Genomic DNA, 144,179 nt, shown 5'->3' with positions numbered 1-144,179 from the left:
CTTTGGGGGTATCTATCTACAGATAAATATTAAGCCTGACAAAGTACTTAAAGGTAGGGTAGGTAAGTTTGAGAAACCGGCTCGAGATACACTTTTTGTTATATTCCATGGAATGCTCTTAACATCCCGATAGCAATGAATATCTTAAGTGCTTTGACAAAAAATCCATAAAAAAATGTCATCTGTGGAAGCCGTAATACTGTAAAAAGCACGACCAATCATTTTAGCCGGCCCGGCTAAAATAACTGGATGGCCTACCTGCCTGTCAGCCCTCCATCGGGGCACAAACTTATCTCGTGCCCTCATTGGTCATGTGCGCGTTCGTGTGTGTTGGAGGAGGGGCTCTGTAAGGAAGTGGCAGATTTTCTCCGGTTGTGTATTTTCAAATTCTAGCGATCTCGAGCTGGTTTCTCAAACTACCTTTAACGTCTAATATATTGCATAATTTGTTTTGGGACTTGACAATCAACTTTCCTGCAATGTTAACTATGTTGAAGCACTTATTTTAACTGATATTATACATATGTATTAAACTCTTATAAGATGTATGTAGATATAATAAGAAATGTGCAGAATACGACAGTTTAATGGTGGAGGGACACACATATCGATAGATGTCTTGTAATGCACTGTTGAGGAACCTGCGACCCAAGTTTTTCATCTCTGACCTTGTCAGGTATTGAACATTCAATAAATAAAGAACACAGAATTATTCAATATAAAACACAGAATTTGTGTGATTATACTAAATGATTTACAAATAAACACCACTGCATATTTACAACTGTTACACATGCTGCTGTAACGAAAACATTTCCAACTTGGGATCAATAAAGTATATCTTATCTTAAGACGATCGATGGCTACTGTCATAGTTGCCAAATGTGCCTCTGAACCTTGACAAGTGCATGTTTCAGGCTTATCAATTTACAACAGGAGGGGTCACAGACATAAGACCAGCTGTTAAATAAAGCTCTTCTGACCTTAGCTTTCATGTATTACAGTAATGCTGCCCATTATGGAGACAAGCAATTTTCACCCATTTATTAATTATATGTTTTAAATGTGAGTGTTTCCTATCCCCTAAACCTCCAGGTGTGTACACAGTTTAATACTGGCAACTTCTTATTATGGGAAATACGAAAACGTCTTTTAAAACTACAATTCCCAGTAGAGACGTGCCATAGAACATGTTGCGAAACACACAATAGCCAGCATGTGTAGTTCTGGGGACGGGGTGGGGGAGGGGGGGACGGGGTGTTCAAATCCAGTTTTGGACAGTCTGCCGTGGTTCCATCCCATTTCAAAGTGCTGTTCGACGCTTGGCGTAACCCTCGGCGCACACTCAAACATCCAATCACAGAGCTTGAGGACTATCACGGGGTTTGTCAAGCGAAGCGGAGAGAATACTTACTTCCGGGTGTAAAATTCTCTAAAGCAACTACTATGAGCTGCTCCGACCCTCGATCCTGACGGACTCCAACTTGTGTTTATTAATCAAACAAATGAATAAACACAAGGATAATTGTGTGTTATTGTTAAAAACGATGAAACAATACAGATTTCAGTATTCTGAGCCCCTACTCTCCCCCTAACTGACAGCCCGAAATTATTCAATTAAAATAAAGAAGTAAAAACAATAAGTTTGGCTTGATATTGAGTAAGAAAAAGGTTGATAAACGCTGTGAGAATGGATCTGCGGAGAGCATTTTGCCGCGATCCCAACTCGTCTATTACCAACGTTCAGGGAGCTCTATGCAAGTCAATGGGACTCCCTGATAGTTGAAACTTGACGCTAAAGGGCCCCCCCTTGTGTTGGAAAGGGACATTACATTACATTACATTTCATTTAGCTGACGCTTTTATCCAAAGCGACTTACAATTACCAATTACAGGGACATTCTCCCTGGAGTAACTAAGGACTAAGTGCCTTACTCAAGGGCACACTAGTGGTGGTGTTCCTGGCGGGATTTGAACTCACAACCTTCCGATCTTCAGCCCACCTCACTATCCATTAGACCACCACCACCACTATGACGACAGGGACCCTGACATAACGTCAACATAGGCCGAGTTGGGAGTGAGAATGTGTTGGTTGTACCGAACCCGTACCGAACCGTGACCCCCACACCGAGGTACGCACCGAACCGTGAATTCTGTGAACCGCTACACCCCTAAAAGTAACAGACACAGAATCAGCACTTTTGCAGGGCTGAAACAGAGGGGATTATGGGATGCTACAATGCATGATCTGTTTGATATTTGGAGCCAAACTCTTCAGAGACATGTGTATATATCTGAGACCTATAATATATTGATGAAAAACAGTATAATAGGGGACCTTTAAAACTATATTATTTTCCATTGCAGGTGAGGAGCAGCAGCATTACACAGGTTAGACCTGCGGATAGTCGCAGCAGCCGTCAGCTTCTGAAATATTCCCATGTTCCACACGGGTGTCTGCATGTTTCTTACAAGCTTAACTCTCTTCTTGGTCCCTCCATCCGGAGAATGTGAGCGACATGCCCGTCAGATGGGACATGGACAGGACCCCTTTTTCTGCTCCGCTGGACAGAGTCATGTTGACAAGCCGCTGCAGAAAGGCAAAGGAGCGCCTGTCCTTTTGAGGTGCAGCGGACCTTGAAAGAACAACACAAACAAATTTGAGTGTGACAGCAAGGTCCCTCACGCAATTACTGAAGATGCAGCGTGCTCCTCATAATGATTCCAGACTGAAGAGTTTTCCTTCTTCATGGCGTCTTACTAAGGTTGGAAACACCAATCTGCTGCACCGTCAACGTGTCCGTACATACCGAATGAGACACAAGTGTAAATTAACAATGGCATTTTCACATAAATGTCAATGATTCAGTATAGCCAGTTTGTGAGTGTGGTTTCATATGCTGTTCCAAACACCCAAGGCCAATAATCTTCTCAGCACACCATAAAAACCTAATATGTCTCCATAGATTTGCATATAATAACATTTGCATGCACTAAAATATTTATTCTTGCATGAGTAATGTTTTAAAAACAGTAATGAACCCTGGATTATTAATTATGCATTCTCTTGTGATGAATCAATCAGATATGATGGTTTACAAAAACATGTCATGAAATTGCTCTATGACAACTGTTAAAACCCTCGGCTCATCAAAGATAATGTTACATTGATATTCACATAAAGTGTGATCTATGGGAGGTTATAAAACATGGCAGTAAAGAAGACATAAAGATGTAAAAATCACAAGAGTAGTGGTTGAATATGCACATCATTTTACAGGTTTATTCGACATACACCAAGTCATTTCACACAGTGCTCAAGGCGAGGCCATTAAGGGTTGGGTTTGTTAACTAGTGATATTGACCTACCAACTTCACATGAGTTGTGGTGATGCTGAAGTAAGATCAATAGTGCCAGGTCAATAGAAAGACATTGGTTTTCAACACCACACCATGGACACTTTGGGATTTACTGACCTGTTTGCATGTGGAATGGAGCCTGTGGAGAATGTTTCAATTACAAAATATGTGTCCTGTCCATACCCTCTCAGCTGTTTGGATAAAAACACCAACTTGGGAAATTGAATATGGTGCCATTCGAGAAATTCAGCCTATTTTCTGGCCTGTCGAATTCCGAACTGTTGGCGCTGATAGCCCAATCCGAAAAAAAAGACAAACCCTGCAGACAGAGGATAGATACTGAGCCGGTTTTATTTAGTTTCCAACAAAGACGCTTCCATTGTTGTTGTTTCTTATTGTTCTGCAGAAACTGTGGAGTGTTTGTTTTTGATTAGGAATATTTAATGGCCTCTACACATTCAATTATCAGCAGCCTGCTCCACCAGTCGATAGTCATCCTTTCATTAATGGCCCAGAACTGATTACCAAGGACAGAGAGAGAAATGGGTGAAATGTTATTCATTCAAAGCGCTAATTAAATCCTCCTAGGTGGGACTTTCAATCCCTATAGAAACTTTGCCAGCGTTTTACTAAGTACCACTTCTAGGAATTGTAAGCCTGAAAATAACTGATGGTGAAAAACGTTCTATTTTCTCTTCTCTATGGACTATGTGCTGCTTATGACTGAGTTGAAATATCGTATCATTGTAAATTGGGTTCTGTTTATCACTCGGGTGTTTCTTTCATACTACTTCAGATATAAATTAGTACCTTGTCAGACTTCTGCCAAAACTTTCTATCAAAAGAAATGACCTGAATCATAGCCTTGTAGTGGAAAATGTTCCGTGATGGATATCGGTGTCGAGTCAGAACCTTTGCCTGCTTCTGTGTTTCCTTTATTTTAACCCAGCATAGAGTATAATGAATGCCTGAAAAATATTTGTCTGATACATACTGAGTGGAATTAATGAATCGGCTGCCATAGAAACTGAAGGACATTCTCTTGATGAAACACTTTCCTCATAGTATACTGAATCAAACAATAGCCTTCACTTCCTCATAGAGCACATCGTCAGTGCTGAGAGGAACCGTGCAGTTAAAGACTTTCAAAGGCTGAACTGGGCTCGCTGCCAAGCATCCATTGTTCCTGTCCTGGGCCTCGTGCTGTAGGCTCTTCCACCAGCACTGGGAGGACAGGATTCACAAGGGTATGGGTTAAAAGTTTTTGTGTCAGAATGAATTGTGCTGGAAATTTCAGCCAGGAACATGGAGTGTTCCTTTTAGCTCAGTGCTGTACATAGGCAGCATCAACTCATATATGGCAGGCATTTTTCCCTTATTCATTGTGTCTCAATTTAACAGATGCAAAATGTTTCTTTTGGATTAGTTAGACATATTGTATTCTGCTTTTACATTGCAGTCTTGTTGTGCCAAATGTTCATAATATGTTTAGTTTTTTTGTAGAGCACTCTTAAAAAACAAAAGGTACAAATAGGTTCACATAAGGCAATAATCAAAGCAAAAGGTTAACCCTATAGGTAGATAGAAGTCACTAAACTGGGACAAATTGAGTAAAAAAAAAAGGTAAAAAAAAAATAGAATAAAAAAAAAAGAGCCATACTACTAAGTAAACGCAAGACAAGAATTGTTTTGTGTTTTTTAACAAATCATTTAAGGGTTTTTCTGCCTTCACCACAATGAACAATCTCAGAATAATGGCACATTGGTCAAACTCATTTCCCAAGACTGTCTTGAATTAGTTGCTTAAAGACATCGACACATACTTGACTGGCGCTAGAAGTAAGCCACAGACAGATAGAGATTCTGAATGTATAGTCTATGTTTGCAAACAGAACACCATGCATTGTGTGCTACTCCCTTGAACAACTATGGTAGAGTTACAGCTTAATGTAAAGTGTGGATTAAGGGCTCAAAATGTGAACCAGAGCCTCAAACACCGATTGATTTTGCAGTTGGACAGTTGTTAGCTCTCATTCGCCTATACCCTATCAACAACAGGACCATTAGCATTGGATTGATTTAGTTTGATCCTTCTTACAAAAATCTTGTTTACCACCTTTGCATTTACAGTCACCAAACTACATATAGGGCACATTTTCTCCTCGGCTAGCTCTGAACGTTGGCATTGGACGTTAATTGTGAGGTGTCCAATTTGGATGTCGTTCCCGGGGATACTGGAATGACATCGAAGCACACATGAAGGTCTGCGACTTCATAACTGGGGACTTTGGAACTGGGCCTACATGTCTAGACTCAACGGCTGTGTTCCTGGGAAATCCTCAAATACGAAGGGCTGTTCAAATCCACAATGAAGCCAAGTGGGTAAGCTTCAAATGAACTGCTCGCCGACTTCTAAAGAGGCCCATTTTGGTGGACACTGTGCAAGATTTCACTCAGATGATTACCCATAACAATAGCGTTTAGGGAATGGAATACCATCAAGAAGAAAGACAAAGGTTAGTTTTAAGCCAACAAAGAAAGAATATTGAAAACACATTGCTCAATATGGACATATATTAATATAAGCTGTGTTAATGATCATTTACAGGGGAAGTTTTACAGATCAACCATTATCTGTCTCTTAAATCGTGTAAAGCAGCAGACCCTGAACTTATCTTCAATGTAATGCTCATGTCAGTACAGTAAAGAACTGTTCAGAGAAACACTTGAGATGGAAGAGGGTTGTCAACTCACATTTGAATAACTGTAGATGGAAATAAAAAGAACAAGTTCATTTTTTAATGCTTATGAATAAGCTTTTCATTCATAGAGAAGATTGTGCTCATCTTTGAAGAGGCCTCCCTTTAAATATGTTTGAGTAATATTAGGCCATATCTGCTTATAAAGGAGGCAAAGTATCGAGACATCATGATTTATTCTTGTTGGAAAAAGTAGGTTTCCTTTGTGCCCTGGAATTTCCAAGGACTCAGTAAAGAAAGTGCCCATAATTAACACAAGCTAACGTTCATCCTACCAACTCCATTTTGTTCTGGTATGCTGTTTGGTATGGAAGAGCTGTTGTGACAGTAAACAGTACTTGCTACTCTATATGCCCCACTATCACTAGGGTAGGGAGGCGTGTGGTGCAGTGGGTTGTGCGTTGGTATTCGGATCAGGGGGTCCAGGTTCAAACCCCACTGCAGTCAGCATGACGTTGTGTCCCTGGGCAAGACACTTCACCCCAAATTGCTCCTGTGGGGATTGCCCACAGTATTGAGTATGTAAGTCACTTTGGATAAAAGCGTCTAACAAGTGACATGTAATGTAATGTAATCACTGACACTCAACGCTTCAAAATGTTCTGCCTTATGTATACAAGGCGACCGTGAACGCATCTTTCGCTAGTCTCTTCCCCACGGAGACGTGCCGCTTTGGATTTCCATCAAGGCTGCTTTTAATGGGAGATGTTGTAATCACAGCCTGTAGGTCTACAGGCGTCTCTGGTTTAATCTTAGTCCCCAACTCTCCAGGCCCCCGGCTCTCTTATGTGTCAGCCCTGCTTTCATCAAAACTCAACATGGAGGAATACCTTCAAACCACTGAAATATGCATAGGTGTACCCTGAAACCGACCAAAGAAGTCAGTTTTTGCCGGTTGAGTGGGTGACTTGGGTGCCTTGAATTTCAACTGAGCGCAACAGCAGCAACACACTGTGTTCCTCTTTGGTTTCCCCCTCCTACAGAGGGGGTACAATATGTGACAGGGTTTCACTGTCACCACCCAGAGAAGCAACAGTACAGTACCAACGTATCTCTGGCTTGTTGTTCCACCCCCCTCCCGCTTTCTCTCGGCTTCTGTCTATCTTTCAGCCTCCTTTGATGCGTTTCCATGAGAACTGTGAGACAGAGCAGGTAGGTGTTGTTGCCCCTGGTGTAGGAACAACCAAACAGACAGGGAGCAGCGCAGGAAGATTTTTGTTATCTGTATCTCTCCAGCCCAAGCACTGCAAGGCAAGGCTTACTTTCTGTACTCATGTGGCCTTGCACAGATGGGTTCAGAACACACCTTTACTATCACACACAAGAGTGAATTTAGCCTGGTTTGTTACAAAAAAAGCGTGCGGTTTAAGTGCCTGCTGTGTTGCAAGCAAGCAACAGTACCCACAAGAGATTTGATATCTCTAGGGAATGTGTGAGACTTTAAAGAATCAGGCTGTTCCGTACAAGGTTAGACAGAGCTGCAGAGATCCCATTTGTGAGAGCCTGAGAGTCTCTCAATGCCATTTAGAGCCTTCTTGGACACCATGACAAAGTGGAGTTGTGCAGCACTATTCATCTTCCAGCTGTGGCCAGGAGCCTCTGACACCTCAGTAGACAGAGGGAAATGAAAAGAGGGTGCAGCAGCCAATGGCGCCATACTTTATCTGCAGAGAGACTTGGCTTATCCTCCAGCTGTGTGGGCACTGCCTTTGAATGCAAACAATATGGCTGCAGAATGTAGGGCAGGGCGAGGAAAGAGGCTTGCACGGTTAAGTTGCGGTTACAAAGGCTATCAACTAACTGTCTCCGCAGAGGATTTAGAAGATGTGACGTTTAACTGAACAGCATTTTCCTTTGCATGAACCTATTGTTAACTGTCAGAATGTTATAAGGTATAAATCTGTGTTATTACAGCTCGAGTCTTATGTTTGTAATTATTAAGTAATTGCTCAGATCTGGGAACATGTAGACATTGTGACAAGTTCATGGAGCAAGAAAGACAAGCTGTGGGTATAACAGTTTGGTTGTTAAGGGAAGATTATCTCAATGAAATTATTTCTATTTCCATTGTTTTTATAATGATTAATTGTACTCAAATGTCAAAGGTCGTTTTTGTATATTGAAACTGCCTTGCCTAAATCTATGCGTTAAGGGTAAGGGTAAGAAAATATACATCATTATGATTTAACTTGTTGTAAAGAATGACATGTTTACACAAAAACATTAGCTACATGGCTAATTCCAGGGTTACACTTTGACTATGTTTTGGGTGTGGGAGGGGTGCCGTAGATATGCGCCTACATGAGTGAGCCTATATAAGCAGTATTTTAAACATATAACATTTAAAATCATATAAACTAAAATGAGTGTGCAATGTTAATTACAGTGAAAAAACGTTAAACAACGTTACTGCTAATATCTCTATACTCCAATTGCCAACGTCTTTTTTTTCTACTATCTCCAAGGTCAAACATAAACTGTCAATCTCAAGGGCCAATGTGTAATAAACCAGAATTATTCTTAAAAGAGGCTGTATTGAGCACAAATGACAATGCTTGTGTCATCGCTGTTCACAAGTCACTCAGTATGCTAAAGTCACCTCTGTCGCACAGAAATTCAATTTAAGTATCCTTCAGCCAAAGACAAGCCCATATTTCCTCCACAGCGGGAGCGGCCAGCAGGTAGGCTCTCGCTCCTTCAGACTTCTGGTAACAAGAACAATTTATTGGCTGCACTGAATCATTTCTCCAGTAAAAGTGTGAATTACAGGGAACACTTTTGACGATCTTTCTGATTTTCCACAGCAATTTAAAAGCAATCTATCTATGTAAGAGCTGTGGAAATGATAGGCTGTAATTTAATCAGAGCTCCTGAAACTGCACTTACAGACCGACAGAGAGAGGGAGAGGTATAGAGCAAAATCGCTTCATGTATCATTTTTTTCCACTTGAATGAAGCCTGCCAAACCCATAACTCTAGTTTGTTGTAGTCAAATATTGATATAATAAAATAAGGAAGGAGGGAACCTGCACTTTTCAACATCCAGTTAGCTCTGAACTGCAAAGCTAAAGCATGTGCACAAAACAGTGGAGAGAGAAAAGCTAAAGCAGTTTTGTAACCTTAAAAGGTGGGATCACCCAAATACATGTAATGAAAAAACATTATTTCCCTAATATGTTATCTATAGCCACCGCCCCAATACAATTGAAGTCAGGGGATTATGCTCACAGCATTGAAAAAAAAGAAGTTACATTTTAAAAATTCAACAGCAACATGGCTCTCCAGAGGCAGCACTCTGGTTACTGTGGATAATCCAGACCTCGTATGCAGTTTGAAAAGCGACTACAAGAAGCTCCAGACCAGTAGTTCCTATGAAAACTGTTAAAGATACTAAATAAAAATAAAATATTTGTAAAGCTAACCTTCTTCCAAACAGGATATCGTAATTGTCACTCATATAAAAAAAAAACAATAAATGATAACTACAGGATAAATTGATTATAAGCAACATTTTAGTTTCTGTATTATAGTTCTACTACTGTATCAACACATTCTTTTGTGGCTTAGTTGCTATGAGTAAAATATTTTTTAACAATTTCTGTCCAAGTAGCCTTATTAAAACATGCTTTTCAGTTTGATCAGAAAATGAAGTTGTTACTGAAATGTATGCATTGTGACCATTTTTATATTGAAACTCATAAAAGACCATTGCAAAATGAATATGAATCGGCCTATGCATACTCTCTCTTCATCTGTGCTTTCAGGAGGTAACACAAACAAATGCTAGCGAGTAAAAAAAAAAAGGTTTCTTCTCCGTATGAACTTAAGTATGTTTTGTGGTTCACTCTATTATTGTATTTGTAGTTTATATATTACAATTGAAATAAACATATTATATTTATTATTACAAAACCTCATTCTAAACATGCTAGCAGTCTCAGGGTAGAAAGCATGCTAGCTGGCTAACACCAGCAATCAAGCTAGCAGCTTAGCTTGTCTACGGTAATTCTAGTTATTTCCTTTGCGAGTCTCCCTCTGGAGTGATCGCTCTTCACACCCGTCAGGCTCCATACTAAAAAACTATTTTCTGTTGAATATGTATCCGCATTAGCAACGTGGCTCTAGGATATGGCAGTGTTCTGGTTTGGGTGGACATACCCCCCTTTAAAAATATGGAATTTTAGATATCTTAAGGTGATGATAATGAAACAAACATATAAGTCCACCTCTAGCCCGGTGAAGTTATTTATTTATTTCCAGGCATGGAGTTAAACTGTAGTGTGGCAGCCAGCCAGGCATACAGCCACAGGAGGAAGTTTGTGTTCGCTTGTCAAGCAGTTGGAGGCAAAGTAATTCCACGGTCCTGGAACAGCAGTCTTGTCTCTGCAGCTTCCCCTCATGTTGTCTCGCTCTCAGCAGCACCCATTAACATTTTATGGAGTAGCAGGCAATGCTTCTCCCAAAAAAAAAGAAAACATTTAATTGGAATTTTCTCTGAAAGATTTGGCCATCCTGACATTTGCCATTCATTTTCATTTCACGTCCCTCAGGAGCTCCTGCTCTATTGTTGCTGGAATCACAGCGCTGTCCACTTAAATGTCGAATGGCTGCTCCTTTTACTTTGCATAGTGATTATAATGACTCATCCTCTTACAGAGGAGCTAATCTTAGCATCCATTTAGCAAAGAAGTGTTCTACCATTATGACAAGTGACCCCTATTTATTTTCATGGAAACGACTGCTTCCTGCTGGAATCAGAGAATGGCCAGCAGGCACATCATTCAAATACTGTCCAGAAAAGTGCTGTGCCTGCAGATTACAAAGAAGGCCTTGAACTGCATGAAATATTAAAGCATTACGACCAGATGAGGAAGTAAGCCACAAGATTATGCCGCTGTCTTGACACAGATGAGAGGATGGAAATTGCTAGTTGGGGACATGGCGACAAACGTCTGGCCTTCATTCCACATCTGAGGCGATGAAGGAACAGAAAGTGGACAATCCATTCACAGTTTGGGACAATGATGAAAGAAAGCTGCCACAATGCAGAAATGCACTGTAGGCAGTAGAAGGGAAACAAGTCATAGTTCACTATAAAAAAATAAAAAAATAAATAGAAGATGGAAGTGCGTTTAAATAATAATAACATTCTAAGAAATGGTGATACATTATTCCCTATTATTATTTATAATTATTTATAATTATTTCCATTTAAATAATTACATATAAAAATATAGTGATCTGAGAAATTAAAGTGAATGGAAAATGAGAAAAAACAAGTGCAAAAATAGCCAGAGCAAGAGCAGCCAGAAGAAAAAGAGAGTACAGTAAATCAGACACAATGAAAGGAGGCACAAAGAGCAGCGATGACAAAGGGAGAGAAAACTCAGATCCGGGATAATCAAGCATGAAGCAGTTGTGCAAAATGTACAGCCGTAATTTGGAATCCCACAGCCCTGGTATCTGGATGAAGAGGGAGGCACAACAGATTCTCATTTGCCAGAAACAGTCCATGCTTGGTGGGCGTTTCTGTCACTGCTTCCCTCTCCCTCTCCCTCCTCCTCCTCTCTCTCCAGAGTGCTTATCCATCCTGCACAGCGCACAAATGAAACCTGCGTCACAAGACAGGCAGCATATCTCCACTATACCTGAGCAGCCAGCCTTGAAGACAACGCCGTGAGGGATCATTTCAATTGTGGAGGGCAAAAAAGGGAAATGTGAATTGATAGACTCAGCAGACAAAGACAAGGACACTTTTTTCTTCCAAACTGCTGTGCCATTTTAGATTTTCTAACAATTTGTGACATCTTCATATCCACCTTATATGCAAATGTTCTCAAGGAGTTATTTTTACCAATTTCCAAGGGCAGCACATGTGTACGGGGTGGCCAGGGATAATAAATATGCACTATTTTACAGCCCCAAGAGAGCAGTTTTCATATGACCCAGACTTACTAGCAGCAGCCCTGTAGGGAGGAACCACAAGGCAGAGACCAAGGTGGCAATTTATTCTCCGATTTAATTTCCCAGAAGGGCAGTGCAGAAAGCAAAAAGGAATAAAGTCCATCCACTCTACATGTATTTACAAATTTAATTGGCTAATGAACTCTCTTGGCTGATGACATTTAGCTGCACTCCATCAAAATGATCCAAGCACATTTTCAGCCGCTTGCACAGGTCTACAGGTCATCTCGGGACATCCTGAAAGCTTTTCAGGTAAAATAGGATGAATGTATTCCTCCAGAGAGTTCTGCATCTGAGCTCTTCTTCCAGGTTGTGCGAGTTATTCCCAGAATACTAACAAAAGGAAGCATCCATGGAGGCACCTTTAGCTCTGGTTTGTCCGCAATCCAATCTGTGGAAAAACATTTGAAACTTCTAAAACTGCAACCTTTACGGAAACATGTTGAAACATACTGAATCCTTTTCAGATCAAATAGGGAGAATGGATTCCTCTGGAGAGTTCTGCACCTTAGCTCTTCTTCCAGGTGGATATTCTCAGAATACTCACAAAAGGAGGCGTCCATGGAGGCCGCAATCCAATGTGCTGAAACCCAGCATTGAAAGTCTATAAAAGTCTGGACACCGCACCAGCATTGGAAACTAATTTTTAAATGTCGAAAACTGCAACCTTTGCCGTTTGAAAGAGTTCAGGAACTTCTGGAAGAAGCTCAAGAACTCGATTGAATGGAAAAGGTTTAGGTCCTGCTCCCTCCTCACCTTGATAATCCGGGAAACAAAACTCTAACTTCACTCTTTTAGTGTCTTTAAGTGCTGAATGCAAAGAATGCCTCGAGACACTTAACATCTTTCACCTGTGGCAAGAATAAGGATCTGACCAGGTCTCCAGTTGAAGAGGCCAAGAACTCCATCATCAGCAAAAATCAATCACATTTTGTCTAAAAACCTCCATTATGTTAATTGTCTTGTATGCATGACGGTTACATACAGACATGTAGGTCTAAAATAAAGGACAAGGGACGTTTTTTGATTGATCAGTAATTCGCCTAACCATACTTACATGGATGCAGCCAGTTGTAGTTTCATCATAACACCAAAGGTATCTTTTCTTGAAAATCATTTGCAATTGAAATGCAACTAACGTTTTGGTTTTATGTCTGACTTTCCAGACACATTGCTGCAACAGAACAGAAATACAATAATCACTCCCTATTCTTTTTTATTTATTTTTTTGCAGCTGTAAATTGAAAATACAATTATAAACTTCTGAGCTACACAAGGCTTATTCATGTGTCAAGACAATTTTCTCTTGCAACCTGCAACAAGGCCATTTTTCACTGAGCTAATTTTCGCACTGGACAATACAATCATCAAACCCTTTCAGGTCTAATCCGGCTGAGTGTTTCATCGTGGCCCATTACTCCAATGACATTTTTCTCTTGTACTGCATGAACATAGCAGCCAGGTCATTTGTAAAGTACAACAATCTGCACCGGGACAAATTTGGCTATCAATACGCTTAGAAAAACGAAACTAAAAAGCTGAACTAGGGGCAGGTTTCAGCCCCATTCAGTGATATTCATTTAAATTAACGGGCAAGTGGTGCATATTCACTTCACGGCTTTCAAACTCTGGTTACCCAGAAGAACAGCCTGCAGTTTAATTAGAAAGCTCTTGGCTGTATTGTGAGGCGGGGAAGAAGGAGGAGGAGGTGTAGCAGGCCCTGATTGAGCACTCTGTCTTTAAACCCATTTAGTAGACAAGAACAAACAGAGAAACCTTAAGGAGGAGGGGGAAGGAGAAACGCAGAGGCGGCGAGTGAGAAAGTATAGATGGTGCGATTTCATCACAATCCCAACACAGAGAAGATAAGAACACTTCCTGTGTGTGCAGTACTTCAGGTCATTCCACAGAAGCGGCAGTTGGCTTCCCCAGGTGGAAGGAAAACCTTCGGCACGCCAGCACATTGTCAAAGCTTGGCCTGAAGCTAGCTAAACAAGCTAAATATGTTGGCTGCACACTGGCTTGAGTTGCCCCGTGGATAACAAGCCCACTGATGGCACCAACGCCACCAACGGCCTTACTGGACAGAATCGAGTAAATGCCATAATGCTCCCATGATGTCTTCCTATGGGAGGATCGGGCCACCGCTGCTTGCCCGCCTGTGGTTTCGCTGTGTAATGAAATATGTCTCCCTTGATGTATGGCTGCAGGAGAAGCCCAAATCGAAAATTGAATCACACTAACTTAATTTGTGGTCGGGGCAATCAAATTACTTGTTTTGGCTGCAGTGCTGACGATGAATTCATCTTTGTGACAAAGCTGTCACGGCAGTGTAAAGGGGGCGGAGGAGACATACTGTAAGTGTGTGTGTGCGCTGTGTTGGTGAAAAGAAGTTAGCAAGGGAATATGATGTCACTGCTGTTGTAGTGTTGGAATTGTTCTGGGGTGGCAGCCACCTTTAGCAGTTAATTTGCTGTCAGTGAAGAGCAAGAAGTTTTCATGTGCTTCATAATACCAAGTATAAAAAACTATCAAAGGTTTTTTTTTTAACAGCAACCAATGAACAGCTACAAATGTAAGCAGCTTATTCAGGCTTGGGTTGCCCTGTGGAGCAGTTTGGAGGAAAAGTGTCAGAAAGTGTCGGCATCTATGTGTTCATCCCTACTGCAGCTGAACAGCTTGACATCAGCGCCTCAAGACCCAAAGCTTCATTTGGCTAAGGCTGAGCTGAATCGCTCATTAAAGGGTCAGTTCATTCAAATGGCAAAAAAACATTTTGTCACTTAGCCCTTCTTATCTAGCTATACAGACAGCTTCCGTTTTTATTCACCCAGGCACATTAAGAAATGTCTGCCTTCATCTTTTTACATGGGGAAAAGGCTAATCTCAGGGTGGATAATTTATTATTTTGAGATGCAAAAGGTGTTATTAGACAGCATTGCATGCATCACCTCTATACCTATGGCTACTTATTAACTAGATATGACCAAGAATGTGGTCAAATTGGACACACTTTACCTGATGATGCTCATACTGAGAAGGTCAGGTGATCACTTAAAGCTATTAAAAATGTATCTTTTGGAAAAGTTGTGCCAAATTGAATTGAGTCCTTCCAATAGATGCCGAATTGATCTCTAAATTCTCTTATTTTTTAAACAATATCTTGTGATTATAAGGTAAGAAATTGTGTTCCTGTGTAATTTGAGTGTGCCAACCTTTTAAATGGTACACTCTGAAATATAATTTTCAAAATAGTTGAACAAATTCTTAAAAACTGGCATTAGGCGCTTTCACACCGCAGTACTTTTCCCACAAAGGTTCATCAGAACTCTTTAGTTCTGATGAACTAAGTACAGATCGCGTTCACACCGGAATAAATCCCTGGGGGAGGATTAGGCAAATGAAGCCGCTGATGTCACTTCTTCTTCTTCTTCTGCTTTGGGTTTACTGGCAGGCCGCAAACAACTTCACGGCATATACTGCCACCCGAAGTCCCCGGCCGGAAGTCCTCGGAGTTGGGGACTGGCTTCAGTAGAAGCTGCTGGGACTCCCAGCAGCTTCTACTGAAGCCTTCAGAGTAAATCGCCAGAACGCCGACACCTCCTCATCACTCCACCACTCCCATGTTTTCTTTTGTGTTGCCATAAGTTAGTCTCTCTGTGTTTGTGCGCTGGGCGAATGCTAATGCTAATAATGCTAATGCAAGGATAATAAAATGGCGGCTTCACAAAACTTTTTGGGAGTTTTACGGGGCGTGGTTTGCATTCCGCCCAGCCAATCAGACATAGGAACCTTTTTCTCCCACGAAAGTACCTGCTCTCTAGCAGGGACGGAAAAGGGGGTAAAAAAGGTTCTGATGAACTCATTTTAGTTCTGGCTCTTTTTGGTGTGAACGCGACATTTCGGAACTATATCGGAACTAAAGTGGGAAAAGTACTGCGGTGTGAACGCGCCTATTGGTTTGGGAATAATTTCCACCAAGATCTCACTGTAATAGTGTTGAAATGCACCTTTAGCAGGTCATGCCCTGGCTTCTCCTTTGGGAGATTGAGCGCAGCAAGGTCAAACTCAGCAGTGGACTACAGGAAGTGAGGCTGATAGGAGGAGACAGAGAGAGGGGGGGGGGGGGCAGCGTTCGTGTGTCACTCCTTCTCACTTCCCTTCACTTCACACGTTGTGAGGACCACAGCCGCGGGCGTAGAATAGTTATGCACCAAATAAAACCCATGACAGCAGAAATAACTGAGTTTTTATCACCGAGGTGAACACGCCAAGCAGAATTAACAAGTTGCATGATTTTCCTCTCTGCTCAACCAACATGCATACTTTACATCCATAGATGTTTTGGAGCTGTTGATGAAACACACATAAAGCACATTTCAAAGAGCGGATAAACCTTTAATTTACTTTGGGGAGCAAATGACAGCCAAGCGGATAAGATCTAAAAAATGTTACTCAGTGGCCAAACTTACAGGAAGAGATGAATAAACACCATGCATCCAAACAGCTCCAACTCAACAAATCAGTGGGCAAAAATAATGGTGTCGACAGAAACAAACTAAGTTGGAATGGTGTTCGTGATATTGTGGGTGTGGGGTTATTTCAGTATAATAGGATAGAAAAGTCATACCACTCAGTTGTTTGTTGCTCTTCTGTTGGCCTTATTAAATTATTCATAGCTCAGAATACATGCAATGATGTCATATGACTCATGAGAAGAAAAGGTCACCGAAAAGGCAAAATGCTTAAAGAACAATGCCAGTGTGCTCACAAGTTCGCCGTTTCTTGTCTCATTGCCAACCCTAGCATAACGAATGTGGCCCTCTGATATCTTGATTTCACAGTCACAGCCACATTGCTTTTGGCTTCTTAAGGACAAGCGACAGCACCCTCAAAATAATCCTTGTTTACCCTCCTGTGCTTTGTTGGGCCTCTCTCCTGCTGAGACTCTGCGCCAGCTCACTGTTCGGCATCGCCGGTGTCACCTTCCATCGCCTTAAGGAGAGAGACAGCAGATGAGTTGTTGCCGGAGAGAAAAAGGTGGACACGGAGCATGGGTGATATTCAAAGATCTAAAGACTAGGGAAGGGAAAGGAGGCTGCAGCAGAGTCAAACATGACGTTGGAAGGGGTGAGGGGAGGACTTTGGAGCTTTAGAAAGAGACAGCTTTTAAGAAAGTGAGGGGGTTGGAGGGAGGGAGGGAGAGATTGAGAGGGAAAAGGGCTCCAGGGAGAGGAGAGAGATGGAGTTTTAAAAAGAAAAAGGCACAAAAGAGAGAGCAGGACGATTGAATGAAAACAGCTGGAGAGGGAAAGAAGGGAGTATAGATGCAGAGGGGGGGAAAGTGTGTCAAAGAGAGTGACTTCTCTTTGGAGAGCTCTCCACATACCCTGGCGGGGCACCACTCTGCTGTCAGGTCCACCTTCCCCGGACAACCACTGCTTGTCACGTTAATGGCCTGGAAGGAAGACCATGTCACTTTATCACCTCTCCGCGACGCCAACATGGCCGTGGCTTTTGTCTCCTCAGCTCCCTCTCCGCTCCACAACTCCCTGAAAGTGACTAATTGATCCTGGGAGACGGGCTTTTTTTGTGTCTCGGGGGCTGATGAACAATGTGAGAAAAAGCCGCTGATAAAGGGGAAAAAAGAGAGCAGGATGTGCGCCCGGCCCGGGATAATGTAGCCCACTGTCTGCTGCAGTGCTATCTCATTTCCCCACACAAAAGTAACATCGCCACTTTGTAAATGAAAGGCAGTCAGGCGAAAGATGCCCCTCACGCTCTGGCGGCCCCTTCTTGAGATAATGGGCCCATGCACATTATTTCTGTAGACACAAGATCGACAAAAAAAAAAGGAGTGTGTGGGTCGTAAGTGAAATTCATTCAAGTGTGTGTGTGTGTGTGTGGCTCCTGTATCCAAGCCTCAGAGCATTCCTAAGTATTCTCACAGGAGTGCAGAGAATGATTGGTGGGCTTATATCCTGTAACATGCATCCAATTGCTTCACACTACCTCTCCATATCTGGACTCATCTCAGCTGGATCCAATCCCGTATTCACTGGAGCTATACTGGAAGAGTTATTTTGGAGGAGCCATTTTGTTTACTCATCTGCCTGTTGATACTAAACGCCCCGGGATGCAAATGAGAGGGGTAAAGCGAAAACGGCCAAGCAAACAATATGGAAACATAAATCAGCAACATTTCTAGGAGGAGGAGAGGAAGGAAGGAGGAGGTTCAGACCACAGAGCGCCGGTGGAAATAAGCCAAGAGAACAGAAGGGTGAAAAGCAAGCTAAAGGAGGCGAGAATACCCCCCCCCCCGCCTTCAATAGCTCTGGCCTTGTCAGATATGGTTATGCTTATTGGAGACACAGGCGAGGGGGGTCACTGCACCAGCATGCCTCGGAACATCATCTCGCCGGGGCCACGATAAGAATAGTGCACTGAATCATAGCTTACAGTGCAGTTATGTGTATGGATGATGCGTGGTGAATGAGTTGGAGATAAGGCCAGGAAACTGGATGGGCTGGACACAGCTACACTCCTCCCTGACTCAGTGTGTGTGTGTGTGTGTGTGTGTGTGTGTGTGTGTGTGTGTGTGTGTGTGTGTGTGTAGCCCATTTGGCTTGCGAATCACAATCCTTGAGGCTCAAGGATCTTGGAAACCTGAATTACACGTTAGAGGGGTTTAAGTTTCCTTCATTTGCTTCCTCCTCTTATTACTCCTGTTCAAGACTTCTGGAAGAAAATGGCAGATAATGAAACATGTTTCAAAAGCTGTAGATGCTAATGCAACTACTAAAAAAACTGCAGACGCTCAAATGGCCACATGAGACTTGGTCCAAAAGCGAGACAATCAGCATAGACCTCCATGTTAAGATGCCCAACTTGACCGGGTCGCCTAGTTTTAGTCTCTTCAGTTAATATACTCGCTCATAACAACTGTACAGGCCGTGAAGGATACGCATGTGCACTTTGCTCTGTGTCGTCACCAAGATACACAACAATACTTTAGTAGGTTCTTTTTGTAGGAATTGACATTAAGAAAATACAGACTATCCAAAGTTTAAATGACCTACACAACTATCAAAGAAAGTACAATCAACAAGCACTAAAACCAAAACCATGTTGTAATATGTCTTGTAGTTTGCCTCTCTGAAGGCCCTAATACACTTTTGTTACCTTCTGACTCGCCATGGTAGTAAAAGCACAGGTGTAAGTCATGCCAGTGATCCAGTACACCCAATAAAAAGGACCTTGGGAATGGAGCACTTAACTGAAATGAAACCTTTATTAAGGTTATTAATTACACCTGTGCTCTTCCTGATAGGACGTAAAAATGTCTGCCGTGAAAAAGGTCTCGTCATTGACTCCAATCGTGGGTGTTGAAGGTTTGAGTAAAACGTTTCAAGCGAGAAGGGTTTGGCTTTTGAGAGATGCTGACTGGGACAGGACCCAAAAAACATCAACCTTAATTTGAGTTTCAGAAAAACAAGCAAAGGGCAGATAAACAGTTATGAAACATTAGCTTTTCCTCCATTTCTTCCTTCAGTGCCCCATCCCATCTCGTCCCATTCCTCCCCTCACTCCCTTTTTCACACCCTAATCGTTGAGACTTACAGGAAAATCAATTTCCACTACCCAGTGGAGAGGCCCAATGTTTCACCACTGTGTCTGATTGATGACATGCAGACGCCATCTCACACCCTGCTGCTTTTTATAGCACCTCAGAGTTGGTCGCCATTCAGCGAATTTTTATGGCAAATAATAACAGGAGATGTAATAGCTATTCCCCCCGGTGAGTAAATCTGAGCAGGGAGACAAGAGGATGGCCCGCCCAGACAGCTGGAGGACAGTTCCACGTCAACAAGTTACTTAGGCTGAATGATTGGGTACATGGCTCTGAAGGGCTCAGGGCAATTCAACAATCAGACGTGATGGCCATTCCTGAGATTGCTGGCATCCAACCGGAGCCTCAGTTCTTTTAAAGTGACAACAATGTCCAACACTTTAATACTGCAGAGTGGCCAGCTACTAATCTACACTCAGGGTCTTACTTTATCAGGTACACCTCTGCTCCACAAACACACGTGACTGCAATGGACTCTTCAAGTTGACCACACATGGGTAAGACACGTGATCCAAGTGCGTGCATGTGGGCGGGCATTGTTGTCGAGACACCCAGAGATTTTCACACATCCTCAGAAAATGGTGTGAACAAGAAAAGCATGCAACCAGTAGACTGGCCGAGGATGACCCAGGACTTGTTTTTGTTGGCCTTACCTATGGAAACTCACAGCTCATTGCAAAACTGGCAGGCAGGGGAATTGGCAAAAGATAAATCAGTCACGCATTTACTACAGGGAAGAGGAAAAAGGCTGTAAAGGACGAGATAGCTGAAAAGAAGCAAATGAAGAAGAGGCTACTGTGGTTTCATGATGAATCTAAAGGTTAGAGCTTGGTTACACCAGCCTAGAAGCAGTCCATTTAAGTAGAAATGCTCTGGATTCACATGTTAAGGCTTAGGTAAACCATACGTATATTTTCTGAAAAATGATTGCATTTGGTCACAGAGGCTAATGGACCATAGGGTAGCATATACGTGGCTCTCAATAGAACTCCTCTCCTATTTATATCCATTTTGTCGCAAACTAATCCAGCTGCAGTCGAAGAACCCAGCACCCCCCAGGAAGCCACCAGGGGGGTTGGGCTCCAGGATAAGATATCACATTGGGCCCCACCACCTAAGGCAACTTCCTACTTGGGGCAATGGCTGTATCCACAAATCAATTACCCAATGGAACCCTTCAAAGTCATAAACCTTAGCATACCTTTGGATGGTTGAAATCCTCTCGTAGTCCAATAATTAGTGTAAGATATTTCCTGACTGTGAGCAGTGAAAATATAACGCTGTGTAGACATGCAACATTCTGCACACCTATAACAAATGTCTTAAAGGCCATCTATTACAGTCTGCACTTAATTTTAATGGTAAAATGAATTAAAATTCTCTAGCGTTAATGAATTACTTGAAATAGATTGAACATTTACTTTATGTAAATAAATAAACATTATCATCTTAAGAATAATATAATCATTTAATATTGTAATTAATCCCTAATGTTCTAATATTTGTTTAGGGCCCTTAGTATTGTCCTAACTTTTCCTCCATATATGGCGCCTCTATACGATCTGTTTTGTAACTATGCACCCGTTCATTCTAGCGTGCCCCATTGTGGTGTAGGTGGTTTGATCCCCTGAACCTGCTAAGTGAATAAGGGTTGGGAGAGTAAAAGAGCAGACTTCCATCTTTCAGACATACTGTACCACTGCGCAAATGCCTGCGAGCCAAGGACTAAATTCCCAGCTGCCCTGTTGAAATGAAAAGAAAATCTCGGTGAAACTACCTGGGTTAGAAGAAAATGCAAAGAAACTGGATTCCCAGTGGATGAAAATGTTTTGCCCTACCTAACAGTTCTGTGTGTGGTGTCGCAGCAGCTGGTGGCTGTATGTCAGAGGTTCAGGCTGAGACAGACAGAGCGTAATGGTGTGGGCAGTGCTTTCTTGGCACACATCATGGCCATTAATAGCATCGCTGGAACACCACAGTGTACCTGAGCTAGCTGCTGATGGGGTGCATCCACTTCTGTCCAACAGCCTTGTCTCTATTAACTAGATATTTCCAGCAATTCGGGAAGCGTTCAAGGACTCTAGTCAACTCCGCTGACCTGAATAGTCATTGAAAACAAGACATTTTAACATCTCAAAGACAACATGTAGCATTTCAAAAATATACAGTATTTATGCCTAATCGTTTAAGAACCTACAAGAGACAATTCTACAAGACTGAATTGCAGCTCTGTCTTTGCTAAATTATTCTTATTGTAGCTGTAAAGTAAAAAGAAAAATTAAGAAGCCTTCCTAAACACACAAAGACATGACTTAGGAAATTATAGGTAAAGTCAATAATAATTTAAACTGTGAAAGTGCACTTGCTGTATGGTTAAGCTTTTCTGAGTCTCAGCTGCTTTTAGACTGTGTGTGGAAATGCTTCTGAGGCATCTGTCTACTATCTCCCTCTGCAATCCAATAAAGCTGAAATGCAATAGAAATGTCAAATTGAATAGCGTCAGGTGCTGCGAAGTGCCACAACTGCATCTACAGTAAGTACTGAGACAAACAACGTTTTAACAATCTTTATTTATCCAGGGAAGGATTTTGATGAGCGTGCACATTCCTACAGCCGCACACACTCACACCTGGGAGCCGTCACACACAACTGCAGCTCCAGCAGCACAGATGGAGCAAATACACTGTTATGGCCACTTTTGGTGAGACAGTCCAGTAAGTGCATCAGGTTTTGGATAATAATATTACAGTGTAATGGATCACAGTGTGATCCGTTCACTGCCCAACAACACTGTTACTGCCGTGTTAGTGTAAATACAAGGCTGAATCAAATGACTCATGGCTAAAGAGTGGTGAAGGAATCAGTCCTACACCTAGAAAAGTGATTTAGCACTATAGGATCCCTTGTTTTTGGATATATTCCCAAAATAAGGTCTGAGACTGAAAAACTTAGGAGACTTCCTACGTTTGACATAAATACGTCAGTAAATACACCAGTGGTGAACTTATCAAGTTCTATCCGTCCTAGTAACGGTTGTGGTTGGTGATAAATTGCTAATTGAGAATGCTAAACGCCATCATGCCGCCTTTAGCTTAGCCTTAGCAAGGTCGAGGCATGCAACTGTGATGTAGTTCGTTAATAGATAACGTTAGCTAATTACTTGGTGATTTACGCATCAACTGTCATATAAGTGTTCATTTGGGGAGATTATACTGCTGAACAAAATGTGAAAGTATCAAAATGTGTTTGCCACAGATCTTATTTTTCTGCAATATTTCAAAACCCAACAAAATAATCCCATTGGGAACCCCTGCGAAGCTCACTTCTGCGTCACTCTACAAAATACGTAGCATGCACCACTCTAGGAAACCTTTACCCCCCCATGACTTGCCTCACATCGCTGGGAGGAAATGTTGACCGGGATTTGATCTTTTCCAGAAACACTTTGCCTTTGGGGCGCTAACAAATACCAATGTAATTCAATGATTTTACAGTAAATCCATTGAAACATTGAACGTCATTTAAAGGTCCAGTGTGTGGGATTAAGTGGCCTCTAGCAATGTGTTTCCAGATTCCATCCAACGTATTTCTACTCTCACATACCTTTGCCAAGAGTGTCGGTGAGCTACATACAGTGGCCTTTGGCTAACATTAACACGTTAAAGGCCGTCTCTAGAGCCGGTTAGTTTGTCCTTTCTGGGTTACTGTAGAAAGAAACATGGCTGACTCGGTGGAAGAGGGGCCGCACTCTATTAAGATATTAGGGTTTAATTTTAAGCTAAAAACACAATTTGTAGTTTAAGTGATTGTTTACTGATTAAAACGTAGCATTAACTTAGCATAGTATGCTCGTGTTCATGTCTGTTACCAGTCCCCTAATGTATATACTAACACACTTGACCTTTAAGAGCAATGGATGATTTTTATTTTGAGTTTATAGCATGACTATCTGCAGAACATGAACAGAAAACTGTACTCCCCAGTTAGATCTGTTTCTTCACTTGCCCCTCTGTTGTTTTTTGTAGAAAACATTAGGAACCAGCAGGGTCAACACAAACACGAGCATACTGTGCACCATTTGCTGATGTCGCTGCGTATTAAAGAGGTAATTTTTCAGATGCTTAACTACTTCACAATGCTTTTTGGAGTCGCAACATGCAAGATGCCCGGTGCTGCTTTAAGTTACAACTGGCCCAGTTATTCATCTTGTTCCTCCTTGGCCTGATTCTATTTGTGTTTAGAGCATGGTTAACTACAACACATGACATCCCAATAGGCTCTTGATTCTGTATTTTGTGCTGATTATTTAAAGGAAAACGTATATTCACCACAGACTTCATTTTCATATCACTTAATCCCACCACGTTAACTATAAATGTTCCGGATTTTTTCCCCCTGCGCTATTCTGATCTAAAAATCCTCCACCAAAAACGAAGAAAAGTCTTAAAGGGGACCTATCATGCAAAATGCACTTTTGTACGTCTTTTATACATGAATATGTGTCCCCGGTGTTCCAGGGAACTCACCAAGTGTCAGAAAACACAACCCTCTCTATTTTCCTCCATACCCAAATCTCTAAAAAAGGGGCTGCAACGGATCTGATAAAAACTGATCCAGATTTGAACACTGTCCTGACGTCAGGACGGTGGCGCTACGGCTATTGGGCCAACTCCACCAATCAGGAGGAGACAGCCACGGCCATTGCCGTTCGAAAGCGCTGGAGACGCTGTAGTACATATGCCAGGCCAGTAGGTGGTGCTGTTCTCACTGAATCTGCCCTTGCAAAAACAGGAATAAAAAAAGTGTAAACTGAGCGAAATGAGGCATGGCTAAAATGCATGATCTGTTTGGTATTTTGAAAAAGAAAAAGTATAAATATGCCTTATATATAGGTATGGTCCTACACTATATTATTATAATATAGCACGATAGGTCCACTTTAAGTAAAGTAAAGAAAAATGTGTCTAACACCACCAACTATATCACTGTTATCCATTCATACGCTCATTACTTCCCCAAAACATGACTTTTAGCTACATTTATACTATCTAATACACTTACATTTGTTTGTTAGAGAAAAAGGTTTCTTCACAAAGTAACACATGATTAGTAATTGATCTACAAACTGTGGGTGAGGTATTTCTTGAAGTCCCCATGTAACTAAAGTTCTCCCACTATTTGGTGGCACTTGACAAACTACGGAGCCCCCTAGGGCAGGGGTTTTCAAAGTGTGGGAAGGTGAGCCTCCCCTCAGAGAACATAAGAACAGCCGCGCCCCCCCTCCCAATTATTATTGCTATTATTATTATTATTATTGTTGCTATAATGCAGGGGTATTCAATTGCATTTCAAAGAGGTCCAGTAAGAGAAAATGAAGACTGTTTCTCTCCTCTTGTCTCGTATCTGTGTGTGTGTGTGTTTGAATCTATCGTGCTGACTCACTGACTGCACCGATGTGATTGGCTGAGTAGCGTCACCTCCTTAAAACATTAAACAATAACTTTTTTAAACCTTTTTATCTTTATGTTTTAAACATATTGTATAAAACTCCCCCACTACTTGGACTATTGCTTGCACCCCTCTAGAATAAGCCCGAATGGTCTCAACCATATTGCATCATAACGTGCACTTTGTTGTTATAACAAGATTGCAAGGACACTGGTAGCGATCGGACAATTGAGTGTTGTTCAGTTTGTGTGTTGTGGAACATGCGTGTCCGTGCACGAAAATATACCACACACCCAATTACAATAGCATGTTCAATTCACTACCCTGGAAGTTAATAAAGTTGTTAAAGTTGGAACAGCCTGTGGACAGCCGTTCTTCCTTGCATGTCAGTCGCCGACACCTTCTTACAGAGGACAGGCAAATCTAGCTGCAGCACGACCCGTATATTTTTCGCACGCTGTGTTCTCAACACATATTTTTTAAACATTTTTTACATTTTCAACATCGTGGATACATCCTTATATGCTCCCGGCAACACACTGAACGTTAACTTTGCCTCCTTATTACACTCACCCCTACTTTAGTGGGAACAATGAGTCTGCGTCTTTGATGCACACAGGAATAAACGATCATCCTCTGGCTGCAGCCTTGACCGGCACTCGCTTTTGATCAAAGTCAATGCGGAAAACCCGCACTCACACAGGTAGGTGGAGGTGAAGGGAATGAGCACTTTTACAGCCCTTTTGGCGAGGTGGGGGAACTCGGTCTCCACAGACAGCCAAAAGTGTGCAAGTGTCACTTTACTCGTCTTTTTCTCGTTGTTTTTTTTCTCACGCTGCGCCTCCCCTGAAGCTCTCTGGCGCCCCCCAGGGGAGGCGCGCCTCACACTTTGAAAACCGCTGCCCTAGGGGACATGGAGAAGAAAGAAAAAAAAAAGTAGAAAAAAAAGTATTGCGTGATCTCGCAAAACCTTTGCGAGATCTCGCAATACTTTTCATTTAGCTCAATGTACTTCCTGGTCATTTCGGCAACACAGAAACCACAACAATGGAGCGGTTAATCGATTTTACTTTGAGCTTGGCCTTAAATATAAAGATATAACATCAGTGCTTGGCAATAGGGGTTTCACATAAGTGAAAGACACCTCAAGAGAACACTCAGAGCGAGGGAACATGCACGTCGCAAAGCATACATAGCTGAGTTATTGACAGATTCGAATTTCGCGGATCAATAACTCATGAACATAACGTTGTAAAAATACAAAGATGACTTTACAATCATAGCAAGGTAGACAACGAGCTACAGAGTCGTTTTTATCAGAACAGTTCGATACGCGCCGTGAAGAATTGGTCACAATCTGCAGCTGGAGGAGGGAGAGGAGTGCTTGGGGACCGTCTACAAACTGCAACGGGAGTTTTGCGAGATCTCGCAAAAGTATTGCGAGATCTCGCAAAAAATTTTTTTTTTTTCTTTCTTTTTGTTCTTCTCCATTTCCCGGGGTCTCCGTAACAAACAGATGATTGCATAAACAGAAAATCTTTCGAAGTACATTTCTGACGTCCAAGCTCCGGGGAACACGGGGGACCCTTATGTAAACAAGACGAAAGTCTTTCTCTGGTCTGCATCCCCTTAACAATTGTATGTTTTGAGCTGCACTGTACTGTACCCAATATACAAGCTGTTAATAAACTTTTCAATCAATCAAACACAAACAGGCAGAGTAAACACAGCTAAAGCTGGCGGGAGAACGTGGTTGAAGCGTCCTTAGAGAGCAGCAGATCTCAGGCGGACTAAACTGCTGTCAAGTTCATCGATAGCGCCTTTACACTACAGTGCACAAAGACAGCCCGAGTCCTGGCTGCAGGCCCTGCTTTAAACAACTCCAGAGCCTGCTATCGAACTTCTCTGGTTGGCCGTCAATATCGCCTCTGTCTCCATCTTTCTCTTCACAGCTGTTAGCCATGCCACAGAGAAAGAGTTGGAGGGGGGGTGGTGTAGTTTGAGAGACAAAATGTTCTCATAGCCATAGGGAGGCACAGTAATATTTAGTTTCTTGGAGAAACAGTCAGGAAGCAGACAGTATACAGCTAGCACTGTGCACATGTTCTTAACTCGTGCTAACGGTACTGAAAGTTTCCCCTGCAGAACCACTTCCCAACTACACTCCTTTACAAGAGCTTTACATTTTTCCTGACACCTTAATTAGATTCGTTGTTTGGAGGCAAAGGCCTTTGTCCCACATCACCTGTGATCCTGACAAAGGAAATTAATCGTGTTGTTATTCAGAGACTGTTACTTTGTATTTCCTTTAAACCCTCAGCCCAAAAGGCACTACATTGATTTATTGATTCAAGACGATATTGCTTAACCCCCCCACTAGCATAGGCTACTTTTCTCCTTCCAAAACACATTTAAAGTTGAACATTAAGCAAACTGAGCGATTTGAATTGTTCTTTATTTACGAGTAATGGTATAATTAATCCACAAAATGACAATTTGTTCATAAATTACTCTTTACTTTTACTATTACTTTTGTTAAAAAATGAACTCGTTAATGGGCCACATTGAATAACACCTGTAGTGTGTTATACAGTTTACAAACGTTCAAACATATCATGAAGTATAATATATTCCTCATTTATTAAGTCGCTCACTACTTCCCAAACACGCATTTTCATTTAAACCTCACTTGTCTGTGCTCTTACGGATCGGCATTACTAATTTTTTTTTTTTTCATAATGGATTCACGCAAGGAAAAGGGAGTATTCTTGAAGAATTCAAGGTAACACGGGTTGACTAATTGATATACGAATGATCATTTATGAAAGTAAAGTATTCCTTTAATGATGAGAAATTAAAAGTAATTAGAAGCTTTTACCAGAACAAATCCTGAGTGTGCGCTTTACTTTGTGTGAATACACTCCAGACATGACGAGAGCCTGACGGAGCACTTATGGAACCTCTGGAGGTCTTGAGAAGGTTAAGACGGTGCAGAGAAGTGGAATAACATCCAGAGGGGAGTTCTTGTGCAGGAAGACAAGCTAGGATGGCGGAAACACTAACAGGAGAGAGGAACGCGCCTGGGTCCCAGAGGAGTGAAATACTTGTGAATGTGTCGCCGTTTCCCATCATTCCTCATGTCTCGGCTCAAGGTGCCAGATCTGGACGGCCTCATGTGACAACTTCAAAAGCTGATGGAGCACGGCTCGCTGCATCCGCACCACCTGCCGCCAAGCCCTTCACCTTCCCTCGTTTAGGGGCATTGTCTCCCTATGAGTATCATTTGTCAATATTGACTTGCTCCATGCAGACACCCGTGCTGTTCTTTTCCGCAGCCCAGGCCCATTTCCACAGTTGGTAAACAGCTAAATCCCTCTCACAATCAGTGCAGCCTATTTAACTCCAGCTATTGACTCGCCTGCCGCTCAACAGACGTGAGAGAAAGAAAAAATACAAACAAATTAGACGGGCGAGAAAGAACAACAGACACGGTGGCTCCGGCTATGAAAAGTCGCATTTTCAATAATGAGCTTCTGGTGGCAAGAGAGGAGAAAAGTGAAGGCGAAGGAAGCGAGGGAGAAAACGAGGGAAAACACAGGAGGAATGGATCGATATGAACAGATAATCACCAGGCCTTTGTCCCGATGTGTAAAGAGTGTGACATTGCAGAGGTGAGCACGGCAGGGAAGAGATCAATGGGCTGCTTTTCGTTGATCCGTAATCCTTAACTATCTATAAGTAATTAACCTTCAGAGGAGAATGCAGGGGAAAGAAATAAAGGGAGAAATGAGAGGGGGAATAGCAATGAGCACAAGTAAAAACAGAGGCGAGCTCGCATCGACCAGATAACAGCACAGGAAAGCAAATTAATAGTAGTCTCTGCTGTCTCTGCAATTTGCTGCATCTGATTCGGTTTTATTTCTTTAAGGGACTGCATGGGAATGACTACCTGTGCTCTAAAGAAGAGGATACATACACTGCAGGGAAGCTGATGTTCTGAAATCTCACTCAGTTTGCCAGCAAATGTTTACATTTGAAGCATTTCAGTTTTGCTGTTCTTGTTTAAGATGAGAATCTACTTTCATCTCTTCCTCTCTGGCCTGACGACGGCATTCTCTCTCAAAGTATTTCCTGAAAAGATGGAGAAGGATCTTATTAGGAGTCAGACTGCCCTCTGTGGGCACAAGAAGAAAAAGAAAGGGAGGGTAAACTACTTACCTTGTATTGAAAATATACTTTTCTTTCCATTTCTAACTGATAAAAGGCACCCAAAGCTTTCAAATGAACACAGTGCAGCCACAGTGGTGTCTGTACAGGGTTTAATGGCACACAAATGGCCATACAGTACATTGTGATCATCTCAAATCAACTTCTGTCTTATATCTTGTCATGAGTAGACTTTAAAGAAGTTAGTTAAAGGCATACCATGCACCATGTATTGTACAATGACACAACGGACTGGAGGGTTTTTAATACAGCGAGTGATATAAGAAATGTCATAACTTATTACAATATGGCCACCGTATAAAGCTTTTATTATGATGTTAAAAGCGAGGAATGTCATTTTAGTTAAATTATGATTATCAGGTTAGAACTTAGCTCATAAGATTCTTTCTTATAACCTTAAATATGTGACAAAGTGGGATTATTCTACAAGAAAAAAAACATATTTCTCAAAGGCTTTGCACCGTGGCCTTTTCAAGTGGATATCCATTTGAGTCCAGTGCTGCTTCTTTGTTTACCAGTGAGAGTAAAATGTCAGGTGTAACCTTGTCCACCGGAGACAGTTCCTCACCAAAATGGACACCTGCAGAGAGAAGGTTCAGTTCTGTCAAGTCTGATTCTGCTTCATGTACCCAGAGATGAAAGAAATTTGTGCAGGAAGGGCAGGTCGGGCTATCCTAAAGACACATCATATGAACAACACATAACCCCTTTTACAAATACTTCACATGTTTAAAATACAATAATAAGTACACAGATCTTTTACTTCAGTAAACGTAGATATACAGTATAGTTTAAAAATACTCTGCTACAAGTACAATTCCTATATTCAACCTCTAGGTAGAAGTATCAGCATCAACACATACTGAGAGTATATCTGTATGTATAATTATTGTAAAAGAGACTATGTAGTGTTTCAAGTGTGTGTTGATTGTTATGTGTGTATCTACCCAGGGACTGAAGATGAAAGTTAGCCATTAGCTATAGGTGGCGTTAAACATCACTTTTCTTTTTGAGATTAATGTATTTTAATGCATGGTCCTTCTCATAAAAGACATTAAAAAAGTACTAAAGGCATAAAAAAAGTACTAATCATGGCCCATTTCAGATTCTTGAACTACTGTATTAAATATTAATATATATTAACGTGTTTATCACAAGTGTTGAAGCTGGTAAAGATAGAGCACATTTCAAAACACGCAAAGCTACATTTATAATATATATGCTCAAGTAATTTGTTTGTAAAAGTATATTTTGTATTAATAATCTTGATCGGCAAAGACATTCAAATTGTCGAGTAAATATATTAATATAATATTTTATTGGAAATTCAGAAGAGCAGAAGTAGAAATGAGCATTAAATGGAAATAGTGAAGTACAGATTACTTAAAATTCTTCTGAAGTACTGTACTTGAGTAAATGCAGTTAGTTACTTTCCACCACTAAACACTAAAGCAGCAGTACTGACCATCCGATGTAGCACTGGCACAGGTTTTCGTGAGATGTGGCCTGCTTGATCAGGAGCTCCACCTGCGTCGGCACGTCCAGCGTCTCATCGTGAGAGAAGTCTCGACCTGCCGGGAACAAACTCTCATCAACACACTAAAACTTTACCGGAAAATTCAATCTGTTTTTAAACAATAAAGAATGTAAACATTCAAAGTAGAGGCACAAAATACAAAAATGAACCGGAATATGAGCATAATAGGGCTCCTTTAAAGTGCAATACAAAGGATCAAAACTCTAGATAAGCAGCAGCTTGTGTACTACTATATCTAGGTTGTTAGTACAGCACGTCTCACCTGTGAGCTTGTCTCTCACTCTGTTGATAATCTGAATGGCTTTCTTGTTGAGAGCCTCAGGTTGTACCATGCCATCTCCGACTGAAAGATAAAAACACACATGCTGGCATCAACAACTACAACAAAAAATCAAAAGCAAATGCAAGTGCTCTCTCTACGTCGAGTGTTTTCGCAGCTCAAATCAAAGTGGACTTAAGTGCTGCGTTACAACAGAACAGCAGGTGCTCCAATCATACATGACAGCGAGAGAGCGGGGTACTTAAGGTAAAAAAAGGATCAACAACAGGAGGAGCTGCTAACTCACTGAAGGAGTGGATGGATTCTGGCACCGTGGTCCCTGGTTTCTTGTGCACCGTCTCTCCGAGGTCTATTCCCTCCAGAGTCTCTGCAGAGGACACCACACAGTCACAATTTAAACATGATCTAGCATTTCGGAATAGAAAACCTGTGAGTTTGTACTGTACTCACCCACTGACCCCGCGGTGTACGAGTCCGTCCTGGTGCGGGAACGCTTGTTGCCTTTGGTGTTTGCTGCGGGTGAAACAGGAAAGGTGTGTGTGAGTGTTATTTTTTTCCCTTGACATAAAAATAACCATGTTCTATTTTTCATCCTTCACACAGGAAGCAGCAGCATTGTTCTGACCTTTAAAAATGCAGAAGATTGAAGCTTTTCTATAACCTTTACAAGCTGATATTCAAGCTTAAGTTATGTTTCCTGCTGCAAGAAGACATACTAAACATTAAGTAGTGTCCTACTGTGAGGACGTTAATTCAGGAAATGGGCACATTAATGTCAAGTGTAGAAAGAAAACACTAATGGGCTTCCAACTAATGCAGTCCCTGGAAGTAAGTCAGAAACAATTAATAGTCCATTTGTGCTGTAAATGTTTATATTTTTTTACACATTTTATAATGTTTTTTTCCGCCTATGCTTTCTGTTTTATTTCTTTTTCCAGTGGGCATTTTTCTTGCATGATTGATATATATTTTTTATGTTTAATATATATATATATTTTAAATGTCATAATACAAAAACTGGGACTTAAAAGTACAAGTATAATAAAAGAAAAAGGGAGTGCAGCAAAAGTGATTACTCTTATTGCTACAATTGTTACCCCTGTAGTTATAATCGTTTAAATAAGAAAAACACACCTATAAATTCCCTGACTCCTATTATTTCTTCAAGTAAAGAAAACCCCATTGACCCTCCTTTACAATAAGACTGATGAATTATCCTACTTCAGATCAAATGTCTAGCTAAAGGCAACCTTGACAGCGTGAGCTGAAGGAGTGCCAGAGACAATCATTCACTTTGTTCACTTGAATTTAACTAACGACCTTTAGACGTGTACGCCACCTCCTTAAGCGTTTGGTCAATTTCTCTCTTGCACACAAGCCAAATGGATTTACATTTGACTACTGAGAGTTTTTTTCACTTCATATGATTCAATTTAATGCTTCGGACTCTTGAAAGAAAATGTGCTTCTTCTATTATTAGAACGTTGTAGTATTTATTCTTCTTCATTCTATGGGTTTGTTGTTGTTATGTGATTCTTTAAGGTGGTTGTTGTTCAGCTAAAGGTCTCTTACTGTCCATGAGCCTCCAGTTGAGCAGCGGGTCGTAGACGAAGGCCTCCAGCACGGCCATGACGCTGTCCCGGTGCTCCCTCAGCACCTCCATCACCGTGTGGCAGGTGATCCGGTAGTTACCGTCCAAGCCTGTCACCTGCCGCAATCACACATAAACAACGTCACTGATGGAGACAAACGTTTCCCAACACCTGAAGGTCACGTCTCTGTCCCATGCTGGTAGGTCGATGGAGGGCCTTTCTTTCTAGATTCATTCATACATTATTCTGTCTTTAATTGTAAAAAAATATGAAAAATGTCTAAAAGTGGAAGGTGATGTATTTGATTGTTGTTTTATTTTTGACAATCCAAGATTTCGTGGGGATGCAACTCTTTTTTGAATCTTGATTCTTGTTTTGTGCTTATTTGCTAACTTCAAAAACGTCTCCAAGCAGTAGAGATGATGCCAAAACTCATCTTAATGCTTTCGTTTGAAATTCTTTTTTTTCTTTTCTCATTAAATACAAGGCACAGTGAGTCGTGACTTCTGATAAAACGCTTCACACTCGGCAAAGATTAATTATTTTTTGGACTAAATTACAGAAGAAACACAAGAAGAGGTTCAGATAGGATTCAGTTTAAGTCCAGTAGAGGAGGATTTGTAGCTTTAATGTGGGGGGATTTTAACTCGTTATACAAAAAGAAAAAAGGAACTAATTAAAAAAGAGTTTTCTGTGAGAGGGATTTTGACATACCTCCATGGCGTTGGTCAGCATCCTCGTCAGTCTGAAGGGAATCTTCTCAGGGAATTTCTCTCTGGTCATGGCGACCTGTTGAAGGTTGAAATGGGTTAGTCTTTGATGAATAAATAAATAAAATAATCTGTTGTGTGGACAGAAAATCTCCTTTCACCTCAAAACAGTCTCCAAAGTCAATGTGGAGGATCTTGCCGCTTAACCGGTCCAACATCAAATTGGATGGATGCCTGGAGAATAGAAAGATCATGTTCTTATTAATGACTCATGATAACTGTCATTATAATCAGCAGAATCAGAAATACTTTATTTAACCTGCGGTAAAATGGGTAATAAATAATAAAATAAACATTTATAAAACACAAGAAATAAGTAAGTGCAATAAAAAGGTCAAATAAAATAAGCTATTTTATTAGAAAAATAATTGTAAGTAAAAATGTCCAATAAAAGATTAAATTAAATAAAAAGAACAAAATATTTAACTAACAAAATAAGTTAACATTAAAGGAGAGAAACCCACCTGTCACCCAGTCCCAGGATGTAGCCGACCATTGACATCACAGCCAGGGAGCGGGTGTAGTTGGTCCTTCTGTCAAACCACACCTGGAGGAGAGAGGACGTGTGTTTTATGAGAGCTGTATTGTAGTCACCTTGAGAGCAGAAAGTGTGGAAAATGGCGCAGAAATCTCTGTTTGATACACACGCGAGGACCACCGGGTACTAATGTTTCTAAAAATGTATTCAATTTGAAGGTATGTGTGTTCATTTCTGCTAAGTCAGTGGTTTAAAAGTAGGACACACAACCCAGAAAACGAAAAGCAAAAACAACTGTTTTATTTAAAGGAACATTACGCACAACATGGTCATTTGTATATCCCTTTCTCTACATGTGTAACCTTGAACTCTTGAAGAAATCAAGGTGAGTGTGTGGGAGAGGGAACTTTGGGATTTAGCCTTTGCAGACCATTAACATGCACAATCACCTACATAGCACATTACAGGAAGGGGGAACCCTTGAAAGGATAATAGGGTCCCTGTAAGATGCTTTCCTCTGCTCTCTACGTTTCCTCTTCATCAAGTGAAAACCTTTATAAAACCACTGCCAGTCAAGCCTCCAAGGATAAGGTGAATGTATACGTCTTCATGTTATCTTTCTACAACTGAACACTCTTGACATTTTACCGCAGGAGTAGTGAAATGTGAGGATGGATGCTGAAAAGATCAAGTTCACTCAATCATCCTGCGCTGTGCTGGCGGAGGAGAGAACACTCACCTCGGAGCTGGGGCTCTTCAGCCACAGCAGCTTGGCCAGGTCGTCTCCCGCCGTGTTGTTGACGGCGTGCTCGAACACCTCCACCTTCTCCATCAGCGTCAGGTGGTCGTAGTCTGGGGCCATCTGAAACATACAAAGACCGTTACAAAAAGAACCTTCAATGTGAATGAAAACATCAGTCATCAGGTTTAGACAAGTCTTCAAACGCAAGTGACTGATTCTGGATTTTGCATTTCAAGTTCATGGTGCATTAATATGAAGTCAGCATTAAATAAAAGAGCAAAAGGAATTTATAAAAGGTTAATGGTTCTTATTTTTCACCCGGGTCATCGCAACCTTGACAATTAATTGTGTTCAAATGTCATCACTGTCTTTACGAAAGATCCAAAAGATGATTAAAATGTTTTACACGTTAATTATATGCACCTATTTTGGTTGTTACGGTGTTTTCTGTTGAATTTTGCCTTCAATTGGATTTATTGGTGCTATAATTATTATTATTAGAAATTCAGATTATTTAGGTTAATTAAAAAGACAAATTGTGCTTTATTTATTTTTGTATTCAAATTTCCTGAGTTTAAAAGAAAGTATTTTATGAAAATAAATGTTAATCATGAATACCTGATACATGCAATTATTTTACAAGTACCTGGCTTATTATAATTTCTTCAAATTAAAATATATTTACAATGAAACTGCTATGCACATTAAATGTCTTGCATAAGGCAACCTTGACAATTGAGTGCACCAGTGATGAAAACTTAATACCAAGTGTTTACTGTCAAAAACATTCAACATGTTCATTTAATGCTTTAAAAACGTTTAATGTGCCATCTTCATAGACTGCGTGTGCCCTAAAGGTTATTATAGGACAGCAGAGTTCCCTACAAACTTGAGGCAGAGCTGAAAATAACCGCGGTAATGCTTTAATGAACGATAACGTTTTTGGGGGAAAGAAACACAGTGACAGTCCAAAAGACGCAAATCTATCATTGTCTCACTCTCCCATCTCGCTCATGTTTCATCTAAAGCTGATTAATGGCCCTGCTGATTGACTGGTCAACTTCATACATTGCCATTTAGAAGGCTTAAACTGATTGCGGCATATCATTAATAACACCATTAGTACATTGAAAATAAAATCAGTCTTATTCAAAACATGCCAGCAGAAAGAAGAAAAAGTGTGCAAAGGGCAATATCCATTAAAGGGTTTATTCGCCTTTAATTTGTTCACACAACTTTTGGAATTAATTTATGGATGAAACTTCTTTGAAATATGCTGCAAAAAAGGTTGTTTTTCATTTATGGTTTAAGTTATTTTATTCTGTAAGCAGAGGACTACTGACAGAGCGGCTGAGTGACATTTTCCTCTTCATTCTGACAAGGTCTATTGTTTTTCATCTTGTTGACCGGCAAATCATACCACAAGTAGACCTCATGCCATCCATCCTATTTCAGACTGATGACACTTGATCTTCAGCCTTGCCTTCCTCCTGTAGCCTTGATGTGTCTTCCTTAGTGAACAGTTTCCAATCAAAGCAGTGTATGAGCTTTTTGCGGAGCTAAAGTCAGGGTCTCAGCCCACCCTGCGACCATGCGTCATGTGAGGTAGTCTCACTTCCTTTAGTCACGTTAAAAGGAATATTATGTATTTATTAGTTCTCTGGGCCTAATTAGACATTTCTGAGGTGGAGCAATTGAATTAATTCATGACAATTAAGGACATGTGAATGTGCTTTCATTAAGGAACAATTGGTATTCATCAGAGTAATCACTGAAAACAGATGCTTCCTCAGCTTTGATCAGTCTATTAAGAAGGAGGGCTTATTATGGAAAATAACACATTTACAAACCATTCATGGTTAAAACAAGTAATGGCACAAAATGAAAAAAAACATTTTAATGAACATGTGTGTTGAGATAGCATATTTAAATCCATCTTTTGATTGTACTGTCATTTTTTGATAACATCTTTATATTGCTAGGTGAACTAAAAGTACTGAAGTATGTGCTCTATGTCATTAAATAAAGGCAGTTGGGCTGCATAATTAATCATAATGTTACTAAATTGCATTATGGACTAGCGCAATACTCAAGTAGCAGGAAGCACAACATTTATTAAAGGCTAAATATGTGTTAAAATACAATTTTGCATGAACCATTTTCAGAGATATCCCTGCCCCATATCGTGTTCTACAGAATTAACTAAACTTATTGTTTGGTCCAGATCCTCTTTAAAAAAACAACATGATCTCTTTATTACTGATTTATTGATTTATTATCAATGTTAATAATGCAGTGGCGAACCGTCAGGTCCTTCAAGGTATTCAGAGAATACCCTGGAACACTCAGATAAAACAAACAAAAAATCGATTTAATTATATAAATAAAATGAATTAAATAGAATGGTATCTGTGTTGTTGATCTGTAATATTACAGTGTTACGTTGATTTGTTTGTCCTTCTCGGACCATGCACTACGCATTTCAGTGGTTTTGTGTTAGAAAATAAATGCAACCAATCAGATCTTGTTCTGGGTCTCTGGGTAGAATATCCTTCAACCAAGGTATTCTATATCCTACCCGGAGGGTGTGTGTGTATCTACAGAAGGTCCAGTTGTGATAGACACGGTTCACCACTGTAATAATGATGCAAAATGAACATTCCCTTTATTATCGTGAATGATGTCGCAGTTCAATATTGATCAAAGTAATCTTAAATTGTTGTGTTTTTCAAATCCTGCAGTTCTTCTAGAGATGTAATACATGCTAGTGGTACTCACCCTGAGCATGATGCGGTGTTCAATGTTAAGCAGAATCTTTTTCTTCTCTCTGTAGTCTCTGATGAGGGCGTGCAGGGTGTCACAGTGGGGCACCCAGCCGATCAGGCCTGAGTTAGTGGAGAGGGGGATCACTGCATAGCGCTGGATGCTGAAGAGACCAACACACATAAGGGCACAATTATTTTTCAAGTTTTCAATCATTGTTTGTGCAAACGATGTCCACAAGTGTGCAAGTAAATGTGTGGGTGCTCAAGAGTTGGGACAATACTTATTGTAAAATATTGATATTGCATACCATTTTTGATACCACATGGAAAAGTTAACACAAGGTGAATGGCATAACAATAGAGTAGTACTTTTAGATAATTTCCAATAATTGTAACAATGCTTTAACATGACTTTATCAATTGGCAGATAGCAGAATGAATTAACATAAACATTACAAATAATTCAACTTCTTTATTTTTAAGTAAACAATATTCTTCTTGAGGTACTGCACTTGTTCAAGAGCCATTAAGACTGCCTCACATCTACGTTTCTTATTAAAATATACTTTTTAATTTTATTATTTTTAAATACTTTATTAGATAATACTTTATGATTGCCATGCAACAGTGTTGGTCAAAACAGCATGGTAAATCAGTTCCAATGCAGTATAATGTTTTCTTTAATTACATTTGTTTACAATTTTTTTTTTTACCACACTAGTATGAAATGTAGTGGAACTTGTGTGCCTCCCGTGTGGACGACACTCCTGTGTGTTTACCTGAGGTTCTTGCGCAAGGACGCGGGGTCGTTGGCCAGCAGCGTGTTGACCAGACCAAACAGCTGCATGACCCTCTCGTCTTGCCTCAGGTCCTCGTGGCCCTTCAACAGGAACATGAACTCGTTGCCATTGCTGCCTGCAGAGGGCGCCACAAAACAACATTGAGGCACTGCTCCTAAAAGGGTTAACGCGTTACATCAAAAACGTTAAATGGTTGGATTTGGCTGTACGGGCTGTTTTCTCCGGGGCGCTCTGCAGCTGCATCTCCATTACCTCCGCCTGAAGCCATGTCTAGTGACTTTGAGCCGGCAATAAATGATTTCATATGAACCCTGTCACTCCTACAGCAATAATCCCTCACTTAATGGGCACCCTCGGTTTGGAATGGCTCTCCGAAAACGATGTGATTTGTGCAGCAGAACACACAGATGGCCTTACAAGTACACACTGAAAGTACCTTGTGAAGTTCACATGAAGTTCTGTTGTCTGAAAGCATTTTTCTTGATCAATGCACATTGCATTGGATTGAATACTAATATAAGTTTGTATATTAATATTAGAATGGCTTGCCTTGAATACTAATATTAGGGCTGGTTCGAATATTAGTATAAGGATGGGTCGAATACTAATATTAGGATGGGTTGAATAGTGATATAATGGTGGATTAAAACACTAATACTAGGATGGGTCAAATACTAGTATAAGGATGGGTTGAATACTAATATTTTGATGGGTAGAATACTAGTAGGTTGAATAGTGATATAATGGTGGGTTGAATACTAATACTTGGATGGGTTGTGTACTAATATTAGGATGGGTTAAATACTAATAGGAAGTTATTTATTAATATTAGGATGGTTGCATACTAATATCAGAATATGAAACATAACAATATGTATCTATGTACTGGATGATGATGACTTTAACGCAGTCCTTTTAGGCAGAATGACAGTGAGAAAATGTACTCCTTAATTACAGGTGATGTCACTCATTTAATTTTCTTCTATCTTAAACTGTCCTCATTATTCTCAACAGGCCGCATTACAATGATTACCAACACTGTAATTATCATGCTCCTTTTAATGGAGTTACGTGATACTTCCAGTGGAAGGAGTTGGACTGAGTCCCTGCCTGATCCTCAGTCTGCTCCTAATGACAGTCCCAGTGAGCAATGCATTGTGTGTCACCGGAGGGACAGAGCGCTGACAGTAAATCTAAGCGCTCTGTAGTGGCTGACAGCTCTTAATCTGAAGTCTTGCTCCAGAGGTCAGCTGATTTATTGGCTATCATATTTTACAGAGTATGTTGTGTAGCAGTGATGGGATACATCAGAGCAAGGTACCACACAGCCGTGGAGAAGTAAAGTGAACCTTTTTTTTGATTGATAATCCGAGGATTTGGCTTCCAGACAAGGTGACTTTATAGTGCAGTGCCATTTTAGAAGCACTTCAGTGCCACATTTAATATAGCAGAGAGGGTGAGAACATGTCACATTTATTTATTTCTGTATTCAAAGTAATGCCAATGGATGGTGTTGAGAGGATTCCTGACAAATTGATCTGACTTGCTTGCAACATTTCTCTCAGGATATTTTAGAATTCCTTTGGTATTAAAGGGGAAATATCTTTTTAAAACTCACTATTTTCAGTGGTTATGCATTTACGTTTGCGTTCCTTCTAACCAACAAAGTGTGAAATAGGACAACCCACACAGTTATTGTGGGCTGTCTGGGGAAGAAAACATGGGCTTCAACAAGCCATTACATTTTGGGTTTGCTTCCTCTATCACATGCAGGCTCATAAGAATTTACTACCCCACATCTGAGTATCACTAACATCTCAACGGCTTGAGAACTACCGTTGCAATTGTTTTGCATAAGAGCAGATTGTGCTTTTGCCAAAAGGGATCCTAAGAAATGAGTACATATAGGGTTGAATACAAATACTAGTATAAGGATGGGTCAAATACTTAGGTTGGGTATATTAGGTAATATACTAATATAAGGATGTGTTGAATACTAATATCAAGGATCAAAACAGGTATATATGGCAGTATGAGAAAAATAATGTGTTTTTAAAAACCCTTGGCAACATTCAAGTATGACCCTGAAATAGGAGCATAATATGACCCCTTTAAGTTAACACTTAGTTTAATCTTGTTTAGTTTGTTTAGTTTGTTTTTATTCTGTTGTATTACCCACACACAGAACTTTGCCTTGACGGATGAATTTAAAATAAATAGTGGCCCTGGAGCTGTCTGGGTAAAGATTCTATTAATATTGAATTTTCTCCTAATGCGATGGCCCACGCCTGCTGAAAGCATACGACTCTGACAACAGATAGTCTTTAATATATTTTCCTAATATAATAGGTTCAGAGCCATGAGGCCTGTGCATTTGCTCCCTATCTTACCCATGATGGTGAGTTTGCGTGGGCGCTGCTTGGAGGTGATGACCTGCAGAGAGGCGGCGATGGACTGGATGCGGATGATGGGCTGGTTGGGGTCATAAGTGCCCGGCACAGCCAGCTCCAGGTCCCGGCACATCAGCAGCTTTGGAGACACATATTGTAGCTCCAGAGAGGTCAGCTGCGTGGAAATGTGTTAAGGTGGGGATGCAGAAGAAGAAGAAGAAGAGACAATTAGTTTTACGAGAGCTTGTGTTATCAATCGATTAAAAATGTAATCACGTTCACAAATATAATCTGTGATTAAACAAGTTTTTAATAATAGTATATACTTTCTCAATTTCCTGATACTAAGCTAAGGCATTGACAAAGACGCCGTCGCAGAGAGTCGCTGTGATTGCCCTCTGTATAATGTGCACTACACAAGGCATATGCTCGTATGGTAGTATCTTCGCTGTCGCTATCATATTCGGAGCACTTTCTGTCCTTTGTCCCTTATCTCCCACTCCTGAGCGATTTCATGAAACTAGAGCATGATTTAGCTAAATGCCTTTCCCGTTTTAAGCACACCTTAAGCAAACGAGTGCAGTTACCATTCGTCATGGATTAGGTGTGCGGTTTCTACTGCTTACTGATGGCCTGGTGGTCTTTTTTTTCCTTTGCCAATTTCACTGCTTTCTTTGCCATTTCACTGCCATACAATTCATGGTAAAAGTCAGCGCTGGAATTACGGGAGGAAGTTATTATTTGCCTTTTTTTTTTTCATGTTAAGGTTTCGAAATGAATCGCAAGTGTTAGCATGTTAACATCGACAGCCCAGGTAAAAGTGAAACAAATATTGCATTAGGAAAACATTGGATCCTTTTTAAGTTCTAAAATCCTTTCAAAAATGTGTGTGTATACACAACCTCTTGTAAATCACTCGGGAACACTTAAAATTCTCCGCCTGTGTGCTTTCAACCATCAGTGATTTAACTGGCATTAAATCAATTTAAATGCTTTTACAGTTCAATTCTGAATGTATGGTTACTTCATCACAGCATCATGCCGCTCTTGATCTGTGTTTTGATGCATCCTGCAGAGAGTCTATTTCTATGGTAATGCCCAGAGGGTGAATAAAGAAAAGCTCCCAGCATGTTGTAACTATGCTGCTGTGTAGTTCATGCTGATTACTGTAATGGCACAGCAGGGGGGCTCCTCTACAACAAGACCATGCCCACATTGCCAAGATGCCGCCTCCATTTGTGATGCGAGAGAACTAGAAATGTCTTTCTTCAACTACGCACTCATTGCTGCGAGGAACGACATCTATCAGTTGAATTTCACTGTAGCAACTACACCAACTGTAGTGACTTCATTTAAGAAATCAAATGAGGAAGATTCATGATTCAATTTGTAGTTTCTTGCAAAATGTATGGAATTTTACATTGAATGTTATTAACCGCCATTTTTACTAATACTCTGAGGCAGAAATCTTCTCTTCAGTAGCGCTTACATACTTGCAGTTTTATTGCTGGCTATATTACCAAGGTTTTTAAAGAGGGATTTGTCATATATTCATAGCCTGATTTAAATGACATTTTTTATATAATTTTTGGTGGGTTCTTTAGAGTTTTCAGATTTAAAAAGTGATTCAAAATGAAAATAATATTTTGAGTCTGGCTTTATCCAATGTTAAGATTTGTATTCCAGTAAAGTTGGCAAATAAGTAGATATTTGATTCCAGAAAACTTGCAATATAAAACATTTTTAAATATCTGTTGGAGAAAATACAGGTTGTCTCCTGTTTATGGGTTGTTTTAATGCACTGATACTATGTGTGACTCTGCACTGTGTATGACCTTGCAGCTGCCTCTTCTAATGATAGGAGGAGGCAGGGCATTTCAGGTTGTTGATATTTATGAGAGGACACATACTTGTTGTCTCCTAAATACCTCATGGGGCAAAGAGCAACAGTGGCGTGAAGGAAGTACGTGACTCTTTCCAGAAGACGTCGCAGATGACCCGACACCTTTCCGACACCCGCGGATGACATTAGTGCCACCTCGATTTACGACTTTGTTGTTATCTCCGTGTTTTGGACTATATAAGCCTGATGTTTTTTGCTGCTCCGTTGAGCAACATACCCCATGTGTGTGAGTTAACCCATATCCTTTGCATGTGATTTAACTCTGCTCCTTCTTGCAAGAATAAATTAGTACCTGATTATTGATTCTCAACCTGGTGTCGAGTGATATTTTCCTAACAATATCAAACTGGCAAAATGTTATGGTGATGAGTGGAAATCTTTACACTATTCAAGTGTATCCATTTAATTATCAAGAGCAGCTGTTTGCTACTGCCTACAGGGTGTATGATATAAATAAGGCGATGTTATCCCATGATGCTCTGCCATCGCTCTTCGACGTCGATCATACCTCTGTCTCATCACTTTCTGCCATCTTTCAACACTACCTCTGGCATCTTGTTTAATGATTTACTGGGACATGGAAGAATGAAAGAAGCCCCTTGTTTCCCTTTCATAATCTTCCAGTATAACATCATGTTACATGACTGAGAGAAAGTAAGCACAGATTCACCTGCCATGAGATCAAAGGTAAAAGTATCTCATCACGTCTGATAAGAGATTGGAATGGACATGAGGGAAGGCAGAAATGTGGGATGTCAGCTTGAATGTTCCCAGTAGTAGTGGAACGTAACTAAATACATTTACTCAAGTATCTTATTTAAGTATTATTTTGACCTTATTGTACTTTACCGGAGTGTTTCCATAATGTTACTTCACTACATTTCAGAGGCATATATCATACTATTTACCCCATACATTTATTTAACACTGAATGCACATACTGTAGTTATTTGTTACATAATTGTATAAATAGAACACATGATATACTTATATGATATGATGCAGTGCTGTACTAAAATTGACTCCACTTGACAAACTACAACCATTGATGAAAAACCCATAAAACATGATTATATAATAATCAGAATGATATAATACTGTGAAAACTGCAATTTTGTTTAACAAGTACCTTTACTTTTGATACTTTAAGAAAATGTGGCTGATAATACTTGTGTACTTTTTATTATTCTGAAATGTGCAGAGTTAGTACTTTTTCATATATTTTCTTGTACTCCAAGAACATTCAGATGATATTATTTTGAAACTAATACTTTTTGTTCTTTGAGTATATTTTTTGATGCTAACAACGTTGTACTCCTAAGGACTTTTACTTACGTAATAGAGTATTTAAACAATAATAGTAATAATGAATTATAATACTTTTCACCCCCCCCCCCAAAAAAAAGTAAAATATAAAGCACTTGATATTATGTACACATTAGAAGAAGCTCTGAAAAGGTTTGTGGGGTTTGGAGTTTTGATCTGTGATTTGAATGAAGACAGATTGGTGCATTGGAGTTCCAAATAAAAGGCCATAGTATATCCAATTTTACTTAAGTAAAGGAGTACTTCATCCCCTTCTGCATCTATTTATATTATCCATGTGCAGACAGTAATCCTAAATGAATCTTGAATTGTATAAGAAAAATAAGAGTAACACAATTAGTGCAGTGTCACAGTCTCCCTCACCTGTGGCAGCTGCTTGGAGATGCGTCTGAACACGTGGTAGTAGAGGTCCCAGGCCTGGGTCAGATCTTTGACGTTTCCAGAGCGCATGTACTTCCTGCACCAGTCCTGAGCCTCCATCAGGTCCCTGCCGTAAGCCTGCAGCATGGAGGGAGACAAACACTCTCTGTCTCTGTACAATGACTCACACAATTAAACGAGAAAGCTTTGCCAAACCTAAGCTATAAAAACTGAATGTCAAGGCATTAAAATTCACTGTTCCAACTTGATTAATCTAGGATTTCGGTAAACATTTTGTATTTAATAGCGTACATGTGCAAAGGCAGCCTGAATGGAAAACATCTGATGGTGCTTGCGCACAGAGCCGGGGTCAACGCTATGACTTATGGCTGTGACGTAAATAGTCCTGTGTACAAACTCACACTTCATTAGTGGTGATTAAACATAGTTCATTTTGTGATTAAATAGAAGATATAAATATTTAGTCATTGATTTTTCAAAGTTTTTATTTACAGTGTGACTTACTGTAGAGGAGTAATGTGAAAGGGAAGCCAATTGTAATGTTCCTTTAGTGCATCAGTGTTGATTTCCCACAACAAATAGTGCCTAATTCAAGTGTCGTGCAACTTTTAATCTTCGGTGGACAGAAGACATTCAGAGGGTTTAGTTTGTGATGCTGCAAAAACAGACTGAACTCTTTTCTCTATTCAAACCCAATCCGAGTTGGCACGCACCTGATTAAAAGAGGTCTCCTTGAGGGTCTGCGGTCCTCGCTCCATCATGGCATGCAGAGGCTCCAGCACGGCAAACATGCCCTTGACGTTGCGCTCGCCGAAATAAAGGCGCGACGCCTCCTCAAGGCCCTCGTGCCACATCTCGTGCCACAGGATGGCCACTCTGATGAGCTCCTCACTCACCTGGAGGAAGAGAAACACGTTTGATCATACAGCCCCTCCCACTCACAGGTATAAGATATCAGGCATCATGGAAAATATTGACATCTTATATTGTTTTAAGTCTTCTACAAGAGGAAAGTGACATGTCTATATACAGCATAAAGAAAACAAGACAAGGTTGAACTCTACAGTTGAACCAAAAGAGCAAAAGACCATCTACTTTTTCATAGATTTCCAGTAATGCTGCTTTTATGGGTCCAAAAACAAGAATTTGAATCTGTGACAAAAGATGAAGGAGACAAGAAGTAGGAGCTTTGGTTCGATAGTTGATAATTATTTTGTGAAAGTAAAAAAAACAACAACGTTTGCTGCCCTTGCTCCCTGTTGATATCAGGACAGCAGAAATCCTGTACATTTTCTGTTGTAGACTGAAAACACCCATTTCGACCTAAGCTAATAAAAAACTAATTACAAATAGTAAGGAACGAGACCCTTCAAATGAAAATGTTGGTTTGCATGAAAAATTGGTTTCGGAGCATGTTTAAGCTTTCTATAAAAAGAAAAATAATAACATTAGGGTTTACAATAGGTCTTCTGCTCCGACTTCTGTCTGTGCTGCTAGGGCCCTATAAAACATCACTTGAAATAGTTTGGCTTATTGCAGGATATTTTCCTTGCAGGATTCTTGCTTTTCGAGTTTGTATCTTCATGAAGCTGATTTAATCGAGTAAAGCTGAATGGAAATGATTAAATCTCTGTACCAAGATGGCCTGCTGCACCAGCGTGTTGCAGTGTTCACACATGTTCTTCAGGATCTTGTTCGCAGCATTGTGTCGGGCGGTGGTTGTGGACTTGGAGGCCACAGTGAGCGGGTAGATCAAAGCCTGGAGGAGAACAGAGAAGTTACCATAGGAACTGCGTTCTTGATACTGTTATGAAACAGCATTAGCGGTATTGTGTGAGAACACTTACTTGTGGATGATAGCGCCCGATATCTGTTAGCAGCTGGTGGATAAGTCGGCCCACCAGAGCTCGGGGAGTGTCGATTCGAGCTATGAGCTGAGGGATCACCTGCACAGGGAGAGAACTTTGAATAAAGACTCAGTAACCTTTGAAATATATATAATTGACAGCATAAGTGAAGCAAGACTTGACACTATAGAAATCTTTTCTTGTAAGTGAAGGGAGCATAAAGGAGGAATTACCCCTTTCTCCTCAGAGGTGGAATGTAACAAGTACATTTACTCAAGTACTTTACTTAAAATTTGAGGTACGTTTTACTTTGACTAATTGAGTATTTCCACATTATGCTAATGTATTTTAGTACATTTAGCTTATATACTACTTCTCCCCCCACTGTTTCTACTGGTCAAACCTTCTCACTATTATAATTTATTTAGCACATTTCATCCACTCTATGCTCTCTCTCTCTCTCTCTCTCTCTCTCTGTGTAATAGTGTTTCTGTGTGTTTTACCTGAAGCCATGTATCTATTTGAATGGTCTTGATTCCCTCCACCAGGCCTTCACTCACTTCAGGCCAATGACCATAGTCAAACCACAGAGTCAGAACCCTGAACAGAAGAAAAAATAAACAACACTATTCAATCTTCTTCCAAATGATTAAAGACAATAACTAGTACAATCACATTTAACCACTAGAGGTCCTCAGTGTTCTTGACTGGGAATATGGGAGCAGTTTGTTTGCTTGGACCTCTTGTCCCAGAGTGTGTTAGAGTCATTAAACTCACCTGAGTGTGTCCTGCAGGTTATTGCCTCTGGACAGGGAGATTGAGCGGAAGAAACCTTGAACAGCAGGAACTGTGTAGAGGAGCAACGTCTTCGATAGGTCCTGTGGAGGCACAGCACACAACAGACACTTCTTAAAACAAGACAAAACAATACATTGGACAACTGATACTCTTGGTTTCAACTTAACGTTGGGAAGGCAAAAGTCTGGAGAGTCACTATGAATTAAGTTAGGAAATGATAGGGCTGCCCTCTCTTATTAAATATTCTTGACTTATAGTTGTTTTGGTCATACAGTAGGCGACTGAGCTTTATTCACTCAATTAGTCATTTCTCTAATGGTTTTTCATGGTTTTTAATGCTTAACGACTTACTACCAAACTTATGAGCACATCTCCGGTAAACACAAGATTAAGAGTGATGCTCATGCATGATAACTTGTGAAAACTCACTTTTAGAGATCTGTTGATTAGAGCCTTTAAAAAATGGTTATTGTGTTATTTAACACATTTTCTTTAGCCAAAAAGTCTTTCAAAACTCATGCTGTCTAACTTATAATTTCTACATAGGTTTCACCGGGAGTGCTGTAGTAAGAGAATACCACTAAATGTTAAACGTGGATGGGTGTGCAGAGGGCTTAGTCCTCTGTGACTTTCACCTCATTCAGAGTGACAGACGGAGGTTTAAGTTAAACAATTCTAGGGCTGCCCGCTCTTATTACATTTTCTTGACCTATAGTCGTTTTGGCCTAAGTTGACTGAGAATTATTTGTCAATTATGGATTTTTTTTTAAATGCTTTTTCCTGTCAAAAGACTCATTTCCAAGAAATGTATGAGCACATCTCCGGTAAATGCAAATTTTAAAGTGGTGCTTCGCATGATACTTTGTGAAAACCCACTTTTAGAGATCTGTTGATTAAAGCCACAAATGGATGAGTCAACAAAACGATGTTCGTTTTGACCTATACTCGTTTTGGTCTTGCTTGACTGAAAATTAGTTTGTCAATTAGTCATTTTATAATGCTTATTCCTGCTGGATGACTTATTTCCAAGAAACGTACAGGGGACATTTCTGGTAAACACACGATTTAATGTGGTGCTTTTGCATGATTCTTTGTGGAGAAATCATCTAATCGACTAAGATTTTCACAAGTCAAGCGACCCTACAAAATGTATAACTTTTAACCAGGGACAGCAGAGTGGTTAGGGTTTGACTAAAATGTACTTTACATGTAGTTGTGTGTGTTTGTGTGTGTGTGTATGTGTGAATAGGGATTAATGTTCTGTCACTCTCACCTCGCTGGCTTTTTTCTGTCCGGGCGAGGGCACAGGACTGTGGTCGGTGCTGTCCGCCTCACTGTCACTGTTGCTGGCCTCGCTGTTAGCGCTGCCACCGCTCGCGTGTCGCTTCTTCTTCTTGTCGTCCCGTCCTGCGTTCTGGTGTTTGTAGTGCAGCACTGCCTCAAAGTTCATCACCGCCCAGGCATGCCAGGCCTGCGGGAAAATTGGTACAAACTAGTTGAAGATGTATTTCTAAGAAGTGGTTACTGGAAACAACTCGCATGTTTGTTCATGATGTCATTTTCCAGTTTACTAAGGGACAGTTTTGTCCTGGGGGGCTGCAATTATACTGATCCAAACATAAGAGTTGGAACTAATGGATACGGAGAGGGATGTGTGTGTTGAGCGACATTTTTGTAGCCCGCAGCACATGCATGGACAAGAAAAATAGGCAGCCATGTCAGCTTTTCCATCAGCTCGTATCTTGGACGCATCAGAAGAGGCACAATCTGACGATCAAAATAAATGAACCGTGTGCAGACAGAAGCTAAACACACGATGTTATGACATGTTCAGGGCAATAAAATGGCTTCTTAATTTCTCCTGGTGACACAGTATCAGGGCGACCTCCTGCCGACACAGCTGGAATTTTACTGCGGCCACAGAGTCAAAAGTGAAAGGTTAGAGTTAAAAGGGAGATAACTGACCTTGTACCAGTTGCGGTCATGCTCGGTGGAATGGCTGTAATACTGCAGCACTTTGGGGATGGTGCTCTCGTTGATGCCCTGCAGACTGAGCTGCCACTCCCCGAGCTTCAAGAAACATCTAGATAAAGAAAAGGGAGAAATTGAAAATAAATAATATTACATTTCTACTTTATTTAAGAAAAACATGAGTATAACAGAATATATTCCGTAGTGTGCACAAACATCGAAAGAACTGCATGCTTGGGTACCCAACTGCCTTATGGTAGCCAACCAATGACAATGACAAGCCCTTGAACTTCTATAATAAACGATATTAGATATTTTCTGTCATTCAGCAGAAAAATGTAAATCCCCACCTACGGCTGTATGTCTCCGTCAACCAGTCAAGTTGCACTTTACATCCGTGTCTGTCCAAAAAGTAATAACTTTATTTATATTATCCTATTAGACAATTGCATGAAATTGTCTTAGTAAGCATACCAATTCTGGAGTTATAGCCCCAATGTGTTTTGTGAGGGGGCCTTGACCTTTGACCACCAAAATCAAATTATCAGTACATCCATGAGTCCAAATGGACATTGCCACATTTGAAAAAACAAACAAACAAACAAACAAACAAACCTCAAGGCGTTTAAGAATGGGACATATGGAAAGACAGACCTACATAGGGACGGACACACAAAAAGAAAAACAGCCGTCTCCAGCGCCAAGTAATAAAAGACCATTTAAACTATTTTTAGACAGTAAAAGTTACTGAGGTCGGAGGGCAATGTTGTTAATCGAAGCACTGCAGTAACAAATAATTCAATTGGCTGCATGACAGCATTAGGGATGGCGAAAGAAAAGGCACAAATCACAGATAAACATCACCATGAGTTTAGCACAGTGCTTCTGTTGTCATTGCTAATAGAGTTGGCAGTGATATCGAATACATCCCAAGGGCAGCACATTAAAAAGAAGCGAGATATTGATGTGATACTTGGATACCATGCAGTCAGAAATATTGCTCCTTGGAAGCAGTAGTGCATTTATCCGCTGAAAGTTTCTGGGATCACATCCGGAGATTTTCAATTATCCAATCCACTTTTCCATTTAACCCGACAGTGAGCCCTGTGGCATCCCTGAGGAGGACTTAGCCCCATCCATCAGCCTCACAAACACAAATCCTTACAGTCAAGCTAGTATTGTTTGGCGGTGCCAAGACATATAATTCACATACAACTACACTCAACCGAGAAACTGGCAAGCGCTGCATTGTTGACCTATCTGCCGGCTGTCTCTTTCGGGATTACGTCTTCTGAGTGCTTTTCCATGCGAGCGTACAGTTTGGGTTCAGCTGTGCCAAAGTGTTTCTGTAAACTTTTAACAAGTTGATATGTTGGGAAAGAAGCAAGGGGAGGATGGGGTTATTGGGGACGTTGGATACTTATTTTGGAAAGGAGACGCCGGGGTTATAGATTTGAAATAGCAGTGAAAGCAAAGAGGAGGCGTCTGTGTGATTGTGTGAATGCCAGTGTCTGACTGAGCAGTCCAGGTGTGCTCCATACCACGCAGCTGACCTGTATTCACAAAAGTGTGTCAGCACGTCTGGAGAGGACCCGTCCTGACTGACTTTATACAGGTGTTCTCCCCAACATGCATTCCTCAGTCTGGAATATGCAAAAAGTGCAACAAAAATAAAAGCCCCTTCTGCCTGTTGTCCCGCTTTTGTGTTGTCATGTATGATTTATGAGATGGGAGGTTTGCACATGATGGCTGTGTGTTTGGGAACATGTCCAGATGAGACTAGTGTGTGATTTACTGTACATAGGATTATACCTATGTCTGCTCACGAGGAGCAACTCTGGCTTGTTTTGAGACTTTTGACCAAAATGGTACACAACGCAGTGCAGACAAACAAAAACATATTGTTCCCTTTACTGTGCTGGCAATCGGCTAACCTTTAATCCCTAAATGAGACAGTGCTTAATATCTTCCTCTAATATTTTCCCGAGCTCACAACTTCTTTCAAGTCATTCCCAACGAATTTTGGAAATACAACATTTTCCATTGTCTCATCCCTAAACCAACATCTGAAAACATGTGATTGCTATTGGAATGTCCCATTCTTTGAAAACATATTGTTGTGTTGACAATAGCTTGAAACAGAACCCAAACTGCATCTTCCTCTTCAGTTACTAAGTTTACATACACACTAATATTCAAAAATGTGTTCCTACTGTATATGACAATATTTTCAATTTGATACGATCATGCCAAGCATACCTTTTGGATATTGCGATAATGTCTAAATCCCAAGTTCTCCAATTAAGATATGAGGGATACTGTATGTCCATATTATTCTGGGTTGTGAAGCATTCTTTGGAGATATAAACAACGCATCCGTAATATTGTTCTTAATTAGGTTTTTACCAGAGTTAACGGCCAATACAGTTTTGCAAAACTTGCAGAACGTTGACAAAGGCTAAACACTTGAGCAAGGTGACTGTTGTTGGAGGAGGGAGGGAATTTTAGGTTTTTATTAGGCATGTGAAGCCAAAGGACATATGTTGAGTTAACATATGTCATATGTCATGGGAGCATTTAATGTTAATAAGAGATATTTATTTGTATTAGGCATGTAAACACTTTCAGAATAAGGGCATTTAAATATTATGTGTAATTACATTATGTGCCTTTAAGTCTTGTCAGTGAGGCAATGTGATGATAGTGGAAAGGTGCCAAGGCTGGGCCAGAGCTGAAGAGCACACCCAATGGGAGAGGGGTAAACCACCAGCACTGTGGACGACATACACCTGGTCTCTGATACTTGTAGGCACTGGTTTGTGATAAATGGTTGTGTGGAACAAACTGCCAAAAGGCATGACTTTATTGAGAAGTTTGAGGTGAACAATTCAGAGGTTCTGGCTAGCTTTGAAAAAGACCACAGGATGCCAATAGACTGGTAGAAAGGTGCTATTTCAGATTGGGTAACACTAATTGCAAAGAAGCGGAACATACTGTGCAGAAGGCACACAATACATGAGGTTACTTTTTCCTTCCTTCAGCATGTTGCTTTGTGTGTTCTCCATTGAGCTGGAGTGGATGGTATTTCTAAGATATTATAATACCGAACCACATCTTAATACATAATGAGTATTTGGCATTACTTTGGGTGAATTTAACTTTCCCTCAGGTTTTATAGTTTCTATCCCAGTATTCTTTAAACCCTTGTTGTTTGTTTATTTCCTACACATATGGAAGTTGACAATGAAGTTCCCTAAGACTAAACATAAGGGGAAACATTTGTTTTGCTCCCCTTCTCCTTTAATAGCAACTTAAATGCCTTGCTGTATTATACCGTTTTATAATTATTTCACTATTTACATTAACATGGGACTTCTATGCTGACCACTATCTTTTTCTTCATACACTTATGAGCGAGGCCGTGTAGTGGAAACGCGCGTTTCCACTACACGGCCTCGCTCGGCCCCGCGTGTTTCCACTACACGGCCTCGCTCGGCCCCGCGTAGTGGAAACGCGCGTTTCCACTACACGGCCTCGCTCGGCCCCGCTCGGTATGGCTAGGCCTCGTTAGGACTGGCTCACTTTATGGCGCATTCCCATTACAGTTTAGGAACTGGGGTAGTATCTATAGTAACGCAGTGTAGGCGGAGCCGTGACGTCATCTTCAATGAGAACCCCAGAAAAACAACACAGCCGTTAGCTGTTAGCACTCAGAGCTCACAGCTCCTCATATATGTTCAGAAACTAGACAAAAGTTAAACAAGTACAAACCACAGACTGTCTGTGTCATGGTGAATACAGTCGCTGCTTTATTTATGTCTGTATAGGCCGTTGTTGCGAGTGTGGACGGTCGGAGCATATACTGCGTTAGCTTAGCCAATCTCCATTTAGAAAACACGCATTTTAAAAGGTTTTTCGCCTGCCGTCTGTCTGCAAACTTGTCAAAGCATTAATTCATGGTTTTTACTAACCGGTATCAGTATGTTGTTACTTCGGCATCATTTTGAAACGTGTATTACAATTAAATCACGGTCAAATATGTCCATCTTGTTGTAGTTGTAGCCCCCTTGCCAGCGATTCTCTCTCTAGTTTAGCATACTCAGCCCGACTCAGCCTGGTTGTCTCTGGCCCTAGACCCACGATTTTATGAGGCCAGAAAAACTGTGAATTAGGACCCGCCGGCCGGTACTAGGCCAAGTGGAAACGCAACCAAAGACGGGCCGCTGACGTCACAGCCCTCTTAAACCGTGCTCCGCGCTGTAGTGGAAACGCGCCACATTGGCACGTTTCCACTACACTTCACTCAGAATTATGCTTATATGACTGATATACAATACATTTTACTTTATGGTTACATATATTTCACTGTTTAATATTAAAAGCATTTGACCTCACGGTTTTGCAGATTGTACTGATTGGTCTCGATAAGGTATCAAGAAATTGTTATGTTGAAATATATCAGTCTACTAAATACATTCCTTGAATCATTTAGAATGAGCCTTTGATGGAAGTTTGAAATCTATAAAGGCATGAGATCACAGCTAATTACATCAGATAACAATGTGTGTTACACTTTAAAATTAACTGATATTTTTTAAAGTAATTTTAATGAAATGGCAGTGAAAAAGGTCTGGAATTGTATCTGCATTTTCTGGCTAAACCTATACTCACATTTGAAAAAAACCAGACTTGATATCCATCGTTGGCCTTTTTCACAGCCAGACAGTTTGACTTGTCATAGTAAGAAAAGCACAGGTGTTACTAATAACACGAACAATTCTATGTAGGTGCCCCAGTGAACCCCCATCCACAACAACATCCTTAACCCTTAAACTGAAGCAGCAAAATGGAATTCAGCCATTAATAATTTAACTATTTACACCTGTGCTTTTTCCTACTGTGACATGTGAAACAGTTGGTCCTGTGAGAAGGCTCATTAGGCGGTGAGCTGCTGCTGTTACTGTGATACTTTCATACCTGGCCATGAGTTTGTGGAGCTCCTGCTTGTGCTGTTGGTCCTCGGCTGCGATGGCGTGCTGGGCTTGCTGCTGCATCCCTTGCACAAAGTGCTGCATGTGCTGGAAGGCATCAATCTAGAGAGAAAAACAAAACAAATACCAACAGCATGTAAAGACTGTCATTGAGAGAAATATGTCTGTCTGTTGGGTATGGTTGTTTTTTAAATCAATTTGGTTATTGAGTTGTGCAGAAATGAGTCCTAAAACTCAGGAAATAAATTAGCGTTTTAGTCCCTCTGGTTAGTTTGTCTAAAAGTCAATGTTTTTTTGACAGCTGTCAAACTGAATATCTGGAGTAAAATGTGCTTTACTAAAACACAGGTGCACCCGAAAGTATTTTTGATTGATTGATTGATTGATCGATTAAAACAAGCTAAAGAGATTTTTATGTTTTGTTCAATGAAATTAAATGTATCAGAGGCTGGCCAGTATTGGCATATCCAGCCATGCAGTGGGGTGGTTTGTGAACTACCTCTCTGAAAGGTCCCAATGTGTTCAGTTTGATGGGCTGTCTTCTGAGTGGTTAAACATTACAAATGGTGTACCACAAGGTTCTGTTTTAGGTCCACTATTATTCTCCATCTATATCAACAGTTTAGGTCAAAATGTGGATGATGCAACTTTACATTTTTATGCGGACGATACCGTGATGTATTGTGCAGGTCCCTCCATTAAGGAGGCTGTTGTTAAATTGCAGGCATTTTTTTATATTATTCAGACTCAGCTCTCTGAGCTTAAGCTTATTTTAAATGTTGATAAAACTAAGGTAATGCTATTTACAAAAGCCAAAAAGACACCGGAGACAGCTTTGGATATTGTTACTACGCAAGGAAAAGTACTTGAAGAGGTTACCTGTTACAAATACCTTGGTATCTGGCTTGATGATTGTCTCTCTTTTAAACTTCAGGTCAATAATCTGTTTAGAAAGCTAAGGGTGAAGCTAGGTTTCTTTTTCAGAAACAAGTCCTGTTTCTCATTTGAAGCCAGGAAAAGGCTAGTCTCTGTGACCTTTTTACCTGTGCTGGACTATGGTGATCTGGTCTATATGAATGCACCTGCCTGCACCTGATCAAGTTAGATGCCGCCTATCAGTGCGCTGAGATTTGTTACTAACTGTAAAGTACTTACTCATCACTGTACCCTGTATGCCAGGGCAGGTCTGCCTTCACTAACTGTACGGAGGCTCAGTCACTGGTACATGTTCATCTACAAAAGCCATGTTAGGTAAACTACCATCTTACATCTGCTCTCTGATCACACGACGAATTGAAAGTAGCTATTGCCTGAGATCTCATGCTGTGGTTTTGTTGAATATGCCAAGTGCTAGGACTGTCTTAGGGACGAAAGCTTTTAGGTGCGCAGCTCCTCTAACTTGCAACAGTCTGCAAAAAGAATGGAAACTGAGCAATTTGGTTCCACTACATGTTTTTAAAGCTCGGAAAGATGCTATGCAATCTGATACTGTTGGTACCTGTAAATGTTGTTAGGTATGTACATTGTAAATCCCTGTATCTATATTGTATGATGTTCTTTTAGTTTTTCTGTTGTTTTCTGTTTTTATGTGGAACCTACTTGCAGCAGGTCTCCCTTGAAAAAGAGATTGATGATCTCAATGGGATTCACCTGGTTAAATAAAGGTTTGAAATGAAATTAATTAACACCCCACAGATAAATGACTTTTATGTGTCATAAAATGGTTGCTTACAAGTTATTAAATGAGACAACTAAGCACCATCACGCCGAATATTAGCTACCATTAGCGTGTGGTGGTGACATGAAGTCATGTGACCATCATGTAGTTCATTCATAGCATTACGTTAGCAAAATCAGAATCCCATTGGCTTCTTTTCAGGGGTGCCCTTACTATGATAGTTTCCGGGTCCGCTGCCATCACGGCACCACTTTATTAAACAGAACAGACTGTTTAATCGACTGGCACACTCTTTGTCATACTTGGTATTTATCTATCTGTCCTGCCAGAAGTTAGTCTAAAGCAGGACGGCTCAACACTTTTCTGTTCCTAACAGTATTGCTGGCTCACTGGAGTAATTTCCTCTGCTGTCATGGTTACGTTGTTTTTATTACTGGAACTAGACAACTGTGAAATGTTGTTGTCTGATCCGAACAAAGTGCAGGCAGCACGTACTACATGCCATGCAGCTTGCACAGATTTGGGATGTTGTTCACAGCGGAGAAAATGAGGGACAGATATTCTTTGAGCATGAGAGGAGATCCAGATGGTATATTTGCTCTGGCCAGCATTTTGTATCTTATAACATGAAGTTTAACGGTGTGATTAACTTTGGAATTAGGGAATTCAAGTGACATTAGGCAGGTTTTTTGCTTGTTACTAAAACAGGAAGTTTTAGCCGTTTTGCTTTACTCATTATCTTTTAGTAGCTATCTATAGTTATACTAGAACTAGTAGCTATCTCTAGGACTTACACTAGCTATGTGTAGTGTAAGTCCTCCACAGTTACCATCCCAGAAAGTGGAAATCGAAAAAGTAGTGGGTTTTTTTCAATTCTGAGAAAACTGTAAAATGATATGTTACGGTTGTCTTTGTGACACTTGGACATGGCATGGGAGACGAGTTTTCCGTTTCCACTTAAGTTTGAAAAATGACTGAATAATTTGTTTCAGAAATGGTTCAGATCTGATTTATAAGTTTTGCCTTTGTGCCTACTCCATTACGCCTGATGGATTATTCACTTTGCATGGTTTTTACTTAGTAGCACCACATGCATGGCAAGTGCGATGAGTGAACAGTGGATGCATCCTTTCCAGCTGTAAATGTGTGTGCGTTTCAGTTAGCCAGTTTTATTGGTTGATCTGTTGAACTCCGACAAATTTAAATCTTTCTGGTCATAATATCTGGTGAAAATAATTCCTCATAAGCACAATTGTGAATTAAAAATAGGCTGAAAAGAAGAGCATAATCCGCTCTCATTGGAGCCATAATTGTGCAACGAGATGCCATCGCTGCCAACGGCTATGAAGGCTTCAATTTCTCAACACCATGCCAAGTCCTAATGAGTGATTTCACCTATAGAGAGGCGAAGTCCCTCCCCTTCCGGGGACCTCCATGGGACCTTATTTCGGAAAAAGTATGTATAGTCAATGTAAAGTAAAGTCAATGGAGAGAGAAAACGTATCTCTCGATCCCGTTTGAATTGTGCCACGAATTACACTTAATTATGATGTTTGTCAATCTTAAAAAATTATTTCCATGTAAAAAAAGTCACAGTTTGTCGTAAAACTGTTGAAATATAAGACTATGAAAAATACGCAACTAGAAAGACTACAAATCCCAGAATCCCGGTCCCGCATGCTGGCTCTTACGGAACCGACTAACTCCCCTTTTGTGTATGTACAGCTCTCAACATGCCCAGACTTGTAGTGATTTTCACCTCTTTTAATACTTTCCGCCTCATTCTGAAAGAAAGAAGTGAAATGTGCCAACGTGACGGCCGTCTTGGCGTGTGGTGCGAGTCGGGAGATGTAGTGCATTGAGCGGTTTCACACAAAAAAAAGTGTAATTCGTGGCAAAATTCAAACAGGATCGAAAGATAATCTTTCTCTCGCCATTGACTTCAATACATACTTTTTCCGAAATAAGGTCCCACGGAGGTCCCCCGGAAAGGGAGGGACTTCGCCTCTATAGATGAGAGTAACACATGCGTCACTTCCGGGCAAAAATGACGGCTCCGCCCACTTTTGGGGGGAAACACAGCTGTCATTTGAATGGCGGTCAATTCAAATTCTAAAGTTTTTGCCAATCCGATAAGAAATTTAAGAAAACCGTGGATTTTTGGATCTTCAAAGAGCCCGATTACAATGGCCAGACAGGCAAACAATTACATTAAATCATTGGAAATCGACGAGCGGGCTCGATATATGGTTAAATATAGCAGTTGGCGATCGATGTCCATAGATGAGAGTAACATCTACGTCACTTTACGGCCCCACCCACTTTTGGGGGAAACAATGCTGTCATTTGAATGGCGATCAAGCCTGAAGCCACAGAGCTCTTCTTTTACTGTCCTTTGTTCTAAGGAGGAAGTACAGACAACGTAACTCTGGATTTGTTTTAATGTTTGAGGTGCAATAAACGACACAGCAGCTTTTTGGCATGATAAAACAATTATTTTCCGCCTCGCTCATCATGAGAGTAACAGCTGGCGAAATGACGGCCACGCCTACTGATTTTAATTTAACCATATATCGAGACCGATCGTCGATTTCAAATGATTTAATGTAATTGTTTGCCTGACTGGCCATCGTAATCGGGCTCTCTGAAGGTCCAAAAATCCACGGTTTTCTTTAATTTCTGATCGGATTGGCAAAAACTTCAGAATTTGTATTGACCGCCATTCAAATGACAGCGTTGTTTTCCCCCAAAAGTGGGCGGGGCCGTAATTTTCGCCCAGAAGTGACGTAGGTGTTACTCTCAATAAATAAATAAATATAAATTTGGTTTATATTATATTGCGTTAATATATATATATTATATTTATTTATTTCAGTAATTGACAGCATTTTATTTTAAATACTCTTTTTCTCAACAAAACATAAATCTACATGGCTTGATACTGTCATTCTTTGTAAAGCCATCCTATCAACTGTTTGATGATAAACAAATATAATATTTCTCCAATTTGTCTGGGACATTGAAGTCTTCCGAGACACGTTGATTGGCACAATTCTTTCAGCGGAAACAATGTTTTATGCGTGGGTATTTTCAGATTTGTCTGGTCAGCAGTACAGCTGGCTCTAGCAGGAGCAAAGCTTAAGCTCACACTTACCTAAACCCCCTAATGAGAGCTGCAAGAATAACTATTTAACACCTGGCCATAAATGTGGGTGTGTATACTGTATGTCAAAGGGTGTGTGACAGACAAATGGCACAGGGCAGAGCAGTCCAATCTTACAGTATGAGGTTAGGTCACCACTGCTGGCAGGTCGAAAGCACAAATCGTTCTGGACGAACATTTTATAAGTATTAGTATTAAGTGAGGCTTACTTCATCCACTGTTGCCATGGATATAACAAGATTAATAACCACAACATTAACCTAGATGTGACAGTTGAGTTGGTTTTACTGATTTGACTTGTATTAAGGGACATTCAAAGCTCTCAGAAGTTACACAACACTGAAACATATTTAAAATAATGAATTCAAATTCAGCCAAAGTGCAATATTTGTGAGCAGCTGCAATTTCTGAAAAACTGTAAGTCGGTCAGATCAGAAGAACACTTGCAAATCTTACTAATCACTTTCCTGATTTGTACATTTACAATGCAGAAGAAAACAATTTTGAGGGTGAAAAGAGGTGCTGCAGCACAGGCAGTATGAGAAAAATAAAGACCTTTTTCAACATTAAAGAATGTAAACATTTCACAGTACAGGCAATAAATACTGATATGAAACTGAAAATGAGCACAATAGTACCCCTTTAATATTATAATAATTTACCATTTAAGATAACTGTGCTCATTACATTGTCAAGTGAAGCTTGGTTTCATTTTATGCTTTATGTTTACTGTGAATTACCTATAACTAATATATATATTTTAAATGTTTTGATGGTTCTTTATTTTTGTATCATTTATGATTATTATAGTAATTGTTATATAAAGATACACAAAATAGACCTTGTCTCTTGCTGAAAATATTATAATATAATGGTGACCTGTTGGTTCATTAACGCCTTTTTTTTAAGCTCAACACCTCTTGTTGACCCCGGTGGCACTGTTGCCTTATGTTGCACACAAAATCTTTATATAAAGGTAATCAGAACACTAAAAAATAACAGTGGAAGACTTACAACAAAAAAGTTTTTAAAAAAGTGAATTATAAAGCATCGACTCAACCTAAAACATTTGTATGCCCTTACCTTGCGGGCGCTCTTCCACATGTACTTCATATAAGCGTAGGTGACGTGGGGGTGGGCAGTGGGCAGGGGGTGATCGAGTTGTTTGGAGGGGTCGACACCCAGGAGGAGCACCAGGGTCTTATGTGCCAGGGCCTGGAGGGATGAAGAAGTAAAAGATCAAATGATTTCACAGAAGGTTCACAGCTTATCAGAATCAGATTGATTTAAGGGACCCCAAGACAATACAATCTTGATTAAAATGTTACCTTTATGTGGTTTGATTAAGATTATACTACCAGACACTCCAAGGACTTTTATTTTCTATATTGTTTTTTAAACAATTGTTACTGTTGTGAGGACCATCTGTTTGGAAGATTCCATCGCTGCAATCAACATTATTAATTCAAAAAGGAATTTAATTAGCAAAGCTTAGTAACACTTGGATATCATTGCAATGCTTCTCAGCTATCCAACATCTATAGAAATTGTAAATGTTGATATATTTTATTATTACTGTAAAGTCTCATCAACATCACATTGAATTGAAATATGCAATCTGTGTCTACCTTTTTTTAAATTTTAGGTATAACTTTTGAAATCTTATAGGGGAGGTTTCTTCACAAGCCATTTGTTGAGTTTGTATATGTGTGTAAACATGAAAATGTGTTTTTAATAAACTACAAAACAAAAATATCAGTGCTTCAATAAGTGCTAAAGATCTTTCTCTCTTTTTTAAAGACAAGAATTATTAATGGGGTCATTTTTTCCAAAACCTTGCAATTACATTTCCTGCTAGGATTGACGTTGGCAAATCACATCCTGTTTTTGCCATGTGTGCGTCAAGAATGTGTAGAAAGAAAAATGTGCTTTTTGTCTGCCCTACCCTGCAATCAATTGGAACAACAGTGAGGTATGGGGTAAGGATGGAAAATTGCCCCACCTTAATTGTGCAGATATGCTGGCTCAGGTTTCTAAACAGTGTGATTGAGGGTGCTGTGTTACATTCATCAGCGCCAACATAAAACAGATTGAAATGAAGTTTGAATTTCATGGCCGGAGTTCATGGTTGCACTTCATTTCCCTTTCCCGTATGACACTGATTTATTCATCCTCAGGGGGTCGGATGAGAAAATACAGAAGGGCTTTGTACACATTTCTCAAAGTACTGACCAGGCGTCCGCTCCTGCCACAGAGGCTGGCGTACTTCAACCAAGTCCGCATGTCCTCGTGGGGGCTGATGACCAGCGATCTGACCATGAGGATCCTTTGCCAGTCCTCTACGATACGCTGACAACCCTGAAGGAAAAGACACAAAAAAAAGATTATATGGGAAGAACGGTTAAACCCATTACCCCTTTGTTACTCCCTTCAGAGAGAAAAACAAACTTGTTAAACTTGAGAGAATGAACACACGTGAGAGAGGGGTAAAGATCAAACCCAGGAGGGCAACTATTATTTAAAGTGGTCCCTTTCCTAACGATGTGAGTACAAGTTTGCGTGCCAGAAAAAAACCCCATAAACACAAGTCTGAATTCATATATTCATACGTAACATTAACTGTCTTGAATACTCTATTAACCACAACCTCGACTCCATCATTGTGATATAAAACAGTGCTTCAGCTCTGATGGGGAAAAAAGCATGTGCTATGTAATCCTCTCTATGATTTGAGTTCGAGACAGATCTACAGGGGGTAGACGATGTAATACAAACTTTTCATGGAAAACGACTCTGATGAAACTTGATTATAATTACAAACACTGCTTCAAGGAAGGTATTACGTCGCATGGCAACTAGCTGCAACAAACAATTTATTTAAATCAGTACTGTGCGGATCTTTGTTAACCAACACAATTACATCTAAAAGTTGGCAATGAGGGGTTGTGCAATATGATGCCATTGTCAGTAGATGTATTTGTGTGTATGTAAACATGTACATAAGTCATCTGTTGATATGATCATGTCTTTTAATATTTACTATGTAGTATGTATGACTTTTTATTATCTCTGGAACTGCAGGATTGTCCAAGTAAAACTATTCTTCTAGGGATAATAAAGTATTTCAAAGATAACACAAATCTTTGTGGACCAGTCTGTTCCATTGTATTTGTTCTTCTTATTTTCTCTTCTTTTTCTTTGTATTGTAATGTACTATGGACACTCCATAACTGCATCCAGCTGTGTGATGTGTAAAGAATCTACGTTGACCTTTAGTTAACATAAACACGTGAAATGCCCTCATGAGCTAGAGTTTATCCTTTCTAGGTCACTGTAGAGAAAAACATGGCACAGCAACATGTCAAGCTTTGTGGAAGAAGACACGCTCCAAATGCAGATAGGAAGAGTTCATTCTAGGCTAAGGTAAATGTAACGATGTTACCGTAAAAATGTTATTATCTAACTTACATTTCTACCAACAGATCTCTCTAAATCATTCACATTGCCTCTTTAAGTGTTAACCTTATCTGAAACTTGTATCCTCTCTTCCTTAGATCGTTTAAGAATGTTGACAAGCCTTTTTTAGTGAGCAGCTGAACAAGCTGAGGCTAGAATAAAATACTCTATTACCTGAAATAGGTAATACATGATGGGATAAGTGGCTGAGTGCGGGTCAAATCTGGCAGAAGCTATGCTCATTGATCTAACGTTTAGTTTGAGTTTAACTGCAAGAGATTCCTGACATTCTGCCGAGAAGAAGAAAAGGAAATGCCAAATTATCCAGTTCAAGCAACTTGATTGAAAGCAACAACTGTTTATCCTTGGTGGGCGTCATGGTGAACAGGTGGTCTAAAAGCACAACAATCCAAGTTCAACTGTAGCCGTGAAACATTGTTACATCTAATCCCCTTTGTTCCTGTCTGTCTCTTGAATGAACAGTGTCAAATAAGGGTCAAAAACAAGAAAACATAGCGCAGTGTCAAATCTGCCAAACTTAAGCAATGCGAGACTGTTCGATATTATATTATTAAAAAGGGGCTGGAGAATGGAATAGGCCCGACAAAGATGTGAGGTAAAATACTTAAAAATGTTTGTAGAACTTGCGTAAAGGAAGCAGAGAAGTTGGAGCGAATGTGCTTAACTTCTTCAAGGAGGAAAGTTAAAGATGATTTGCATTAGTGGAACTTGAGGATGGAACCAACAGCTACAGTAAGAGTCCAACATTTAAACTCCCGGAGATAAAACTCACTCCGACACATTTACCCATACACGATGGGGTGCAGTGTTTTCATACGCTCTTTGCCATTCCTCTAATCCTTTGATGAGTGAGAGACTGGTATAGATAGGACCTGGACAGTGACTCACCAACACATGTGTGCGGTCAGTCTCTAATAAATCACTAAAGAGAGAAGAAACCTGTCAGGCAACGCAGCTCTGGAGCCATTATGGGCCCTGTCTGTTTGCTCAGGAAGACCTCTCTTGATCCTAAATACCCCCTCCAACCAACCTCCATCTGTTATGGGTGGAAAAAGTCAAGATGTTCAAGAGTATCTTCATTTTATGGCACAAAGGCTTTGAGTGTGGAACGGTATCCCTTCAATGGTCAAGTCAAGATTTTATAGACACCTTGAAATGTCACAAGGATATTAGTAACAGTTGCACTTCTTACAGCCGAACAACTGGGGAAAAACAAGTCATTTGGGAGAAAACAAGCTTTTTAACAAGTTCTTGGCCGACAGGTGCAAAAAACCTGCAGTTTTAAAAACGGTGCAAATAAAAAAACACAAATGTGACAAAACACATACAAATAAAGAAACATCTTCACCAACTTGTAAACACATGCGCAGCATTCAGAAAACATTCACCAACTTGGCGAAACATGAGCAGGGTTTCCTAAAAGCGCTGCATAGAAGAAACGCTGAAGGTGTTTCGTCAAGATGGTGAAAATGTTTCTTCATTTGCACGCTTTTCGGCACATTTGTTTTCTTATATGGGCAACGTTTATGAAAGTGCAGCGCACTATTCCCAATGGAAGTGTTTTGGGCCGTTGTAGCATGTTGCACCTGTCGGCCACCAGAGAAGGCTAATGTCAAACTTGTATCCAAAGCCATAAACAAAATGATGCACTTCAAAATCAACCAACTTATACTTTAACCTTTGAGAATAGTTTGTCTTTTATTGACCTTTTTTTTTTTTTTTTGTTTAATGCTTTTAAAAGGAAAATGATGGATGGCCACTTATTTTTGTCATCAATTGCATCAAAAATGCACATCATGCTCTGCATCTGTTGCTAAAAAACAGCAATCTCTCTGATTCTTGTTTGGTTTAATGAATAAAACATTCCATTTCATTTTCTGTTTTTTTGATGCTGTAAAAGTGAGCCCCAGCTATTTCTCCTATGTCTTTTTTATGCAGGCAACGCAAGTGCTGTCTATGTTTTGAATTATTTCCAGCATGATCTCCTTCATCGTGACCTTCAGATGTTAACAGATCCTCTGGACTTTTTAAGTGTTCTGGTTTTTGCTTTATGTGTGGTATTCAACAGCCTCTTAGATTTCGCAAAAAGTATATCGGAGCCTTCTGGGCATGCACATTCAGACAAAGACAATCTTCTTTGGAAGCAGTTAAAGTGGACCTATCATGCTATATTTGAATACTATAGTGTAGGACCATACCTATATAAGGCATATTTATACTTTTTTCTTTTTAAAATACCAAACAGATCATGCATTTTAGCCATGCCTCATTTCGCTCAATTTGCACTTTTTTTTAGCTCTGCTCTGCAAGGGCAGATTCAGTGAGAACAGCACCATCTACAGGCCTGGCATATGTACTACAGCGTCTCCAGCGCTTTCGAACGGCAATGGCCGTGGCTGTCTCCTCCTGATTGGTGGAGTTGGCCCAATAGCCGTAGCGCCACTTTCCTGACGTCAGGACAGTGTTCAAATCTGGATCAGTTTTTATCAGATCCGTTGCAGCCCCTTTTTTAGAGATTTGGGTATGGAGGAAAAGAGAGAGGGTTGTGTTTTCTGACACTTGGTGAGTTCCCTGGAACACCGGGGACACATATTCATGTATAAAAGACGTTAAAAAAGTGCATTTTGCATGATAGGTCCCCTTTAAGGTACAGGATGACGCAGGTTTAAGGGACTTTCCAAGACGTCAGTAACATCTGAGCAGATGACGGACAGGAATGCCAGCAGGGACAAAAGAGCAGCATTATAAACGCTGTATTAAACTCATCAGCTTTGATTCAATGGTATCAGGACTGCATCACAGGTCAATGGATTATAAGATTTTCCGCCTTGTTTAAATCATTCGTCTCACATGTACAAACAAAGCAGCAGCCTTTTAAACAATCTAATTTCAATTCCGCTATGAAAAGGCCAAAGTGGAAAAGACGATCTTAAACAGAATTATCCTAGATCCGATTGGCATCCGTCTCAAATTCCAAAGACTTGGCCGGTGGCGCAATTTTCCCAACCGCTTGTAATTTCTGTGGTTCATCCACACGTCTTACTGTTTCATTTGATAGCATGTACAACACTGTAATTGACTATTTTAAATGATAATCATAGTCATCATAATACGTTTTATTTACCAAGTAGGGAAAATGTAAGCTCTTGATTTACAATTCAATTTAAAGTATGAACCAACACTCACCGATGGACATCATCTTTAGTTAATGTCCAAAACACTCAGAAAACAAGTTGTGGAAGTGTGTTCCTTGGGTTTTTAATCTAATATTACTTTTATGAAGATAAAGATCAACTTGTATTAATCGCCGGGAGGGAAATTCCGTTTTTCACTCTAACGGCCCGTCCACACAGCAGCGTTAAAAAAATCTTGGAGGTGGGCGTATCTGAAGCTTGGGGATTTTTTGCGAGCAAGGCACCAACAACAAATCACATGAATCTCCCGCCCCCGACATACGAAACAAAAAAGCCCGAAGTAAACTGGATATAAACTCCCCAAACAGGCGAAAACATACCACTGTCTCTGCCACCTCCCTCCATGCCTGGCTCCTCCGGTTTGTATCCCGGTAGGTAAATAGGGACTGGTCATAAAGCACCGGGTGATTCCCTACCGCTAATTTCTCCTCCATTTTTTGGAACATGAGGAAATGACCTGCGGTATGTCTCTCCCAGCATACACGCGGTTTGATTGGCTAGCGCTTGAACTGTCAGATTTGCATACACGGGATTTGATTGGCTGACGCTTCCACCTCAGCTTCAAAAGTTGAACATTGCTCAACTTTGAATCCTGAAAATCCTGAAAATCTCCGCTCTGCTGCCCACAATGCAGTTCGGCGAAAAGTGAGGCAAAGTGACGTCACCCCATTCAAAGTGAATGGGCAGAAGCGTTCCAAGATTTTTTAACGCTGCTGTGTAGACGGTCCGTAATGGTAGTATACAAATACACACACATTCACAGACAGGACCTATATACATGCGCTGATGATGAGGTGGTGGAGCGAAGAGGCTGCCAGTCTGTCCGGCGCCAGCCACTCAAATCATATGTGGTTACTTTTACTTGAAAGTGTGTGAAAAACATAAGATTTATAAAACATTTGCCTTTTTTGACAATGTGCTGTGGCTAATTCCTTTCTTTTTTTACTCAGCGGCAAGATTGTGAATGAACTTCTGTAGACATTTGGACTAATTTGGACAGATTGCAGCTAGTTTTGGCTGCATATGGAACATATTTTTCCTTAATTACTACTGACCTTCATCTCCAGTTTGATCAAGCACCATGAATAACACTTACCAGAGCCCAACATGACTCATACATTTCACAAATCTACTTTCAAATTAAGAGATAAACACACAAATGTAGAAGACAGTTACATTCTTGCTCTGAGGTATTAGTGTGTAAGGTGTAATGTTTCCCATTAGTAACAGTAACCTTTCCCAACAGCTGCTACACATTTGAAGTTGTGTGTGTGTTAAAGCCTGTGTCCTCATATTATGCGCTGCAGTTACCTGAAGCCTCTCCCACCATGTTTCCCTGATGATGTCTCTCCTCTCAGGCACCAGCTTGTACTGGATCACCTCCTCCAGCTCCGACAGCATCTGGCAGGACACCATGGCCTGCGAAACAAACACATTCATCCTTCATTTTAACACATTCATTGTTACAGTTGCGAAAGCCCCTTCTGTGCAATATAAGGATCATTAAAGCTTGTAAATTAATCAGGAGCTGCAATTAAATGCATTTAGCCACCCACTGGACCTTGTCGTGTAGCATCTGTTAGAAAGGGTTGGTCATCTTCCCGCTTGGCTGCCATTTGTAACAACCGTATGTAAATCAACAAGAATCAAATGGCTTTTATGTTGATGTTACCTGACAACATTTGCAAGAGAGGAGCTGCTTTTTTATATGAAATTATCCTCGGATAATTTATTACTGTATATAGAAAATCAAATAGGGACATGGGGCTGTGGAGAAGCTTTTGACTTCTCAAGAAGCGACATCTGAGATTTAAAAATGTATAAATACTTATAAATGATCGCTTTAATAACCGTTGTTTTATGGGATAATCGTTCTACACATGAAAAAATGTAATGTTCGACTGACGCCCCATTTCTTGGAAACATATCTAGTACATTGCTAAATCATCACTCTGCATTGTCCAATCGGCTCATTACTTCCTGACTGCTGGAACGCAGGTACCACTAAACAAAAACATGCTATGTGTGTCGAGTTTGTATCTTCATGTTTTTTTGTTATGTTATTTTTTGGGCCCTGGAGTGCCAGTGTTGAAAGGGTGAGATAAAGGGGATAATGGTGGTCCGTATCTTCATGGTTGATAGCACGTATTGTAGTTCTCTTTGTATTAAAGCATTAGCTGTATGTGATGTAAAGCCAGGAGTTGAGTATTTTAGCTAACACTTACCCCGTATGCTCGACTGTAGCTTTCTCCAGCCATGGCCGTCAGCTCAGCATCCAGCAGGTCTCTTGCTTTATCAATACACTACAGGAAATAAAAACAAAAAAACATTTACAATGTGATCTTTCAATAAGATGTGTGACCGTTTGAATGGTGCAGTGATGGCGCTATTGTTAGTTAGCTTCTGAAGTTGCAGAAAACCTTAACATAAGTGAAACAGGTTATCCATGACCTACATGATTTGCCCTCCAAAGGCACTCTTTAGTAAAGCTAACAAATGGCCACATTGGAATTCCCTTTAAAACATAAGAATGGCATGTCAAGAATGTCACACCATCCTAAATATTTCTCGCATCAGGACCAGCCGGGATTAGACTAAACCCAGGGAATAAAAACACTTTTTACAAATGAACCAAGCCGTGTTATTGCTTGCTGCACACGCGGTTTGCACTTAAGTGCAGCTAACGGTGACACATCAGTGCAACTAGGAGTAGATGCATACTGTGTAGCGAAATGTTTTGATGCACTGCTGAATGCCAAGTGTCTTATGAGGAGAGGGAAATGAATTGTTGAAAGCAACCGTGTGAAGGTATGTTACCATGGTTGTGGATGTTAAATGTATTGTTAAAAAAAAAAGCTCAACATTGTAGCAGTCCAAAGAGGAATTATATTCTTTTTTTGTGTTTATTCTCGTATATCACCATCTTAATGAGATTGTTGTTCAGTATGTCTTTTATAAATCTATTTGGTTTTGATGTCACCGTTTTGTTCATCTTGGGAGGATCCTGGGATGGATTGTCCTCAAATTATTTCATATGTTGATTATGCGGATTATATCTGCAAAATGTAAATTAAACAAAAGAACAAAAACAATCCTAATGTTCCGCGCACATTTAGAGAAAGGGAGAGGAATTGTATAAAAGTGATAAACAATCATTTTGAATGTGATCTGATAGTTATGGTTCCAGCCATGTCCTTGTTACTAATTCCCCCAAACTGCCAGAAGACATTCATGCCCTAAGAAGGTTTTTCCAATATTCCTGTATTTTTGGTGTATGACCCTATATTACTGACACATTTGTTGAACTTTCAGTTCCCTGACTTTTCATTTTTTTTTCAACAGGACCACACTTCTTTAAAGTCAGGGACAATGGAGACGTTCCATGACCAGCGAGAAAACAGTAAGACATGATCCAGAGCAGCAAAAAGGGACAAACAAGGACACAAGTACTGCGGCGGAAAATGTGCATATTTCTCGGGCTTTGACAGCCAATGTTTTTTGGGAACTGTTATTAGTGGGAAGGTAAAATGAGGGAGGGGGGACTGAAGAAGTTCTCTGAGGCAAGGGTACACAGCTGTTTCAGACCGACTCCCACCAATTATTTTTTTGCGGGGAGGGAAAGGGAGGAATGGCGTGCCTAAACACCTCTTCAGGCATGCACAACAAGAGGAGGGGTTAGGGGGAGGGCGGTTGGGACGAGGTGACAATGAGGCTGCTTCTTTACAGCCTCCCCTCGAATATGGTCCTGTTTACCTCCTGAATTACTGTGCGGGGGCCTCATTGGAAATGTGCAGTCCAGACGACTCCTGATAAATGCAGTGTCTGGCTCCTGGCAGCAAAAACAAACCGTGACCCGATCTCCCATTCTCTTACATAAAAGTTGCACTTACATTGGTTTTAAATCCAATCAGAAACGCTATTATTGCACATATGAAGCATTCTATGTGTTTGGTAAGGACCGAATGAACCACTAGAGGAAACTCAAAGTTTGAAAACAAATTAACCCTAACCCTAGCAAATTTACAACTCAAACGCCCACTTGAGAACTGGATATATCACTAATTTTGGCACAGCTACAAAATGTTTTCAAAGGGGAGCACGACTGCCGTGTATACACATCATCACTGGAACTAAGTAAACACTAAGATTTATAAAGCAAAGAAAGCTGATCCCTTTCATGAAAGGGGCACGCTCAAACTCCTAGAACTTGGTCAGGTTGTTGGGGGGTATAGAGGGAGAAGAAAAAAAATAATCCCTATATATGGAATCAAAAGGACTTTGAGTGCGAGGATTACAAACCACATCCGGAAGACTAGACTGAGCTCATGTTGACATTTAAGCTTTCACCCTCGCTCCATCTGCTCCTCATTCATCACGAGCGGCCTCATGGTCGCCACGAGTCAGAAAATCTGCTTTCCCCATTCAGCTGATGTAGTATCCTATCGACCACACCTGGATCTAATCTCCAAATTAGAAGGAGGGAGGGCGGCTGTGGAAGCATGAGGGGGCAGAGAGGGCAGGCCTCCCGGGCTTTGTGGTGAAAAGGCGACTCGGAGGATGAGTCCCGGGGAAATTGGATGAGCAGGTGTTTACTGGTGTCAGTGCTGGAGCTTGTGTTTGTTAGATGTTGCTGCCATCCAACCTGAACAAATCTGTCTCCATGGACCATGAGCTCATCTTACATCCCAACCTTCATCCAATGAGGAAAACACCACCATGACCTCCACCAGACCGTGCTGACAGGCAGACAGACGCGGTAACAAGCTCTGTATTTATTTGAGGCTGAATACTGTGACGAGTAAGAGTTACATAACATTTCCACACTAAGTTTGAACCACATTGTAAAAGGAAAAAACAAAACAAACCTTGTGCATTCGATTCGTTTTAATAAATAGCCTGAGCTGACGGGGGAATTTGATCGTGTCTGGAACAGCCGTAAAGCCATTTTTATGTTTCCTACAATGTTGTTTCCAATGATTTTAACTTTTTCAAGCATTGCTATAAAGGACTAATGAAAAGTCCAGAAACCATTAGGGTAAACGTATTCCCATGCGGCATGTCTTTATGAGATGTTTTTCTGATAGTATGGACTTCTAAGCAGGGTTCCTGCAGATTTCACCAACTCAAATGTAAGACTTTTTAGACCACTTTGAATTTAAGACCTATTTCACGGCAAGAAAGTATGAAGGAAAATGGCTATGAAAGAAGAAATACATCCCATAATTACTCACAAAGTAAATGTATTCATGTTCAACATAAGAACGATGACTGAACATAACAGCATAACAGTACACAGAACTTTGTTAGCGTGTTAGACAAAAAGCAGAAAAAAAAGAACTGCCTAACCGTGAAAGTGTGTGTGTGTGTCTGTGCGTGTGCGTGTGCGTGTGCGTGTGCGTGTGCGTGTGCGTGTGTGTGTGTCAAGCGCTATCTTCTGAGCTCTGCTCCCTTGGCTACAATCTTTCATTGTTGCTGTTGTAGGATTGGTGTTTAGCTACGGTATTTAGCATCCACAGCACCTCCGCTTTTAGGGTTGACGTAGACCCACACGTCGCCCGGATGTTGTTGTGGGAGCTGCTGCACTAGCTTACGCTATAATTTTGCAAAAGTGGCAGCAGGCTTCAAACACGTTCCCCTCCACTGGTTTCAACCAAGCACTAAATTCGATATTTTCCAACCAAATACGGTTGAACTTACACTTCCCCATATTTATTTGTAAGTAGATTCGAAGATACCCGAGTTTCTGACTGCCGCTAGCTGAAGCTTGGTTGCTAGGTTACTAGCTGGGTGTTCAAATTGTTGGGGGGAACTGAAAGGCTATTGCCGTACTGGTTACTTTGCAGCCCGGACATTTCCCCCAAAACACATTTAGACGTGATCGCAACACAGAAGTACCTTTCAAATCCGATCATTTTTAAGACCTTCTAAATCATATTTAAGACCTTTCTTATTTTTTTGATTTAAGACTTTTTAAGGCCTTAAATTCTGATTATCAAATTTAAGACTTTTTAAGACCCCGCGGGAATCCTGGGTGTTTCTCAATCGCGAGTACGCTTGCTTGGTAGCACATGTCTGCCGAGCATCTTGCTTCAGAAGCGAGTCAAGAATACTTCCTGGCATTTGGAAAACGAAGAGTGGAACACGCTAGCAAGTGTGCAAGTGTGCAGGTGTGCGTCATATGAGAGGCCCCGCCTTACATTTTCCGCCACAGATTTTGGAAATTGGTCCGTGCGCAAAGCATTGTGGGGATTTTAAGACCGCGGAGTCTACGCATGTGCAGCCTCGATATTTCTCCAAACGGAGTACGCTGGGCTCGGTAGATTTCCAAGTATGCTGGAGATTGGAACAGTACTTCGGCGGCACTCAATGACGTAGTATGCTTGAAATAATGGCTCTGCAGCAGCTTTACTCGCGATTGAGAAACACCCCCTGTCTAATGGTGCATTTCCCCTGCAGCGCGTAGCACGGTTTAAGTGTGCCGTGCCCGGCCCGTTTTTTGTTGCGTTTCCACTAGGGGTAGTTCCGGCTAACGGGTACTGTTTCACAGTTTTTCTGGCCCTCCAAAATCGTGGTTCTTTCCGGGCCAACAACCGGGCTGAATATGCTAAACTAGTGAGAGAATCGCTGGCAAGGGGGCTTCAACTACAACAAAATGAACATATTTCACCGTGATTTAATTGTAATACACGTTTCAAAATGATGCCGAAGTAACAACATACTGATACCGGTTAGTAAAAACCATGAATTAATGCTTTGACAAGTCTGCAGACAGACGGCAGGCGAAAAACCTTTTAAAATATGTGTTTTCTGAATGGAGATCGGCTAAGCTAACGTTGTATATGCTCCGACCGTCCACACTCACAACAACGGCCTATACAGACATAAATAAAGCAGCGCCTGTATTCACCATGACACAGACAGTCTGTGGTTTGTACTTGTTTAACTTTTGTCTAGTTTCTGAACAGATATGAGGAGCTGTGAGCTGTGAGCTCTGAGGGCTAACAGCTAACGGCTGATGTTGATTTTGTGGTTCGCATTGAAGATGACGTCACGGCTCCGCCTACACTGCGTTACCATAGTTACTGCCCCAGCTACTAAATTGTAATGGAAACGCAGCATAAAGTGAGCCTGGCCTACCAAGGCCTAACTATACCGTACTAAGCCGTGCGAGGCCCTGCAGTGGAAATGTGCCATAATATACCTCTGTTCGGGGGGAAATCGTATCCATTGGGTGTATTTGTGAGTGATGATGTAACCCACCTGCTGAGCCAATGAGAAGAGGTCCTGATGCAGGGCTAGCACTGCTCTATAAAACGCGCCATCATGTGTGTCTCTTGGGATCATGCACGTGTACTCCTCCATGCTGTCCCAGTGACCTGAAAAAACAACAATCAAGTTACGAAAAAAAAAAAGACTGACATAACAATAACTTGACAAAATGGTAGTATTGTAAAAATTGCCATTTATCTTTTGTTTTGACATATAATTTACCAATCACATTTAAGCAGGCTTTAGTTGCATAACGATGTAGAGTGCAAATGAGAAGGAACCCTGTGGCCGAAACGCAATCTCAGATTCTGGTGTCAATTTAGGTTTTAAATGTATTTCTCTGAATTTATATGCAGGAATCTGCTTATTGAGAGTCGATGGTTTGACACCTCTTGGCAAGCCTGAGACAGATTGACATTAAACAGCCCTTTATACTGCTGTTTTGAACTACCTTCCATTTCAGCTTGTGATAACATAAATGATTGCAACTTCAACATTTTGCCTCCCAATAACAACAATAAAAGATGGTCCGAGTCTTTCACACGGACAGGCCTGCAGGTTGAGTTTCGTCTCAGGGTTTACGATTGACTTTGACAAAGTCAAAGCCGCAAACCGCAAACCTCGAAGGACGCTTCAGCAGTGTGGTCCCTGCTTTTCTCCACCATTGCACGTTACGATATGTCAATGTTATGACTGGATACCGTTCCCATCTGGTTATGTGAGAGCGGGCCTTGGCAAGAGCCGTAACTGTTTTCTTTGCTGCTCGGTTCGATTGCATTGTTGCACTGAGTCGGGAAGAGGATGGACTAAATGCTCCATGCAAAAGTCTTCTATTAAAACACGGCTGACTGCTACTACATTGTTCATCGCTGACCTTTTCTTTAAAACATTTTCAGTCAAAGGATTATATTTGAGTGGTTACCTAGACCCCAGGCGGCAGCAGCAGCCATTCGAGCCATCTTGGCCTGGGTCTCCTCGCTCACCAGGGTCCACTCCTCGCAGCACTGCTGGTGCAACTGGCCCCTGGAAGAGATTAACCACAGGCATCAGATGGTAGAAGGAAGTAATGACATTAGTTATTTAGAAACAGATCTAAAATATCTCCAAGGGAGGTTGCAAGATCGTTTCTGGGGTTGACAGATGGAGAAAAAAAACCTATAAAACAACAAACATGTGGGACGTAAAGTCATCATAAGCCCAAAACTATTTAGACATCAAAAAGAAAAAAAAGCTGCATTAACATAGCAAGTGGGAAAACAGCTCTGCGCTGACGTTGCGTTTCTATGGAGAGATAGTTGCTACTCGACTACACGTAATCTTTACACTTCAGCGCAATGCACCGCTCTAAATTTACCAGAGCGTTAATTTTAAGTTTGTTTACCACTGAGCGCAAACAATCAGATGACATCTGTGTGAAGCGGCTTAAGCTAGCAGGGGAGGTAACCATAGTAACTAAACGTACCTAACTGTTGAAAATGCAACTCATCTGATTATTCTGGGGGCTTGCAACTTGAGTTGAGAACCATTTCCTTTATTGATCAGGTAATCAGTTGACAAGTATTTTTGTAGACATTGCTAACAAGAACCACTATAAAGCTATGCAAAGGATTCTTAAATTATTTGCATACCACATACCACTGAAAGTCATCCTTCAAAATGTGATATTCTTAGCAAAACTACAGATAAAACAGCTCTTCTAAAGTCCAAGTCTTAAAATAATGCATATATGTCAAGACATAAAATGTACTTCTTTTGGCTCACAAACAACATTTGAATAAGCCAAGTCCTTCTATCCAAGTATAAGTAGGAGATAAGACTTATTTTACATCTGCCATTACTTATTTCTTAATTTGTTCTTTAAAGACGGTTAGGTGCGTATAACCAAAACGAATTCCCTCATTAACAATAATCAGCGTGCGTCACTGTCCAGGATGAGATCAAACCCATTGCATGTGTTCTACAGACAGGATGCCCGAGCGAGGTCAGATGAGGGAGAGATAGAGGGAAGGCACAGACAGAGCATAAAAAAGGGCAGGTTTGGATGGGGGTCAGCGAAGGGAAGCCGTTCTCCAGCTGCCTGACTATCGCATAACATGAAAGCAACAAGTACAGAAAGCTCCGGTACACTGGGCGTTTGTCTGCAGCGCACAAACACGAGAGAGTCCAGAGGAAAGAAGAGCTCGGGTTATAATTTGACACAGCAGGCTATTATTCACATCTTTGGTATTTCAATTGAAAAGATGCTGAAAGAACACATGCATTGTAAAGAGTCTTTCAAAAGCCCTACACTAAAACCCCTAAGGTCTGCCCACACAGGGGTTTTCACTTTCACATCTCCGTCTGAGTTTTTCCTTGTACCTGCGTTGTTTGGACAAGGCAAGTACAGTTTTCACGTCAACGATGACTCAGTTCCATGAAGTGTTCCAGTAAACCATGACAGTGAGCCAGCATGCACAATACTAGGACTAACTCACTAGAATGGATTGCAGTTTTTTTCTGTGTTATCGATTACACCTACATCGCTTTACCTGCAACCGCATGCCAAAATGTCTAAAGTAGGTTTATAACATGTTAACTTTTGACGTAATATCTTATCGAACTTGGACCTGAAAAGAACTTAATCAGACAGAATAATTGCCTGTGTTGGTGTGCAGGGCATTTTAAGTAAGGAAAAAGGAACATTCTACTTTATAACAGGACACAAGTACGGAATACAGGAAATTGAAATTGTGTTTTTTTGCAGTAAATTCTTGACTCCAAACAAAAGACTATTTCATACACTGGAAAAAAGAATGATCCAATCCGACTTTGAAATAATATTATGTTATTAACATTACCTTTCATGCTTATCGGTTGTTTGAAGATCAGCTGAGAGATAAATTAGGGTTGGGGTTAAAAGGCCAAAATAGCGGCATTAAAAGGTCAAAGGGTCCAATAGTGACTTTATGTCCTCGGGGGCTCTGACAAGGATCGCCCTAGTGGGTGTTTCTCGGGTTGGTCTTTAATGGGGTGGTTGCAGTCTCTGCCTGTTTCTTTATCAGGGGGGGTTCAGGGCATTTGCTGGCCCTGGTGGGAGCCAAGACTTCTATATAAATCTAGAAAATCTGGATAAACCCCAAAAATGCTTTTTAAAAAAAGAATGTATTTATCATTAACTTATATACATAGTTGTACTATTATTATCATATATTTATTTGTCTTTTCTTGTAGAATATGGATATTTTTGAGTGGGGAAGGAGGACCGTTTTTTTGTTGCTGTTTGAGTGAATCGTATCAGAAAAATGTATATAAACATGTCGTACTGACACAAGCCTTCATCAGCATAACATGAAAAAAAGCTTGATTTTGAGTGCCAAGTAGACACAGTCAGATATAAAGCAGCTGTAGTACAGCAGGTTGATATGTGAAGTTTAAGCAAGAGACCACATCACATAATTCAAGTGTTCAAATGTTTTTGTAAATCCCCTTGATTCAAATGTGAGATTAACTTTCTAGGTTAGAGGTTGCTTCAAGTTTTCCAACATTCAACTAATGTTTGAGTTCACCTGTCAAAAAAGATTGACTGAATCTCGCTCACCGGTTTTGGATTATTACAAAGATCACAGGCAGCATATTTCCTTACCTTAATAGGAACAAATTATCTTAGGTCTAAACTCGTTTGACTATCGATGTGGACTACTGTTACCTCATCGCCAAACCCATTGACACACAAAGCCTTTCTTCAGCTGAACAATTCTCTTATTAAATAACTGAATCACTTTTTTGTGAAATAACTGTATGACTGTGTGTATAACAATGGCACACTGATGGAGGTTACATAAGCAAATTAACATCTGCGCACTGTCATAAGCTCTGTGATGATCCACATACTTGGATCCTCTGCACATCTTGTGACTGACTTCTTCCCGAAAAGAAAAATGCTCTTTAAAAGGTGGGCGGGCCGTTTGGGAGTTGAGCCTCAGCTGTGGTGAGGTTAAATTGGAGTGACGGCACCTCTTACGTTGGATGCCTGTTCATGCATTTCCTGTTAAAATTATTTTTGGTCAATTCAGAGGAACTTTTCTCTCTTTTTTCGCCCAGTCATAAAGAGCCTAATGTCAGGTGTCGGTAGGAATAGGCTGCCAACGCAAATAAAATGAAAGACGGAATAGCTCAAAGCAAGTATACTACGACAGACACTTATTTGATCCATTCATCCATTTAAACTAAGGTTAATAACTGAAGACATCGTAGACTGTCAGGGCTTCTTCTGTCTTTATCTAGCTCTATACATTGTCGGTTTATAAGCTTTGTGAAGTCTCGAAATAATTCACTGTATCTAGGATACATTTCAAATTGCCTGAAAATGGTAACAACGTGCTAAACCATGTGTGAAGCAGGTACAGTCAGATATAAGAGGCAGTTGAAAGGGAGACTGTCGCTTGCACCTTTCTAGAAATAACCTGAGAAGAGTTGCAAGAAGTCGATAATGTCATAGATGACATTAAAATACTTTAAAAAGGTTAAAGGAATACCAGAATACATTTATAATATAACAATCCCATTGCATTATGTTTAAGAAAACTAAACTGACTGTGAACGTTTATATAGTTGATAACAAATCAATGAATCTGGGACTTAAAGGCTGAAACAAGTTGTACAAGTTGTTGCAGCTCTACTGAACTCACAACAGTTATTACAACTGACGTACCATTCTCCCAGGGCCTCTAAGCAGCGCATTCTGCCCAGGATCAGCTCTGGATCCTCTTTGTTTATGTCAATCTTCTTGTCGTAGGCTACCAGGGCATCTTCCCACTCGTGCAGCTTCTCATACCAAGTGGCTTGGATTTCCTAGAAGATGCAAGCAGAAAGGAGTCGTGTGAAACTGTAACCAAGTTTGCTCTTTTAGTGTAAACAAAGAGATTAATAACACAACTTTCATTATAATATTGTACGACTTATTGAAGTTTCCCAAAATAATAAATCAGCCCTGGACCTCTTTAATTTAAAAGTTGGCGTCCTGTAAAAGTTATTTTTTGGTATTGCCTTCTCAAGGTAGACATCAACCAATAATGATCTAAACAGATATCTTCCAACCTATGCTTTACTGATGATTCCTGACCAATACACTAAACAGGGAAACCTTGCATCCTCCCACAATAAAAAGCTTTCCAACCGTTCACCTCATAAACGAGGCTCCTGGAAGTGCAGTGAAGCTGTTTTTACACAGTCTTTTCACTTTCAACATGCTTTTACAGAGAAACATAAATGAAGTTCACAAAGACATTTTCCATAACAGTTCCTAATGGTTTGGAAAAATCATTTCCCTTGACTCGAGGCTAAATATAACCACTTCATAAAATCAAGCAGGTGCATTCTATTAGCAAAAACTTTGTTTATGTTTTTTCAAAAGCACAGTTCCATTAGTCATAAATTACTCCATTATGATGAATGTATTGGCTGTTTTTAAGTGTGTGACTCAGTTAAATAATGACTTTTGTCCACAGTTTCTTTATTACATTACATTACATGTCATTTGTTAGACGCTTTTATCCAAAGCGACTTACATACTCAATACTGTGGACAATCCCCACAGGAGCAATTTGGGGTGAAGTGTCTTGCCCAGGGACACAACGACATGCTGACTGCAGTGGGGTTTGAACCGGGAGTCACTGAAATGCAAGCTTTTTAAAAAAAAAACTAAAAGATAATAATAATAATAATAATAATAATAATAATAATAATAATAATAATAATAATTGCTTAGAAAATCCATTACCAATGGAGTTGTTTTTAGGTTATACACAGGATGAGCACATTAAAGTTATTCAAATATGCAAGAAAGTCCAAACATCCTGTCTGTTTGGACAAAAAGTCCTTAATTCTTGCCCCTGAATACTGATCAGCAAAGCAGATGGTTTTCCACATGCTGCACATTAAGCACAGGGTGTTCTGGGTCTCAAATGGCCCTTATCCTCATGCAAGTGAGGGTAAAGGATATGCCGGGAAGTAGAGTATGTGGACAGACACCACGTCCCACTGAGAAGGTCATTTGACTGAAAATGCATCGTGAAATGCAAAGGTCTGAGTTTGTTAGGGCTGTTGCTATAGTTACTAGTTATGAGCCCTTCTGCAACAGCACCCCTGCAACGCCAATGTAGCAGAACGGTTGAAAGGAAAGAAGAAACGTGGGTCTGACTACAACCTAAGATCAGGTTTACTTTTTTAATGTGAGGCAAAAAATACAGAAGAAACCAAACAAAAGAACACTCACCAGTTCTCCAAAATGCTTCATGGCGTACTCCAGCACTCCAGATGCGGCTTCTGGCTGCTGCAGTTTATTGTTGATGCTGCAAGAAATGGCATAAACAAAGACAAGCGTTTAGACACATTTGAACACAAGAACCTCAAATTCTACACTACAGGAAATCTCTGCTTCATTATGTGGAAAATGTATAGCTGCAGTCACTGATACTGGTATATACAAATAGAGGAATTGACAATAAAGTTGACTTTTGAATTTGACTACTGGGGTTAAAAAAAGCCATTTGTTGAGGCCCAGCTGTCTCACCGTACATCTACAAGCTAAAATCCATATGTAGTTTTCAGATTACAAAACACTATGGTAGACCTGAGCCTCATCCTATTTCAGAGGACTGGTAATAAAGTGGGTGTTTATAGTATGTAAAATGTCTAACTTTTTCTGGGAAGAACCCTTTGACAAGCAACAAGGTAAAAGCTAACGTTGATTCCAAGAAAATGTTTTTTCTCCCCAAATTTGTAATGTAATTGTCTTGGCCGTACATATGTGGTGTCAATGTGCCTTCAAGAAAAGTATTTAACCCAACAATGAGTCAGACTAACTATTAGCAAAAGTTGTGGATAGAACCAGGTACTTTTTCAGTACCACCTTAGGTACCAAGCAAGCTGAACCGGTACTAGGAGTGAAAGCACTGAGGACCGCCGATTGGTCGGAGGGAAGTCCTGTGCAGACTAACCATTTAAAAAATAGCCAAATACCGTCAAAAGCAACCATCATTTTTATTAACTCAACCCAGGTTAAAAAATAGGTGGCTGGTATAGCAACAGTTTACTAATGACAAAGTGCAGACTTTTTTTCTGTTTGGGTGCCGATGAAAGGATTGATGTCACGGCAGTTTAACGCGGCACCACTAAGGCAATCAGCAGAGCATCACACCTACATAGATCGACAGTGGAACATTAAATTGAGAAATAGAGAATAGAAAAAAGTGAGGCAAATCCAGACGGCCCATGAAGTGGAAATTAAGTATAAGAAATCGGCTTCCATGCATTTTGGAAATGTAGAATAAATGTTGCCTCTTTAAATAAGGTTTTGTGGAAAGTAAACGCACCTATGGACATTTGTCACGTTTTAATGACATTGATGCATTATCTGTCAAGACACCACAATTCCCCATTGTACACCATCTACTCTACTCACCCGCACTGCCACCACATCTGGAAACACTTATGTGAACCGCAAGTCTATTGTATTTCCCCAACTGCAAAACCTGTGTGCAGCCACGGCCAATACATCTGTAAAATGTAGCTTTTGAACAGAGCTGGTATGCATTGGAGTTCCTGAGGACAGCAGGCGAAAGTTGATAAAGGATACTTAAGAATATATGTCAGAAAACTGATTTGACATAGGGTAGAGGCCAAAGAATGTGATGAAATGGCACAGCAAGTGGTCATGCCAAAGCTCAGGGAGCTGCCGGTGCAAGCCTTCATGATGACGGGTGAAATAACAAAAAATCACAACAGGAGCTGTCTTGTATATAGTTGGAAACAGAAGACAATCTGACCACTGGAAATAACTTTGAAAAAGCCCCCGTTGACTTCATGGAATCAAGTTCAAGTTGCCAATCATGTGCCTTTTATGTATACTAAGAAAGACTTAATAGAACTGAGAATCTTAATATAGTGCCGATACAAATCATAAAACCAATACTAGTGCTGTTTTTACAATTTAAAACTTGTTTGGAACTGATTGGGATACATTTTCTATATGTAACATGTAGGCCTGTCGCGATAAGCAATTCATTGACTTATCGTACGATAAATACAAATGAACTCGATAACTTTTCTGACCTCGATAAATTGCCGTTTACATGCGTGTTTGTTTACATAAGGATGTGACCAGCATTTTAGCCAGGCGCGCTGTGTCTGCCGGCCCGGCGCGCTGTGAGGGGCGGGGCTCACACACAGCGAGGTCAGGACACTCCGCGTGCAACAGCATAGCAGCCAAATTAATAATATAGTGACAAGCAGGAGACAACGTGTGACTTACTCGAGGGGAATTTGAAGTTAAATGGAATTGGTTGCAAAACCTAATTCCACATCTCCGGTGTGGGAATATTTTGGATTTAAGCCAAATCAACGATGCGAACCTACGGACTTGAATGAGCCGTTATGTCGCATTTGTTTTAAAAAGGTAGCAACAAAAGCTAGCGATACGACCAACCTTAAACTGCACCTGAAACACAACCACCCCATTCCGTTTTCCCAGCTGGGAGCAAACACGGCAGCTCGAGAGTCCCCACCTTCCTGACAGTTTACAATCAAAGATGCATTTGCCCGACAATGCAAACATGTTGATGTTCCTTGCTCGAAAACTTTGAAATACAGATTTGGATATGGCCTGTTGAGGCATCTGGGTCTTTGTATGGACAGTGGACTGTACACTTGACTGTTGTTTTAAGGAGGTTTTTTTTGCTTGTGAGACAATGTGTGCTCATATATATATATTTATAGATATATATATATATATATATATATATATATATATATATATATATATATATATATATATATATATATATATATATATATATATATATATATATATATATATTTATATTTATAGATATATATATAGATATATATCTATATATATATATATATATATATATATAGATATATATATATAGATATATATATATATATATATATATATCAGAGCCACGTCGTGTCGTCCTCCGGGGCGGCTCCACATTCGACTACGACCTCAGATCAGACGAGACAACCCGCTGAATTTAAGCATATTACTAAGCGGAGGAAAAGATATATATATATATATATATATATATAGATAGAGCTCTGTTTTCCAGCCTGAGTCTATTTAATTTATTGTTTTGGTTGTGTGTGATTTAATTAATTTTTTATAATTTAATTAATTTGTTTTATTCATTATATATCATTTATATATTTGAATATTATTTCACATTTCATTTGCAATTTCATTTCAAACCTTTATTTATGCAGGTGAATTCCATTGAGATCATTGATCTCTTTTTCAAGGGTGACCTGCTGCAAGTAGGTTCCACATGAATACATATAAAAATAACAGAAAAACAAAAAGGACATCATACAGCATATTTACAGTGACTACAGTTTACATAGCTAGTAACATTTACAGGTTCCAACTGTTTCCGATTGGATAGCATCTATCCTTGCTTTAAAAACATTTAGTGGAACCAAATTGCTCAGCTTCCATTCCTTTTGCAGACTGTTCCAAGTTAGCGGAGCTGCGCATCTAAAAGCTATCTTCCCTAAGACAGTCCTAGCAGTTGGCACATTTAATAAAACCACAGCATTCGATCTCAGGCAGTAGCCACTTACAATTCGCCGTGAGATCAGGGAGCAGATGTAGGATGGAAGTTTCACTAATATGGCTTTGTATATAAAAATGTACCAGTGACTGAGCCTCCGTACAGTTAGCGAAGGCAAACCAGCCCTTGCATACAGGGTACAGTGATGGGTTAATGCTTTACAGTTTGTCACAAATCTCAGTGCACTGTGATAGGCGGCATCTAACTTGATCAGGTAATGGGCAGGTGCATTCATATAGATCAGATCACCATAGTCCAGTACAGGTAAAAAGGTCACAGTGACTAGCCTTTTTCTGACCTCAAGTGAGAAACAGGACTTGTTCCTGTAGAAGAAACCTAGCCTAACCCTCTGCTTTTTAAGCAGGTTATTGACATGAAGTTTAAAAGTGAGACAATCATCAAGCCAGATACCAAGGTATTTGTAACAGGCAACCACTTCAAGTTTTATTCCTTGCGTAGTTACAATATCTAAAACAAGCTCTGGTGTCTTTTTAGCTTTTGAAAAGAGCATTACCTTGGTTTTATCAACATTTAAAAGAAGCTTAAGCGCTGAGAGCTGAGTCTGAATAATGTTAAAAACAGCTTGCAATTCAACAACAGCCTCCTTAATGGAGGGACCTGCACAGTACATCACGGTATCGTCCGCATAAAATTGTAAGGTTGCTCCATCGACATTTTCACCTAAACTATTGATATAGATGGAGAATAATAGCGGACCTAAAACAGAACCTTGTGGTATACCATTAGTAATGTTTAACCACTCAGAAGACAGCCCATCAAACTGAACACATTGGGACCTTTCAGAGAGGTAGTTCACAAACCACCCCACTGCATGGCTGGATATGCCAATACTGAGTAGCCTCTGCTTTAAGATGCGATGATCGACGGTATCAAACGCTTTGGACAAGTCAACAAATAGAGCTGCACAACTCTGCTTTTTGTCTAAGATATTAGCAATATCATTCACCACTTTCATTGTCGCAGTGATGGTGCTATGTTGCTTTCTGAAGCCTGACTGATGTTTAGACAGGATGTTATTTGTACATAAAATCTCCTTTATCTGTTCACTCACTAGGCGTTCAAGAACCTTAGCCAGAACTGAACTGACCAGCAATGTTGAATGTTCAATAAAAAGTTCTGTTTGAAAGGATGTACTTGAATTATTATTATATATTATCATTATGTCAGTGGTCTAAAATGGTCTTACAACAGTGCCGACAATATTATCGTTTATCGAAATAATTTCCAGAAAAATGTATCGTCCAACAAAATTAATTATCGTGACAGGCCTAGTAACATGTGGTGCCTTCAAATTAGGTTTTGTTTATCATGATCATGAGAAGTGTGAACACCCCCCTAATGAAGTATACACAACCTAAAAAATGGAAATGTTTCATTTTTAACTGCATGAAATGTTTGTTTATTTTTCCTTTTCCATTATTCCTTTTCTGTATAATGTTTTTAACTTGTTTGCTAGCTAAATAGTTCAAATCATGTCCAAGCCCCAGGGAAATGATTCGGCGTTGGACCAGATTTTCGTAGTGGCCAAATGTAGGAACTGCGACTTCCGTTTCAGACACGTGATGCCATGGGGACCAAAATTACTTAAAGGTGGGGTAGTTTGAGAAACCGGCTCGAGATACACTTTTTGTTATATTCCATGGAATGCTCTTAACATCCCGATAGCAATGAATATCTTAAGAAAAAATCCATAAAATAATGTCATCTGTGGAAGCCGTAGTACTGTAAAAAGCATCATTTTAGCCGGCCCGGCTAAAATAACTGGAAGGCCTACCTGCCTGTCAGCCTTCCAACTGTGCACAAACTGATCTCGTGCCCTCATTGGTCATGTGCACGTTCGTGTGTGTTGGAGGAGGGGCTCTGTAAGGAAGTGGCAGATTTTTTCCGGCTGTGTATTTTCAAATTCTAGCGCACTCGAGCTGGTTTCTCCAAAATGACCTACCCCACCTTTAATCCATTTGGCAGAGAGATGTTTGTAAATCAGCATATAATTATTCTCCGAGCAAAATCAACTTCTCAGTACAAACACTTCAACAACCCTTATGAATCTTGATTTTCTTTCATTTCCATTAACTTGACTGAGCCCAAAATGTCTGTGACAGGGGGGCCAGGAGGTGGGGATTGGAGAATAAGGAAGATTCAGGTAGGTTTTTATTTTTAAATATCATAATTAAATGACTTTTATTCATCCAAGCTCTAGACACCGATTCTAGCATGTTCTCACGCATAAACCACAAGAACGCCAACATATTGTTCATATGCACAACTTCCCATAGAGTTACCATAAAGTTACGAATTTGACAATTTGAATTCAGCAACTACAACGTTTTTAACTATGCTTGTTCAAACAACATTTCATGAGAGATTATTGTTTGAGAACACCACATAGAATATTCATCTATCTATTGGCTATAAGCGCTTATCCTTCAAAACATTAAATGCTAACAACTGCACCCCTAGCATGAAATAAACGTCACTTAGTTAAAGTTATTGGTCACTGAAAAATTATAGCGCTGTTTAAATTATGAAGTGATTCTAAATCAAATATGTATATATGTTTGTTCAAATAATCAACATTTACCTTGTTGTGATATCTGGTTTGAACAGTTACTATATCATTTTATTTTTTATATTTTCATTGTATTTTACCTTGTGTCAACCTGTACTATCCTGTACAGTTTCACTCTCACTCTGTTGCTGCTTTAAACTCCTGAATTTCCCCATTGGGATTAATAAAGGTTTATTTGATCTTATCTTAAATGACCTTTACAATTGATAGACAAATCACAAGTTGTGTCTGCCTGGCATTTGAATCCGCCTACTCCAGATAAAAATCCTGTTTCATATCACGCAAAAATCATTTTGATATCTTGTATATCTTTAAGTCTTGCGTGACAATGAATACGGTTCTTTCACACATTGTAGCATTTGTAGTGAATTTTCCAAAGAAGGCGGTGTAAACAAATGACGGAGGGTGTAAAACTTAAAAAACTGAATGAAATCGAATCAGACAGAATGTTAGCACATAACAAGAAAAAGTGAGCTCATTTTAGTAAATAAGCTTTTTTCTATGTCTCTCGGAGGGTTTGATAAGGTGCCATGCACACTTTCATCAACAGATCGAATAACTATCCCACGGTATTAAATAAATACAAATACCATCCAGTATTGTGACAAACACTGACGATCTCACATGGATATGCTGTGTATATTTTTGGGATTTAAATCGGACTAACAAATGACCATTTGTTGTCAAATAATCAACTGAGAGCATTAAGTGAACAAAGAACTGCAGGGTCTCCATGTCCCATCACACACACACGCTGCAGAGGTATGCTAAAGCTGCCCAGATGTGGTTTCATCCGAGGAGACAAATCAGAATAAGGGCTTTCTCTCCTGCGGACCCTGGAGATTTCATTGTCCCTCAGCTGAAGCCATCTGGCTGCCAGCTCCGAGCACACAGAGTCTAAACACATCCAGATGACCAGGCTCACGTAACGTTCTACTCAAGTAAAACCTCCGTCAAACTAGTAGCAAGCACAACACTTCTTCAAACTCTCTGTCAAGCCTCACTTGTGCATTATCACTTCCTTAGTGGAACTTTTCTCAGAACTGAAGTGTCTGAAAAGAGCTTGAGCTTAAGTGTTACACACTGTACCAAACATCATGATTTATTGTATCATGCCATGAAATTCTAGACAATGTGATGTGTATCAGATTTCCTTGAGGTTTAATTTCTAAACCCCGAATGAGGTTAGCATGCAGCTCTTTTCCACAGAAATTCCGAAGAATACATAATTGAAACACTTTTTTGAATGCACAAGGCCAGTGAGACTCTATAATGTAAACAAAACACCCTTAGAGTGAATTAAATACAATATTTTGCAAGACAAATGCAGTCCTTATTCCAACATTACAGAGAGAACAGCTTGTCTTTCAGCTATGACTGCACATTTGTATTCCCACTTCTATTACTAAAGCAGAGCACTGCACCACACTATTCAAACATCTCTGAGCAGGGGAGAAAGAAAAACAATCACCTTAAGCAGACTATACTAAACTATATAATGTTGACATTAATGAAATATGTTTATGGCATATTTTATTCAGGAAGGTTGATTGAATCTTTGAGGGGTATAGGTAGACTCAGTTACCGCTCAACACAGAGAAAAATCACTTACACTCTACTCATGAGTCTCAAGAGTGTAAAACAAATGATTTATCACACTGCAAACTGTAAATCCACACGTGTGCTTTGATTTTGATGAATATAATACATTAAGCAATGATTACCTTGGGTCAGAAAGTACCAAGAGAGTAGAAATGTGTCTGCTTTTCTGTAGAAAGAGAATCCCCTCCACTCCAATAATATAATCCATAATCCCCATCTCAAATGTTCTAAAGTGGCTTGGCTTTTTCACTGAGAAGAGAGCATGATCCCAGAGGAAATTGAAGACATTTTCCCTCAGAGAGGGTTCGATGCATGTGAATCTCACAGAGGAAAAAAGGGCCTCACTCCTGGACTTAATCTAATCTAATTAGGAAGATACCCACTTGATCCGTACTGATTTCTGGGTCCTTTGTTTGCCAAGCGCTGACTCCATTCCTTAATGCTGAACATAAGTTCAAAATGGGAATGGCTATCCAAACACAGTTTAGGTTAAAGCTGAATCAAAGTACATTGAATTGATTTACTAATTTATTTGACTTTGAATCCCGTTAGCGTATTTGAGGGTTTGAATATTTGTTAAAACATCTTATATATTGTTGGCAAAGGTTATTAACTTGCTTACAATAGATTTTGAGTGATCCCACTTCTGACACTTGTCCTTCAGTTCTTTGATTAGGTGCAATATCCGAATGTGGAAATCACTTTGTAGAACATAGACCTAATAAGACTGAGGAAGTATATTTAAGGGGAGGTTGTCGAAACGGCCATTGAAGTAGCTCAAGCTACATTAGAGTTGGGCAAATAGTCCATTTAGTCACTTTATATTACAGAAAAAGCTATACATTATTTAGCTTATGTTTTCATTGAGTTAAATGTTGCTAGAAGAATGAATGGACCATCATGTAGACCAAATCGTTACGTTGGCTCCACTGCTGGAAAGGTGAAACTACATGTCTGACACTTCTTTGGACTTTGTGCCTAAAGAGCTGTTCATTCTTAGGGCAGACAAAATACAATCAAGAATATTCCCAGGCAGAATGAACCCAACTGTGTAGCACCTTGGGGAACTCATTTTCATTACACAGGGCTTGTCCTAGCAGACTACAGATAAGAAATGTGTGGGGTTAGCTTTGCTGCAACCGACCATTGTCTCTGATACAAATACGTCCCAAAGAAACATGGAACCAGAAATCCATTTGAATACGTTAAGAATATAACCATTGATTTAAGATGATTTCAGGTTTACAAAGCAGTGGAAGCCTAGAGGAAGAAACTCTTCATTGATTCATGAAAATGTATAAAATGTAGATCCTTAAAAAGATTGCAAATGGAACAATTGCTTACATTTCAGCATTTTCAATTATTTAAATAACTTCTATTACATTTAGAATAAGTGTTGGAATTATAACATGTTCAATTTTGCAAAATAGATGGTCATATAATAAATACTACTCAGACATACTAAGATGACCCTTTCCTTTAAACAAATGTTTTTAGGGAAAATGGTTTATTTCAAATAATCTTCCGTTGTATATTGTATCACAGTGACCAATGTAGCATGAACTAGCTTTGTTTTCCTTCTCTGTCGAGAAAGAGTTTCACCGACATCCCACTCAGGCATCGGTTATGGGCAATTAGAAGATGATTGACATTAATGGGCCCAAAAGATTCCTATTTTTTCAGCTGGTTATTTATTTGAGCAGCATGACTGGGCTTTGAAAGAAAATGATACCGTACTACTGACTGGTGACACGTGAATCAGATTGTGTATGAAAGCAGGGTAAGGCAAGGAGGATTTATTTCTATAAGCCCTTTCAAAACTAGAGATAAATCCTAAGGCAATACATTTTAACAATTGAAAATAAAATGACGAAAAAGGAACACAAATAGACAAGAAATTATAAACAAACACATGTTGGAGTATTCAAACATCCAACCTTTTTGTACTAATGTGTTATATTAAAAATACCGCTGGATACTGAAATCTGACATTACCTTTAAAGTTTAAAAGCCACATCTTTTTTTATTTAAGACTGTTTGAAGCCCAGAGGTACGGAACTTTGATACATGTTGTGATATTACATACGCTCCATATTTAATAAAGACATCAACAGATAAGAAATATCTTGTAGCACTTGACACAATCTCAAATGAAGACTAAAATCTAAGACTTGTACTGTAAAGGCCCGAACACACCAAGCTGACACCAAAGAACTGACACAGACGGACCCCCGACGGTTGTGTCGCCTCACGTCTCTGCGTCTTGGCCATGTGTCGCACTGGAACACACCGCAAAGACTTCAGCCGACGGCCAATAAGCACGTACGAACTGCGAATGCGTGAGTGGCAATAACTCTCCTTACCAGCAGGCGGCGGTAGTGTGTATTCGTCATTCAAAAGAGGCAACAACCGGAAGACAGACTGCGTGCTAACCGAGAGAAGAAGAACAGACTGCGTGATATAAACAAACAACAAATAGTGTGTGCGTTCCATTGTCATTATCCAATACAGTTTTTGGCCTCTTTGTCTCGTTACAAAATGAGATAAGCATTGAGGCATACGAAGTAGTTACCTCACCAACTTCGTTCCAGATTGCCTCGAGATGAGTTTGGCTAAAGGAGGGTTGAACTCATCTCAGACAGCATCTGACTAGCTCTTTGTCTCTTATTTCTCTGAAAACGTCAAGACAAAAAGGTAGTTGTTTCATCACCGAGCAGATGCCGCGGCATGGGGAAACACTTAGCAACCCATGACAATTTCTTCAAAATGACCAAAATGAGCTCTCTTAGTGAAGCTTATCATAAAGCTTAGTGCTTTGGAATGCGGCTTTGCACATAATACAAATCTGAATTACTAAATCAGGTTCTGTTGAAATGTTATACATGCAGAAAATGTGTCCTTTCCTATCATTTATTGCACAAATATATGTTTTTTTTTATGTCTTATTCTTCAGGATAGTTAGGAGTGTTAGGGGGCCATTGAGACTCAGCCGGAGAAACAATTCCACCAATGTTTACCAATCTCTCCTGGGCTCCTCACCTTAAGGTCAAGAGGTTGACAGAACAACGTGTCTCCAGTGGCCCTCCACAGAAAAATAAAAGTCCTGACAGCTACCTCATTGGAATGCTGCTGTTGCCATGTGGACAAAGAGATATGTATACGTGTTTTGGAAAGACTTGGGTTTCCGCAGGCAACATATTGACGACATTTTCCAGTGAAATTATCCATTAAATATTTCCATGCCAGTTCTGTGATAGATTTATTTTTGCTTTGTTCTATTGAAATTGACTCATGCTATAATTAATTCTTCTTCTAAACAATGGAAACAAGCCATGTTCAAACAAAAGGACTGCATCAGTCTTCAAGCAGCAAAATGCCATCTGTCTGATAAAAAGTGAAAAGTATTGATTTGTATATTTATATTTCTACTGGTTACACTGTGTTCAAATGTATCGTAGCACACATACTATGAATGCAGAGGAAGTCCAAGAGAATATAGCTTAATGATATCAACGTTTTTGCCTTTCAACTCACCTTAATTAATTGTTAGATGTACTTAAATGCCTGATATCGTGCTGAAACCCACAAAGCCAAAAGCACACAATGGAATGGCCAAATGGGGTCACAACTGGTTTTTGTTTTCTGTCCCATGACACAACAACTTTTAAAATTCAATGTCACGAAAGTTCTTTTTGAAGAAGTGCCATGTGGCCAGCTGTGTTTACACAAAGCGATAGAATCATTCTAAAAGGGATCGAGGCTAATCTGTTTCTTCTTCCCCTCAAGGACTGTGTGTCCCAGCTACTGGTTCGTGGGGTGGTCAGCAGACGGTCGCGACCTGACCTGCATACAGTACGCTGTGCGACAGCACACCACATGGTAGCCATAACCATCTTAAACCACCAGACCTCTTGATAGTCTGCCAGGGCATGAAGTCTGCCACTCTAAGAGCCAGATAACTCCGGTGCATCCTATATTACTGGAATATGGAACAGTTTATTTAACCCCGATACGTGACCAGGTTTAACTGAATTAAGCAAGTCATTTTCTATTGTATTATTTTGAAATCCAACCTTGGTAACTCAACCGTTTGCCTTGTGTCAGAAATTAGGGTAATTCATCCCATGGTGATTTTATAATGGCATAGGAGGAATGTCAGGCATGTCATTTCAATTTGAACTGTGTTAATAATCAAGCTAGACTGTGAGTTAATAAGTACCATAAGTATTGGTTTAACAATGGATAATAAATCAAGCTTTCTCACATTAAAAAACTAAATGGTTAAATTAAATTAAATAACAATCAAAAAGTGTATCACAGTGAATCCATTTCCAATTATTTGATACGTTACGTTTGTTTTTAAGTAAGCACCTAAAGGAAATATCATCCCTTCAAATAAGCCAAAGGGATACCATTTTTACAATTGAAACTGAGGATCTCGTGTTAGAACAGAGCCGACAGGTGGAAGAGGTTACCGTTAATAAAGATTACGTAATTCAAGTTTTGAGATAGAAGCCCTGGAATCCGCTGGCTCCTGCTTTCACCTCCTGCCTTTCCTGTAATTGAACCCATGAGTGCTTCACTGACAGCTTGGCCCCGGTGGTCACTGTTTGACTACAAAAAGGTTTTTCCAGTGTATTTAGGGACACAAAAGCCGCCTGTGAGAATATTCCGACCGAAAACACTGTGTTTGGTCAGCTCACACTTATCAAAGATAGATGACAGCTGCGATTAGCACAGCAGGGTGTCCAACTTGTCTTACAGGGCAAAGGGAAAGAAACGTTCAATGAAATGTTCGGGCTTCCAGAGGAAGTCGTATAAAAAAGGGGGGCTTTGGTTAAAGTTTAGTAAATACCTCTAATGTTAAGAGGAGCAGTGCATTCTTCCCACAGAGCGAGACATAGTTAAAAGGAGAAAATGGTGTTTAAAGAAGCTGTTTTGAAGGGAAAAACAGCTTGATGCTAAACATATAAAACAGCATCCATCTGGACTTTTCCTGTGCTAGCACTGAATGACAGAGTCCAGGAGCAGAGGAAAGTGATGCCGCTGGGATGCATTGCTGCTGAGAGAGATGTGACTCACAGAGCACTTAGGGCAATGAGAAAATCCATGAAGGCACATTTTCCAAAAGAGACTGACGCACATCAAGGACTTGAGGTTAAGATTTTACAGGGAGGTCAACAGGCACTACACACCTTTAAACATAACATTATTTACGGAATATTGTTAGTTAGAAACATCTGCCAATGCAATTATTATTATTTAGACAAGAGCTAAGGTCAAAATTATAAACATTTTGATAATTCTATCAACTTTTGGCAGGAGAATTGGTGCTAGTTTCCAATAACTCAATTATATTTAACATATCATAGCAAAGATAGTTATCCTAACTGAATTACCTGTTAATTGTTTCTCTCTGGTAGATATCATCGGAATATTTTCAAACATAATGGAAAGGTAAGACTGGATTTCAATGAGATCATTATGTGGCGACTCACTTTATTTACCCTGCAATCATCACATTGCGGTTTTACGCAAAGAGAACCACATGAAACTAAGCCACATAAATATTGTGGCTGACAATAACATTATGGAGAGTTGTTGTGGCCACTTTTTTGACAAATGGAGGAAATTCAAGACAAGGATCATGTTATGATCTAATCAGAGTGGAGGATTTGTCTGGCAATTAAAAGCATTTCAACAAACTGTACATGAAGGCAACCTATTTTGTTTGTATGGAGATGAAAAATTGAATATTACTCCCATATGGACCTTACAAATCCAACAAATCCAGGAAACTAAAAGCATATGTCCACATTTAAAAAAACAAATGGCCAGCAACATTACAGAAGCAAAATCCCCGGAAAAACAAGGAGCTATACAAATCCAAATGTTTTGCTATAACAGGGTGAAACATCAAAGCAATAATAGACCTTTTCATAACTATGTAATAATTTGGAATTTGTGCACCAGACCGCATGATGCTGAGCAGAACAATCAAAACTGTTTCATTATTCGTTTGATGTCAAACATTAAGCAAGAGGGACAGAAAAAGAGCAATGTTTAAAAAACCAATGTTTCAGCTTGTGATGTTAAATTATGTAATAATAGGGGAAATAACTGTAAAAGTGTTGATATTTTTTTCTCAACAGTTTTATTAAGTTACTGCTAATATTCCGTCAACCCTTTCCGCCCTCAGCTCCTTGTTTTTGCCTCCATTGGTTAATATTTTCCTGTACAATACATTGCAGTTAAAACATTTTATTGGCAAGAAATTCATATACATGCCATAGCAAGAATTGGAATTATTTTTCGCTTTATTTACTATTGGTCTTTAATAAAGCAAAAGTATTTATTATCTGATTGATCAATAGAATAATTTGTAGAATACTTTATTGTTAAAATAGTCGATTGCTGTGGTCGTTATTGCATTACTCAGATGTAGACCCACTTGTAAAAACATTGCATCATGGCGCTACAAAAGTCTTCAAATCATCTGAAGGAAATTGATGGTGTTTGAATGCTTGGACAGAGTAGTTCAGTGGTTTCCTACAGTACATACATATACTGTAGAAATGTGTCTATGAATTTGCAAACGCCTTAATACCTACCTTTTCCAGAACCTCTATTCCTGTCCATGTGGAGAAGGGAAAAGCCATACAGTTTAAGTAAAAACTGACAGGAATGTCCTGGTACAGCCATGTCTCAGTTACTACTGCTACACAAAACTCCCTATACTTACAGCATACCCTGGCACTTCATCATGGCAGTTCATCTACTTTGCACGCCAATGATCAGGCATAGTGGAGGATCATAAAAGTCATGCATGATCTGCTGTTCCCATATCCAAGGTAAATGCCCCCTAAAACCCCACAACCTGGCCTAATCTCCAAAGCCTTCATCTTAGTTGGCAAGGCTGGCAGCTCCTCGGGAAGCTGGGATAGAAATTCCACAGAATGGAGATTCAAGAAAGCCTCTCTGATGTCTGACATTGCAAAGGTATAATGTTCACGCCCAGATCAGTGATTGGCATAGTGGAAAATGTTTTAAAATAAAGATTACTGAAAAGCAGGTATTTTCAAACATTGTTATTAAGTCATGCAAATGCACCCAATTCAGCAGCAGATGGAAAACGAACACTTTCTGCTACAAGGCTGCTTTGTATGCCCCACTATTGTAGCAGTTAACATTTGGCTCCAACCGCAATGACCACTTTATGTGCCTATGAGCGTTTCCTTTCAACAATGTACAGTATTAAAATAAACACAGGCTGAATTAGTCAAGAGTAACCAGATACTTACCATTGTACAGAGCTCCTATATACCCAATCCAGACAGACAGGGTGACCCGGGTCAAACCTGAATTCATGGTCTATTTCATTGGGTCAACACGGGTCAATGGAAAACGAATAAATGTATTCAATGTGCCAAAAGTGACACAATGTGGAAAAAGGTTAAGGCTAAGGGACCATCGTCAGGACAACTTAAAGACCTTTGGAGTTCTAAAGACACAAACAAGGCACCCGAAGAACAAAGACCCCCAATATACACCGCATGAACTCTACATGCACTCATCTTACTACTCGCATCATATGACTAAGAGCAGCAGTATTATTCACTAGATAGACATCAGGGATTCATTTTGGATCTGAAGAAGCTTTTTTTTTTCAATGTATGGGCAACTTTTCAGTTAAACTTCCCTGCATAGAGTCAAGAGTAAAAACTGTTATTGATAAATCTTATTTTAATCTTTTCGGAAAGACTGTGTTTGCCCTCTCCTGAATACATTCTTTCTTCTTAATGGAGACTGTATTTTGGCCTAATTTCTTTCAGAAGCCTTTCCCGTTTTATCAACACCCTTTTGAAGTGTTATGTTGAAAGGCACTGCAGAAAACATTTATATTTCAAAGTCTGTCTAAAAGGGTAGCATCAACAGAACACTTAACCCACAATTAAAAGTGATTAGTGACTTCGCACACCTCTTGGCATGTGAAGACCAAATTTAGTGAAGAAATAGTTAACCCCAAGGATAGGAGTCAAATCTGTCATTAACAGGCTCATTTGAGTGTGAAGACAGGGAAGATAATTACATACAATGGCTGTTAAGCCTGAAACATTCTTTTAAATGTTGTAAACATTTGTCTTCGAAGCTAAATAACTTTAATACAGTGCAAGTATTTAAGAGTTTGCCGTTTCACACCTTACCAAATGGCTTGTAATTGCATTGAGTTCAGACAGTAACCTTTGTTTTGTGTCCTCAGCCTCTAATGTTGCCCTTCCAGGCAGAGGCAAAAAAAAACGTACTGCCAGGAAAGCTTCAACACCTGACAAAGAGAGCAGAAACGTGGGCAAAAACCTCTGTGGAATGAGTGAAAGTAAGATGAGTGGAGAAGTAGGCGGGGGGCCAGGGGGAGGAGGTATGGGAAATGTCCTCCACCCTGAAGGTTGGAAAGGGTCAGCATGGTGCGCAGAGTGGGGGAAAGGGGGAGGACCCACATACAAAATATTTAAGATGTTCAAGCAGAGGAGGGCTTCACTTAGGAAACAAGACAGAGCCTGGGTGAGGAGCTCCAACTTTACCGGTCAGCCAAAGCTTTGGTCCGTTTGATATTTTCAGCAAAGACCTTCTCCAGGGAATGACTACTTTTTAATCAAAGGACTAGAAAAACAAGTACTTTCCTATAAGAAATGGCAAAAGTTAATTTGAGCGTAATGGTTCTTGGGCTCACGCTGCTTCTGTTGGCGGAGACTTGGGCCCAGAATCCCAGGAAGAGAATGGCAGCTCCGAAGCCCGCCAAGAATCAGTGCTGCAACGATATGCGTTCACTGAAGGTCCAGGTGGCCAATCTGACCAGTATCCTGGACGAGATGAGTCGCAAGCAGGAGACCGACTTGATGAGCGTTGTTAGGCAAGTAATGGAGCTGGACAAGCAGAACCGGCACCAGGAAGCCCGGGTCACGGAGGCGGAGAGCAAGTACTCTGAGATCAACAACCGTGTAGAGATCATGCAGCTGCAAACCCTGCAGTCTGCCACTCAGACTTCATCAGGTGAGCATTGACACGTTGTAGCAGCTGGTAATAGAGTAGGAATTAATGACCAGAATTTTTAGTTCTTCTGTTTGATGTCATTACCTCTTAAAAAAAAGCAAGTTATTTTTGCTGAATTGTATTCACATGAAACAGTCCGGGGGAGATTTTAAATAAAATGATCACACATGGTCAAACTGACCCTTTGGTGATTCCAGTGCATATTTGAGCAACTGGCCTTTTCCTCTCTTTAGCCTGTTAAGCAGTTGCTGTCAGATTCACACTCCAGGTGTTCACCGGATGGGAAAGATTTTGGAATAATATTGAACTCAAAATGTACCTTTTTTCTACTCACATGTCTTCATTTTACAAAAAGGTTTCTTGCAATTGTGAAGAGTACTCGTTTTTTATTTGAAAAGATAAACTCAAGTAAATAACAAGCTGAGAAATGCATAAGCATCCATTTCACTGGAATGTGAGGACATCAATTATCTGAAGCATTTTTCAAATACGCTAAATATTTTACACACAAGAAACTATATATTTATTCCAGGCGTGAAAAACTATAATCAGCCATGTCTATTGCTTGGTTGGTCCCAGAACATTTTTTTTGAATTGGTTGTGAAGAAAATTACAGTGCTCGCACTAATCTGAGTTGCCTGACAGCAGTGAAAAGCATTATTTTGAAGCTGGAGCCTCATCTGCAGGGGTGTCAATAGAGAGCTCCATCAAAGACAAATGATCTCCGACATTCGGCTCGACTTTAACACACCACTAATCAGCATTGGCCGCTGCCAGGAGCTTAGCCAGGCATGACGTAGTTTATTATTTCAATACCTTAACTGTGTGGTCTAGCAGGGCCACATTTATGTCACTGGCACAGGGAACACAGAGGCCTTTTTTTAAACTTGAGTAAATTAGAGACAGGAGGGTAGAACAGGAAGGGATGCAAAGATTAGAAGAAGTGGAAGGTTTCCATCTCTCTTTCTTTCACACAGCCTTTTTAAAGTATTGGGCTCAATGCTCCATAGTGATCTCATAGCCCCATTAATGGCATCGCCATACTGCGACTGAAGTCTGAGGAAGAGAACTATGCAAAAATCTGAGCCTTCTGTTTTGATCTATTTTGCTTTTGGTGGGGGTAAAGGTCAATTTTTCATCTGCCCAATCACTCAGATATCCATAAAGCTGTTCAGATTTATGACATTCACTCTTTTTATGAACCTGCATATGGTTTTATCATAACTGAAAAGGGTTCTTTTTTTTCTTCCAGATGCCATATATGACTGCTCATCCCTGCTGAACAGCAAGAACTACAAGATCTCTGGCGAGTACAAACTTCCTAAAGATGAGTTTCTGGGTACACCGGAGTTAAGCGTAAGTTGAACTTAAGCATTTTCTTTTTGCACTTATTGGTGGAGTATAGTGGCCCATCTGCTTAACATTATGGTAAATATGTTCAGGTCTTCTGTGATATGGAAACCAATGGAGGTGGTTGGACTCTGATCCAGAGGCGCAAAGTAGGCCTGACATCATTTAGCCAGGACTGGAAGCAGTACAAAAATGGATTTGGATCTATCCGCGGAGACTTCTGGTTAGGCAATGACAACATCTTCCGTCTAACAAGGCAGCCCTCTGTGCTCAGGATTGAGATGGAGGTACGTGTTGGAAAGCACAGCACTTATTATAGCTTGGGTTGAGACACTTAAGAGCACGAATATGCTAATAGTGGATAAACCTTTAATAGCTAAAAGTAAGAAGGTAAAAACCCAGAACCAGTTTGTTCTAAGGGTAGGCAGCGTATATCAATAATAAAGAAAACTATCTCAGGCACACCTTGAAAGCCAATATTCTCAATTGTCGCTCTCTAAATCATTTGATATGTTTTTCAATGCAGGACTGGGAAGGACAGACGCGCTACGCCGAATATGGCTTTTTCAGGGTGAGTAATGAGCTGAACAGCTACAAGCTCTTCCTTGCCAACTACAGTGGGAACGCTGGAGACTCCCTGCGCTACCACAACAACACCAACTTCAGCACCATGAACAAGGACAATGACAAATGTGTGGACCATTGTGCTTCCATGCGCAAAGGTACGTTTTTTGCAAAAAACCCACGGAAAACGTTCCTTTTACTGGTGTGATTTATAGTAGATGTAACAGATACTTATTCCTTCCCATTAGCATTAAGTTTGATTATTTTCCCTTGTCTCCTTCCAGGTGGTTACTGGTACAACTGCTGCACTGACTCAAACTTGAACGGCGTATTTTACCGCTACGGTCAGCACACAAAGAAGTCAGATGGGATCAATTGGTACGGTTGGCACGGGTCCAACTACTCCCTCAAGAAAGTGGAGATGAAGATCCGGCCAGTGGATTTTCAACCATAAGTGCTTCAGCTGTGTCCTGGACCAAGATCATACGCATGAATGCTGAGAGATATCACTAATACATGTTCAACCAAACTGTGGCTTACCCCCTCGACTGCGAGAGAAACGAAAATGTCGTTTGTGATGGTCTGATTGAGTTTCAGTCAAATGAATGTGTAATGTTTTTTGCGGTGTTTGATTGTAAATTGTAGTTAATTGTGTATTTATCAGTAAAATATTTTATTTTTTAAAAAGCTTTGATAGATGCTCTTTTACCACTGTCCTGTATGGGTGACTGGATTTTGATTCCTTGTCTCATTTGTCTTGAAAGCACTAGGTTGTTTGTTTCAGTTAACATAAGCAATTTATGGGTAGTATAAATAATCTTTCCAGAGTGGTCTGGTTCGAGGTAAATCATCATGGACTGGTAGGAACTCATTAAAAAGTTCTATGTGTGTTGATGGAATGGGATCAACCACCAAAGGTATTTCCTATGAATTACGCTGCATTTTATTGTAAAACCCTAACCATTGATGACAGAAATTTATCATTTGTAAAATGTGTACAGCTCTGTAATTATGTTGTTTTAATGTAATAGAAAATAAACATATTTTTTAAAAGAAACAAAGCATATACCCTGGTTATTCAACATGATTCTTTTCACTCCACTGGCTAAATAGCATAGCTGAAATGTGTCCAACTGAATGGAGGTCTAAAAGCAAACCAAGGTGTCCATTCCTGTCCAAATTTAGCAACATATGTGCTCTGAGCCACCGACCTCTGACTCTTGGGGTTATTTACTGACATCCTGGCCAAAGGTCCCAGGGCACCTAAGCCAAACCTAAGACTGAAGACCACACAGACTCTATTCTGCTGTTGAGTTAAATGCCTTTAGGTTTACTACTTACAAAACAAAAACACTACTATGCTACGCTATTAACCAACCAACAATTCCATAGAGCATTCAAATACCTACAGACAGGGAGCACTGCCTATACATGCTCAGTGATGGGCTTAGTGCGATTCTCTTCCTTTTACAAGTTGACACATTGAGTCAGGGTAAACATCTAACTTGTAGTGGACATATATCCCTTAACCTTTAGAAGAAATGCCCTCAGTGGAATCAAGTAAACCCAAAGGCAACCTTTGAATGGTGTCCAGGTCTTTCTATTCTAAGGGTTAAACTATTCAAACTTTTGCCCTCAACAACAAAAGGAGACCTTGAACAGTGATGGATGGTGTAAGAACAGCTATAGGCTGGTTTCTGTTGACGAAGACTGATTTCTAATCACCGATGTGCATCACTTAGGAAACCCAACGGCTGCAAATGGAAGTTGAAGTTATCTGTGGAGAGTTTAGCTTAAGATAGAAATCTTAAAGATGTATTGTGTTTAGGTGAATATGACTTCCAGGCTCTTTCAGCAGGTACTATAAACAAAGAATTGTAGAAAATATGGTGTTGAATTTATTGTTCTAAAAGTTAACAAAATACATTAATGGGGATTTATTAGTCCTCAGCAAACACATTTAATTTATTGTGTGTGTCTATAAATAAGTCCTTACTTTCACATATTGTTCACTTGGAATCCAGATTGTATATAAAAGGAGAATCCTACGCATCTACTGAACAGGTGTTTAATAAAAAGTAATGCAATCCACTAAAACAGCTACAGGTTGATGCAACCCTTTGGTAGTTAATATGATCCACATTTATTTTAACTGTCAGTGTTATGGATTCAATTTAAGGGTCATTCTGGAGGCTACATTTTGAGATGTTGTTGACCTGAATTTCATTATATGATTTCCCTGATAAAACATTTATCTATATATATTATATTATTCTATATATGAAGTGTATATGTTGTTCTCGGTTTAACCCACACATCTAATGCAGTTATTACCAAAGTAGAATATCCTCCAGTGGCTAATGGATTGCATTACATTGTACATGTGTTCCTACTATAGTCCCCACCCCCTTTTACTCCTACATTGGATCCATAAGAGCAGTTAAGAAGTAAAATACAATAATGCACAAAAGCCTCTCTGTATGGTTAGCATAAGATGGAGTTTTGCAGTTTACAGCGCTCTATACATCTGAACATACTACATTTTATTAAAAAAATTCAATTTCCATAGTGCCTGGTAACATTATGGCTACCCATTTATTATTAACACATTGTCCAGATGCCACTAATGCCCAGCTTAAGTTCCTACAGTGGCGATGGAACCACCAAATTCATATTAACTTAGTAAATGGGGGAGCACTTTACTTTAACAGACCTTAATAATATCTATCACACAGCTTCACACCATCATTCCATTCTAACAGAGACTGTCAAATTCAATAAAAACAGAAACAAAATGACTAATCCAAGTCAATATTAAAACACTGGACGATGTACTAATAACACCATGGACCAAATGCTCAATTAACAATATTCCTCTGTTGTTGGGGAAAATGTGACCAATGTCCTGGCTCTTTCCAAAGCCATGGGGCCAGCTAATATAGTCAGACCTCAAACTAATTATTAGATGTATTTTTTTTTAAATCCCTCACACATTATTCACACCGGTTACGACTTGTAAAAAGTGTGAGTTATGTCACCTATTCAGAATGAATACCTTGAATTGTATTTATCCATATAAGAGAATTAAAAAAAAAACATCCTCAAAATATTTGCAAACTCATCTACAAATGCCCTGACTCATCAAAAGTGCTCTGCCTCCACGTCATCAAAAAGTGTGCATCAGATATGAACCTTTTTCTTTTTTTAAATACAGAAACTACTCGGTAGAGCCAGGTTAACTTAGTGCTTATGCACACCAGCCTCTGGATATTTTATGGGAAATCCTGGAGAGGTGAGAACCAGATGGGGATATTGAAAACACCAGAGTGCCGGCCCCCATCGTTCATCATCATCAAGGCTCCTGAGAAATTGAAAACAGACCCCTGAGAAACACAAGTCCAGACACTCACAGATGAAAAGGAGGCAGGCGTCCAATTAGATGCCTGGAAAACAGATTTTTCCATGCCATGCCAAAGGCATAGAAATAAAGAAGGATGAGAAAGGAGTATGGAAAAGATGACAGAAGATATCAAAGGCTTATGTGAGGATATGTGTAATATCATTTTCTGAGTGTGTATTTATTCGAATATAAATTGACTTTGAAAGAATAGTTTCATGTTTGTCTTGAAGCAATAACTTCTAATGCAGTAACTGTTTATTACAGAGCCGCCTGTCAAACCTCGTTTTTGTGATGAGGATGAATCCACACCAGCAGGAAGGGACCGCACACTGACACTCAATTATGTTAAAATCTGAAAGTCACAAGCAAGTCCTGACTTTGAAGAAGATATATACAGCTTTGTATAAAGCTACATAATAATTTGACCATAACTTGTGAAAAACGTACAGGGACCAAAGGAGAACATACACAAATAAGCAAAGAGAGGCGGACACTGCAGTACCTTTCCATTCTATAAACTGTGAACATGTAAGCAGTGGGTGTATTTTCAAAGTGTAGTGTTGTCTCAAATCGCACATGGCTGCTGTGTGCTCAACGGAAGTGAAAAAATCACTATGTTAGCTAGCTAGCTAGCAATGCTGTCATTCGCTGTAGCAAATCTCTATAGACAGCTCAATTAAACCAGTCAAATTAACGTTGGCTTTTTTTCGACAGAAGAAAAGTGATACATGTATTAAATATAAGAAACTTATTTTGTATAATGCTGTGTTCATCGTATTAACCGCAACCGTGGCTGGTTGCGCAAATTCCGGTGCATAGCCAAGATGGAGAGGGAGAAGTGTTCTGCATAATACACTCAACTTTTGGAACATTTAGGGCAACATCCACATAGTGCATTTCACCGTGCTTTACATTGGGACGCACTTAAGCACTTAAAATAGCACATGTGCGGACAGAAGAACATTCATTGAAACACAGCATTTATCTCAACTCAAACTTAAACCCCCAGCTTGCAAAGGCCATTTTCTTGTTTCTCTCCTCTGAAAAACAGAGTTTGGGTCAAAGGTATGAAGACCACCTACCTGATAAGAGCCTCCAGGATGAGAGGAGAAGCACCTTTCTGAAACTCCAGCTCTTTGTAGTGCAGAGCCTTGGCGTAGGCACGGCACTTGGCAGCTCTCTCCCCCAGCAGCACAATTCCATTATCATCTCTGAGGGGCAGAGGGCCCTGGAAAAGGAAACAAATTGTACAAAATTACCAAGTTGTTGAGTAAGATCGAAATGGAAGTTGAATGGACAGTTGCTCTCTATTGGCAATCAGCAAGGTTTGCATCACACATTGAACTTATTATTCAGCAAAAGTCTGTGTTTAATGCTTTAAATATGGTGGTTAATCTAGCCATTTGACGTGCCAAAGGGTGTGTGGTAGCCTGGTTCGCTTCTTTCCAATGGCTCCAAATAGGTCGCATTACACGTGTTTCCACTGCAGCCTCACAGCAGGGGGTGTCCCTGGTATATTATGACCCCCACATGACGGTCTGTGGCCTCAACGTAACAGTGTCGTCACTAATTAGCTCAACATGCGGCCTAGGGACAAAATGCCATCTTGAAAGGCTTCTCTATTACCTGTTTTAGTTGGTTTGCAACACCTTTGCATGTCATTTAGGAAGGGATCAGTGTTTCTGAGAAGATATTAATATCCCGGACAAATGGAAGAAATTCCGGTTAGATATTACCGGTTTGTATTAGTATTTATTTTTTTAGGAACCGACAGAGCACATTTATTAACATGAGCACTTGAGTCCATACTTTTAATGTGCCACTTTAAGTCATTAAGGCTTATTTTCATCTACAGTCCGTGGCAGGTTATTTTTAAGCTTAAAAACAATTGATAGGAAGGCTATAGAAATAATGACATCATCAAGTCAGGTATTGATTATTATTATTATAAAGTAGGCTATTTCAATTAAAATAAGCCTACTCAAATAAACCTACAGATTCTTAGCAACAATAAAACAGAATCAAATATATTTGCAAACAAACCAACATGTAGGCCTGTTTTGCTCATAACATTTTAATTGCACTTTTGGGAAATATCTTTACCTGGAAATTATGAGTGGAAAAATGTTTATTTGTCAGACTTCAACAGGTTTTCCCAATCAAAAGAAACACTGCTCCAGATAGAGATGTTGGTGAAAGAGCATTGCAAAATTAATGATGTGATGATATGTCACCTTGATGTCATCTTATACTTTCCTTTTTTTTATCAAATTGAAAGCAACCTATTTCTAATGAACTGTTTAAGAGTGTAATGTAGTGCAGATTGGGCATATCTCAAACTTACAACACACAATCACCTTTAACAATTTCAAAAAGACTGATGACCATTTTGGGCCAACACCAAAGATGCTTATGTCACAGCATGATGCAGGTATGCCTAGTGAATTAAAGCATTAATGTCTCCTCAAAGTATGAGGGCATATGAGGATATCTCATGTTTTCAAGCGCCTCTATTTAGGCGTAGCCATTACTTGCGGTCATAAACTCTATTTACCATCTGATTCACCATTTGAATTTTCCGGCAGATGCTTAAAATTCATAACACCGAATGCCTTCACGCACGACTTAGTGTGAAAATACGTTGATGACAAAGAAAAACCTTAAACTGAACTTGGCCAAGTCAACCATCATCGTTGTTTCCACAATGACAATGTCAAAACAGATGAGGTCTGAATGCTGCTGCTCTGCCAGCTGGAGACAATGTAAGTACAGCCCATTTTCGAAAGGTATTCCAACATCATGTAGTGAATGTAATGTCATGCACATCCAGTTGGCGTGGACCTTTTGTTCCACAAAGGGGCTTGACAGTTTGTGTATAAAAAGCTCAGAAATAGACTTGTTAAAGTTGAATCATTGGTGGTAATGAAAAACACCTCACACCTGTGGATTTATTATGGGCGGTTTGAGATTCAATTATATAAGACAGACTTTTTTGTATTTGTCAACCCTTCAAAATAAAACCCCTAATATAATAAACTTTGAATTAAAGAAAATGTCAAAAAAAAAGCTTGAATAAAAATATAGTAATATTACAAATATTTATATAAAAATAAGAAGTTAAAAGGTGCACATTGTACTACAATATATAACCCAGAATGATGTGGTTTAATGTAGCTGCTGCGGTTCAATGCTCACCTTGTCGCTGTGCTCCATGAACTCTGCCAGGTTGAGCAGAGTCTGTGTGACCTCTGCAATGTCCTGGGAGGTGAGAGCCAACTCGATGCTGCGGATCAGCTCGTCCTGCTGATCCTCGCTCAGCTCAGACCAACAAGACAGGAAGGCAGCGTTGAACAGGTCCCTGTGCGGCACAGGAACAGCGTTTACATGTTAAACAAAGATACCCAATGTGTGAAACAGCATTACATTTTTGCAAAGACAGGCTTTAAACTGATATAAGAGAGCAGTTGGATTATTTTATAGCTTGTAAACTGTAAAATCCAAATACTATAGTTTTGATCATGAAGCATTTGTAGTACTTTTCAGTAGAATCTGCTTTAAATGTATAGTTACCCAGTCATATCTGGATCCACAACAACATCTGATATATTACTGTTATGACTCCCGATTAAACTGTGCAATACTTAGGCTGATAAGCTGTGCAATTATTCAACTGTGCATTAGGCCCCGGCCCCACGGGGACGCATACGGTAAAACGCATACGCAAACGCAAACGCAAACGCAAAAAAGGCTTCCGTCCACACGCAATAGACACCGGAAAGTGTCTGTTCACACCTTTATATATACAGTCTATGGTTCACACGAGACAGCTCCGTTTAGCTCCAACCGCTGGAAAAGCTGCAGTACATATGCCGAGCCTGTACGTGGCGCTGTAACTTCCTCCACAAAAGCAGCGAAGAAGCATGGTTGTCATGGTTGCCCTTCTGTTTATTCTCCGCGGTGGGGGCCGAGGGAACCGGGCAGAGTTTTTCGCCGGTCAACGTGTGTAAAAGTTGAAATCTTCCGGACAAAATTATAAAAGTGCCGGTCAAAGGTCTTTTGTTATTTATTGAGCTTTAAAACAAATGAATAACGACTCTATATAATGATATATGATAATAAAATACACGGAGCCTCTCTTTTTCCTCCCTCTCTTCTGACAGCGTCAGTGTCTGTCTCATGCAGCAGCTGATCCAGTAATGAGTGACCCGACAGTAAAAATAAACATATTTATAACTAGTTTAGGTAGTTTGAGAGGTAATTGAAATAGCTAAGGGTGATGATCTGACTTGAAGTGTGTGTTTTGCTCCGTTCACCGCTGCATCACAGCGGGAGGAGCTGCAGGTGAGCAGAGCTGCGTGTCTCCGTCCTGTCAGATTAGACTTCACTCGCGTTTATGTCCATATCGAGAGAAAGATAAATAATCTGAATTCAGTGTGCAGTTTACTTTGACGCGGGGTGAGCAGCAGAGGTGGGGAGAGGCGGGGCTATTGCGTCATCATTATCAGAAAATGATCGTATAGGGGCGATCACACGGAGCCGTATGACCCCCCAGAGCGCTCCGTTTCCAGATCTATCCACCTTGGGACCCGTTATCGTTTGCGGGGTCCGTTTCTATCGTTTTGTTACATCCTCGTGTAAATTAAAGGGCTATACGCAAGAGAAACTATGCGGATACAACCCGTTTCGTCCCCGTGGGGCCGGGGCCTTAGATTAAATTCAAAGATTCAAAGGATTCAAAGGTTTTATTGTCATGACATATACAAAACTACGGTGTAATTATGTAATGCATGAAAAACTTAGATCGTAGGTTCCTCAATAGTAGCATAGCAATACATTTATTTTTTAAAAACACTTACGTTTATTACAGTTTTACATTGGACATTTATAGCAATAATCAGATTTTCATAATTAAAGGTAGGGTAGGTAAGTTTGAGAAACCGGCTCGAGATACACTTTTTGTTATATTCCATGGAATGCTCTTAACATCCAGATAGCAATGAATATCTGAAGTGCTTTGACAAAAAATCCATAAAAAAACGTCATCTGTGGAAGCCGTAATACTGTAAAAAGCACGACCAATCATTTTAGCCGGCCCGGCTAAAATAACTGGATGGCCTACCTGCCTGTCAGCCTTCCATCTGTGCACAAACTTATCTCGTGCCCTCATTGGTCATGTGCGCGTTCGTGTGTGTTGGAGGAGGGGCTCTGTAAGGAAGTGGCAGATTTTTTCCGGTGGTGTATTTTCAAATTCTAGCGCACTGGAGCCGGTTTCTCAAACTTACCTACCCCACCTTTAATATATTAACTTACTTTTCTTATGTCAATATAAATATTTACATTTTTGAATCTTCTTATTGCAGATTGAATATATATATTTATTTTTTTCAATGGACCAGCTGTCACAAAACCTTATTTCTCCACCAGATTTAGCTCAAAGGTGGTTGTCCACCAACTGTAACAACGGAAGCGCAAATCAGAAAGAGAGAAATTAAAATGTGGTCTTTTGCATTGGTTAATATGGCGATTATGTTAATGTTTTTAGCTGTTATAGTAGACCACGGATGTAAACCAATAAGGGACTGCAACAAGAGGAAAACCTAAAAGAAAGAACGGCTAAAAGGGAAGACCAAAGAAGTGGTGTACCTGGCGAGGGGGATGTAGGTTTGAGCCAGTGACCAGCAGGACCTCAGGGCGGGGGAGGACGACTCCTTCAGCAGGACCACACTCAAGCGTCTCAGCCACTCCAGCCAATCGTCTTTGGACACTTTTCTTGCAGCACCCCAGGCCTATGAAGAAACAGAAACCATCCGTCTCAGTCACTGGGAACTACGTGGGAGCAGTATAGTTTCTGCAGGTAATGCCTGTAGGACAAATTGGATAAATCTTGTGGTATCTTGGCAGTTAAAGAACTGAGTCATTCAACTGTTACTGAGTACCGGTGATGTAACAGCGCAGGTCATAGCATATGAATCACATCATTTTCATATTCACCCGTCGACTCAGTGACCCCCTGTGCTCTGAAAGGAAGCATCTGCTTTCATTGTGTGTTCCAATTATTTGTTCAAGTTTTTCCTTTAATCAATCACCAGTTTGTTGTTCCATATGTCATCACAAATTCACAAATAAACTATGGGCTTGTATACAGTGCTGGTAAATGTATACAACAGCAATCGGTAAACAATACAGCTAATGCCACACTGGTCTTGCATTTTGTGCCTTTTACTGCAAAGGAATATGAGTTTCAAAGGTATGAAAAGTCAATCATCTCCTCTGACCTTCTGAAGTGCAGTAGTGCTGACGTGAAGCTTCTTCATAGGCCCCGCCTCCACCGGCCCGCTGACCAGAGCTTCGCCTTGGTTACCACGAAGGTGGCGATGTTGGAAGATTAGAGGGTCCTCTTCCTCCTCGGCCAGAGTATAGCCCTATAACACACATTTGAATACTTTATTTGGTTCCACAAATTATATTACATAAGACAGAGAATCAAATATATCGGGGCTAAGCAGCACAGAACACTTAGGGGAACACATAGCATCTCCTTCTCCACACGGCTAAGCAGCAGCCTTAAGGAAACACATAGCATCTCCTTCTCCACACGGCTAAGCTGCCAATAATAGCTGAAACAGAGCAATATTTGGCAATTTGTTTGGCTTTTCTCTTTGACATTCCAGCAATTCTCAGACCAATCATGGTGCATTTATATACATGGCCAAGACTTCCGAATATGAGTATGCTATATCTACACTTGTACCCAAAGCTGGTTATCACATCAAGCAGTGGTTGGTATTTGATATACTTGTCCTGGAAAGCCTGGTCCATGTACAGGTCAAAGGCACAGCCTATTACTAATATTAGCACCTCCCTGTGGTTGGTGTCAACAAAAACAACATCAGGCGTATTTGGGATGTTAGCAAAGACATCATTGGTAAAACCACAAACCATTCTGGTAACACTCTAGTGTGCTTGTACATTGCTGCGCTAGATGGTAAGATGTTTTGTACCGCATCAGACACAATGTCCACAATACGGTCATGACGGGCTATGTACAGGCGTTTGTATACATTACATCCATTTGTTATGTGTGCAATGGATTCTACACACACACACACACACACACACACACACACACACACACACACACACACACACACACACACACACACACACACACACACACACACACACACACACACACACACACACACACACACACACACACACACACACACACACACACACACACACACACACACACACACACACACACACACACACACACACACACACACACACACACACACACCACACACACACACACACACACACACACACACACACACACACACACACACACACACACACACACACACACACACACACACACACACACACACACACACACACACACACACACACACACACACCCTTCCTGAGGGGAAACTGTTGATAAACAAATCATAGTTATGATGCACTGTACAAAAAAAGCAGTTTGTTCCTGATTGGGTAATGTATGCTGGCATGTGTAGGTGCTCTGTGTCATGAAGTGTTTATAATGGGCTCTGCCTAGGCAGGAGGTAGACAAGATCAATGGGACTTATTTGACAATTTATAATTAAAAAGGAACTAAGAAAAGTCGCCTTCAGATATCATGATGTATTCTTATAATAAATCCTATTGTGCTCATAAATTCAGAAAGGATGCCAGTTCATCCTAATTTGCAGGTTAACACCACGCCAATTGAAATAAAAGGGCATGAGACTATCAAATAAGGCTGTGTGCACACAAACAAATTACAAAGAAAAGTTGAGAGGATATTGTCATTAAGGACCTAGGGTGGAGGAAAAGGACTCAAAATGTAAAAAAAAAAACACTTAAATAGTAGTTGAGTGAAGTAGAGGTACTTGTGCAGAAAATGTACTCCTACTAGCCAACATATTTAGAAGCATTAATGGTGGATATAAAATAACAAAAAATACATAGGATACAGAATTCAAGTTAGTGTATTGTTTTACTGTACAAAACATAAAAAACAATAATTTTGCACAATTCTGTCAAACCTAAAATGTGAGTTAGTGTGTTCTTGAGTGTGTGTAGATTCTATTAATATCTAAAAACAAATCCCAACCAAGAAAACATTGCTTGCTTGTTCTACCTAAAAAAAGATGCCTAATGAACAGAAGCTGATGAATTAAGGAGACATGTTGGAAATGTGTGTTGGCATCAATTGCTTTAATATGTTTCATAGAAAACCTGGGTAGATTGTGTGACTCACCTTAACAATGCGACATATGAGTATGTCGTATCGCTGGTGGTTGATCCTGTGCTTCAGCATCACTTTGTTTACCATGGGGATGAAGATCTGGTACTGAAAATAAGGGGGAAAAGAAGCAGAGTAAATAAAAGGGTGTTGATGTGCTTGATGTGGTTTGGTCTGGCTACCTCTTTCCCAACACCAGAAGCCTAATAACTACCCTGCACTTGTCTCTAACCACCGTGAGTCTCAGATCAAAAGCAGCACGTTAGTTTCCAGATGAGGCTGCACGTGTGTTAGTGGTTCTGAGGTTAGGCCTGAAAACGATAGCAGTGTTTTACGGATAAAGGGAGGGGTGAACGTGACCTCATCCACTCTCGTAAACACCAACCCCCCGCTGCAAAATGGCCAATGACATCAGCAGTCTGGCAGGAAGTTATAAACACTAGGGGGGTGAATGGGGTTACTGAAGTGCTGTTCATCTGAAGCTAGCAGTAGGGAAGCTGGACGTTTTTGAATAATAGCTACATAGTTACAAGCCCCGGGGACAGCTTTAGCTACCTTTTTTCCCAACTGGAATACTAGTGAGGACAGGGTGTCCATCGCGGTGGCGCGCAGATCAGGCGTGCTGTCAAGAGCTCGGACAATTGGGTGGATGATGCGTGAAGCGTAGTCGGTGAAGTCCAGGGACTCAGTCAGCCGGTCCAGTGTCTCCAAGGCAACCCTGAGAGGAAACACAGATCAACACGAAATGCTCAGCTTCAGTCAAACAGTAGGAGGACAGAAAGGACATAAAAGTGCACTTAAAAAGCTGTGAAAATACTACAATTTGAACCCTGTTATTTTTCCAGTATCATAGCTAATATAATTACTTTTTTCATGATTGTGGTACAAGTGTTAATACAATCAAATCCGATTTAAAATGAAAGGTCATTTTTGAGGAAGTCCAAAATAGTAGCTTAAATGGGCCCAACAAATCCAATGAAATGTCCTTAATTAAGAACGTTTTGGGATGAGGTGTTTGATGGCCTTAATGAAGTGTTCCACCTCAATTCAATCCAAAGGCGGCCCCTTCTAGGAGTACTTCTGGTAGGCATTGATGGAAAAGCTAAGAAATATATCATTAAAATAGTGTTAACAGCAGCAATTAAATATATAACAATTAAATGGTTAAAACTTGACTCCACAAGATTCAATTTATGAACTGAAAGGTCTGGGAAATCTATTAGACGGATCAAAAATATATCCTCTTAGACTTCAGCCAGATATATTTATTAGAAGATGGACACCTGCTATGAATATACTAATACAGTAAAGCGAGCCAATTTTCCCCACAGCTTTCAAATGTAGTCCATAAAATCCTCTGTATTACATATACTTCAATACTGTAGAAATGCCTTCATGCAATTTGGGGTTAGATGTCTTGCAAAAGGACACATGTTGACGCAAGGGGGGATCAAACAAAGATGCTCTGATTGGTAGATCAGCCCATTACCCCCCTGAGCAGTAGCTGCAGTGTTATTTTCTTTCTATGAATAAAGTATGATAAAGCTGGAAAAATGGACCAAACAATGGCCAACAGTGTTACGACTCCGACTACTTGAGCACAGTAGTAACTTGAGTTAGCCATGTGGAGTACTGACTTGCGGGCCTGCAGGGGCACATCGTTGGCGTCAAACAGCTTGACGATGGGAGGCAGCAGCAAGTGCAGGTAGTCGTCCAGGTTGGCACCAAACAGCTGGATGGCGTTGAGCATCTGCAAAGGAGAGCACATGCTGCTCAGTCCCACATACCGCAACACTTAAGCAGTTCTTTTTAATGAGCTTGTTATGGCTAAATGGCCTTTTTTCCAGGGAAAAAACACTGGATGGTGTGCTGGCACTAATGCTAGCCTTCCAGGAAGATTCTGCTCTGCTATGGGCGAGTGTATGAGTGAATATTTTATTTTATTTATGGATGTCACTTTGCAGCACACAGACATCAAATATAATACAGAGCATATTACAAGTTAAAAACCCTACACAAAAAGCACTACAATTGGGACTTGTCGTATATTAAGTATGCTATGTATCTTTGATGTCCCTGGTTTGATTCCCAAAGCACATTTGAGCTCTTTGGCAAAACAGAAGGTAATCACATAAAACAAATAGAATAGAGCAGGAACTACTTCAGGCAAATTCCAGAGTTAAACAGTAAGACCACAGTGTGTGAATTTGAGCTGTGCCAAACCAAAGTTGACAATTGTGAGAGAAACTCATGGTGTGGTCATGTACCCAAAACGGCAACCTTATGACTGCGTGAATGGAGCTATGACCCTCATCTTCACCATAATGCAGGTGGATGAGAAGGGTCTACTCGCATATATTTTTTCTATTTACAATATAGCATTTAACTCAACAGGCATTCTTCACAGAACATGTTTCAAAAAAACTTAAAGAGGATATATTATGCCAATGTTTCTATGCAGGTTCATATTTGTATTGTGTGCCTATACTGTGACATGTTTAAATGCTTTAATGTTCAAAAAGCTCTTTATTTTCTCATACTACCTGTGCTGCAGCACCTCTTTTCACCCTCTGTCTGAAACCAGAGCCCAGTCTGCTCTGATTGGTTAGCTGACTCTGTTGTGATTGGTCAACCACGTACAATGTTTTTGAGCGCTAGCCAATAGAAGCGTGATTGTTACATAGTGATGTCACTATGTAACATAAGTAAACCACAGACTCCAATGGAGGCGTTTCAGGCTTTTTAGCCTTTACAATTTACATGCACAAAAACACAACACACTACAGGAAAGGGAAACCTAAAAAAGAATAACAGGGCCCTTTTAAATTGCTTTTAATACACATTGTACTCACTCATTTTTAGAATTACACTCTTTGTGAATCTGCTTGTTGTCCTTGCTAGTTATAATTAGGCATAATGCATCCACATCATCATTATAATTTAACATAGCAGCATAGCTAAAATGGGAAACAAATGGGAGCTAAGGACATTATGAAGTTTCCAGTGCAACGTTAATGAGATTTTAAATGATTTCATTGTTGGACAGCACAGACACGTCAATCAACTGGTATTCATATATGGCCTTCTTTCAATTTCTAATGGGTCTACACTTAAAATATGTATTCATGTCTGAATACATATAATTATAAAATGGAACATTAAGAGCTAACTGGAAGTAGGAATGCATTAGCTGCATTAGCTAACATTAGCTGTGTGATTGTTCCTAAATCTTTAGATATTTGGCAACCGGTGATGTCATGTTGTGTGGACAGATGGTGGTCTTAAAGGATGACGTAAGTTGCCCCCAACACGCAACATTACCACTTCCGTTCTTTTCCCACACCTCCACCCGCACGTTTAAATTGAGCACGGCGAGACAGCAGGGAGCCGAGAGGTGTGCGCGCGCGTGCGTGTGCGCGTGCGTGCGTGTGTGTGTGTGTTGTGGGGTGGCTGGACAGAGCAGCCCCTGATGGAGGTTTGTTTTTCTTTTCTTCTCCTTTGGACTACAGGGTAACCCGATTCCCAGCTCCCCCCCCCCATTTGGTGACCTCCATCCTGTGTTAAAGATTAGGCTCCAGACCCAGGACCTGAGTTATGGGCTATCCAGACTGTGGGCTGCCGGGTTATCTAACACTGAAGACTGAGACAAAACAGCACAAGAGCAGAGAGCACAGGATGGCCGCGCTTCTTACGAATCTCTCCTTGTGGTCTGTGCCCGAAAACCATGATTTAGAGTTTGAGGGGAAACCCAGACAGCTTCTGGCAGCAGCTGCAGAAACAGGAGAGTGTGTCAGCTACAGGTCCATGCCGTCTTTGAACTGAGGTATTACAAGTGAAAGGCTTAGACCTGTATGGTTTTTGATGGATATCGATGGAAACCGCGAACAGAAAGCAGCACCCCAATAAGTCAACTGTGGCCTGAGCTCCTGTGCCTTTTGAAGGAGTGTGGAGTGATGAGAGGGCTTTAAAAAACACACACACACACTTCTCTTGGCAGAGGAAGATAATTTATGTTATCTACTCAAATAACAATTCACTTTTTTATTTTTTTAGCTCACCACCAGATTTATGACCTTTTTTTCCAATAATCAAGACAGAGTTAAAAGGTGCAGAATCTATTCCTTCCTCTCAAAAAACGTTATATGATTTTCTTAATCTTTTAGACCCTGCGTTGTTAACATCCATGTTTGCTGACTAGCAGCCTTCTCCTTCCTTTCCTTTACTGGTGCATCACTACGTTTCACAAACGGATTAGTAACACAGCGTTACATGGTCATTAGAAATGTGAATCATGTAGTTTGCATGCTTGTGCTCGTACTGAGTAAGCCAAAGCTAATCTTCGTAGTGGCCAAACAGTGGTACTAGAACTTCTGTGTCAGTCACGTTTTTTTAAAGAAATTCAACTAGCCAGCACAAACCCTTAAATATCCCTTATTTAAATGAATAGGTTCTAAAAGTAGTAAAATGCCATTAAAGCGTAAGAGTAATGTATCCTCTCATTTCATTTGAATGAGTTGAGACCGGCCAGATGTTCAGGGTGTTTTGGTCAGGCCCCCAGGAAGTGAACCGGGTGTTTAATCTATTTTTCTTAGTCGCTCAAAGGTGGTACTACAACTTTAGTGTCAGTCACATTAAGTCATCAGGACTCCACTAAGAAATGTCCATAGGAATGAAAGTGGCCCCGCCTCCAACACTTGCATCCATGGGCAAAAGGTGGTTGTACATTTCTATGTCAGTGAAATGATGTCATTGGGCCAAAACGTTTAACCAGTGATGCACATTGGCAAAGATTGGAGACATGTGTAGCCAAATCAACTACCTAGTCGGAACACTTGAATAGGCCTTATTTAAATCATTAGGTCAGAACATTTGTAAAATGTGCAAAAAGCCAAATCCAGAGTAATTTTCCCTCGTTCATTTGACTGAGACAAGAGCAGACGTGATGCTATCGTGATGGCATTGATCTGAGGCCCATGCTCTACGGGGGAAATCAGCGGACGAACCCTGGAAGATCTGGGTATTTTTGTAGTCAAGAGTACGGCTATCTTGTCTTTATGCACCACTGCTGTATGCAGTTATCTTTATACATGCATGGTATGAAGACACTCATAAAAAAAAAAGTGCTGCAAGTAGTCAAAAACTACACATGGTACCTTTATATCAAGTCTGTGATCAAACTTTAGCTTTTATCCTGATAGAACGACAGGATGGTTGCTGAGATTATCCAATGCAATTTGAGCCGATTGCTATGAAAGATTATTCCAAAATATTTTATATTCATCTGACTGATTCATCAGTTTATTCTGTTCTTCCATAATACTTCTCAAACCTCATTCTTAGGACTCAAAAACTGCTGCCATTTAATGTACAGGCGGGATATTTCGGCAAACCATGCACTTATTTACTAGAAGTTGTGTTGAATTTATCATTTTTGATCAGCACTTTGTGGTCATCAAGGAAAGCACTATCCGGCAGTGTCTCAGTCAATAGGGGCTTGTACTGGGAGCTGTAGGGTCGCCGGTTCAAGTCCCCGAACAGACTTAAAGTATGGAGTGTGGACTGCTACTTGGAGAGGTCCCAGTTCACCTCCTGGACCCTGCCGTGGTGCCCTTGAGCAAGGCACCGGACAACCCCCCGACTCCCATTGCTCCCCGGGTGCTGTACAATAGCTGCCCACTGCTCCTAGTACTAGACTCCTGGTACTAGGATGGGTTAAATGCAGAGAACAAATGTCACTGTGTGTGCTGTGTGCTCTGCATGTGTGACCATTAAAGAGGGTTTCTTCTTCTCTAGAATAGAAATACGCTCCACTAAAAAGAGAACTTGTTGAATCCACACCAAAGCACTTAGCGTGACAATATGCTGGATTTTTTATAATACTTAAGCTATTATAGGTCAATTGGAAAGCGACAGTTTGAAATAAGCCAAACAGTTAAATTGTCAAAGGCACGATAGGAAATTGAAAGTGACTGTACAAAATGGAAAATGGTGCATTGCTCGAGGACTTGGAGCTTAATGCAATATGCAGGGAGTGCATCATTAAAAACTACACACACCGAGGTCTCTGATGTGATACTGCCTATGCATTGGGCCACAGCAGGCACTTTGGTCTGTTGTATGGACTTTTTAAATGACTCAATTTCTTTTTTATTTCAGCTATTGCTCTGTAATCTGCGGCACAAGCATTCATAGAAGCAATAACCCCATTTCCAAGCAATTTTTTTCAAGCCTCTTTTTTTTCAAGCCTCTGTTGAGCTTTCTAGGAGCACTTACTGTTCCATTCTGTGACCACAAGTTAATTCCAGACGTTTGGGGTTACTTTTTGAAACCATTCAATTTGTTAAATGTTTCAATTACATTTTTTTTGTATTTATGTTTCTTCTGTTTTCAAGAATTACTGTACGTTTCCTGCAACAAAATCAGATTTCAACCCTAACCCTCAACTCTATCAATTCATTCATGTGTCACAATTAAAAAATATCTTATATCTGTTTTAAATCCTATCATAAACTAAACAAAAATATGTATCACAGCAACAAAAAAAACTAAAATATCTTATGATTAGTTGTAATTAGTATTGTTCAGTTAACACCACCTGAATCAATAGCTTTACTTGAGCAATTTATTTAAAATGTTGGTTCTTGAGCTACACTTTGATCACAATATGTGCTCCTTAATCAATGTAAAAATAGTGAAATACTATTACTTAAGACATGTGTAGGCCTTTAATTGCACATTAGGGTTGATGCCCACATTGCACTGACCTTGATGGTGACACTGCGCCCGGTGCTGTTGTCGTGCATGAAGACACGCAGCATGTGAGGGATGAGCTGAGGCAGGTACAGCTTGAATTCTCCACCCAGCGCCACCACAATCTGCTCGATCAGCAGGATGATGGTGTTCTGCATGGGGTTGTTTGGTGTCCAGTACTCCTGCAGGACAGAACACAAGATGTTGACATGAATTAAAATACTATTATATGGAGTTTTAATTTAAAAAAAGTATAAACTAAGAAAGACATTACACAACAAAAAGATGTCTGTTGTAGTGAGTTATATTTAAGTTTTTAAAAAGGTCAAAATTCTGTATATAAAGTAAAGAATAAAAGAAAATAATCTATTGGATTTTTGTAACAGCTGCTACATTTTAGAATAGAACAAACATGAAAACATTTTCATGTTACATATGTAGGGTATTTTAATTTTAAAAAAGGTTCATAAAGCAGAAAATTGCTTAAAATTAAAAAATTAAAAAATTAAAATCCTTAGTTAAATCAGGATTGCAAGATTGAATAATTAAAGTACAATATTGCCCTTAGTTCAAAGCACCAGGGCTGAATGACTCGGGGAAAAAATAACCATTGGGATTATTTTGACTGATATTGCAACTGTGATATAATTCTTGATAATAGGATTTAACTTTTTAGATTTTTCATTGACATTTTAAAAATCACACTATGGTCATATTTTTCAGAGGATCTCAACAAAACAAATGTGTTTTTTCATTTGTAAAATACAATTTGTACGCCGGAATATTTTGATACAACTTCATTCCAAATGTTTTTTTATTTTCTGCTTCCAGCTATTTAATTATTACACTAGTCCACATAGCTGTTTAAATATAATTTCAATTAATTGTGCAGTTCTACAAAGCACTGCCTAATCCACTTTCTCTCTTATAGTGTGTGTGGCTCTGAAGACCTTGGTCAAAATGTCTTTCCATCAATGAGCGAGAGGGACAGACAAAGCCTTCACGTGCCAGAGGCAGAGAGAGTGTCACGACGCTACTCGGAGGAATGGAGACAATTTCCTGTCAGCATGCGACTGACATCACGTCTGTGTGTCTTGTGACACCGTTTTGGAAAATCAAGGCATGGCCTCCTGGGTACATTAGAGATAATAGCGATTGGAGTTGGAGGTGGAAGACTTGGAGTCACGCAATGCGCCAATCAGTCAATGGGCTTCAGCTGTGAGATCTGGCCGAGGTGTTTTGTCAGTGGCCAGGTCTCCAGCAGCCCCCAACATCCTGCTTTCCTCTGACTCCAGTGAACATCCTGAATGGCTATTCCAGCCCCCTCATCTGGATGCAGCAGCCTCGCTGGAGCGAAAAAATGAATAGATTCTTTGTTTCACTCGCCATTTATTAACTCAGAGGGACTTGAGGCGCAGTGGTTCAACTCTCTCAATTACTTTTCTTCAGGAGGGGTTGCAGCCATCGCAAAATGTGCCGCTAATGGTGTTACCGAGACACAAGGACGGTCATATGATATTTTGTGCCCTTGCCTTTATGATTATGTGCTAGACAAGTGTGTTTGTGCAAGTGCGAGGCCGATGGCTTTAGCAGTTGTTCCACGTCATGTGATAACGAAAAATGTCAGGAGTCCTCGCCAGTTTTCTCTCCCTGTTATTCTGAACAATGAGCCAAAATAAAAAGAATATCATCCAAATGAAACATTTTTCTCACTCCTTCAGTCCCACAGTCTCTAATCTTGTTAGTAGCAGCAACACACATGAAGTGCAGTACAGTGTGACATGGGGCTAGACTCCTTCCAGAGGCCCTGGACACATTACTCTTAATGAGGGAAGTGAGAGAGCACAACTGAGCGCAATTAAGAGTTTGCAGCTGTTTGCCTGACTCGAAGGAAAATAAGGAGGGCTGGATGATCTGAGTTTAGGGATTTAGGTTGGTGGGAAGGCGGGGGGGGGTGTTGACACAATTACTCACTCTGATGAGGGTGAAGATGTCGTCCATGTAGGGGCGGATGTGGATCTTCACAAAGCACACCACCATTCCCATCTGCTGGAACAGGAACTGGAGAACAAAGAGAACACAGAAAGTTAAAAGAGGAAGGGCCTGTGTCTACCTTGTTTTTTTTGCGTGAGCATCTTTTTTGTATTGTTTCTCATGACGCATCTTCTTTCCAAGGTACCCCTGTTTTTATGCAGTCATTCCGAGCGGACGCTTTTGTCCGAGTCATTACGGTAACTATCATAACAAAGATAAAAACATTTGTGGGAGGAGATTGGCCGTGCTTTTTTCACGCCGTACGGCTGTCAGACTGAGCAGTGAAGCTCATTCATACAAATTGTGAGAGCAGGCATCTTCCGGTTTGTGCTACTGGCAACAAATAATGTCTAACAGAAAGGTTGTAGCACAAATAGATAATAAACAGCTAGGGGGCATATCTGTCATACAAAAGTGTGATATTTTGTCAAGATATAGTCATAGAATCATTTTTTTTTTAAGTGCTGGGAGTCCCTTTCTGCCAGAAAAAGACACAATGGTCTAAGACACTTTCTTGAGGAATAACAGATAACACCCATACAGAATGTGTCCTCTTGTTCTCTAGTAGTACCAACCTCTCGGATACTGGCATCACAGACCCGGATGACATTGAGGAAAGTCGGCATGACCTGCGGCAGAAACTGGACGCACTTGAGGCCCAGAGATTTGAAGATGAAGGTGACGGCCTGGACCACCATGGTGTGGTGGTTGGAAAGGGAAGGGTCCCTCAGGATGCGCATTAGAGTGACGATGGCAACGGCAGGGTAAAACTCATCCAAGGGCAGGTTGCCCATGTTCACGAGCATCTCACTGGTACTGTAGTCCGCTGTAGGGAAGAGACAATAGAGGGAATCAAGCTTTTTCTACAGATGAATAATAGAAAATGTGCAACCTCTTAAACTCTCAAAGAAGAAGTCTTGAATATATGTTTTTCTGGAATCACTTTTCCCAGAGGAAATCATCAGTAAGGGTCTCAAACTGACAGAAGTAGGCCCCCGTTTGCATATAAAACCATGACTCTAGCTTTTACTTACATCATTTTAATACATTAAAAAACTGCTTTCCAGTCCTGACCAGACTCGTAAATATCTTGTCAATCCACACAGCCAATCCCAGCATGCATTGGACTAGAGCAGGGTACAACCTTAACAGATTGCGAGTGCATGACAGTAAAAGAATATGCATGAAGTGCACTAATTTTGAAAGAGAACTTCTTCCAAATCTGGATCTTTTGCCCAAACTTTAAGAACACAACTGACCTAAGATGGTCTCAGTATTCCTCATGCAATTAAAGGCAGATTCTTAAACGATGCATTCAGGTAGTGATTGTAAACTCATAAAGTTTCCCCTGTTCTCATTGTGTTTCGAGTCCTTGCTCCAGAAGTCTCCTTTACAATCTACTGTACACCAGGTGTTCTTGTTCCAATGTAAAAACAAATAAAGCAATTCAATGATGAAGCCAGTCAGAGAGGTATGCAATTTCCACCATTGCAGTAATGTAGGTTCATTAGATATAACCAATCATATGGTTCTATCATTAGAAGCACAGGCATGTATACTCTTAAATATACACTTGAAAAATGACATATATGACTTAAAAGTATGACAAACAATAACAAGTTCAATGTAGCCCTGTCTTAAAGAGGCCCTATCACCTTTCCTGCAGTGTATTCTATAGGTTTTTGTGCATGGAAATGGTCTGCAAAGGCTGAACTCAAAAAGTTCCCTCCAGAGAGTTTCTCTCCCACAAAGATGAGGGCAGACGCACGAAATTGGAGCTTCCGAATGGCATCCCCTCCTCTGTTACTAAAGTCATCCAATAAATAAAGAACTTCTGTGGTCTAACTAATGAGGTACAGCTTCAGTACGGCGATGCTGAGTTTGGCACTTGGATCAACTAAACTTCAACTTTAGAGCACAAGAATCTCGCACTTTGAAAAGCCATTCATGCAGAACCCAGTGACCCAGAGCCAGTTGACTTCTCTGTGAGTAAGGCTGGTGCCCCACGAGGACGAAAACGGGTTGTATCCGCATATTTCGCAAACGATAACGGGTCCAAAGGTGGATAGATCTGGAAACGGAGCGCTCTGGGGGGTCATACGGCTCCGTGTGATCGCCTCTATACGATCATTTCCTGATAATGATGACGCAATAGCCCCGCCTCTCCCCACCTCTGCTGCTCACCCCGCGTCAAAGTAAACTGCACACTGAATTCAGATTATTTATCTTTCTCTAGATATGGACATAAACGCGAGTGAAGTCTAATCTGACAGGACGGAGACACGCAGCTCTGCTCACCTGCAGCTCCTCCCGCTGTGATGCAGCGGTGAACGGAGCAAAACACACACTTCAAGTCAGATCATCACCCTTAGCTATTTCAATTACCTCTCAAACTACCTAAACTAGTTATAAATATGTTTATTTTTACTGTCGGGTCACTCATTACAGGATCAGCTGCTGCATGAGACAGACACTGACGCTGTCAGAAGAGAGGAAAAAGAGACAGGCTCCGTGTATTTTATTATTATATATCATTAGATCGTCGTTATTCATTTGTTTTAAAGCTCAATAAATAACAAAGAAGACCTTTGACCGGCACTTTTATAATTTTGTCCTGAAGATTTCAACTTTTACACACGTTGACCGGCGAAAAACTCTGCCCGGTTCCCTCGGCCCCCACCGCGGAGAATAAACAGAAGGGCAACCATGACAACCATGCTTCTTCGCTGCTTTTGTGGAGGAAGTTACAGCGCCACGTACAGGCTCGGCATATGTACTGCAGCTTTTCCAGCGGTTGGAGCTAAACGGAGCTGTCTCGTGTGAACAGACACTATCCGGTGTCTATTGCGTGTGGACGGAAGCCTTTTTTGCGATTGCGTTTGTGTATGCGTTTTCCCGTATGCGTCCTCGTGGGGCACCAGCCTAAGGCCGATTTTCTCAACCAGGATGATTCAAGTTTCTACATCTGCATGCTCGGGTGACACGCTACCTGTAAGCAGGCTTTTCTCGGACACCTATGTTCCATGTCCTACAGGAAAGAACTTTGCTGCTTTATTAGATTTCCTGTCATAATTTAAGGTGTTCTTTCAAATGTAAAATGTTGAAGTTGTAATTTTATAAAGTTTTAGTTTTCTAAAAAGTCAGTTTATAGTTTGACTGTTTTTCCACTTGGTTTCTTTAAAGAATTGATATATTGTGCTGTCAATCTGACACTTGAGAACTGTAATGGCACGTTTTGGTTTAATTTTTTATGATACATTGATGCACTGTTAATATTTTATGGGTCAATACATATTGCCAAAATCTAAACAAATTTGGGTGTAAGCAGCCAATGTCAGTGTTAAACCGCAGTGCAGCGTATGTACATTTTTGGTATTATTATCAAACCCTGTAAATTAGGTCATTTTATATAATTAATAAACAAGTCAATGAATATCGTTCTGTAATAAGAATTATTGATGTAATCTATATTTTTTGGATTAGATAAAACAAATAATTTCTATTAAATTGTATTTCTTAAATGATAAACAATTGTTTGATCAAATCTATATATATTTTTTGGATTATAAATATAATTTAATTCAATGAACTGCCTTTAAACAGAAACATATACTTTGTGCAAAGCCTTATAGAATAGTTTCCATTTCCTAAAGAAATATTGTTTGAGGCAATTTATTTATTTTTCATTGGCTCAAGCAATAAGAAATAGATGTGAACCATTTTTTTTTTATTTTAAAAACCCTTTTTCCAGTGTACTTACCGCTTTTCCAAATGTGATCATACCATCACAAGTAATAGAGCTTATGTATTATACGACTTTAAATCCAACTATAACTTCATCAGCCCAAACCCTTGTGACTATGTGGGACAGGAGGCTATGCCGTCATGAGAACATTAGTCAGGCAAATCATTGGTAGAGTTTTACTATATCACAGATTTATGGCATCCCAAACACCTCCTCTCCTCCCTTACCATCCAAATCAACACCTTCTCAGTCTCACTAAATAAAGCTGAAAGAGCCTTAAAGCTTGACAACAATAATAGTCTGAAGGGAGAAGAGATTTGATATGTTTGGCTTGTTGCTGCTGGCTGCTTGTGAGTACTGGCACTGACCTTTATTATAGCAGGGGACAACAAATCAAATAAGGTTTTTTACTTTTCTTTTTCTTTTTAAATACGACAGAGCCCAGTCTGCTCTGATTGGTAAGCTGGCCGGCTATGTGGTCATTGGTCAACCACTTAGAGATGTCTCGCGCCTAAGTCTATTACATACAATGTGTTGGAGTGCTAGCCAATAGAAACGCAAGTGTTACAAAGTGATGTCGTTATGTTAGGGAAGTAAACAAAGGAGTCAAACAAAGGAGTCAATGGAGGCATTTCAGGCAGGAGGGGGAGTGTGTGGGCAAAGCTCCCTCTGCAGGAAACTTTGGGATTTTAGCCTTTGCAGATCATTGACATGCACACAAACCCATATTACACACTACAGGGAAGGGAAAACACCTTCATATTATTGAATATATATTTACAACCCAAACAGACTTTCCTGGAATGTTTTTTTCCTCACACCAACTCTGTCCTTTGCCTTTCTTTCAAACGGCGCCACTTTTGGTGTGAACACCCAGTATTTCTCACTTTAACCCTAAAATGATATTCATGTGTTTTGCTACAATCTGTAATAAGCCACCTCCAAATCCCCTCTAAGTACCAGAGAATCTAAAGAGCCACATGAGGGTTTCAGCAGTCGTGCCAAGAATTAGAGAGCACAATTGTATGTATTTCTCTAGCACCAGTGGTGGTCTTTTTAACATTCATAATGTACTTTTTCTTATTTATTTTTTAATGAGTGGTTTTGTTAATGTGTTTTGTGACAGAAAATGCAAATGGGGTCAGTTTGGCCATTTATCTATACGGAGCTATTAAGTTTTACAAGGCATCTGAGAATACAGAAGTCTGGAATTCAGCGTTTCACTGGCCTTCTGCAGGAGTACAGTTTCACAGTTGTCTCCCTTAAGACTCCCGAGTGTAGACAAAACATATTGGCAAAGAGCATGCAAGCTAAAGAGGGTAGAACTGGACTTTTTATCATCCTGGCCTTCAGCAAGTCTAGATTAATGATGGTGATAGATGGCTACACACATGTGTGTCTTTACAACCAACAAACAGGCATTGGTGTAGTTAAGTAAGGCAGCAGTAAAGTAGTAATTCAGTCTTCAGGATTTGAAAAATAGTTTATAAAGCTGCAGCTGATTAAGAATGCTGCTGCTAGAGTCCAAACGAAGCAGATGCCATCACTCCATTTTGGGGTCTTCACACTGGTTTCCTGTTTGTCAAATAATTGACTTAAAAATAAATATATCCAAACTAAACATGGAGAAGCAGCGTTCAATTATTATGCTGCATTTATCTGTAACAAACTCCAAGAAAACTGCATGTTTACTTCTTTTAAATCTAGACTCAATACTTTCCACTGCCCTTTCCTGGTGTTAGGTTGTTGTGCATGTAAATGGTCTGCAAAGGCTAACATTCCAAAGCTCACTCCAGAGGGAGTATTTCTCCCATTGTATTTTCTTGGCTTTCTTCATGTTTTAAATGTAATGCTTTTAATGTTTTATGTAACGCACTTTGAATTACCTTGTGTTGAAATATGCTATATAAATAAATGTGCCTTGCCTTCATCTATGTAGGAAAAAAACGTTCCTAGCCATAATAAAAGATTTAAAACGGCAACTTACTACGCCTCAAGTGCATCGGTTTTATAACCCTGACTTTCTTCAGTGACTTGATGTTTTTAGTCAGGTGAGGCGATGGGCCTAGCCAATGAACTCCTACCAAAGGAAATACGTGCTGTCAAATATTGCAAGGGCTCCACTGAGAGATCTGCAGACAGATGTACAGCCTCCAGTTCCAGTCACAGTCTATTTAGCAGGAGAGCAAACTGGTAAAACTATTACCCTATTGTTGTCCCAGATCGCACTCTGAGACCCATGACTGGGTCAGACGAGTGGAGGCCTGCTTTTTAATTTTTTTCATTCAATGAATTCCTATCATCTCCAATATATGACGTCCTTTTTTTAAGTGATAGCCTAACCTTTTATTTTGCACCATCTTAATGTCACAATTTCCATCCATAACAAGGCACTTTTTCACCTCCTTTTCATAAGTAGATGAATCATAATGTTTTCGGTGACACAATGTCCTTTCCGTAAAACCTTTTTTTGGGATAAATTATTTTACCATTTTTACTGGTAAGGCTCTAAAAATTCCAAAACATCAGATAATAACGTTTTTTTATTGTGGAAAGTAAAGAACAATGCAGCCGATTGACCTCTGAGAAGACTGTTAGCCTGAAGGGATGTCTGTCTAGAGTGGTTCTCTTTAAATCAAATATCTCCACTCTGACAAATTCCACTCCAGTTGTCGTGGTTACATTTCCCTCTGAATTGGCAGGCTCTCAAGGTCTAGTTGGGCGAACATCAGATAGAAGCCAGAAATTGGATCCCGAAAAACAAAAGCTCCAACAAACCTCAAAACTAAAGCCGTAGTTGCTTTTGACTTTCCAAATGCAGGGGCAAGACCTCTAAAATATTGTGTTTGTCTCGAGTGAGTAGACATAGCACTTCACTTCGCTCCATTTCTAATGAGCTGTAGATAACAAAGTGCTTTTGGCCAGACGTCGGTTTCGCGAGTCCTATTCAGAAATTCAAGTAGTTAAAGATTACATCAGTTTTAATCTAAAGTGATCATATTCTGACCAAAGAAAACCTTATGTGCATACATTTATGTTAGAATGAGCAAATGTGTGAAAATCACTCTCAAATGGTTGAGTATCTTAGTCAAGTTTTCCACATTAAACATTGTTTAACTTTACTTTTATCTGTAATCTTTATCTTTGCTTGTAATGCGTCCGTGTTTATTATATCTAATATATTATGAATCAATGTTTAGACTGATGAAGTCAATGTTTTAGGATCATTTAGTAGTAAGGGTTTGATTTGTAATGGTTCTGTATAATAGATTAAAGGTGGGGTAGGTAATTTTACGATACGATATTACTTTATTTGTCAGATCAAGTCTGAAATTTGACTTGCGTCACAGCAGCTCCATGTCCAACATCAACAGACAAATATACATGAAACACAAACAACAAACATTTAACATAACAGCAAAATCAGTGAGAGAAAAGCTGCTCAAAGAGCCTTCAGCGTGCATTTGATCTGGGATTCAGCTCTGTATTTACTGAGAGGATTGACTGATGCACAAAGGAGTGCTTCAGTCTGACCTTATTGAATCGTGGGACCCTGTATCTCCGATTAGATGGTAGCAGTTCATATTCACTGTTCAGAACATGGTTTGGGTCAGAGATGATGTTGTTGGACAGCCTCACTAGGTTGTTATGATGAGTCATAGAGTCTCTGACAGGGTTGACCAACAATCTTTGAGCAGATTTTTAACAGGTGGAGCAGTTTTGATTTTAAAGCTGCTGACAAACATTTGTACCAGGTAGTATTGCAGTACTGTAGAATGGACATGATCACAGATGTAAAGAACAACAGAAGAATTTCTCTGCTCGCCCCAAAAGACCTAATAAATTCTTTGTTTTGTCCTTTTGCACAGATATTCAATGTGATCCTTCCATGACAGCAGATGGCCAATCATTACACCCAAGTATTTGTATGAAACTCCCTGCTTGATTTCATCTGTATGGATGACAATGGGGACTTTATGGGAGTCAGATGGTGAGCCAAAAATAATTTCCTCAGTTTTCTTGGTGTTGATCTCAAGAGCATTGCTATCAGTCCACTCGACCACCTGATTTACAGCCTGTTGATGCAGCTCAGGGTCGTCTGTGTTACTGAGCAGAGATATTATTGCAGTATCATCGGAGTACTTAATGATGACTTGATTTGGTGTGTTGGTACGACAATCATCAGTGTAGAGAGTAAAGAGCACAGCTGAACTCACGCAGCCCTGGGGGGCCCCTACATTGGTTGTAATTTTGGAGAAACCAGCTTGAGTGCGCTAGAATTTGAAAATACACAACCGGAAAAAATCTGCCACTTCCTTACAGAGCCCCTCCTCCAACACACACGAACGCGCACATGACCAATGAGGGCACGAGATAAGTTTGTGCACAGATGGAAGGCTGACAGGCAGGTAGGCCATCCAGTTATTTTAGACGGGCCGGCTAAAATGATTGGTCGTGCTTTTTACAGTACTACGGCTTCCACAGATGATATTTTTTAATGGATTTTTTGTCAAAGCACTTAAGATATTCATTGCTATCGGGATGTTAAAGGTATGGTAGGTAAGTTTGAGAAACCGGCTCGAGATACACTTTTTGTTATATTCCATGGAATGCTCTTAACATCCCGATAGCAATGAATATCTTAAGTGCTTTGACAAAAAATCCATAAAGAAATGTCATCTGTGGAAGCCGTAGTACTGTAAAAAGCACGACCAATCATTTTAGCCGGCCCGGCTAAAATAACTGGATGGCCTACCTGCCTGTCAGCCTTCCATCGGGGCACAGACTTATCTCGTGCCCTCATTGGTCATGTGCGCGTTCGTGTGTGTTGGAGGAGGGGCTCTATAAGGAAGTGGCAGATTTTCTCCGGTTGTGTATTTTCAAATTCTAGCGATCTCGAGCCGGTTTCTCAAACTTACCTATCCTACCTTTAACTCTCGACTTCTAGATGTGTTGTTAAGATATATTTTAAATATGGTCTTTAATGGCGCATTTTCACTAGAATCGCTGGCAACTACAACAAAATGAACATATTTGACCGTGATTTAATTGTAATACACGTTTCAAAATGATGCCGAAGTAACAACATACTGATACTGGTTAGTAAAAACCATGAATTAATGCTTTGTCAAGTCTGCAGACAGACGGCAGGCGAAAAACCTTTTAAAATGCGCGTTGTCTAAATGGAGATCGGCTAAGCAACGCAGTATATGCTCCGACCGTCCACACTCACAACAACGGCCTATACAGACATAAATAAACCAGCGACTGTATTCGCCATGACACAGACAGTCTGTGGTTTGTACTTGTTTAACTTTTGTCTAGTTTCTGAACAGATATGAGGAGCTGTGAGCTGTGAGCTCTGAGGGCTAACAGCTAACGGCTGATGTTGGTTTTGTGTTTCGCATTGAAGATGACGTCACGGCTCCGCCTACACTGCGTTACTATAGTTACTACCCCAGTTCCTAAACTGTAATGGAAACGCAGCATAAAGTGAGCCTGGCCTACCAAGGCCTAACTATACCGTACTAAGCCGTGCGAGGCCCTGCAGTGGAAATGCGCCATTGGAGAGCCAGAAAACTGTGAAAAAGTACCCGCTAGCCGGAACTACGCCTAGTGGAAACGCAACCAAAAACGGGCCGGGCACGGCACGCTTAAACCGCGCTGTAGTGGAAATGCGCCATTAGTGTCTGGGCTCCTATTCAAAAGCTTCAGATAGCTTATACAGGTGTCCCATCTCATCTTTATCCATTTTATCCCTTGATTGTACTTTTATATGCAATTGTTTTTAAATAAAATGAATTGAATTTTGTCAACACAGCAAAAAAAATCCCTATGAACAGCTGATTTATCATATGTATCAAATGTATAATCTGTGAATCTCCTTCCTTTTGACTCCAGTTGTGTTGCATCACTAAATCATTAAAGAGAAAGAAAATGGAGGCAGTTTAATCTTTAGCTGCCTTTTTTCACATATCACTTTTCCATTGATCTTCTAAAATGCCAACTGCAACTTCTAAAGTTTTGTGCTATTGAATTTGTTTTCTTAAAATAAGCCACCCCGTAGCCCATCTTTAACTAGTTATTTAATATCTAGGCTACTGCCAGATTGTGTACATCCTGATTGAATTGGTTACATTAATGTAGAGACATGTATCATGTTGTTAATGAGTCCTAAGGTATCTGACCACCAAGTAGCAATATAGAATTACAAGAGTTGAGAACTGAATACTAATGTGACAAAAATAATAATGTTAAACAATCCTGTATTATGATCTCTGGGTGAACATTTCCAACCAACATTGTCCCAAGAAATTTGATTAGAGATAGTGTCCTACCTGAATCCTGACTGGACTTGGACTCAGAGAGGCTGACGGCAGAGGCGTCTCGTGATTGGTCGATCATGCCGATGTTCACCTTGTGCTTGTAAGGGTCCAGAGCTCCGAGAAGACCCAGTACACGGATAGCCTGTCGGACACAAAGAAAATAAGTATTTCTTTCAAAACAAGAGTAAGAGTGCCATTAAGTCCTTGTAGCTCTGGAGCTCTGTTGAAGTAGCATATTAAGCCACTCATTGGCAAAGTGGGTATCAGATGGAACAAAGAAAATGTGGTTTAGGAAGCCTCCATGGATGTTCTTGAATGATGGACAATGGAGTAAATGCTGTCAACTGTAGAGTAGTCAGCAGGTAGTATTTGATATTCAAACTCGATTTTGGGTGGGGTATTTCTTTAAGGAAATATGAAAACATACAAAAGTACTCAAATTAGTTTGAAGTAACCAGCTTTTTAGTACCAAACACTCAATGTAAATGCTTGGCTTATGAAAAATGGTTGCCTTGAAATCGAAAGGTTCCTGGTTCCATTACCAGCTCCTCAAAAGAGAAACCATGTGTCTTTGAGCAAGACTTCTCCTGTGACGCAGCACTTATGAAGGTAGATATGGTGCAAAATGCGAGAGCGTGTAAAACCTGATGTGAGCACTTGCAGAAAATAAATCTGAGCTTGTGTGCATACATTTACACTTGTATAAAATATCCACGTATCTGTGAACCAAATTTGAAGTCACAGAAGAAAAAAAAAAGTTTTGTAGCTTGTAGAAAAAAAAAGAACTTAGTGATGAAATGTTCACTTGCAGAAAAATATATATTTTTTAAATATATTTTCCATTACAACTGCAACTTGGTTATTACAACCTCTCAAATCAGTCATTACAACTTCACAAATCTGCTCTGTGGCAGTATAAATCGACGAATCTGCGGCCTTGACTTTTGCTACACTTCTTGCGATGAATGTGTCGCTAAAGTAGTTTTCACCTGTAGATGTGGGGGGAGGAACATGGGGAGAAAGGGGGGTTGGAGCGAAGGGGCGGAGCTATCAGAACGAGGAGGCGCAAGCTCGGGTCAGTCACACAGCCATGTCAGGTCGAACCGGATGACTGCGGGGCCCTGCATGTTGCCCCTTTCACACCAACGCCGTTCCAGGGCCGGTTCGGAGCTTGTGCCTGATAAGCACCGGTTTTTCCTGTTCACGCCGCAGCGGAGACGGCTCTTTTCCCCGAAAACCGGTTCTTACCAAGCTCGAAAAAAGTGTCGGTCTAGGCAAGAACCGCATACGTCACGCTTACGTCGGAGGGGGGCGAGATTAACCTGAACTAACAGTTTATGGAGAGTACGGCAAATAAAAGTTGAAACAAGCAGTAGCGCAAAGTGACTAGAACGCAACAACACAATTGTAAAAAAAACACACTTTATAAAGTCAGGCAACAGTAACCAGGCTTCGTGTGATTCTGTTTATTTGACCATCCGTTCGCTGTCATTGATCATTGTGGAGAGCAGGCAGACGTTTTGTTTTGTATTATAGCAGCTATCAGATGGAATCAATACATGGGCTGCACATGTTGTCTTGTCCGACTATCACAAGTAGAATCATAATGAAAAATACGGCGGTAAAATGTGCCTGTAGAAAACGGCTTAGCAAGTAGTCAGTTTAGCTTCGGTTGCTATGCTAACATCACCCATTTTATACCAGAGAAACTTTCATAACAGCGTTGTGATGCCAAACAGCGTCAATTCAGACTGACACACATTCACTTAAGGGGAACTGGGGATATGTATCAGCTGCTTGTGTGACAGTCAGACAGTGAATACTTTAGAGCGGCCGCTGCTGTGTGTTAACGGGAGAATAAACTCCAGTGGACGAGCAGCACTGCAGCGGTCGGTAAATGCCGCTGTAACACATTAATAAACAATGAAACACAGCACTCTGGAGAAAAGTACAAGGTTGGAGAAGTAGTTCTTTAACTTAATCTGGCTTCGTATGATTAAAAGTAACACGATCATCGACCCGACGCAGTCCCCCATTGTTGTTGTTGTTGTGAGCGAAGCACGGAGCTAGAACGGGAGCTGCGTTGGTGTGAAAGGGGCAACAGTAGTCACTTGGGTGTGACTGACCCGAGCTTGCGCCTCGTCGTTCTGATAGCTCCGCCCCTTCGCTCCAACCCCCCTCAAAAGTCAAGGCCGCAGATTCGTCGATTTATACTGCCACAGAGCAGATTCGTGAAGTTGTAATGACTGATTTGAGAGGTTGTAATAACCAAGTTGCAGTTGTAATGGAAAATATATTTTAAAAAAATATATTTTTCTGCAAGTGAACATTTCATCACTAAGTTCATTTTTTTTCTTCAAGCTACAAAACTTTTTTTTTTCTTCTGTGACTTCAAATTTGGTTCACAGATACATGGATATTTTATACAAGTGTAAATGTATGCACACAAGCTCAGATTTATTTTCTGCAAGTGCTCACATCAGGTTTTACACGCTCTCACATTTTGCACCATATCTACCTTCATAGCACTTGGCCATCAGCTTGAGAATGTGTGTGTTTATGGATGAATGTTGGCATGTGTTTTGTAAAGAGCTTTCAGTGGTCAGTAGAGGAACAGCGCTACATGAATGCAGTCCATTTACTTTCTGTAGAAAAGTATAGTCAACCTCAGATTTCAGGTGTATTAGTGGATGCAAGAGCGACAGTTGCCAGAGTCAATATCCACATGCCACAAACCATACACAGTGACAATGGACTCTGTGAGACATACGTAATGTAATAGGCGAGGGACGGAACTCCTGCGATTATCACTTACGTCACAGCTCGAGACTTTGGGAAAAAGTTCCATACGACTATGGAAAATGTGCCTCGTACTGAACGTAATCTTGTGATTATAATTGACCAGTCAAAGTCAATACATATAAACAGACTTTCATTTGTTTAGTGTATGTTGACAGGTTAGGGTTTCTGGCATGGGTATGAGTCAGAGTTGGGTTCACGTTGCTACTGAGAAAACCTCGGGGAAATGAAAGGTGCATACCTCTCTCCTGATGCCCTGGTTTTGTTCCGTCTTGAGGAAGTTGAGCAGCACCTCCAGAAGGGAGGGGTACTTGCGGTAGGGCTCCACCACGTAACCTGTGCTAGCAACCTGCTGGCCCAGAGTCCACAGCGCCACCTGGTGAAAAGTCAGAGGCAGAATCCACTGAGTGAGAAGCATGAAGCATAATGTGTGGGATGCATTATCTAGGTATTGTAAATGAACGTATCCAACAAACAACGTTATTTTTTATAGATATTCTTATATTGTCCTTATTATGTGTACCTCCTGGCACACAACACTGTTCAAACAGGAAATGCCAGAAGCACAATTCACTCAAAAAATGACTTTAAATGTTTCCAGAAATGCCGGTTATGTTTACTGAAGTAGATGTGTATTTACTGTAAAACTAAACTAACTAAATATTTTTCAGAACTCGGGTGGTGCTGAGTTGAAATGAGAATAGAAAATTAGGACCAGATTAAGCAGACACTTTTTTGGCATACCTGTCGCTTGGCCAATGAGGAGGAGTCCTGCAGCATGTCCATGATGATTGGAAAAAGCTCGTCCATCCACTTCCTCATCTCCAGACCGCTCACCTGACATGATAGGCAGAGCAATCAAAACCCTGGAAATATCATACTATACTGTCCTTTTGATTTTAGAAAAAAAAGGGATTAAATAATTACTTTTACATTAAAGAGGCAGATTAGATCTGACCATATTAAACTATAGTCTGTCTCTGTAGAATTTTGATGCACAAAAAATACTTTTATTGTTATATTTTAAGGATAGGCTTAGGCGTGGGGTATTTTATTCAATATTGTTATAGGAACAATAGATATCATCTTAGATTTGGGATATAATAAATGTGTTTTCAAGGTTTTAAAGGGTGCATTGTAGTCAATTATGTCATTTTCTGAATTTGCCAGACTGTTCTTCATGTCGTATCGGTTACCTTAACACACTCAATAAATCCATATGACTGATGATTATTTATCAGAATTCTCATTGTGTAAACATTTTCATCAATGTTCAAATGCCCCGATATTGCTGTAGAGTGGTGCAGTGATCATGTATTTTGTAGGCCGCCCTGGAAGTTAGCATCACAAGGACAATATTTTGGGACTTTGCGGAAAATCTGATCTGTGGCAAACACATGTTTATTATATTTACACATGTTGTTAAGCGGGATGAATCTTCACGTTACCATCACTTGTCAGAATAGTTGAAGCGTTAAGCAAGAAGTAAAAAACGTGATGCTATTAAATAATTAGCTCATGATTACATGACATTACGACACCACCGCTAAACTATAGGAGGTTACTGATCGTGTCATTTAGCCACTTTTAGCAACCGCCATATTTAAGACACATAAATGCTTCAGACGTTCACCAGTGCGATATTTCATTATGTATTGGAAATGGAAAAAACTTGATAGTCTTGTGTCTTGTGTGTTTACCACAGACCTAATTTCAGGCATCAAACCAAAACTAATTTCTGGGATTAATATTCGTTCCGACACTACTCTATTCGGTAAAAAAATATTGTGATATATGTTTTTCTGTTTGGATTCAGCAAGTATTCAGCCCTAGGAAAACTTCAGTATTTTTGTGTTCATCTATCACAGCTTTGATTTGGGTCTCCTGCACTCTGTCTGAACTGAAGAGTCCACCTGCTCATAACCGTGCCTTCCTGACTCCTTAGAAGGGTCCATTGCATCACCTGGAGGAGGGTGGAGCAAGGCACACACACACGGGCAGGACTCTACCCTGAACTAATCACCTCAGAAAAAAGACTTGCATAAAACTGTTACAGTGAGAAACTCCAAAAATTGAAAATGTGTACAGGGAAAACGCTTCTGCTTGAATTTATTGAGGTCTCAAACATCAGCAGCTACAGAATCAATGACACACTGGCTAACAGTGTTTAAACTTCACGACATTGAGACACTTACCTGGGCCAACTCGCCGATGGTCGCAAGGACACTGATGACCACTCCAGGATTGGGGTCCGGGTCTTTCAACTTGAGAATGAGAGCCTGCAAAAAGGGAAAGGTAACAGGGGTCATTTTGACCATTGAACCCCAGAGCTATACACAATTTAACTGTTCAGAATTATTTTTTGAAAGAGCTTCAAGAATTTAGATTCTAATGGATTTAAGGGAGTCCTGCATATAGTTTTAAGATCCTATAACATGGTGTTTTTAATGATAGATTCTTATTTCTTGTCATAACTTAACATCTTAAAAAGACAGGTTGAAACAACAAAGTACTCCGCTCAATTGATGGTCAGTTTTTCAAAAGATCAGTACCGGAAATATACAGTTATTTATTCCATGAATTCTTCTTCCTTTTTTTGAAAACAAAAATGCAACATATCCACTGACAGTTTGTTCTGAGATTTTGAGGGGTTAACAGACCTTGATTTATAAAATCTAATTGTATTTGTTCAGATAAGTCTACATATGTTCCTCTGATGCAACAGTCTGGTTTACATTGATACACTCATACACCTTTACAATTGAGAACCTGCAGACTTGTACCTTGAGGATGGGCTCCATATACGGTCGTATGAGGCGGGGGGCGTTGGAGACTAGATGACCGAGCATACGAGCGCTCTGCTCTTTGTTCCTGCCGACACCACTGTGCTCCAACTCCGTTAAAATCTGCAAGAAAATTCACAACAGAGACAAGTATAGAGTCTTTATCTCTGGACTACATCTTAAAAGGTGCATAGTGTACACAATAAATGCATATTGTAAATGTTGGTGACATGGGAGCGGGTCTTAAGTAAGAAATCTTCACTTTGGTTTTATGGAGCAATACTTTTGATGTTTAAGCAGTGTATAATACAAAAGCCTTTGCTGCCATCTCGAGGTTTAACAATGAAACATCAGCCAACAAGTGACCTTTCCAAACAGTACCAACATATAATAATAGATGTGCATGATGGTAAAATTATAAATGTTTTTAATTATTACTAACATCCCTTTCTTGTAATTAACCAGCTCTTCATATGAAGGACAAATTAATGCTTTTTTTTTTTTTTAAAGTAAAAAAAACAAAAACAATATATATTAATAAATACTATTGGGGTACGTTTTTTTTCAACAGGTTAACAAAAAACTCCTGCTTTAGAAATAAATAAAACAATATTAAACACAATTAACCTTTACAATACTCACAGTGTGCCATCTGTTGGGTCTCTCTTACCTGGATGAGCATCTTGCGCAGGAAGGGCATGACGAAAGCGGGGTTCATGCTGCTGAGGCGTCCGATGGTGCAGATGGCCAGCTCTCTGATCTCAAACACTTCATCGTTCAGCGCAACGAACAGAGCCTGCAGGTTCTCCGCCTGGGCCAAGTGAGCGTCAAAACGCTCATCGAGGGAGGCAAGCACACAATATCGAATGTCTGGATCTTTGGGAGAACACAGAGGGAAGAAAGAAAATAAATATTTTGACTTCACCATTCTTATTACCATTATAACATGTCTTATAACTAAATGCCTTTTTTTGCAAGAGTACAGTATGATAGATCAAAAATACATTTCAAAATGAAACGATCCTCAATAAAGTATGGTATTTCTTCCCTTTTCCTCCAATTTTAACAAAACACTCCAGTGGGAAAATTGGGTTTTCTGACACACCAGATTAAAATACAAAAATAAATACAAAAATAAAACTTGATAAAGATATTTTTATAACATAATAAGTAAAAATAAGAAAGTGCAATTAAATATACATTTAAATAAAATTTGGAAAATAAACAAAAATAGTATGGTTATATAAACAAAAATTAAAATATAATTAAAATATTTGTATTGACATTTAAGTAAATTATCATTACATTTTTTGATTTTTATGGTTTACCTGGGTCGGTGATGCCAACAACTAGCAGCTTGCTGAGCACATCTGCCACCACCTGCACGGCGGTCTGGCTGACAACATGGCCGCTGATCAGGTGGATGGAGGGGGTGAGGAGGCGGGAGCAGGTCCGAGCTGCCTCCATTCGGATTTCCTTGTGTTCGCTGTTCAGGAAATGATCGGCACAGTGACGCACAAACTGGGTGAGGGAGTGTCCTGGGGAAAGAACAAAAAAAAGTTAGGCTTATCCCTGAACTGGTAGATGTGGCATGCAACTACATTTTAGACTTAGATTTATTTAGGGCAGCAATGCAGATAATTATATAGACTATTTTAGGTATTTTTGCCATTTTAAATGCATGTAAAAAGTATCCATTACAATAGAGTGGAGCAGTGATATAAGTTAGCAGTGCAAGTGCTCCCTCGATAAAAGCCAATGGGATTTGTCCTTTGGATTTTGAAATATTCAGAAAATAAGCTCTGTTACAAACCAAATGTATGCTACTTACAGGTTTGTTAAGCAAGATCATCTAAACATATTAACACCACTTTTGTAATAGTGACATTTTAACAGTTGGCAGAAATGAAAAGCCAACGTTAGGCTACAAACAAACTATATCACGGTTGCATGACTACGTCAGCACCGCTAAGCTAAAGGCAGCTAATGTTCAGCTTGATGGCGTTTAGTCATCTAGTGACCAGTTTTGTTTTTTTATTAATCCCACCTCACCGTCTACTACAGGTTATCAACTCAAGACTGAGCAGTTATTGTTTCTCTGCAGTTTGCTGCATGATTAAGTGTTATGTCTCTAGCCCTAATTCCAGACCAAAACCACTCAAGCCATTTCTGCAGATCACTTACTTTCTTACAGACTGTGTGTTCAATTTAAAAACACTTGTCCAACTTCACTGAATGTGTAGAGAGCAGCAACTCGAGGTATTTCTTTCCATGCTTCGTGATTTTAGGGCTTTAATGCTCCCATTTAAAATAAATGTTTCCTGCTGACAGAACCCAGTTCAAGATCAATGGAGTTTGGTGCTTAAGAACAGAACTTAGGCTCTGCACTTGTTTTTCAATCTGTGGAGTTTCCCTCCCCTGAGAAATAAAAATAGAATCTGCTGAGTCCTTTAGAGGTTCTTGCCTTCAAACTCAAAGCTTCCCAGTGTGCGCAGGGCCAGGGTGATGCTGCCTACATCGCTGGCCTCTGGGATGTTGGTGAGGCTGGGTGAGGCCAGCTGGTGAGCCAGGCCTTTGGGCATGCCGGGGTGACGCAGAGGTTTGTGCATCAGCACCAGGGAGAGCATCTTCAGCAGGCCGTCCTGGATGTCCTTCTTCAGCTGCGGGATCTGACGGCTTAGGTCGTACAGCACTGCCGTCAGCGCAGGACTACATGAATAGGAAAGAAATGGACAAAAAAAACAATCGTTGTCATCTTTTGAATAAGACGAAGACGTGTGTTGTGTATCAAAACATGTAACTTAAAACCTATCCATACAAGTCAAACTCTGGATCTACTTGAATAAATCCAGTACAAAATCCAATCCAGGCTATTTACTGGAATCATTCCCCATAGTAGTGAAACCCAGTGGTGTAATGTAACTAAGTACATTTACTATATAAGTACTATAATGTTAGTATAATAATGAGATAATTGTACTTTGCAATGACTTCTACTTTACTACATCTCAGAGAACAATATTGTACTATTTTACCGCACTATATTTATTTGAAGTTTATTTTCACATAAATGACCTGATACACCTGGATGATATATTTACATATATAAATATATGAATCATCTACTCAGTATTAAAAAATGTACTCCACATTGACAAATTACATAATTTATAATTAAAAAGAGACTAATGTAATATATTCTATAATAATACCACTTTTAAAAGAGCGATTCTGCATAATGCTACTTTTTTTAAATGTTGCCGTTAATACTTCCCTAAGTTTACTAAAGAAACATTTTGAACTTGGGTTTTTAACATTTAATGGAGTATTTTGAGACTGTGGTATTACTACTTTAACTCAAGTGAAGGATGTGACTACTTTCCCACCACTGGTGAAGTCATTCTGTCCTACCTGAGGCCCACAGCCAGCATGGGCTCCAGCAGCTCCTTGATGTCTGGTTGGATGCTGGGACCCATGGCTCTGGACAGCATGCTGATACAAGTGAACACTGTGGCGTCCACCTGCATGGTCTTTTGTCTCCTGCAGACAAGAAAGACAGTGAAAGTAAAAAAAAAGTGTACATAGTTTAGGTTATCGAGAGACTAGAAATAACCAATGTCCTGTATTTAATTACTGACTTGTGTGCAAAGTCCTTAAGTGGCAGGGCAGCCTTGATAATCTCGAGGATCTTGGGGAGGTACGGCTGGATTTCTGTTCTGACGGCCACCACAAGCAGCCCCAGAGCCTGGAAAGCTGCCGTCCTCTCCTTCTCCTTCTTCAGACAGCCCAGCAGGTAGCTCATAGTGTCCGACAGGTACTGGTCTGCACAGGGGATGGAAGAAACACAAAGGGAAATGGTTAGACACAGAGTTGGACAGGAAGTAACACATAAATCACCTGAATAGGAGTGACTATAAGTCATTTGTTGTCCATACCTAACAAAAAGCCTAGTGGGCACAATGCTGAGACAAAATACATGGCTGTATGTCACAATTATAAAAGATGGGTTTTTGCACAAACTATTCCAACCTGTGAAGGTATTAGGCTGGAAGGCAGCCAGGCGTGGCAGCAGGTTGAGGATGCTCATCTGGATCAGAGGATTTTTACTGGTCCTGTATTTCAGCACCCAGCGACACACCTGGATCAGGTACATAATAAAAACTTAAGTTAACTCTGATTCATCTTGGGCTTAAAACAGCACTGGCATTGAGTTTTTGACGCATACATCTGTGTGTGAGCCTGCTTCAATGGTCTGTGAGCTAAGTAGCAGTATTACTCATTTAAATGATGTAAGTTTCAACTTTTTGACTGTCAAAAATGATACATCTAACACAATTTGTTTTCTATCACAAATCTATTGGTAAACAGAAGAAGTGTCAGCAATTACCAAAAAACGACTTTTGCATTCAGTGACAATCGAGACCTCTTCTGTTAACCCTACCTGGTCGAAGTGCTCCTCCATCAGCTCTCGGCAGTAGCGACTCTCCACCAGCGAGGTCTTGGCGGGGGCCGGCGTGGCTCCGAAGCTGAGGAAGCCCTGCGGCGAGCTGTATCCCAGCAGGCCTAGCAGCGCGTTGGACTGCTGCGGCTGCACCGACTGGAAGCTGGTAAAGGGGGTGATGTGTCGGGGCTTGGTTCCAAACCCCATCATCTCCTTGCAGTACTTGTCATGGACCAGCTGCTGCTGCGTTATCTCCTCCATCTCCTCGCGCATGCGCTGTCATACAGACGAGAGAGTGAGAGGAATGTTTAGCTCGAGGATGTTAGAGGCCCAATTCCAAACCCACTTACACTTTGTTTGCGAGTTATGTGGACGGTACACCAAATTAAGTCATGTGAAAAGCCAAATAGTGTGGAATATGTATGTTTGCTTTTTTTAGTTTTAGTTTTGTACTTCTATGTCCTGTATTGCGAAACTCTATGTTACATGTTTTTCTTAATTTATACCTTTTTATTTTCTGTAATATTCTCATGTGTTTTAAGGGGGAGTATGCAACATTTGTTCAGGTACTACAGATGAAAAAAAGCCTCCTCGCTGGTGCATTTACAGCAATGTTAATTTATGGGCACTATCCAGGTTAAATAAACGGATAGAATAAAATATATGAAATAAATAAACACCCAGACAGCAAGTCTGCATCGATCCGGACTTATCCAGCTGCCTTACCTGACCATGTGCAACGATGTTTGTGTAATATCAACTGTGGCATGTAAAACTATGGCAGGTAAGAAAGGGGTCTTCCAATTAGAGGGTTCCAGTCCTTGTAGTTAGCATGTTGGTGTCTTTGAGAAAGATACTTAAACCCAAATGTGTATGCAGGTCGCTTTGGATAAAAGCAATAGCCAGATAACATGTAATAACACCCAGTCTTCAAATAGTTCCATGCAAACAATAACTAGTAAACAGGCAAAATAATAAAGAAATCTAAAATTGTCGTACAGATGTTAATAACTTAAAAGTTACGTTGATTTTGTTTTTACTTAGGAACTGTAAATATTTTTACATTTTGTATATTTACAGGAGCTGTTGCAAAAATGTAGCATCTCATTAATATCAGGTTTAAAAACAAGGTGGTTTCGAGGAAAAAATAAATACCTTTTTTTTTTTTTTTTTTTTTAAATCAAGAGATTCAGGAACGAAACTATGGTTACAAAACAGTTCCTGTTTCTGTCAGATGGAGGGTAGTTGGTCTCTAAGCTTGCTGCTGTATCTACACCCTCCAACTTAAAGAAGGAGCCTCATTCAGCAGAGAGTGAGACCACTGACAGATGTGTTTCCACGAGGAGCTCAGCCCTCACCTCTCCCTCCATGCTGCTGATGCGAACCAGCTCATTCAGGATCAGAAGAGCACCGTGGACCCTGTCATCGCGATTCATCCCTTTCTCTTTGGCCAACGTCTCGTCGAAGCCTTTCTCTGCCTCGTCGAATGTTTGCTGTTGCAGAAAAGAAAAACACTCATCAAGCCCACCACAATGACACAAATGTTACCCCTGGCAAATACATGCAGCCTTCTTCAAATGTGCCACTATACAGTGGGGTGTCTTACTTTGTACCACTGCGGTTTCTGCATTTCCTTGGTCTCCCTCTGAGTGGTGAGGATGAGACAGGCTCGTAGTGCAGATACAGCTCCTTCTCGGATGGCTTGCTTGGGGTCCCACACTGCGTAAAGGATGTTATCGAAGAAGGGCTGCACTTGCTGGAAAAAGAAGGTGGGTGCGCTCACAGCCAGCTCCCTCAACACCAACACCTGGAAGAGACGGGAAATTGTTTTATGGCTGCTCACTACTTGCTTTTCTTGAGTGTCATTTTGCAGCTGTGTAAATATATGTAAATATTGTAATTCCAGACATTAATTAGCAGTCTTTTTATTTTTACCAAAGCTCTAAAATAACACCCAAAAAAGTAAAGTTACCTTCAAGTCATTGTATTTGGGTGACCTTAAACTTTAAAACCTAACAATATCTTTCAAGCAAGCTTGGCAAATATTACCCCTTTCTCCATGCTAATCAAACTCGATTTGCATTATTTACTGAACTTATTTATTTTATATATTTATATAATCGAGTTGCTAAAATTCAATTTCTATTCACAATTAATCAAGTAGGTCATTGCAATTGCTGTAAAAAACAGGAGAATAAGAATTAGTTTGGGTACAATCGGCCACTTATTTGAAGTAATATTTCTGTGATTATAATTACTTCTATAATGAGCATACATTATAAGCATTAACATAAGTGAATTGTTTTTTTACATGGGCTCTTTGTAACCAATGTTTTAATAAATACCAATAGCACCATTCATGACATTTGTATGGTGTCTGCACAGAGTCAGGATGAATAGCTGTCAAAAAAACACCAGCAGCACATGTTCCTATAGAGAGCCAGATCCTGACTCTCGTTTGTCATCAGAAAGCTAATTCAACATATTTGAAAATGGCGAAAGCTGGAAAAGGACTTACAAATAACAACCTTACATTTTATTTCATTGGTCGTTAAATATTTCAGCATTATTTCCCTCCCTGTGTGTTCAAATGTTCATTATAGACTATTGCATAAACATATAATTGTGTCATAGAAACGTTGACCAATTACTCATATCTACTACTAAACAACTGGAAACTGGGGGGGAGTGTGTGGGAGAGAAACTCCCTCTGGTGTGAACTATGGGATTTTAGCCTTTGCAGACCATTTACATGCACACCTATATAACCATTACAGGGAAGGTAACAAAAAAAAAGAAGCATTTTAGGGCCTCTTTAAAAAAAAATTCAACGTATATTTATCAATATTTATTTTTCTAAATTCAACACTCTCCTGAACAGCAATGAGTAAGTACTCCATCCAGGGAAATCTAAAACAGCAACAGGGACATCTAAAACTGCAACAGATCTGCCTTGTGCTACTTTGCAAAGTTAAACAAAAAGGCGACAATCTAGAGTTAAACTGTCCTTCGCCCTCATCTCCACCACACATAAACACCACCTCGAAGTGATGGTGTTTCAACAACAAACAACACAGTCCCTGCTGTGTGCTGGTCACTTACTGAAGCATGGCGTCTGCCTTCATTTCTGTCTGCTCCCAGCCACTCCAGTGCTCTCTTCACTTCAAACTCCACATACTCCGCAGTAAAGGTGTCCCCTGCCATAGAGAGGTGGCCCATGGCTTTAGAGGCCATCTCCATCACTACGGGGTCGCTGGAGGGGAGCAGGTTGCGCAGGTAGTTGGCAAATCGGCTGATCCTGGTGGCATTTCCTCCCTCCACTCCAATCAGGCTCACTGGGACAAATGATTGAGAGAGATTGTTCAAATTGATCACAGATATACATTTGTATGTGACTTACATCTAGGAGAGTACATTTATTTAAAATAATTCCACCAGACCATAAGTAAACAGAATTATTTATTAATTAATATTAGTTTTTTTAAATCTGGCATGCCAATGATAACAGCTTACCGATGGCGAGAATCCCCCCTTTCTTCTCATTCACATCAGAGCTGGATACCAGCTCAAATATGTGGTGGTTTAACTCATCGTAGAATGTAGTGGCTTCATCTTGGCTTAACTGTGGGAGGCACAAAATCAGTATCACAAAAACATAAATAGAATAGCAAAATTGGTGAATGCAACGATAACCATGTATAACAAAAATCTTCATGTCAACTCCTAATACAGCTTTCAGCAACACTCATTCAGTATGCATTATATAGAAGTGATATCCTCATAAACAAGTTTCTATTACATCCATGTTTTACTTGACTCACCTCTCTGAGCTCTGTGGTCACATAGTGCTGCAGATCTTTGGCAGACTTTGCTCTGGTATCTTCACTTCGACTCTTCAGCCCACTGACAAACTGCTGCAGCACAGTGGCTGTGCCTGACATGATCACCATTTCGACGGCCTTATTCTGCAGAGAGACCAATAAAATGACTATGCCTCCACCGAAACGTTCTGTTATTACCAAAAGAATGGCAACAAAGAAAATTAATAAAAAGTATAAAGACGGTGCTTGGAAAGGAAGTACATTTGTCCTGAGTTGTTACACAGGTCAATGTTGTTGTTAGCTGACGTTTAAGCTAGCTAACGTTCCTGGTTAGCTTGTAAAACAAACTGTCAAAGTATTATTAGCAGCATGCAAAACATAGACATAACACTACATTAAGAATATGCTATCCTATAAAAACTTGCTAAAAACTGACAGACCCAACTCAGGAAAAGGCCAATTCAAAACCTAGAAATTGTATTATGATGGTTTTGTTTAGCTAACGTTAGCTATTGCTAACGTCAAGCTACCTACTCCAGCAAAGCATTAGCAAGAGAATAAAGTCGCTTTGTAACACTTACGTGTTGCTATTATTGTGTCGGCCACTTAATTAGTATTCGGCTCTTGCAGAATCTCTCTCATTGTACGACTATCTGGCTAGCAAAGTGAAGTGTAAAGTAGTGTCGCTGTTTAGTTGGACCGTGTCCAGCAGCAGCACGGTGCAGACAGCAGCTTCACAAGCGTCGTGTTGCGCTCAGTAGACTGCGCGGAGCTTAACGCATGCAGCTCATTGAATACAGTTTGAGACATTTTACCTGAACATTTGTATTTTTGACACTTTATACTTTATTTATGTGCATTCCACAGAGGCAAAAAACAAGTTGTACTCTCATAATATGAATTATCTAGTTAGTAACGCCTATGTAGGTGTATCCTTTTTTTTTTAAAACAACTAAAAAAAACAAGGTCAAATGTTCCCAATAGTCCTTCTTCTTCTTCTCGAAAGAATAGTATCGTTTCATTACATACAATGTCATCAAAAGGCGTAAACAATGAAAATGTAATACCTACAGGATGAAAACAGACTAAAGTTTAGTAGTATCTGTTTTGATCCTGTATTACATTTTTATTGTTGACGCCTATCTTTGTTTATTGCTGTGTTTAGTTACTAAACTCAGCAATAAACAAAGAAATACATGGAAAACAGATCAAGACTTTACTAAACTTAACAGTGCAAAGGGAGTGCCTTTAATAAAATATTGTTCATATGTGTTTTTAAAAGGTATTAAAGGAAGCAGAGTTTTTAAGCCTAATATCCTGTTCTACATTTTGGGTGCAGTGCTCTGGGGCCTATAGTGTCTTGTTTTTTAACTGAAGCCCCTATGGCTGCTGAATTTGCCTCTGCTAATACTTCCTTACCTATTGACTATATGCTGCATGTAGAAGAACAATACAACTTAGACATAGATAATATAGAGATAATACAAAATGATGAGATGACATCATCCTCAAAGAGATCACATCCAACAGAAAGCAGTAGTTGAAATAAGGCCACAAATTAAGTTTTAAGTTCATTAGTTAGCACAATTAACATACAATCAAAAGTTTAACAGTCACATGATAATTTAATTGTAATCACTATGTGACCATGTCAGCCGAACATTTTTGAGTGTATCAAACTGGCAAGAATTGTTCATACCAAATGGCATTGAGCTTCTTCACAAGTCATGAAACTTTCTTCACAGTGTAAACACTCTGTAGCCTCAGGGGGGAGACATTGTCCAGGTAAACCACCAGCTTTTATTACTGAGGGGAACATGTCTGACTTCTTGTAGCTCTGAGCAGTGACATTTACCTCAGTGCAAAAAACATACAATTAGACCAACACCTTCTTATTTTCCATCAATAAAATTAAACATAATTACCATCATCTTTTACATTCCTTTCATTATTAGGTTGAGGTCAGCTCCAATAGTTCCCATGTAATAGATGGATTCATTTTATGAAGTGTCAGATATAATGAATACTGGTTTGTTCAAAAGGGGTTATACTTATGAAGGAACTGGCACTCAAGTTTTTAATGGACGTTTTTCGTTGGACTTATCTGCATTAGATACACTGCCAGCAGTCTGACAGTATCCCATTTTTTTTTAAAGCCAAGGAAAATGATCATTACATGGAAAAAACACACTTTATAGTTATTGTTGCACTGTTTAAAGGAGCCCAATTATAATTTTTTCCCATTGCTTTTGGTGTATTATAAAGGTTTTTGTACATGTGAATTGTCTGAAAATCCTTAAGATATAGCCGGAGGG

At 40.1% G+C, this 144,179-nt stretch overlaps 2 protein-coding genes across 3 annotated transcripts; one reads left to right on the top strand and one right to left on the bottom strand.

The window, feature by feature from the left end:
* Positions 1-29,466: 29,466 nt before the first annotated feature.
* mtor (mechanistic target of rapamycin kinase) lies at positions 29,467-142,595 on the bottom strand. Of its 2 annotated transcripts, none has more exons than XM_034144842.1 (58): positions 142,446-142,595; positions 141,865-142,052; positions 141,557-141,665; positions 141,146-141,378; positions 139,650-139,850; positions 139,402-139,536; positions 138,044-138,319; positions 137,632-137,740; positions 137,241-137,424; positions 137,014-137,142; positions 136,067-136,311; positions 134,931-135,140; positions 134,273-134,478; positions 133,603-133,725; positions 133,015-133,098; positions 131,564-131,656; positions 131,061-131,195; positions 128,033-128,162; positions 118,525-118,775; positions 117,890-117,976; positions 115,930-116,097; positions 110,803-110,915; positions 109,721-109,883; positions 109,181-109,273; positions 107,184-107,330; positions 106,552-106,694; positions 104,104-104,266; positions 101,991-102,136; positions 78,997-79,072; positions 77,434-77,573; positions 73,666-73,766; positions 72,735-72,850; positions 67,700-67,777; positions 66,786-66,893; positions 61,036-61,161; positions 59,887-60,018; positions 53,949-54,064; positions 48,966-49,083; positions 48,274-48,471; positions 46,980-47,080; positions 46,706-46,802; positions 46,203-46,301; positions 45,992-46,114; positions 45,069-45,251; positions 44,338-44,472; positions 40,746-40,920; positions 38,335-38,470; positions 37,569-37,716; positions 34,788-34,910; positions 34,035-34,117; positions 33,672-33,744; positions 33,515-33,589; positions 32,781-32,916; positions 31,659-31,721; positions 31,495-31,575; positions 31,191-31,271; positions 30,857-30,962; positions 29,467-29,971 (listed from the first exon to the last, which is right to left on the bottom strand). In XM_034144842.1, exons 2-58 carry the CDS (start codon positions 141,991-141,993, stop codon positions 29,956-29,958), a joined length of 7,548 nt encoding a protein of 2,515 aa, XP_034000733.1. In that variant the 5' UTR covers positions 141,994-142,052; positions 142,446-142,595; the 3' UTR covers positions 29,467-29,955. The 2 variants fall into 2 exon arrangements, with proteins under 2 accessions (XP_034000733.1, XP_034000732.1); XM_034144841.1 differs by having other exon boundaries at positions 141,865-142,008.
* angptl7 (angiopoietin-like 7) lies at positions 95,102-98,569 on the top strand. Its single transcript, XM_034144843.1, has 5 exons — positions 95,102-95,594; positions 96,847-96,950; positions 97,037-97,231; positions 97,471-97,666; positions 97,793-98,569. Exons 1-5 carry the CDS (start codon positions 95,234-95,236, stop codon positions 97,960-97,962), a joined length of 1,026 nt encoding a protein of 341 aa, XP_034000734.1. The 5' UTR covers positions 95,102-95,233; the 3' UTR covers positions 97,963-98,569.
* Positions 142,596-144,179: the final 1,584 nt, after the last annotated feature.

Source organism: Trematomus bernacchii, unplaced genomic scaffold (genome assembly GCF_902827165.1).
Source record: "Trematomus bernacchii unplaced genomic scaffold, fTreBer1.1, whole genome shotgun sequence".
Taxonomy (NCBI): domain Eukaryota; kingdom Metazoa; phylum Chordata; class Actinopteri; order Perciformes; family Nototheniidae; genus Trematomus; species Trematomus bernacchii.
This window is presented reverse-complemented; position numbering and strand designations above follow the sequence as displayed.

What these genes read in the sequence shown, in the direction of transcription:
- angptl7 (XM_034144843.1), top strand. Translation starts at nt 95,234, where the DNA reads ATGGCAAAAGTTAATTTGAGCGTAATGGTTCTTGGGCTCACGCTGCTT. An exon ending in TGCCACTCAGACTTCATCAG is followed by an intron (nt 95,595 to 96,846) that starts GTGAGCATTGAC and finishes TTTTTCTTCCAG; the next exon opens with ATGCCATATATGACTGCTCA. An exon ending in TGGGTACACCGGAGTTAAGC is followed by an intron (nt 96,951 to 97,036) that starts GTAAGTTGAACT and finishes AAATATGTTCAG; the next exon opens with GTCTTCTGTGATATGGAAAC.
- mtor (XM_034144842.1), bottom strand. Translation starts at nt 141,993, where the DNA reads ATGGTGATCATGTCAGGCACAGCCACTGTGCTGCAGCAGTTTGTCAGT. An exon ending in TGCTGCCGCCTGGGGTCTAG is followed by an intron (nt 72,851 to 73,665) that starts GTAACCACTCAA and finishes TTGTTTTTTCAG; the next exon opens with GTCACTGGGACAGCATGGAG. An exon ending in ATGACCGCAACTGGTACAAG is followed by an intron (nt 48,472 to 48,965) that starts GTCAGTTATCTC and finishes ATTTTCCCGCAG; the next exon opens with GCCTGGCATGCCTGGGCGGT.